This window comes from Phalangium opilio, unplaced genomic scaffold, assembly GCF_054372755.1.
Source record: "Phalangium opilio isolate 3A_F unplaced genomic scaffold, DU_Popi_V2 ptg000092l_1, whole genome shotgun sequence".
Classification (NCBI taxonomy): Eukaryota; Metazoa; Arthropoda; class Arachnida; order Opiliones; family Phalangiidae; genus Phalangium; species Phalangium opilio.
Genome location: NW_028324197.1, coordinates 995971 through 1140149, shown reverse-complemented (window position 1 = coordinate 1140149; position 144179 = coordinate 995971). Strand labels below are relative to the sequence as shown.

General features: G+C 40.4%; 5 protein-coding genes and 3 long non-coding RNA genes across 16 annotated transcripts; 2 read left to right on the top strand and 6 right to left on the bottom strand.

Annotated features, from left to right (window-relative positions):
• Window positions 1–420: 420 nt before the first annotated feature.
• On the bottom strand, window positions 421–1530 carry LOC149640917 (uncharacterized). The gene has a single exon (XM_089850540.1). The coding sequence runs from the start codon at window positions 1528–1530 to the stop codon at window positions 595–597; it is 936 nt and encodes a 311-aa protein (XP_089706666.1). The 3' UTR covers window positions 421–594.
• Window positions 1531–44026: 42496 nt separating this feature from the next.
• Window positions 44027–44762, bottom strand: LOC149640916 (uncharacterized). Its single transcript, XR_016372077.1, has 3 exons — window positions 44677–44762; window positions 44452–44605; window positions 44027–44384 (listed from the first exon to the last, which is right to left on the bottom strand). It is a non-coding gene; the product is annotated as an uncharacterized LOC149640916 (long non-coding RNA).
• Window positions 44763–55856: 11094 nt separating this feature from the next.
• LOC149640915 (uncharacterized) lies at window positions 55857–60024 on the top strand. Its single transcript, XM_089850539.1, has 8 exons — window positions 55857–56689; window positions 56775–56978; window positions 57045–57870; window positions 57930–57977; window positions 58047–58753; window positions 58815–59039; window positions 59098–59325; window positions 60007–60024. Exons 2-8 carry the CDS (start codon window positions 56913–56915, stop codon window positions 60022–60024), a joined length of 2118 nt encoding a protein of 705 aa, XP_089706665.1. The 5' UTR covers window positions 55857–56689; window positions 56775–56912.
• Window positions 60025–60215: 191 nt separating this feature from the next.
• On the top strand, window positions 60216–60800 carry LOC149640914 (uncharacterized). Its single transcript, XR_016372098.1, has 2 exons — window positions 60216–60258; window positions 60329–60800. It is a non-coding gene; the product is annotated as an uncharacterized LOC149640914 (long non-coding RNA).
• LOC149640913 (uncharacterized) lies at window positions 60785–63120 on the bottom strand. Of its 2 annotated transcripts, XM_089850589.1 has the most exons (3): window positions 62038–63120; window positions 61414–61953; window positions 60785–61281 (listed from the first exon to the last, which is right to left on the bottom strand). In XM_089850589.1, the coding sequence occupies exons 1-3, from the start codon at window positions 62267–62269 to the stop codon at window positions 60785–60787; spliced, it is 1269 nt and encodes a 422-aa protein (XP_089706715.1). In that variant the 5' UTR covers window positions 62270–63120. The 2 variants fall into 2 exon arrangements, with proteins under 2 accessions (XP_089706715.1, XP_089706714.1); XM_089850588.1 differs by having other exon boundaries at window positions 61414–63120.
• Window positions 63121–65553: 2433 nt separating this feature from the next.
• Window positions 65554–70862, bottom strand: LOC149640912 (uncharacterized). Its single transcript, XR_016372097.1, has 2 exons — window positions 70639–70862; window positions 65554–66496 (listed from the first exon to the last, which is right to left on the bottom strand). It is a non-coding gene; the product is annotated as an uncharacterized LOC149640912 (long non-coding RNA).
• A 7502-nt stretch (window positions 70863–78364) lies between these two features.
• On the bottom strand, window positions 78365–80724 carry LOC149640911 (uncharacterized). The gene is made up of 2 exons (XM_089850538.1): window positions 80389–80724; window positions 78365–80326 (listed from the first exon to the last, which is right to left on the bottom strand). The coding sequence occupies exons 1-2, from the start codon at window positions 80722–80724 to the stop codon at window positions 78365–78367; spliced, it is 2298 nt and encodes a 765-aa protein (XP_089706664.1).
• A 217-nt stretch (window positions 80725–80941) lies between these two features.
• On the bottom strand, window positions 80942–115181 carry LOC149640910 (zinc finger BED domain-containing protein 4-like). Of its 8 annotated transcripts, XM_089850587.1 has the most exons (15): window positions 113890–113975; window positions 113673–113806; window positions 112169–113610; window positions 112038–112090; window positions 111881–111962; window positions 111717–111823; window positions 84129–84965; window positions 83507–84055; window positions 83261–83438; window positions 82950–83117; window positions 82802–82893; window positions 82658–82746; window positions 82328–82596; window positions 81884–82199; window positions 80942–81824 (listed from the first exon to the last, which is right to left on the bottom strand). In XM_089850587.1, the coding sequence occupies exons 5-14, from the start codon at window positions 111945–111947 to the stop codon at window positions 82108–82110; spliced, it is 2448 nt and encodes an 815-aa protein (XP_089706713.1). In that variant the 5' UTR covers window positions 111948–111962; window positions 112038–112090; window positions 112169–113610; window positions 113673–113806; window positions 113890–113975; the 3' UTR covers window positions 80942–81824; window positions 81884–82107. The 8 variants fall into 8 exon arrangements, with proteins under 8 accessions (XP_089706713.1, XP_089706710.1, XP_089706708.1 ...); XM_089850584.1 differs by lacking the exon at window positions 112038–112090 and adding an exon at window positions 114870–115181 and having other exon boundaries at window positions 111717–111962; window positions 113890–113919; XM_089850582.1 differs by having other exon boundaries at window positions 111717–111962.
• Window positions 115182–144179: the final 28998 nt, after the last annotated feature.

Sequence of the window (144179 nt, the reverse complement as noted above, 5' to 3'; positions counted from 1 at the left end):
GAGCCGCCGGCGGCCATGCTAGCCGTAGCCGCGAATTCAGAAAAAATCCTCGTACATACACGGCATCTTAAATAATCTAAGCAAAAGCTGTCCAAATTGATGATAAGATTTTCGTGCCTTACTCCCAACTAATCACACTTTCACAGTGTCTTTTCATAACCTATGACCACTATGAATTACTGTATATTTAATTCATTCAAACCACTGATTATCAAGTTTCAAGAGCACATGCCTTTAATTCTTTTCTGAGAATTGAATACACATGTTTTTATACCACAAATAGTTTTGACATAAAAACTAAGTAAGAATGTTTTTGCTTTTTAAAGAATTTTTGAAAGTTATAGTTAGAATAAATGAAATGCATTCAAAACTTTTGAAAATAAGGTATCTAAAAAGTGGATATGTTTTAAGCTTAAAACGTAATAAGAAAATCATATTTATTTTAATGTATTGAAAGGTTTTGAAAATACCATTTAAAATAATTTACATTAGTAATTATTTAAAAAAATTAACATTAAGATAAAGAAAAATAGTAAGAATGCAATTCTGGAATATGTTTGTTATGGCGAATAATATGATCTGTTTTCAGTGACCTTATTCGTTAAGAATGTTGAGCCTAAACATTTCCAAGACGCTTTTGAGAAGTCTCTTGCACATGTTTGGATCCAGTTGTTGGTAGACGTCAGTAGCCATTACTTCATCCCAATGGGCAGCCATAAATTTGAGGGCTTCTCTTTTCAAATAGCTTATGTCCAACATTTCCGCTGGCTGAAGTATGTAAAGCACATTTTCCACAGTAATATTACGCGCTAAGTTCTCCACACACATGGCTTTCAAATCGGGTAGAAGACAGATCTGCGAGGCTCTCAATAATTGCAACCGATGGTCGTCAATGTTGGGCGGAGTTTGTCCAGTGTAGAGGAAATGCAACAAGTCCTTGACAACTGGGGCTCCGAGTACCTCGGTCCAGTCGACTAAATTACTTCGTCTTCCACTTACGTTATTGACGAACATGTTCTTGAAGTACAATGAATGCGAGGCCAAGACGAACTTGTGGCAAGGAAATTCCTGTTCTCTGGTTTTTATGACGACGTCTGTTAGGATTCCTTCGTCCAGCAAGGTCTTCTGCCTTTCAAGAAACTTATTCGCGTCGCACGGCGCAAAATGGAAAACGATATCCATTTGGTTACATGCAATCGAATTACGGATTATGAGGGTGAAATGAAAGTTATTGAAAATTGGTTCCGTCATATATCCCTTACGGATGAACACTCTCTCTTTTCCATTAACCAAAACATCCTTGTCGCAATAGAATTTTTCGTAAGCCACGTTGTCATCGCCTACGGAACCGCTTACATTCAGGAAATGAAATCCAGCTACTCCAATACAGGAACTACTTATACTCCACGCGTGATTTGCCTCATTTCCATATTGATCATGCGCTGCAATATCTAGGAACCATTGGCCATTCACTAGTTGTCTCCCATGAAACCTTTGCTCTTTTATCTTGAAAATTATTCTGTTTGCCATTGCAGCATAAATTGGAATAATCCAAAAGTAACGCAACTAATTAGAACGGAAATTTCTAGCCGCTTTTAGTTTAAAAAACACGCGTATGGTTCACGCCAACCGTTAAAGCTCAATGTGAAAGTAGAACCTCTTTGGTAGAAATGTCTATAAAAATATTCGCCTGTAAGAGTGTTTTTCTCTTGGCGTGGGAACGTGGCCGGTTTGGAAGTCGAAAGTGAATATGGCGTCGCCGTTCTATCTCCTGATTGGTTGAATCTTGAGGATAAGGGGCGCTGTGGAAGGCAAGAGCTAGGAGAGGTTAGGGTCTAGTATATCCGGTTCACACGAGCTTTCATTGGATAGTCTACAGCTGCGAGCGGAAAGGGGAAAGTAAGATAGTATTTTCTGATTTTTTATGTATGTCTACGTCACCCACAGCAGTGCCCAAAGTTTAAAGGCGGGAAAGCAGTAAGAAATAAATATTATTAAATTATATTTATCATTTTAAATATTATTCAATTATATTTTGAATTTTAAATATTATGCAATTATATTTTGAATTTAAATATTATTGAATTAAATGAATTATATTGTCAATTTAAATATTATTAAATTATATTGTCAATATAGATGCCCCTTAAATTTAACTAATAAACTGAAAGACTATGATTACTAATTTAAATAAGGGGTCATCCCTAAAACACTCAAATCATAACTTGAAAACAGTGACCCTTAGGGCAAAATGTCAAAGTACAACATCCCCCTTAATTTATGGCAGACTCATCACAAACACCCAGTCCTGTCCTGACTCCTGACTAACTGTTAATGAACACTCATCCCAACCGCTTAACCTAGATGGTTCAATATTTTCAGGGACGCTACTCCTAAGTAGTTAGCACTCACCAAGAAAGATTTTTTTCAATCCACTGCCATCTTGAATAATGGCGGCCAGAAATGCAAATAAACCTTCTTTATGGCATAAGGTAAGCGCGTTTCAACCAATTACACTAATATTTATTACACTGATTTTGTCATCTTTTCACTGAACTGTTTATTCACGGGAGGGTGACTTAAATCATGGAAGAAGAAGGGTATAGAAGGGTCCTATAGTGTTAAAGAGAGCGCGTTGAAAAATCGTAACTTCCCCCTTTTCATTCCCTTGTTCCCGAGTTTATCACCAACGTTGGAAGCTTCCGCGCAGGCGCGCTGTGGCAGAGGCGGTAGAGAGCGGATCTAAACAGTGTATCCCTCTCTCTGCTTGCGCGCCAATATTGCGCAGAGCAGTAATAGCGTTACAGCTAGTGCCGAGAGGAGAGGAGAGTTTTTCCACGTGACCCTACATTTCGCGTAGCCGTCTGCCTATTCACCTTACCATTCCATACCCTTCTTCTTCCATGCTTAAATGAGGCGCCGACTGTTTCTACTATTCTGATATATTAGCATAGCCCTATAACACACTCCATAAGTATAGGTTTACCCTAGGAGCCCATAATATCGGCATAGTCAATTCAAATAACGTAAATTATTTGCAAGAATTTTTTAAATAATTTATTCTGAAACCTCTTTTTATTTCTTTGTTTTAAATTAAAATAACTTAACATAAAGGACGAAACAAATTTTGTGAATACAAACTGTGTAAAATCTCGCTAATACAACACGCGTATCATTATTTTGCAAATTAACCTTATTTAATAATTTATTTATTTAAAACAAAATTAATTAGAAGACTTCGCCATCTACATTTATCATCCAGGTCAGAGACAGAGGAGAGAGAGAAGGACCACTGTTATTTATATCCTTATATCGGGTCACGTGTTGTGGTGTTGGGACAAGATGATTATATTGCTTGAGCTTCTGATGTATTAGCATAGCCCTATAACACTCTTCATAAGTATAGGTTTGCTGTAGGAGCCCACAATATCGGCATAGTGTATTCAAAACAAAATTGATTAGAAGACTTCGCCATCTTCATTTATAGTTATATCGTACAATCCAGGTGTTAATAAGAGAAATGGACCACTGTTATTTCGGGTTACGGGTTGAGGTTGATATGATCACAGCTTTTAATAGTAAATTTTTATTGTGAAAAGAAGCATTCGAGGGGGCCATTGCAGCTGTATCAAAACCCCATCATGCTTTTTTTTCATGGTTGGGCATCAGTGAGTGCCGCCACCTCTCGGTGAAAATATTTTAGTGGAAAAGTAACGTGTAAATAATAGTTCTTGATGGGTTAACCAGGTGGCACCTCAAGGCTAGATTATGCCCAATCAAACACTGGTGTACTGTGGGTAAATTTTATGTCAATTCATAGAAAGGGCTTCTTGTGTTAGCGCTATAGAGTATGCTACTCCAGAATCACTCTTTCACAGTAGGCGGGGATTTCTATTAACGGTAATCCCGCCACCAGGTGGCTCTCCTTTACAAAAATATTCCGCCAGGAGACGCTCATCACGGAGTCTGTATTTAGGGAGAAGCGGTAAGCCCCTGCGAACTGATCACAGTTTCAATATCATTTTTGAAAAAAAGAAATGGCTGCCTATATAGTATTTACGAGAGGTATTTCTGTCGGTGCTTCCATAACCTGTCGGTAAGTCACGTGTGCCTTTTGTTAGTATAGTACCTAACATTCCCTATCGGCCGTCGCACTTTGTAGCATTGACAAAACAACTTTCCGAAAAGAGATGAACCTCGTCCCGTATAGAGTACTACTGAAAGGGGAGAAGCCACGGGGACGTGACGTCAATGTTGTTAGTCTAAATTGGTCGTCAAAACCGAGGTAAACGATAAGTGGATGTGACGTCACGAGAAAGTTCGTAGTAGCAGACCAGACTATAGCATCTACAATTTTTAATTTTATAGTCACGTGGTACAAAGTAACGACCTTGGACTACTCTCAGCCAGTCGCTCAAGCTGATCGAGTCGCATGGGCCGGGGAGTGGCTAAATGTACATGGAAGGCATATCTTAGCAAATATCCTTTCTACCCATACTTATGGAAATTGTTATGGGTTTATGAAATTAGTTAACTTGTTAGTATAGACAGAGCGTGCCCATATTCGCAGTCCAAAGAGACTTAATTATATTGACATAAAAACCGTAAAATGCCACTTCAAAGATATTTTTGTTTCAAAGACACGACTAGGGGATGCTATAAGAAAAGAAATACTATAGTATAAAGAACCATCACAAAAAAAAGACAAATCTCTTGGGAGGTAGAGAAATAAAAATTATTTCCTTTAATCTTTTAGAAAGTGTGTTCGTGGTGGTATGGGTAATACGTTGGAAGCGGACTTAAATTGATGGATAAAGGTATTTATTTTTAAAGGGATACTTAACTGTTTATTAAATCAGAAATAGATGTAGTTTTAGAAGCAGGAATGGAGAACAGAGTAATCCGGGTGCGCCTCAAAGTCCAGGACCCCCTTCCACGGGACGGAGGGGTATGAAAGAAGAGGCGGGTCATAGCGATAGAGATAAAAAGGTATTACGTATTTTTCGCCATCCCCGTCAGCAACGTCATCAAAACGTAGTTTAAGTGAGCCAATAGGTTAATTTAAACTTTTCGTTACGTGTTGGAGGGAGAGGCTCTATACTGGGCTATTACTCGGACTGAAGTAAATACTAACCGTTCTCCATTCCTGCTTCTAAAATTACATCTAACCCTGTTTACATACACCAATCTTAACTTGAAAACAGTGTCTCTTGTGGCAAAATGGAGATAGAATTTACATTTTCGACTCAAAATTGATTTCCCAAAGAACATCCCCCTTAATTTATGGGAGACTTAACAGAAACACCCTGTATATTTGAGAGTCCATATACAGGTGTTTTTTTGCATGTTTGTTCTTTATGTTCAGTCGCAATTCGTTACCGAATTTGACCAAACTACATGTTTATATCAGTAACACTAGGAAAAGGTTTTAGAAGTGATTTGGTTAGGCCTAAGTTTCTCAAAGTTGGGCCCGCCAACCCCAAGCTATTAAGGCTGTTGAGAACGTCCTGGTCTAGACCCGTAACATTGTAGCTTTATAACGAACCCCCAATTAAGCATCAATTATTTTTAAATTGAAATTTGCTAAAGAGATTAGTTTTTTAAAAAAATATGATGATGGCACCAAAGATTATTTAGTGTCTACATTGACTGGAAACGAACGCTATACCTTGTTTCCAGACTGTTAAAACAACCCGGCAAGCATAGGTAGCTTAGCTCTAGTTCTTTGTATAGTGGAAGGAAATTCATAATAACAGAAGGTGATAATAGAAGAAGGATGGCACTCTGTATCCTCTTAATATTCTTTAGTTATGTATTCTTCCCAGGCTCATTCATCCTTTTTGTTTGCTCTCCCTCTCATTAAACTTCAGATGGGTTACTATCGCACCGTGGCGTGAATTCTATAACTGTTTGGTACTAAATTCTCAGCAATCAACCCACAAACCTTGATTTTCTCTACGTGGGACAAAAATCCACAAGCGCATGCATGCGACTAGGCAATAGTTAAGCGCTAATATAGTAATGATGAGGGAACTATTTATCGCGCATGTGCAGTTTTGGTTTAGTAACCTTGCTCCAAATGTTAATTCTGATGTTGGGAAGAACCATGTTACTATTACCGCGCTTTGTGCTGTACACTTCTCTCGAAGAGAAGAATAATACACTACTGATAACACTTTATCCCATAGTGTTCAAAACATCACAGTTTTATGCAATGTTCTAAGTACTCGCTTGCGTGTCTTGTGTTATAAATCCATGCTGTGTATCAATTTGAGGAGCCATTTACCAAAGAGTTATGTAATTTAACAATCTGCATGAAATTTAAGATGCTTGTATTTATAATTACCTAAGCTACCCGGCTTTATATACACCAGGGATAGATGTAATTTTAGAAGCAGGAATGGAGAACGGTTAGTATTTACTTCAGTCCGACTCATAGCCAAGTATAGAGGCCCTCCCTCCAACACGTAACGAAAATTTTAAATTATCTTATTGGCTCACTTAAACTACGTTGAAAGAAGAGGCGGGTCATAGCGACAGAGGTCAAAAGGAATTACGTATTTTTCGCCGTCCCCGTCAGCAGCGTCATCACAACGTAGGGTAAGTGAACAATAAGATAATTTAAACTTTTCGTTACGTGTTGAAGGGAGGGGCTCTATACTAGTCGGACTGAAGTAAATACTAACCGTTCTCCATTCTTGCTTCTAAAATTACATCTATCCCTGTTATACCTTAAAAGAACGGCCTTTTTCTAAATATAAAAGCTAAAATAATAAAATAAAAATAAATGATCTGTTATTATAAAATAATTAGCATTTAATTGGTCTTAAAAACTATCAAGAACTACTGCGCCATCCACCATTGGTTTAGCGCCGTCTGCTACCCAGAACCCTTTACCCCTACGGGATGTTTTGAACCAATCCCATGCGGGTTATGGCTAGCAGGGGAGTTTTCAAGAATAGCTCCCGGTGACGGATTTTAAAAATTTTTTTTTCTTCTGAAAGAGAAAAATGCGAAAAAAATTATGGTGCAAAAATTTTTTGGGGCAAACAATTATTAAGGAAGATAGAGCTAGTTTTAATTTTAATTGCCCTGGGTAGAAGATGGCACAATTTATGCTATAAAAAATGTCGACTGCTTATTTTCGGCTAAACCTAACCTAACCCAACCGAACCTAACGTAACCTAACCTAACCCAACCGAACCTAACCTAACCTAACCTAACCTAACCTAACCTAACCTAACCTAACCACACCTAACCACACCTAACCTAACCTAACCTAACCTAACCTAACCTAACCTAACCTAACCACACCTAACCTAACCAAACCTAACCTAACCAAACCAAACCTAACCTAACCAAACCTAACCTAACCAAACCTAACCTAACCTAACCAAACCTAACCTAACCAACTGTAAACATGAACGTTTTGGAAAAGGTAATAAAAGTAAGGTAATATAGCTTAAATTGTGCTGTTTTCTGTCCAGAGCAATTAAAATTAAAACTAGCTGTATCTTCCTTAATAATTGTTTGCCCCAAAAAATTTTTGCACCATAATTTTTGTCGCATTTTTCTCTTTCAGAAGAAAAAGAAATTTTTAAAATCCGTTACCGGGAGCTATTCTTGAATTTAGCCAAATAAACGTATTAGTTATCACATTGTATAATCGTTTTAACAACGTTGCCCAAATATACAGTAATAACGCTAAACTAACGGTCAATTGAACACTATTCTCAAACGTGTTACGAACGTAACATATAGTCCTGAAATAAACGCTCATGTATAAATGTTTTAACAACGTTGGCCAAATATACAGTAATAACGCTAAACTAACGGCCAATTGAACACCATTGCCAAACGTGTTGCAAACGTAACATGTAGACTTGAAATAAACGCTTTTGTTATTACTTTCTATGAACGTGATAACAGCGTTGCCGAAACATACAGTAATAACGCAAAACTAACGGCCAATTGAACACCATTCCCAAACGTGCTGCAAGCGTAACATGTAGACCTGAAATAAACGCTTTAATTATCACTTTGTAAAAACGTGTTATTGACGCTATGAAAATCCTAAACATCTAGAGGTAACTTATGTACCAAAAATAAACGTTTTTCTTACGTGTGAAGTACACGTGCAACGTTTGCAAAACATTGGCACCAAAAATCTACTTTAAATCAACGTTAATTTGGTACCTGGGGTAGTGTTAAGTCTGTGAATTTGGAATAATAAGCAAGTTGTGATTGCTAAAGTGGAAGGATTTTTGACATTAAAAATTTTGCAAATATTCTATAATGCGCGAAGTTTGCGTTTTGGGTTGAATTCTTCTGTGGCTTTTTTGTAGTAAATGTTTTAAGCTGTTAAAGAATAAAATATTTTGTGTAGCTTCTGGGTGGGTGGGTTTTCGATGATTAATGTTTTTGTGTCTTTTCGGTATAAAAATGTTTGGTTGGATTTTGTAAGGAAATGTTTTGAGTGCTTGGGGACAAATATCGTGGCAGAACTCCAGTTTGCAGAATAGGTGACGTGTCTACCATGGAAATGTAGCGGACAATCGGGGATGAAGATTCACGATGACATGAATTAGAGAAGAATCTAACAACGACAAATTCTTGAAGAAGGATGCGAATATTAATTTACATTGTGAAATGGATGGTAATCTCCGAAGATAATGGTTCGAATTATTATATTATTTAAATTAAAAGACTCATTCGTCCTAATGGCATGAAAATATTGATATTCGAATACTCCTCCTTTTGTCTGGAAGTTTAATTTTTCCACCACTTTTGAAATTAGACAACTATCTCTTTAACTTTTAGAATGCCATATATTTTTTGTTAAATCTAAGGTTAATTATAGAACGTTGTATTTAAAAAAGTAGTCTTCAAAAAATGAATGAAATGGATTTTTAATGTGTATATAAAAAACTATATAAGTAGTTCACTGGAATTTACACAGTCATCAACATTATAATAATAATAATAATAATAATAATAATAATAGAGGCTGGGCTCCATGAAACGAGAAATAAATACCTTTTGTATTTTATTTCCGAGTAGGTAGGCAGCCTTGTTTTTTAAGCTTGCAGCATGGCAAGCACTTAATTCATCAACCACGCCAAAGTGTATAATCACGGTAAACAAGTGCCTGCCTACGTTGGTTATGATGTTACGATTTACGTTTATTCACTAATGAAATTATTCAGGTATTTTATCATGAATATTTGGAAAAATTTAATCATGAATATTTTTGAAAATTTGATCATGAACATTTTTAAGAATCTCATCATGAATATTTTCAAGAATTTAATCATGAAAATTTAGAAAAATCAATCATGATAACTAAGAAAAAATCTATCATGAATATTTAGAAAAATCCATCTTGAATACTTGAAAAAAAATTCTTCATGAATATATAGAGAAAAAATGCATCATGAATACTTGGAAAAAAATACATCTTGAATATTTTCAAAATATAACGAATGGTATTATAGATGTTAAGCCTAAAAGTGTCTGACCTTTACTAGACGTCCTTAAGATTTAAATTGAAATTCCCAATGTAAAAAAACTCGATGTCTTAGATTAGTGGTGTCTTAGAAATTTGAGTAACAAAAAGGGCATTGTAGAACATGGGTTTGATTTACTGGTTTTCCAGTACTAATTTCTGTATTAGTATACTTACGACGGTTTATTAACTTATGCAAAAAACGCGATACAGGATTGATTGACGTATAAACAGCTGGTAGTGTGTTAAAAACCTGTTCAATATCTCGATTTACATATTAGAACTGAAAAATAGCTTTTAGGTTTTATCGATTCACACGGGTATACGGACTAAACACTTCCAAGACAAAGAACCCCAGGCATAATCTCCCATTACTGAAATTGTAAAAAATCCCCCATCCCCAGACAAAATCCTCGATTGTTAACCCTATCCGAGAAAAGTGAAAAATCCCCCGATAATTATCCCCATCATAGAAAAAATACTATATCAATATAATCCGAAACACTTCAGCAACCGGTAGTGCAAAAGATCAGGCGTTGGACTATTTCTAATTAATTCGTTGACTTTTATTCAAGGGAAAAATAAGTTCAACCACTGAAAGAACACTTGTGGGAGTTTTAGAATTACTCATATCATTCACGGGGTCTCAGGAAACTCTTTGCCAAATTTCAACCTTCTGTTTTGGATAAAGAATGCGCACGAGGAAATTTGTTTTCACGCTATAGGGTAGGCAACTCCCCTATCTCCGACAGCAGCTTATTCTGCATATACTCTATTTTCAGCTTCGGTTGTCAGCACGCGCAAAGCTAGGTCTCTATGTTATGTAGCTTTGTGCGTGATGACAAGAGACGAAGAAATAAAAAGGATTATAAATATCCGCGAGATTTTTATCTCAAATGCACGGACCTGTAGGCTTTAGTTTCAAATACATGCATAGTCGTATGTAATCAATTGGTGGGTCCTTCAAACATTATCAAGGAACGTTGCGCTATTAAAAATAGCGAAAATTATTTCTTGAGATTCCCAAAAGATTTAGAAACGTAATAAATATTTATAATACTAACTCTAACATCCTTCTTAATAGTCTAAATTAGTATTACTTGAAATTTTAAAAGTCACTGGCTCGACTATGAAGTCGACACTCGACAGTCGAGGCACTTCAACTTTTTTCGAAGCCTACTAGAATTTCCGCCCATACATTTGACCTAAAACTCGCGGATATTTTAAATCCAGAGAAACATTATTTTCTTCGTCTCTTGTCATCACGCACAAAGCTACGTTACATAGAGACCCAGCTTTGCGCGTGCTGACAACCCAAGCTGAATCAGATTATACAGAATAAGCTGTCGTCAGAAATAGGGGAGTTGCCTATCCTATAGCGTGAAAACAAATTTCCTCACGCGAATTCTTTATCCATGCTCCTATGACACCCGGAAGTAGGATAAAAACCCTTGGAAAGAAAAAGAGACTGAGATCCGCCTTTTTACATAAATAGAAATTGATTTTTAACATTTTTAGCGGTAGAACTTTTGGTAAACATTATATATTACAATATTATTACAATATTTACATAGAAATATAGGAAAAGGTTTCCTCTAAAATAGCAATAATAGCGCTTAATAAAAATTATAATATTTGAAAAATGCTAAAACCATTCATAATTTGATATCGCAGCTTTTTGAAGATCATTTCATCACCTAATAGAGAAATTATGAAAGGCAACATATAAATTCTATTATTTGAGTTGTAAAAAAATGGCATTCTTTAACTTCCGTTTTAAGACTTTTACCCTACTAAACCGCATTAAGCCTTTCGAGTGCTCGAGTGGATGGGCATAAATTGGTGCACATCGATCCTCTAAAAAATTACCTGGCCATTGTGCCCCGACGACGAAACGTTTATCATTCGTAAAGACTACACATTCTAACTGCTCGAGTGTCTAATTTGTGTGCTCTGTTCCAGGGTTGTTTGATTTTAATCAGTTTGATTTAAATCAAGCGATTTTTTTAAAAAAATCATTTATTAAATTCAAGAATATATTTTTATTTTTAAAAAATGTTTTCTAAGATTCCAAGAAGTAGGTTAAGAAACTCGAGAAGAAACTTAACTAGAAAAGACCTATAATTAAAAACAATCATAGTGTTGTTATATTTCAGTTTAAGTTTTTCCCAGAACTTCAGTTTGTCTTGCTGGATAGGCTAAGAAATGAAATAGCGGTCAAGCTAGTCTTTTTATACAAGCATTTGAATAGCAACAATATCCAATAGCTGCTTAAATGTCATGATTATTTTGCATGGGGTTAATTTTGACTCAAGACCTTTCATGTTGGTAATTTACTATCTAGTAGTTCAATAAAAATCAAATAAATCAATTAAAATAAAAAAAATCGATTTTTTGTTTTATTTGAAAAAAACCAAAAAATTAACAACCCTGCTCTGTTCCAAATTGAAGCCTCCTTAGACTTTTAGAGAAAAGAAACTTCACGTTTCTTAAGTGCCACGCAAAGCGTTCAAACAGACCCTGTCTCACCAAAGTTCATCTTACGGTTTTAAACTTATCTCAAGTTGCCCACAAGTATCACGCTTAAAAAACTTCTCGGTAGGTCAAATCTTTGGTCGTCCTAATCTTTGCCTATCACCTCCATCGTTAAATTAAGTTTTTAAGAATGTCTATTTTCAACCAACAACTAATTTTTACCTTCCACTCGACGAAAAAATATTTTCCCCTATTCAAAGTTTACTATATAAAAGAGACCGCAAACCATGCATCTTTTTATCACTTAATTTTCATATTCTCCAAACAAGTAAAATGGCTGATAGAGTATTAATTCGTCGTCAAATTGTTGAACTTCATGAGCAATGTTTTTGAAATCGCGAAATCGCTCGGCAGTTAAATGTTTCACCTACGACAGTGGCTACTTGGATTGACTGTGACAGAAATAACGAGTTAAACGGTGGAGCACATAGGCAAAGAGGAGGACGACCAAGGGCTCTAACCAATAGAGAAGTTCGACTAATTGGTAGGACAAGCAGGGCACAGCCATTTCTAACAGCGCGGCTTGTTAGAACGGAACTTGAGCTGCAGACAAGTGTGAGGACCGTACGAAGAGCCTTGGCAAGTCAAGGCCTTCATGGAAGGAACGCGTGTCCTAAAGAAAAGTTGAACGCCATGAACCGACGAGGGAGGCTGGAATTTTCTCGTTTACATTTAAATTGGACACTAGAGCAGTGGGAAAGAGTAGTTTTCACGGACGAGAAAAGTTTCGTCGTCGGACATAATGGGCAGGTAATTTCATTTATTGAGAGGAAGCAATGAGATGAATGACAGAATAAGATCAACATAGTCTATTAATATAATTATCAGTGAACTTGAGTATTCAAATATTTATATTTCTTTAATGTTATAAAGATATGGGTGAGGAGACCTCCCTGCACGCGCTACAATGAGCCTTATACATCGCCGAGGTCCAACGAAGCGGCCGTTTCTCAATCAACGTTTGGGGCTGGCTATCGGCAACGAATTCCGGGTGTTTGGTTCATATCGAAGGACGGAACAATGCCCAACGATATGTCCAACTCCCGGAGAACGATAGCTTTCCTAGCATATTGGAAAGGTTCCCCGACGGGAACTTCATCTTTATGCACGACCGAGCTCCGATCCACACGGCAAGAGTGACCACCCAAGCTCTGGAAAGGCTTAGTGCGGTTCATGGTTTTACGGTAAATATCTTGTCACTGTAGTTAACAATGTAATTCATTAGACTGATTTAATCTCCATTTTATACGTTGCAACCGTTAATTTCTCATGAAGGTGATGAATTGGCCTTCAAAAGGTTGTGAATTGAACCCAATCGAAAACCTGTGGGCAGAGATGGTTCGGAAAGTTGACCATGTCAACGTCAGGAACCCTGCTGAGTTGTTGGAAGCGGTACAAAATGCTTGGCGCGATCTCAAGTTGAACGTGGAACTATTCCAGGCGTATCATCATTCAATCCCTAGTAGAGTTCGGGAGGTTTACGAAAACCAGGGATATTGGTCACATTATTAGACCGTTAACTTCGTCATGTAAAAACTTTAATTGGTTTTGTGTAATTTTTTACATGTTTAGATCTAATATTAGATTTGATTAAAATTTTCTTAAAATCTTGTGTTATAAATATCGTAGGAATTATTTCTAACGGATAATTATTGGTTTTAGTGGAAAGGTGTCCACACATGTAAATACTGAAATGATAACTTGCGATGTCAACTTTTTTTTCATTGACCAAATTTTAATAAAAAAAAGCATTAAATATGATTGTATAGTTCTTTTAAAATTCATTACACAAGTTGTCTGTGATCTTATTTAAAACCTAATTACTTCCAATAACCGAAATGCCGACATTGAACTACACGCAAACCTCTATCGCGTTTTTAGCAAAAGTAAATTAACCGTCAAAAGTAAACTACAACCGGAAACAATACTCGAAAACCAACAAATCAAACCCGTGTCCTAAAGTGTTCTCTAAACCATTTATTACTCAAACTTGAAAGACACCACTAATCTAAGACAACAAGTTTAATTTTAAACTCGAAATTTTAATTTAAATCACAAGGACGCCTACGTCCAAACAGCTTTACCTAGAGGTATGAAATTTTGCAGGGACGGTACTCAAAGGCAGTAGGCGGGCTCTTAGAATTTTCACAATTCCTCATCATCTTGAAATATGGCGGCGTCTACGTGTTTCAACCGAATCTATAACATTTAAAACACTCTTTCCCAATTTCCGTAACACTGACTTCATGTCTTTTGAAGCTCGATTTGCCACCTTCGTTAAAAATGGCGGCCTGAAATGTAATAATATATCTCGATGGGCAACGCCGGTTGTTTTTTTTTTTTTTGCTACTCTGTAAATACTAAAGATTGAAGATGGATTTTTTATTCTAAATATTCAAGATTAATTCTTTTCTAAATATTCATGATATAATTTCAGTAAAACTTCATCTGCGAAAAAATACATAAATAAAATAAAATTGTTATTCGAACAACCTTGGAGAAGCTTCAACCTTTGACAGGGAGAGAAAATGGTATTTAACTCTATAGAGCTATTTCAGTGGGGGAAAATTTCGTCTGCTACGAAAATTGGGCCTGCCTTTGAGTGTAGGGTGGCCATTTTATGAGGGTTTTCTCTATGGGCGAATAGTATTCGTGACGTAGCCATTACCCCCTCTGAAATAGCTCTATACATGGGCGCCCGTTAAATTTCTCATTTCAAGTAAAAAATCCAAAGCGTCTTAGATTATTGTGTAAATCTAAGTGTCCCTCTATCCATAAAGATTATGAAACGTAAACTTTAAACTAAAAAGAATAATATCAAATTATTTTAGGGCAAATAGTCAAGGTTAATAATGGAAGCAGACTCAATTTAGTTTTTTGCCAAATTAACGATAGTAAAATTGAGATATTAAATAATCAATGTCACAAACCAAGGCTTTTACCGACTATATTATAGCAGGAAAAGTATGGGCTGTTGAGTCTGATTGTTTTCCGATGCTCATTGATACTGGTCTACTTTAAGCTAAAAAATATATAGAGCAACCTTCATACGCTGAAACACGACTCAACTGCAAACGCTGTGCTGTTTATCGTTTGTAGGGGCCTCTCTCTCTTTCTCTCTTTTTTTGCTCTATGTTCCAAAAACAGCCATAGTTTTCAAAAAACCAAATTCTTAAGTTAAGTTTAAAGGGATAGTTATCACGTTTAAAATGTGCTGGGAATAAGAAAACTTGCAGAGTAAAGCCGAGAAAGCGGGAAATATGTTAAAATTATCCACGTCGTAAAATATTTTCATATCATAAGAACTTGCGATTAATTTAACCTGTATATATATTATTATTATAATTCAAACCATTCTCATCCACTTTGAATTGAACAATATGTCTTCTCAACCATCCTCATGAATTTGCCGTCGAAATATTATTCCCACAATATTATTTTCAGAGCATTTCTCAACAACCAATTCTCAAGCGTCCAAACATTAATTAGCGAACGTCAAATAAGTTCTGTTACACCTGTATTTTAGTCATGCCACCTATTTTGCTCCATAAAATATCTCTGTTACACCTGTATTTTAGTCATGCCACCTATTTTTCTCCATAAACTATCTCTGTTACACCTGTATTTTAGTCATGCCACCTATTTTGCTCCATAAAATATCTCTGTTACACCTGTATTTTAGTCATGCCACCTATTTTGCTCCATAAAATATCTCTGTTACACCTGTATTTTAGTCATGCCACCTATTTTTCTCCATAAACTATCTCTGTTACACCTGTATTTTAGTCATGCCACCTATTTTGCTCCATAAAATATCTCTGTTACACCTGTATTTTAGTCATGCCACCTATTTTGCTCCATAAACTATCTCTGTTACACCTGTATTTTAGTCATGCCACCTATTTTGCTCCATAAACTATCTCTGTTACACCTGTATTTTAGTCATGCCACCTATTTTGCTCCATAAACTATCTCTGTTACACCTGTATTTTAGTCATGCCACCAATTTTGCTCCTTAAACTTTCTCAAAGCATATTCTTGAAACACTGTCCATCATCCAATACCGCGGCTCGTCCAACTTTTAATAGCGATTCAACAGATAACGCCGTCTGCCGTAAAATATCCGTCAAAAGAATTATCCCCAAATATCCACCCACTGTATTAGCAACTAGGAAATTATAAAAAATCATTAAAACATATCCAAATCTCTAAATATTTAGACGTTTTCAAACCGCTACCAACAACCCTGCATTTCTGAAGACTGAGTCTAATTCATAAGTTCTTATTTCTCATATGTCAGTGTGGAACTAAAAATTCTCGGGTTGGAACATCTTGTTTTTCTGATCGTAATATTTAGTACGGAGTTAAGTTGATATAGATAAAATTAATAATTGTTAGGCTTATTTGCTATTGTTTTGAACGTCACGTTTTTTGTTATAACTTTTGATTTTCTGAACCGATTTACAATTTGAAAATAGTTTCGGATTCTACGTGACAAGACGCGTGCAACGATAGCATTGTTGATCCATTTGAAGCATTATTTCGTAACGTCATTATCGGGGGCTTTACTATTTCCGCTATGGCTAACGCCCTATTAGCGCCACAGTGTCATTTGTAATTTTAAAATAAGTTTGAGAAGTAAACCTATTAGGCCAGGACAGATAGGCCAAAAAAGGGCTTGACCTAGAACATTTGAACATAAAGATGAAAATTGGTACATGTGTTGTTTTTGACCCAACAAAAAATATACAAAAAGTCCCCTGCTGTAGAGCGCGAGCTTTCGCCGCCATCTTGGAAAATGGCCGCCGGGAATTACAGCTACAATGTATTCCACGTTCTTCGTCAAAAATTATGAAAATTGGTACACATTATGATTGGAACCACATGAACATCATGGCAAAATTTTACAACTCTGTGTTCAATAGTTTGGTCGCCATATTGGAAAATGGCCGCCGTGAATGCTAGGTACGGTATATTTCACCATGTTGTTGGAAAATTATGAAAACTGATAGGTATTATAATCAGAGCTGTGTGAACCTCATAGTAAAATATTGAAGCCATTAGTCAGATAGTTTGGCCGCCATGTTGGAAAATGGCCGCCATCAATGCCATTTAGATAGAGTATATGGTTCAAAAATTATGAAAATTGGTAATTATTATGTTGAAGACCGTCTAAATATCATAATTGAATATTGAAGACGCGCTACTGATAGTTTGGGCGCCATCTTCGAAAATGACTGCTCGAACTGCCAAATATATTACCGATATATAAATTTTTTCTATATTTTTTTATTGAGTAGATGATTTTCATGAACGTATAAAACGCCATAAAAATAAATATTTTCGAGTCTAAATTATCGACCCATCTTCAAAAATGGTCCCTTAAATATTACTATCCTAAAATCTGGAAAAAAGAAAAGGAAAGCCATATTACTCGGATTTTGGTTATGAAAAACCGTTTTATATGTGGTATATACATTCTAGTGTCGTTAAGGATTAGTTTTAAGACACATTTTTTACATTTCGTTCATATTTCTCGTCCTCCTGAAGATTCTTTATTACGGCTTATACCTTGAAAATGACCACACATTGCCCAGCAAGCTAATACAGATCGTCTACATTCACAGTTCTTTATACAAGATGTTCTGCAGACTGTAGGTACAAATAATGAGTGGAATAAGTTCATCTGATGCCGGAAGGAGAATGGTGCGAATGGGTCTTCGACTTTCGTGATCGCGAACCAATCCCCACTGTTCGGGATTAAATCGTTTCCTAGCTGTTGTTGGACTTGAAGATACGCTCGGAAAGAATGTAGTTTTGCGGTGTCGGTCGTTGGATGAAGCTTAGCGAGATCAAATGAGGACTTGACAGTATATGTGGCAACGGTTCCATTATACGTGTAATATCTACATAAATGAAGCGTGACGTGTCAATTATCACCCTAAAAAAAGCGAAAAGAAATCTCTCTTCGGTAGCAGCTATGGCTTCCCTAGATGCAATATGGTCATTAAAAAACGCAACAAATTTGTAATATGTTGATTATCTGTCATGGGCCCGAGTTTGGTGTGACGGTTCGGGAGTTCCTTGGGTTCACCCTTGGTTCAGACCGTTCCTTGCCCCAATCCGTGAAGGTTTTGCTGGGCCGTTTCGGCCCCACCCAGGTGCTGCCTTGGCTCGCCCCCGCAATTGGCAAGCCTCTAGGGGTCGCGGATACACTATTTGTTTGGGCCGTATGGCACTTTTGTGCTTGGAGAGAACTCCCCCGTCCCCTCGAGCCTTCTGCTGCTTTAATCCTTCCCTGTCACCCACCACCCTCTGACTGGGCTCGCCACTGACGGTGTCCAGCTTCTGTCACTTGCTCAAGTGGCGTTTGTCGGTCCCACTGGCCGATCTCGTGTGCCATGACGGCGGTTCCGCAGGTTCAATTTGGAATATGATGGGGAGGGGCGCTGTTAAGGCCCCCAGCTATGCGTAGCGCCTATTCAAGGGTTGTGACATGCAATTATTATGAAAAATCTTCAGGATGACGATGAATATGTATGAAATGCTAGAGATCTGTCTAAATTCTAATCTTAAACAACAGTAGAATGTATAAACCCCATATTAAATCATATTCTCTAATCAACATGTTGAGAATAACAGCTTGGAATAACTTTTCTTTCTTTCAGAATTTAGGGCTATGATTTTCATGTGGCCTTTTTTAAAGATGGCGTCGATAATTTCGACTTCGAGATATCCATTTTTTGTTGTTTATTACGTTAATGAAAATCATCTATTCAAAAAAGGAATTTCAAAAAGATTTATATATTTGAAATATATTTAGCATTTCCAGCAGTCATTTTCGAAGATGGCGCCCAAACTATCAATAGCACGTCTTCAATAGTCAAGTATGATGTTTAGACGGTCTTCAACATAATTATTACCAATTTTCATAATTTTTGAACCATATACTGTATCTATATGACATTGATGGCGGCCATTTTCCAACATGGCGGCCAAACTATCCGATTAATGGCTACAATATTTTACTATGAGGTTCACAAAGCTCTGATTGTAATACCTATCAATTTTCATAATTTTCCAACAACATGGTGAAATATACTGTACCTAGCATTAACGGCGGCCATTTTCCAATATGGCGGCCAAACTATTGAACACAGAGCTATAAAATTTTGCCATGATGTTCAAGTGGTTCCAATAATAATTTGTACCAATTTTCATATTTTTTGAAGAAGAACGTGGAATACATTGTAGCTGGCATTCCCGGCGGCCATTTTCCAAGATGGCGGCGAAAGCTCGCGCTCTACAGCAGGGGACTTTTAGTATATTTTTTGTTGAGTCGAAAATAACACATGTACCAATTTTCATCTTTATGTTCAAATGTTCTAGGTCAAACCCTAAAAGTCCTGGGCTATATTTAGAAAGTCCTATTTTGTTACTCTAGCTCATGGGGCAACACATCAAAATACAATTTGAATCGACTACTAATACTTCAAAAAAGAGCTCTAAGAATAGTGGACAATAAACCATACCTGGCTCCAACCGCCCCGATATTTAAATCCCTCCAGGTCCTTTCTATCTATCAACTATATGAATTTGCTTGTTTATTACTGATTTTTAAATCAGTAAAAATCTAACATATTTAACCCGTTTCTTTTACGAACACCGTCCGAGCACCATACACGACAATACCTACTATTGGAAATAGAATACGCGCGCACCTCAACAAAATTCAATTCTATCTTTTGTAAAATGACCAAGCAATTCAATGACCTAAACTCTTCCCTAAATATAAGCATAGGTAAATTTAAAACTGTAGCGCGGCAGTATATTTTAAATCGAATAACATTAAATGGTAACATATGAGAACGGTTAATGTTTCAATCTAATTCTAGAAATCTATCTACTCTAACGTCTAAAAATTCTAGAAATATATCGACCCTAATTTTTAATTTTACTTTATAACTCATTTAAACTAATGTGTAATTGAGTGTAGATTTTCCTCTTTTTTCGTTATTATGCTTAATCGTAATTTTAAAATTTCAATTCACTAGTGTCCAACACCCTTTGTTCCTATACTTAAACTAATATATTACAACTAAATATATTAAAAGTAAACATAACATTAATGAAAACAAAATAAAAGGAATGATTAAACAACTATGTATAAAATATGGAATACGGCTAAAAGTCATTTTTTGACTTGGCCTTGAATTGTAATGGGCAAGACCGTAGTGGAAAAAAAAATAAATAAATTATTATTAAATAGGAACAAAATGGCAGCCAAATGAAAATGTCCAGAAACTTTTGTCCGGGACTGTACATGACCATCAGCATCCAATTGGATAACTTTGGCATAGCGTAATTCGTGGTCATTTTTCAATATTTTTCCATTATTTCCAATTGGGTAATAGGTGGTTTCATGGAAATAGGCCTCTTTGAGACTACTGTGAAGCCTTTTACCACCCACTACATCCGTTAAATTGTCCTGATTAACAGACCCAACTTTTTGGACTCTCCCGACAATATCTTTAAATTCACTAACCATCCCTGTAAGATGGTAATTGTATGCCGAATATAATTGCCTTTTCAATTGTAAAACTTTACCGGCTAACAATTGGCATTTTAGGTTTCGAGAGAGTAACTTTGAATTCCCCTCTCTAGTCAAGCTGTCCAAAGATTTTGTCGCAGATAATCTTTCAATCAAATAATCAGTCAATTGAAAGGTAAAGATAAAGGGGAAAATGAAAGCACTGTTTGGTTGTTTTAGTACTTGAGCCTCTTGAGGACGTAAGCGCAACTTCATTGGGCCAACAATGTAAACTTAAAGTGAACAGTGAGTAGTTTTGCCGTTTTAAAGAAATTGCAAAGGATCTACACTCTAAAATAATTAAGCAAGCGAAAGAAGAAAAAGATCAGAAGTGGATGTTGGAGAGATGGGAAAGATTCTCTGCCGCGATTTGCTACTCAATATATACGAGCACTGTATTGTTATAGGAAATAAGGTGTCCCACAAAAGGAGCCACCCTGTCAATTGCTGACTTAATCAAAAAGTGGACGGAGAGAATTATGTTTTGAAGAAGAAACATAAATATGACGGACAGATTCTGTTGGGGAATGGCATTTTTAAATTTTGAACAATGTCGCTTAAAGGAAAAAAATTCAACGACGACATAAGTGTCACAGTTGTAAAAAGAGACAGATTTTTTTGTATTGGTTAAAAAGTTAAAATACGTTTATTTTATTTTCTTGTTGCTAAAATTAGTGGGATACAATTGTAAAATTGAGTCACAATTAAAATAATTTGTTAAAAAACCAAATGTCCATTTTATTAAAATCTAACTTCATCAAATATTGGTGATGACAAGTTTACAATACCAGCTGCAATCAAAAACATGGGGTTAATGAGAGACGTCATCTCGCAATCCAGTTTTTCATTAAAGATTGAAAAAAGTTTCAATCTTTGTATCACTCTCTCTACATGCATTCTTGCTTTTGGTAATTTCCTTTGAAGGCCATTTGATTGCACATTTAAGAACATCCACGACTATAAACACTGTTTGTTTAAAGTATCTGCGGCAACTGGTATCTGCCATATTAAACATAGTAGAAAGAACTGGGAACGACAAGTTTAGTTTAATTTTAATTAAAAGGAGAAGAGATAGTCCTTCTATTGGGATCTGAGCTTTGAAATTTATTAACATTGTCATAGATTCCACAATGGCATAAAATAATTTAAAATTGGTGATACCATAAGTTCATAATAACCCCCCTTCGGGGGGGGAAGTACGAAACTGGTTAAAAAGCCGGTAACAACAAAGTTTCGCCGTAAAGCTCAGCGGATTTATACACCGCTTAACTCCCAAAGAAATAGTTACCCCAATGTTTAGCGCCCACGCGCATTAATTTCCCATATTCCGGGTTAGCACTATTTTTATCTTGTGATTTTGGGAGCGAAAATGGCTCGCGAGTCGAGTCTCACGTCTGTCGGCGCGGGCAGCCGCGGTGTACATTAAGCCTTGGCTAAGAAGTTGGCTTTGCGATGGTTTCTAGTTTTCTACAAAACATTTAAACGATAGTCATTATTGTTTTCTTGTGATATGTGTGAGAATTCCGCGGTTAAATTAAAACGGTATGGACAAATTGATTCCCAGTATCTTTAATATAAGAATTCCATCGTGTTTCTACGTCCACATTCTCGCCATTTTACTTAACGACGGAGATCCCTGCCAAGTTTTGGAATGAAAACCAAGGAGTATAGATACTACTACAATCTACTGTAAAGTTGTATGTCCATGAACAGGCTAGTCCTTTATATGCGCAACGACAAAATCTTGTTGTTCGCGATTTTTACCATTAGCTCTATGGCAAGTTTCGTACTTCCCCCCCGAAGGGGGGTTATTATGAACTCCTGGTGATACTGGTCATACGGCTTAAATCTTTCTCAGTTTTAACAGAATTCATAATACTAAAGGATTGAGAAAAGTAGGTGTTTACTTGCACTGAAACATCTTTTTACCTCTCCGAGTGACGTATGTCACGGAGAGGTTCTGTAACGATCGTGTGTGTCTGTTTGTTTGTTTGTTTGTTTGTTTGTGTGTGTGTTTGTGTGTCTGTTGTTACACCCACGTGACCGCGTTCGCAATTTCCAAATCGGAGCAAACGTGTTCGCCATTTCCGAACTGCATTCACAGTCACGGAAATAGCTCCTCTACTTGAGTTCTCACACCACCATCTTCTGGTGTTTGTCCATTCCACACGGACACCAAACTGTACATACGGGCTTCTAATCACCATTATCTTCTGGTCCTCGTCCATTCCACTTGGACACCAGTCTGTACATACTAGCTTCTAATCACCACCATCTTCTGGTCTTCGTCCATTCCACTTGGACACCAGTCTGTACATACTGGCTTCTAATCACCACCATCTTCTCGTCTTTGTCCATCCCACTTGGACACCAGTCTGTACACCTGGCTTCTACACCACCATCTTCTGGTCTTGGTTTTTGTCCATCCCACATGGACACCAGTCTGCACACCTGGCTTCTACTCCATCGTCATCGTTGGGTTTAAGACATTCGCGGCGATCAGCTAGGGTTACGAGAAACGTCTAGCCTCCCTAGGGTGGGTTGTCCACCAAAGGTTTTCGCAATTGCGGTTGTTCTTGCTTTTAACCGTAGTTCGACACCCTTATATACTACCTATTTGAGTAAGGCAAAGCAACCGGCGTATGCTTCATTTCAAACGCCAATATTAGTCAAGTCTTTCAAGAATGTTTAATTGTTCTTTATCAAAACGATGTAACGCTCAATAAGGCGAACAACTAACGAAGAAAATATTTAATATTAATTATATTTATTTTAATATTTAAGATAATCTTGTTTTTCAACTCAAAATTAAAACGGAAAGAGTTAAAAAGCAGTCTATTTTTTTGTCTGTGTGTGTCCGTCCATTGTTACACTAGTGCGTCGCGTTAGCAGTTAGCCTTGTGTTGATGTGTTAAGAAATCATACAGAACCTTAATATTCCCTTTTTTCATAATATAAAGTGAATGTGTGGAAGTATTTTTCGTAATTATGATGCATTTAGTACTTTTGTAGCTTTAAAGCTCTGTTTCATTTTGATATTCCAAAGATTGTTTTTAATATTGTTATATGAAATGGCTGTTTGTATATTACTTAAGCTATACTTCATCTGTATATAGAATAATCCTTGGTCTACTGATTTCATGAAGAAAACTAAGACCTGGACTCGGGCGGGTATATCAAGTATTATCCGCAATAGGCTTAGTGAAACAAAGAGTAATTTATTGAGGCCTGACGTGAAGTAAACTTTGGGCTCTGATTTTCGTGTTGAAAACTTATGTCATTAAAATATATTGCAAAGCTAGTTCAACAAAGATAAACTGGTGTCTTGTCGTTTATTTTTTTTTATTCTTTAATACTCGATGATCGTAAAAAACCATGAAACATAGACATATTAAATATATATAGTAAAATTTATTGGTTCTATTGCGATTAAGCCTATCTGTTTATAGCAGACTATATTACAGACGACTATTGACAAAACAAAACAAGTTGATAAAGTACTATGGGGTCGATGGTGGCGACACCAATTTGGACAAATTTCTCAGGGCTCTTCTTTCGTTTGACAGACTATAGAAAGATGTTTTCAATCCGCGGCCATCTTTGAAACTTCCACACCTCTGTTCATACTCCTTGGGTGTTTTCAATTTCTTTTCTTAAAGAACTAAGAAGTTGAAACTATATATTTTATAAGGGGCGTATTTAAATATTTTTTACCGTCCCGAAACACCACAATGATAAGGAAATATTTTTTAAAACATAATCAGATGAATTTGAGTTATAAAGGACTAAAATCCTGTGCATACCTAGGAGTAATGGAGTGAATTTTTACCAATGTCCAGAGATGATAAATATAAGCGGGATTGTTTCATATTTGAATAAAAATACTGTTTCCACTAATGGGTTTATACTCCTTGTTTGTGTAAGAGTAGTGTAGCTGTAGAGTGTAATCATGATAAAAGCTTAAATTAAACTGACATTTTTTAATCCTCTTGATTTATTATTAATAAGAATATTAAACATTTATTCTTTGTTAAAAAATATTTTATGAGCTTTGATTCTAAGATTGCTTAAAAAAATCCAAACTGTTGGGCAGGGTTAAAATAAACATTTTTAAGCAAATTGTAGAGATTAAAATTGATATTTATGTTTTGAATAAGACTAAAGCTTCCACTATTGTGTTTACAGTACTCGTTTGTTTGACCTAAAACCACCTAGCTTTAGATAACAGTCCGAAAAAATCAAAAATTATATTTTTCAAATCTGATGAGATAACGCCCACCTAGTTGAAAATTGACCTTTTTACTCCGCGGGAGCCATTCTTAATGAGAATTTCTATGCTAGTAGGTTGTCAATTAAACTACCGGTATATTATTGTTGTTGAAAGTTGGAGATTAAGTGAAATCAAGTGGTTGTAAAGAGCCAGCGGGTTTTTGCCGCTTCTTTTTGTGAGTATTTGAATTTTTGTATGTAAAATGGAGGAAGATAATGTTGAGAGTAAGGAGGAAATGCGAAAGCGTAAAGCTAGGGAAAGGATGAGGGCAAAAAGGTCGGATCCAGAGTTTAAAAAGAGAGAAAATGAAAGGAGACGAGTTTTAGCAGCTCAGAAGAAAGCTAAGGGTGAAGGGAGCGATGCTAGATCGCCCAGTCCTAATATGTTTGATAGTTCTATGGCGTCGCCAGTCGGCCACGGTAGTTCTGGTTCAGATCGCTCTTTTGTAAACTCAGAGCTGGTTACTAACGATGAATCTATGAATTTAGTTACTAATAAAGCAAATAGTTCGACAATGGTAGCGAACGATGAACAATTACCTTGTACGTCTCATGGTAATGTGTATCCGTTAGAGAGAATGAGAATTTTGAGACAGAATGAAGAGTATAGAATGAAAGAGGCGCGATCAATGGCCAAAAAGCGGGAGAATGAGTCATATCGTGAAAGGGAAAATCAGGTTGGCATACTTACCAAGAGAGTTAAAAGGTTTGATGAGTGGTATAGAGCAAGCGAAAGAGTTAAGAACCAGTTAAGTATGGCTAATAAACGGCAAGATTTAGAGTTCGTTGAAACTGAACGTGTTAAAAGTCAGTTGGCTATGGCTAGTAAACGACAAGATTTAGAGTACGTTGAAACTGAACGTGTTAGAAATCAGTTGGCTATGGCTAGTAAACGCGAAGATTTAGAGTACGTTGAGACTGAACGTCTTAGAAATCGTTTGGCTATGGCTAATAAACGCCAAGATTTAGAGTACGTTGAAACTGAACGTGTTAAAAGTCAGTTGGCTATGGCTAATAAACGCCAAGATTTAGAGTACGTTGAAACTGAACGTGTTAAAAGTCAGTTGGCTATGGCTAGTAAACGTCAAGATTTAGAGTACGTTGAAACTGAACGTGTTAAAAGTCAGTTGGCTATGGCTAATAAACGCCAAGATTTAGAGTACGTTGAAACTGAACGTGTTAAAAGTCAGTTGGCTATGGCTAATAAACGCCAAGATTTAGAGTACGTTGAAACTGAACGTGTTAAAAGTCAGTTGGCTATGGCTAATAAACGCCAAGATTTAGAGTACGTTGAAACTGAACGTGTTAAAAGTCAGTTGGCTATGGCTAATAAACGCCAAGATTTAGAGTACGTTGAAACTGAACGTGTTAAAAGTCAGTTGGCTATGGCTAGTAAACGTCAAGATTTGGAGTACGTTGAAACTGAGCGTGTTAAAAATCAGTTGAGTAAGGCTGCCAGGCGTGAAAATGTAAATGTTAGAAACCCAGAGCGTTCTAGAAATAGATTGTCTATGGCTGAAAGGAGGACAAATCCTTTGTTTATAGAGCAGACTTATTTTGAAAGTATTAATGAAGGTCCAACGTGGCCATGTGAAGGGTGTTCAGGTCTTTTTTTTAAAGCATCGGGTAGCTTTGTTAAGTCTACAGTGCTTTTGGCTGTTCCTGGGATTCACGGTCGTGAATTAGGTGACAAAGTATTTTTATGTAGTACTTGTAATAAAGCTGTGAAAAAGAACGAAATCCCCAAGTTCTCCAGAGAAAATGGATTTGAATTCCCTGAAATTCCAGCAGAACTAGTTAATTTGTCTAATTTGGAGGAAAGAATGATTTCACCAAGAATACCTTTTATGCAAATAAGAAGGTTAGGTTGTGATCAACAAAGGGGGATTAAGGGAAACGTGGTCAACGTTCCTATAAATGTAGAGTCTACAGTGTCAGTGTTACCACGGTTACCTCGTGAAACAGATACTATTCAAATTGAGTTTATGAGGAGAATGCAATATAATACACCCTATTTGTATGAAACTGTTAGGCCGAAAAAAATGCACGAAGCTCTTAAGGTTTTGGTGAAAACACCGTTGTATATTACGCATGGGATAACCGTTAGGAGCGATATATTAGATCCAATTCCAGAAGAACTTGAATTTATTGTTGACGAAAATGACCGTCAGTTAAACCATGGTGATACATTAAGTGAAAACCCACAAGGGTCAATGAATGTAGAGAATGAGAATGATAGCGATGAAATTTGGAATGAATCTAACGAAGTTAACTCATTCCCAGTTGGGAATCAAGACACGTTGTTAGTGTCATTGTCTGATTTCCTACCCACTAATACCATGCATGTTAAGTTTGCTCCTGGTGAAGGTCAAACGCCAATGTCTTTACTCTATGACGAGGACGCGGAGGAATTGTCATTCCCCAGTATTTATGTGGGTCAGAAGAGAGACCTTAAGGTTAAAGGTAGTTTTGGGGACATTGCTAAGTGGGAGCTTCGTAATATTGATAGGCGTTGTGCTAAAAATCCGTCTAAATTGTTTTACACTTTTGTTAAGTTGGAAACTATGAAAGTTAGAGATTCCATACAAGTTTGTATGAGAAAAACCAAGAGAAAAGATGGCTCAAACTACACTGCTGGGTTTTTATCGTCTGCTGGTGCACTCGATTCAATTGTTAAGCAGGATGATGGTTTTAGAGTATTAGAAAATTTGCAGTCCTCGCCTTCATATTGGCAGCATAGGCAGAAAGAGTTAATGGCTATGATTAGGCAGCTTGGTACGGCTACCTTTTTTATAACGTTTTCAGCTGCGGAAGGCAAATGGCCCGAGCTTTTGAACATATTGAGGGTGACTTCGGGTCAGGATCGCTTAGCGAATGATGATATTGGCAATTTAAGTTTTTCGGAAAAGGCAAAGTTGATTCAGGATGATCCTGTTACTTGTGCTAGATACTTTGACCACCGTTTTCGGGCTCTTCTTAAAGCTCTGCAAAAGCTAGGCCCTCTTGGTGTTATTGAAGATTATTACTTCAGGGTTGAAATACAGCAAAGAGGCTCTCCTCATCAACATGGGTTGATATGGATTAAAGATGCGCCTAAGCTTAAAGATGACTTGTCAAATGTTAAAGAGGTAGAGGAATATATTGATAAAGTTATTTCTTGCGCTGGTAAAATGAACGATGATAATGGGGATTTGTTAACGTCATTGCAAATGCATAAACACACGACAACGTGTAGGAAGAAGGTTAATGATAGTTCAGTTTGTCGTTTTGGAATTCCATTTCCTCCCATGCCTAGAACAATTATTTATGATCCGAGTTTAAGAGAACCCGGTACTCTTGACGAAGAACTTAAGTGTAAGAACAATTCCAAGAAATTGCATGAGCTTTTGCAATCGAAAGAAAAAGAATTGTGGGTAGATAGTTTTGAGGAGTTGTTGGAAAAGTTGCGTATAACCGAAGATGATTATATTAAAGCCATTACGTATGATCTCAAAAGGAAAGTGGTTTTATTGAAAAGACACCCTAAAGATACTAGGGTTAATCCGTACAACCCGTGCACTTTGCGCCTCTGGCAAGCTAATATGGACATTCAGTTTGTTCTTGATCCTTACGCTCTGGTTATGTATATCGTGTCTTATATAGGGAAATCTCAGCGTGGTATGTCAATGCTTCTGCGTGAAGCTGCTAAACGAGCGCAGTCAGATAAATGCACGGTGAAGCAAAAGTTGAAGGTGATTGCTAATCAGTTTTTGAACGCGCACGAGGTAAGCGCGCAGGAAGCCGCTTATAGCGCTTTACAAATTCCCGTCTCCAGGTGTAGTCGGGCTTGCATTTATGTTAATACAAATGTGCCCGAGAATCGTGTTCATATTCTCAAAAGCAAAGTTGAGCTTGAACAATTGTCCAAAGATAGTTTGGATGTTTTCGCTTCTGGAATGTTAGACCATTATGTTCAAAGGCCAGATGATTTAGAGGCAGTAACGTTAGCTCAATTTGCGGCTTGGTATGAATTTTCCAGAAGTCGTAGAGTTTCGAAAACTCAAAGTCATATTGATGACGGTGAGAGCGATGAAGTTCAATGTGGTAAATGGTTAAAACTGAAAAATGATTCAGGGTTCATTAGAAAACGTGGTCATTCTAAAATTATACGGTATCGTAGATTCAATTTAGTGAAAGATCCCGAGCAGTTTTATCGTGAACAAATCATGTTATTCTCGCCTTGGCGTGATGAGAGTAGAGATATTTTGACAAAGGATGTAAAATCTGAGTATGAGCTTAGACTTGAGATTATAACGGAATCTAGAAAAGAATTTCATAATGAAATTGACGAAGTAGCTATTGAACAGGCTGTGAGAGATTTCGAAAGTGAAGCTATTGAAGCTGATCTTACTAATATCCAACCTGAATTGGAACATCAAAATGAAATAGATAGGTCTTTAATTGTTGAAGATTCTGAATTTCTAGTTAATACAGTGGAAGAGGCAATAGGAAATATTAACAGAGATATTCTTGATGGTAATGCGGAAAAAACTGTTGCTCCATCAGTCACGTTAGTTAATGATTCAGAATACAATGCCCTTGTTAGAAAGCTGAATTTGAAACAAAAAGAAATATTTTATGAAGTTCTGCACCATTTAAAGTGCAAAGAAACGCCTTTACGGCTATTTGTTACAGGAGGCGCTGGTGTTGGAAAAAGCGTTTTGATAAGTGCCATATTTGAATCTGTTACTAGATTTTACAATAAGCAACCAGGGTCTAATCCCTCGGAGGTTAAAGTTCTGCGATGCGCACCTACGGGCAAGGCTGCCTTTAATATAGGTGGGGCGACTTTGCATAGTACCTTTTGTCTACCCGTTAGTCAATTTGCCGGAAACATTTCCAGATTAGAAAGTGAAACTCTTCACAATTGTAGATTGATGTATGGTCAAGTGAAGTTATTAATTATTGACGAGATATCAATGGTTGGTGCGAAGGTTTTTAACCGAGTTAACTCGAGAATGCAAGAGATAATGGGTTGCCCAGATTATTTTGGTGGTGTCTCTGTACTTTTAGTTGGAGATTTTAACCAACTTAGACCCGTCCGGGATCATTTTGCTTTTCAAAGTCAAAGTGATAGTGACAATCCATATGCGTCTTTAATTGGTAACCCAATATGGGAGGAATTCCAATTTAGTGAGCTTGAAGAAATTATGAGGCAAAAAGATGATAAGAGGTTTGCGGAAGCTTTGAATAGAATGTCTGTGGGAACTATGAATCAGAATGATATAGACTTATTCGTAAGTTTAGAAGTAAACAGAGAGCGTGTACCGCCAAAAGAAGCGATACATCTTTTCCCTACTAACGTTGAAGTCAACCAATTTAACCAAGAGACTCTATTAAAAATGAGTACGGAAAAGTGTATTTCATTTTCAGTAGATGTTGTAAATGGTGATCTTAGTAGCGAAGTTAAAAGTAACATTCTTTCCCAAATTCAAACGTTAGCAACGTCTGATACTTATGGTCTCCCTAAAGAACTAACACTCGCTTGTGGTGCGAGATATATGATGACTAACAATGTTGATACGTCTGATGGACTTACGAATGGTGCGACAGGATGGTTAAGGAAGATAGAGTACGGTAAAAATAGACTCGGGGAACAAATTCCGTTCAGGGTTTGGATTGAGTTTGCTGATGCTAATGTTGGGAAGTGTTTGAGACGAAAGTGTCTTGGATTGTACGAACAGAATAACTATAACAGGACTTGGACTCCTGTCGAGAAGGTTATTAAGGCATTTAGTAGAAAATGGAGGCAGAATAATGTTTCAGTCTCTAGGAGACAGTTTCCTTTGGTAATTTCTGAGGCTATTACGATACATAAGAGTCAAGGCGATACATACTCGTCTGTAGTAGTGCATTGTAATCCCAGAAAAAAATTAGAGAGAACTCATTTATATGTTGCTTGCAGTAGGGCGAGAAACGCCTCCGGTTTGTATATTGAGGGTAAATTTCAAGTTCCAAATGCGCCTAAAAACAATCAAGTAGAATTGGAACTTCGAAGATTACGAGATACAAAGAGTATTGTATTATCGTATTTGAACGAAAAGGTGTACATTTATGTTCATAATGTGCAGTCCTTAAACGCACATTTGGAAGATATCTTAGCAGACACTGTAATAAAAAATGCCCAGTTATTATGCTTTGTTGAAACGTGGAAGAAAGATACCGATGAGTTTAGTGTGCCATCCTTTAGGGAAGTGGGTGGTATTTATCTGCCAAGAACCGCACGTAGAATTGCGTTTGGTTCTTCCATTTATTTAAAAGATACACCCGAAAATGTAGTTAACGATTTGGATAATAGGGTTTTGCGAACCGATAGACCTTTCAGAAATTCGCATGTGGAACGTTGTTGGTTGGATGTTTCCATTGAAAATGAACCGATGACTGTTGTTTTGTTGTACAAATCGCCCGGAGCGAGTTTGAGATCAGTTTTTGAGGATTTTAATCCTTTATTCGATATTAGATACGATGCCTCTGTTCCGACAGTTGTTGTCGGAGATTTTAATATAAATTTTTTAAAAAGTAAAACGGCCCTGAAACAGTTCTTTGATTCTTTTAACATGTCTCTTCTGCCGGGTCTTGAAGAGATAATTTCAACTGACTATCATTGCCAGTTAGATTTAGCGTTCGGAAACAAACTTTTTCAAGACAGATTCGAGGCCTGTTACAGAGAATCGTACTATTCGTATCATAAAGGTATATGTTTCGTTAAAAAGAAACAGCTGTAGAAGTTTAGTAAGAGCAACCGAAAGGGATTGTTAAAGTCCTAGCTCTCGAAGCTTTGAATTATAACCCTGTGAAAGCCCTAGCTCTCGAAGCTTTGTATTATAACCCTGTGAAAGCCCTAGCTCTCGAAGCTTTGTATTATAACCCTGTGAAAGCCCTAGCTCTCGAAGCTTTGTATTATAACCCTGTGAAAGCCCTAGCTCTCGAAGCTTTGTATTATAACCCTGTGAAAGCCCTAGCTCTCGAAGCTTTGTATTATAACCCTGTGAAAGCCCTAGCTCTCGAAGCTTTGTATTATAACCCTGTGAAAGCCCTAGCTCTCGAAGCTTTGTATTATAACCCTGTGAAAGCCCTAGCTCTCGAAGCTTTGTATTATAACCCTGTGAAAGCCCTAGCTCTCGAAGCTTTGTATTATAACCCTGTGAAAGCCCTAGCTCTCGAAGCTTTGTATTATAACCCTGTGAAAGCCCTAGCTCTCGAAGCTTTGTATTATAACCCTGTGAAAGCCCTAGCTCTCGAAGCTTTGTATTATAACCCTGTGAAAGCCCTAGCTCTCGAAGCTTTGTATTATAACCCTGTGAAAGCCCTAGCTCTCGAAGCTTTGTATTATAACCCTGTGAAAGCCCTTAGCTCTCGAAGGTTTGTATTATAACCCTGTGAAAGCCCTAGCTCTCGAAGCTTTGTATTATAACCCTGTGAAAGCCCTTAGCTCTCGAAGCTTTGTATTATAACCCTGTGAAAGCCCTTAGCTCTCGAAGCTTTGTATTATAACCCTGTGAAAGCCCTAGCTCTCGAAGCTTTGTATTATAACCCTGTGAAAGCCCTAGCTCTCGAAGCTTTGTATTATAACCCTGTGAAAGCCCTAGCTCTCGAAGCTTTGTATTATAACCCTGTGAAAGCCCTAAGCTCTCGAAGCTTTGTATTATAACCCTGTGAAAGCCCTAGCTCTCGAAGCTTTGTATTATAACCCTGTGAAAGCCCTAAGCTCTCGAAGCTTTGTATTATAACCCTGTGAAAGCCCTAGCTCTCGAAGCTTTGTATTATAACCCTGTGAAAGCCCTAGCTCTCGAAGCTTTGTATTATAACCCTGTGAAAGCCCTAGCTCTCGAAGCTTTGTATTATAACCCTGTGAAAGCCCTAGCTCTCGAAGCTTTGTATTATAACCCTGTGAAAGCCCTAGCTCTCGAAGCTTTGTATTATAACCCTGTGAAAGCCCTAGCTCTCGAAGCTTTGTATTATAACCCTGTGAAAGCCCTAGCTCTCGAAGCTTTGTATTATAACCCTGTGAAAGCCCTAGCTCTCGAAGCTTTGTATTATAACCCTGTGAAAGCCCTAGCTCTCGAAGCTTTGTATTATAACCCTGTGAAAGCCCTAGCTCTCGAAGCTTTGTATTATAACCCTGTGAAAGCCCTAGCTCTCGAAGCTTTGTATTATAACCCTGTGAAAGCCCTTAGCTCTCGAAGCTTTGTATTATAACCCTGTGAAAGCCCTTAGCTCTCGAAGCTTTGTATTATAACCCTGTGAAAGCCCTAGCTCTCGAAGCTTTGTATTATAACCCTGTGAAAGCCCTTAGCTCTCGAAGCTTTGTATTATAACCCTGTGAAAGCCCTAGCTCTCGAAGCTTTGTATTATAACCCTGTGAAAGCCCTAGCTCTCGAAGCTTTGTATTATAACCCTGTGAAAGCCCTAGCTCTCGAAGCTTTGTATTATAACCCTGTGAAAGCCCTAAGCTCTCGAAGCTTTGTATTATAACCCTGTGAAAGCCCTAGCTCTCGAAGCTTTGTATTATAACCCTGTGAAAGCCCTAGCTCTCGAAACTTTGTATTATAACCCGAAAGGGTTAGTGAAGTCCTAGCTCTCGAAGCTTTGTAAAGTCAGCCATAATCAATGGTTGATGGAAATCCTAGCTCTCGAAGCTTTGTATTATAACCCGAAAGGGTCTGTGAAAGTCCTAGCTCTCGAAGCTTTGTATTATAACCCGAAAGGGTCTGTGAAAGTCCTAGCTCTCGAAGCTTTGTATTATAACCCGAAAGGGTCTGTGAAAGTCCTAGCTCTCGAAGCTTTGTATTATAACCCGAAAGGGTCTGTGAAAGTCCTAGCTCTCGAAGCTTTGTATTATAACCCGAAAGGGTCTGTGAAAGTCCTAGCTCTCGAAGCTTTGTATTATAACCCGAAAGGGTTAGTGATAGTCCTAGCTCTCGAAGCTTTGTATTATAACCCGAAAGGGTTAGTGATAGTCCTAGCTCTCGAAGCTTTGTATTATAACCCGAAAGGGTTAGTGATTGTCCTAGCTCTCGAAGCTTTGTAAAGTCAGCCGTAATCAATGGTTGATGGAAATCCTAGCTCTATAGGAGCTTTGTATGATAAAAGAGGTGTCTTTGAAAGTTAAGCATAATTTAGTGGCGTAGCGTGAGGGGGTGGAAGGATCTCTATTCTAGGGGATTACATTGTACTGTTTAGTCGAAACTTGAAAGCGCTTACCTAACATTGTAATGCTGATAATATTCATCAAAGCTGCTATAAGTATTCGAGTTGAGAGAAAATTCTCGGAATTGAAATTGATCAAATGTATTAGTCTTCAATGTCTAAGTCGAGATTAACAAATCTCCTTATCTTGACAATCGAACAATAGGTATAAATCAACTTTTATCACCATACTAAAGACTTTGCATTGGAAAAAAAAACGCAAAGTAAAACTTTATTTAATAAAATACATTTCATTTTAATCCTTTAGAAAACAGTGAAACATTATCACAGCTTTATTACAGAGCTTAATTAGCATAATTGCGAAAAAAGGAGGGCAGAAAATCTATTGTTAGCCTCGGGTGGGATAAAGTCACGCTACGCCACTACTATAGAAAGGGTTGCCCAAATTGAGTTGAAGTGCTAGCTGTAGAAGCTTTGCATAGTAACTCGGAAGGGTTAGTGATAGTCCTAGCTCTCGAAGCTTTGTATTATAACCCGAAAGGGTTAGAGATAGGCCTAGCTCTCGAAGCTTTGTATTGTAACCCGAAAGGGTTAGAGATAGTCCTAGCTCTCGAAGCTTTGTATTATAACCCGAAAGGGTTAGAGATAGTCCTAGCTCTCGAAGCTTTGTAAAAATCAGCCGTAATCAATGGTTGATGGAAATCCTAGCTCTAGGAGCTTTGTAAAATGAACTTATAACCCAGATGGGTTAGAAGCTTTACCTTTTTAAGTTGTTGAAAACCCTAGCTGTAGAAGCTTTGTATTATAACCCTAAAGGGTTGGTGAAAGTCCTAGCTCTCGGAGCTTTGTATGATCAGCCGTAATTAATGGTTGGTGGAAATCCTAGCTCTAGGAGCTTTGTAAAATTAACTCACCCGAAAGGGTTGCTTGAACTGGAAACTTATCACCCGAAAGGGTAGCTCAAATTAGAAACCTATTGCCCGAAAGGGTCGCTCAAATTGGAAACCTATTGCCCGAAAGGGTCGCTCAAATTAGAAACCTATTGCCCGAAAGGGTCGCTCAAATTAGAAACCTATTGCCCGAAAGGGTCGCTCAAATTAGAAACCTATTGCCCGAAAGGGTCGCTCAAATTAGAAACCTATTGCCCGAAAGGGTCGCTCAAATTGGAAACCTGTTGCCCGAAAGGGTCGCTCAAATTGGAAACCTATTGCCCGAAAGGGTCGCTCAAATTGGAAACCTATTGCCCGCAAGTGTCCCTCAAATTGGAAACCTATTGCCCGAAAGGGTCGCTCAAATTGGAAACCTATTGCCCGCAAGTGTCCCTCAAATTGGAAACCTATTGCCCGCAAGTGTCCCTCAAATTGGAAACCTACTGCCAGAAATGGTCGCTCAAATTGGAAACTGTGGAAGTGGTAACTGTGATATCTAGATATGAAGGGTTGCTGAAACTGGTATGTTCAATTGGTAGAGTTACTATTCTCTCATCAGATATAATTGGTAAGTTAAATAGAATCACTTTTGATAAAAAATAGAGGAGGTAGCCTATCGTTAAATATAAAAAAATCACTTCTGTGTTACGTATAGTGAACAAGTTTATTTACGTGAAGATGCGTTTGTACAAAGCGCGATACTAGTCGTATCCATATTATTTATTACTAATGTTTAAATAAAAACAGATGAATAAAGTTTAGTTAACAATTTAACAAGAAGTGTTTTTTATCTTTAACATTATCACCTTTGATGGGGTTTAAAACGTTTTTTTACCATCGTAGAAAAAGGACGCTAACCATTATTGCATTGTGTGGGTGCAATCAAGAGTACAAAGGGAATTACAACGCAAGCAACAGTTAGGCATCATAAAGCCCGTCACGGAGCTCACCGATTGGGTCCACCCAATGGTAATAGTGGAAAAACCAAAAGGAAGGTCACACCCGGAACCCTACTATCCAATGCCTACCGCTCAACAAATCTACGCTGATCAACACCGTCCTGGACGCGCAAAGTGCGTTCTGGCACATAGAGCTGGATGAACCAAGCTCTTACTTACAATCGCAACACCTTACGGACGATACAGATTCCTCCGGCTACCTTATGGTCTCTCCTCAGCGTCAGAATTATGTCCAGCAACTAGCGGTAGACAAGATAGAATACTTGGGCAACATCCTGTCCTCCAAAGGCCTCGAAATTTCACCAACAAAAGTTCAAGCGATTCAATGAATACCGTCACCAACAGACAAAAAAATCATTACCAAGATTCCTCGGCATGGTGAATTATTTGGCAAAATTCCTGCCCCAACACTCAACAATTACAGCTCCACTACGCGAGCTCCTGAAGAAAGAGGTCTCATTCATGTGGAACGCAAAGAGGGAAGCTGTCTTCCTAAAACCTTAACGCCTCATCTCCTCGTCCCCAGTACTGGCCTATTACAATTCTCAAGCCACCAGGACAATATCAGTAGAAAGCAGCCTAATAGGCGTCGGTGCAGTACTACTACAAAATGGTAAACCTGTTGAGTATGCTTCATCCTCTTTCACCCGCACTCAACTAAACTACGCGCCAATAGAACGTGAACTTCTAGGCATAGTCTACACGTGCGAAAGATTCCACTATTATGTCATTGGAGTCCCCTTTATCGTACAGGCCCATCATAAACCTTTAATTGTCATCATACCTGGCACTCATTTACAAGTGCCCGTCACGTTGTCACGTGCTCCTCAATCCACGACAGAAATTGACTCATCCTACTTAAAAACCGATGAGCCGGGAGTGTACAAACTCAATTCAACAACGCTAACGCATCTGAGCCACCTGCACAAACGATACTGTTCTACATAAAAGAAGGATGGCGATCTGTATGCGAAAAATTACACAGCGAGTTAAAGCCGTTCTGGGCGATAAAAGAAGAACTTCATGCATCAGAAGGCCTAATTTACCGAGGGGATGCTCTTTACGTTTCGAAGTGCTCCGCCGTGATGTCATGACCCAAATTCACTCGGTTCATCAAGGAATAACCGCGTGCCTATCTAAAGCCAAGCTGTATCTCTACTGGCCACAAATGAAAAGAGACATCACAAAGTATGTCCAGAACTATACAACTTTCCAAAAAAAGGGACCGTTCCAACACGCTATGCGCTTACGCCTCACGATGTACCTCAGCTACCCTCGCACACTGTTGGTGCGGATCTCTTCCACATCAATAATACAAATCTGATCATTCTAGTTGACTATTACTCCAAATGCCTAGAAGCTCAAGAGTTACGAAGCACTTATGATAAAGCGATAATAAAGTTCCTAAATCCACAATTCTGTCGATATGGTGCTCCGCAGAAATTGGTGTCTGATAATGGTCCTCCCTTTAACTCGAGCTTTTTCAAGGGTTTACTTCAACAATGGGCAGTAGAACACGTAACATCCAGCGCATATCATTCTTAAAAAGCAACGGTATGACAGAACGAACCATACAAACAATAAAAAAACCTGGCAATCAAAGCGCAACAGGAAGGTCGTGACCTACGGTATGTTCTTATGGAATATCGTTGGAGGCCCATTGGAAAGCTACCGTCACCCAGCGAGATGTTAAAAGGACGCCGAACCAGAACACCGTAAACTATAAACAAAACAAACACTTCGAACGCACTTCTCAACTTGTCATATTCGCAAACCTTACTGGATTATAAAACCCAATGATTAAACGTCAAAATCACGCGCACCGCACAATACCTGAAACCCTAAAGGCCGGGAGACCAGTATATTACCATGTCGGACCGCGGTAATGGAAACCTGCAGAAGTACTACACGAAAGCAAAGAGCCCTTGTCGTCTATCCTGAAGATAAATGACGGAAAAACATTGCGGAGAACTCACCACCAAATACGTCCGACACACCTACTCCGTTCAGTACCTCAAAGCGACTACGCTGAACCCAACACGGCACAAGAAGTACAACAGGTGGAGGACAATTGTGTTAAGCATTTGCGGCAAAATTTAACCAATCTACCCGATCCTGCGGCCAATACTTACCGAGCCACTTCAAGAGTCAGACTAGGAAGATTACCACCACCCATACAAAAACAAACTTCAATTTCAACAACTCAAATTTATTCACCGACCTCGGCAACGCAGAACACATCTCCAACACCACGACCCTTGCAAAATCAAACTTCAGTCTTAACAACTCAAACTCATTCACCGTTTTCAGCAAAACAGATCCGATCTCCTACTATACTTCAAATGTCAAGACCAGACCAAAAGCAAATAGTGGTTGTAATTACACCGCGTAAACTCGAACTGCCACGTACAACATCAATATCAAACATAAGGACTTTAAGTCCTTCTGGCATGACGACTGCTCAGACGCTGGACAACACCCGAACAGCGCTACTCGAATTTCTCCGGGAACTTCCCCGTTTCCCAAGACAATTTCTGTATCCGCCATACCCAGCACACGAGCACCATTTACACATTTACAGCAAGTACACAACAACCAAGGTCAACCCGAACAAGAACTAATATTTTCAATCCAAAACGTTTTCGTAATACTTAATTTTTTAAAGAATGAAAGATGTTATATACTCCTGTTATATACTTTCGTAATACACTTGATATATACTCTTCCTATATACTCTTAAAAACATTATCATATATTGTTAGTCTCGCCACTAGTATACCCTGATCTATTCCACTAGTGCGCGCCACCTATAGCGAATAACGAGGTTTCCTCATAAAGGAGCTAGCTACTTTGTAGTCAGTTTATATTGGACACTTGATGAGCACAGTCAATAAATATTTTATTATAATTAATTCTGTCGACTTACTAAACATAAGTGGGTTTTCTCAGAACCTTGTTTTAGACGTTCGAGTGGTTTTTTTGGTTCGAATTAGCCATTAGTAGTTTTGCATAAATTGGTAGTAATGAAAATTAGAGATACGTTTAGGACATTTCATGTTTTTTTAATTAGGGAGACTAGAGATTAAATAAAGATTTATGATTTGAAAGTGAACTTTAAAATTACCGAGATAAACGATAAGGTAAAAGAAACCCTTTCAGTTCTATAACCTTGAAAAACTGATAAGGAAAGTTCAGTTTTTCGTTAGAAAGGAAACAAGATCTTCTCGTAAAAATGTTGGTCTAGTATTTCGATATTGAGTCGTCTTTTCCCCGACTCGGAGAGGTAATATTTTGGTTTTCCCAACTTGTTTCTCTTGATGTAAGGGCTCACAGACTTCAGTTTCGGGAGCATGCAAACCAAATTCAATATTTGCTTGTTTGTCAGTGGATTCTGGGGCATCTTCTATTTCTCCTTCTGAACTCGACTGCCTATAAGTTGAAGGTTCTGCATCACTTTTAATTTTTTATTTGTCGATTATCAGCCCTTTTTTTCTTTCCATTAACTTTCATTCTAATATCTTCGGAAATAATTTTGCCCTTGGTCAATATAGGCAAACATTGTGAAGGGTAAGTTCCAAGTTTTATTTTTTTTCCCTGTCGGTATATCTGAAATACAAGTACATTAAATGCTGGTCTTAAATTCTTAATAAATAAAAAAAAGAACATGCTAGGAAAAAAGTAATCAGTCTTCTTGAAATGTAAACTGCATAGACAAATTCGGAAATGAAGACGAACTTCCAGGGGCGGGGATAAGATCGTTATGCGCGGATCTCTTAAAAGGCGGCGCTACCGTAGTTTAAAAAAAAGTTAAAAAATGAAATATGGCTCCAAAATTTTGATGGTTGAGGTATTTTTAGTCATTTAGTTAAAAGATCTGTTATTTTAATCAAATAATTATCATTAATTTTAAATATTAGTAACGTATGCTACTTGATAATCATAAAAATATAGTTTAAATCATTGTAAATAAAGCATTTTCATTGCTGGAGTGCTAAGCCTTAGTCAAAATGAGTCCCAGGTGCCCCCCAGGCAAGATTTTATCTGTTTTGAACTGTACCCAAAAAGGAAATTCTAAATCTGTTAGTATAGTTAAGTGAGTTTAAATTATTCCCAATAATTGTCAATTTTATTTCAGATTTCCTACCATAGTTTACCTTCGTTAGAAAACAAATCCTTGAGATTGCTTTGGCTTAAGAAAGTCCGCCGCCGAGACTTCATTTATAAACCAATAAAGTACATTTATGTGTGTTCAAAACATTTTAAAAGGTCTGATTATGACCCTGGACGTGGAAATGGCAAGAATATACTGAAGAAAGGGACGGTTCCTTCGGTATTTACGTGGGATTTTACCACTGGTACCAAAATAGTTGACTCTACAGACACGGTGGTTGAAAGTTTAAATAATACCGAAGATGATGAATCTGTTGTTAAAGATATGGTATCAGAAATGATCCCGGTTGTCACTTCAACAGAGGAGTACATGTCATCCGTAGCCATTTATTGTAATTGTGAATGTTCGAAGAACGTGAAAGAGTTGGAAGCGCAAGTGATAGAGATGGAAGCGAAAGCGAAAGAGTTGGAAGCAAAAGAGAAAGAATTAGAAGCGTGCATCGCTGAACTGAACTTGAAAGTATCTATCAAAAATTATCAACTCAAAAATGTAGAAAAGGATTCACTTGATGCAAAGCATAGGGCCAAAATTGCTGAGCAGAGCTATAATGAGCTTAAACCTAGTATAGACAGAATAAAGGATAACAACAAGGATATATTATTTTACACTGGCCTGCCCTGTTATGATAAACTTATGGCCTTATATAATCGGCTTAATCCAGGCCCCAATGCAGAAAACATCAACTTTTGGAATGGTGGGAGGGTTAAACCAAAAATGTCACCTGTAGGTCGAAACAAGAAATTGAATGTGAAAGATCAGTTTCTTCTAGTTTTGATGCGTCTGCGACTCGGCCTTTTTTTAAAAGATTTAGCAGACCGCTTCGGTATTTCACCAAGCACAGCGTCCAATTATTGCGTTACTTGGATAAATTTCATGTACTTTCGCTTAGGACAAATAAATCTATGGCCTACAAGAGAACAAGTTGACGCAACTATGCCAGAAAGTCCAATCTTTAGGATACGGTGACATTCTTCGCGCAACTTGATTTCCTTTGGAAAACTATGCATACTTAACCGAGCCTGCAGGGATACTTAGTTTTAATCTAGAATTACATTGTGGGACACTGCAATACTTTTTGCTAGGCGCCATGTTATGATCCTCTTATGATAACTTAAGCCTCGGCACTCGCCAGGGAGGAAAACTTACTCCGTTAGAACAGTTACCAAAATTACCGCTAGGTGGCGCGTCACTTTTTCGCGATAGCCAATAGGATCTCATTGGCGATAGCCAATAGCTTAAGGTCATTTTAGGCCTAATTTTCAAACCTATAAGTCGTGAATTGTTCAACTGAAAGTAAGTTCTTAAATATAATAATTAAATATGTCATAATTTGCTAATTTTTTAGCTTTGGCGTAAAATTAGAATTTGCAACACTTAATTTTGTTGCCAAGTTTAAAAATATATGGAAAATAATGATATTTTTATGTTGTTTAAAATAAATAATTTATCGTTTATTGATTTAAGCTTAGAAAATGGAAAACGTTGTTAACCATTTTAACAAAGGATGCCACGTTAGTTTTTATGGTGGGGGAGGACGTGGAGGAGGAGGACGTGGAGGAAGAGGGTGACGTGGAGGTAGACGGGGTGGTTGAGGAGGACGTGGAGGTAGGGGAGGAGGTGGGAGTAGAGGCGGAAAATCGAGTGGAAAAAGGATTTGCTACAACTGCAAAAAAAAGGGGCATATTGCCAAAAGTTGCCCAAATAAGGAAGGTAGGACAAGAAAATAATTTTATAAATTTACCTGGGTCTTTTATTGAACCATAGCCCACTTGATCACGCACGCTGGCTGCACGCGCTCTAGAAGCCCGTCCAAACGATTTTTTTTAAATGTTAACTCGCGAATGCGGCGCGTCACATAGGTTCGGTCTAAACTTTCAAACCCGTCTGGTTTTAACATGGGCGTCTATGGGAGGGGGCCAGTTTTTTCAACGTTTTTGGTCCAAATAGTGCATCCACTGGTTCAAATCTCTTGAATTTTTAACGAGACGTGTATTGAAAGGTTTGACATTATCCTGTAAAATTTAAAGTCTTTAGCTATAATAGTTTTTATTATAAAAAATAAAAATCATCACATAGTAGAGAAATTGAAAGGTTTCTCTACTATCAATTTCTCTACTATGTGATGATTTTTCTTTTTTATAATAAACACTATTATAGCTAAAGACTTTAAATTTTACAGGATAATGTCAAACCTTTCAATACACGTCTCGTTAAAAATTCAAGAGATTTGAACCAGTGGATGCACTATTTGGACCAAAAACGTTGAAAAAACTGGCCCCCTCCCATAGACGCCCATGTTAAAACCAGACGGGTTTGAATTTTAGACCGAACCTATGTTATTCTCATTCTTAGGGTCAATTGAGCGGGCTTCTATAGCGCGTGCAGCCAGAACAAAGGACAATATTCTTAGTTAATGTCAATTAATTTTATATCCATTAGACGAAAAATGAAGAAAAAGAGGAGAAAGCCAAAAAATCGAGGAAAATAAAAAAATTGAGGAAGAAAAAAAAATAGAGGAAGAAAAAAAAATGGAGGTTGACACCGGAGAAAACTAAAAAACATTATAAGCATTATAATTGTAAGTCACAGTTAATTTTTTTTTCTTGAATGAAAAAATAATGTTGAGATTGTGTTTCACGTAGGTTCTGGAAAAGGCGAATTTTTATATATATTGTATAAATATTTTATTTTTTTTTATTTTTTAATTGTATAAACATAATTTTTTTTTATTTTTTATTTATGATTTAAAACAATTTTTCCAGCTGTTTTTTTTATTTTTTTGTTCCATGTTTTTAAAATTTAAAGCGAACCTTTAATTCTTCCCGCCTTTATTTGAATGTTATTGCAATGATAAAAGCTGGCTCAGTTTACATCAGTACTTTGAAACTGACCCTTAACTTCCGTAGAATCTGTAATCTGCCATTTCCGCATAAATTTCTTTCCCAGACTTGTCCCAGACTTTTTAGGCCCGGCCATTTTCAATTTCCCAGACTTTCCCCTGAATTTTTAGGCCCATTTTTAATTTCCCAAACTTTCCCCAGACTTTTTAGGCGCATTTTCAATATCCCAGACTTTTCCCTGACTTTTTAGGCCTAATTTCAATCAAAAAATGAATAAATCTAGATGGTTATAATTATGTTCAAATGAAAGCTATTAAATCCATCTCTTTGTTATTTGGCTCCGTTAATTTCTGAAACTTACCAAAAACTAGTGTATTACATATTTAACCAAAATTTATGTTAATTATTCAATTTCCCTGACTATTCAGGCCCATTTTCAATTTCCCAGACTTGTTCCAGACTTTTCAGGCCCATTTTCAATTTCCCAGACTTGTCCCAGACTTTTCAGGCCCATTTTCAATTTCCCAGACTTGTCCCAGACTTTTCAGGCCCATTTTCAATTTCCCAGACTTGTCGCTGACTTATCAGGCCCATTTTAAATTTTCCAGACTTGTCCCTGACTTTTAAGCCCATTTTAAATTTCCCAGACTTGTCTCAGACTTTTTAGGCCCGTTTTCAATTTCCCCTGAATTTTTAGGCGCATTTTCAATATCCCAGACTTTCCCCTGACATTTTAGGCCTAATTTCAATCGAAAAAAGTTATTAAATGAATAAATCTATACGGTTATTAAATCCATCTCTTTGACATTTGGCTCCGTTAATTTCTGAAAATTTACAAAAACTAGTGTATTACATATTTAACCAAAATGTATGTTAATTAACCAAACAAAAAAAAACCGTATGAAATAAAGAGCTTGAGAATGGATCCCCTTAAAACCAGAACCAAGACCTGTAAGTGTTATAGTTTGAAACAATTTTTGAAAATGAACACTTTCGTTTCTTTTATATTTACCTACGATAATTTCAGAATCAAGGCTTAGTTGCAGAACCACTGTAACACTGAACAGTGTGTTATACATTAAACATAAACCAAAATAAATATAATTATAACTATATATCGTGTTATAAACGCCTTTAAAAAAAACGTGCCCTCAAATACAAAAGCTACGTTAGTATGTCGAAAATTAAGAAAACATGTTAGAGAACCAATTCTTTTTGCACGTTTAATACAAAATTTAAATTTAAATAATGCAAATATAAAATGTTATTAAATGAAAGACTATATACAGTTCTGTTTGTCATTATTTCCCTTGCAAAGTGTTCGCTAGCGTTCAGCCAGCGGAGGGTTCATCATCAAGGTGTAAAATTTACCACTACAGCTGATTGATGTGTCCTAGCTGTCACAGATAATAATGTAGTAATTAATTGATCTACCAGTAAGATTAATAATTAATTTGAACATACCAACAGTATTCGTAATGTCTAGCTTTTATCTCAACCGAAGTTAATGTTGCCTATTCCTATAACATCAACAGACAACATAACGGCAACGCTACCTTGACCGAGGCTTAACGAAATTAGCTTAGCGAAATTCGTTAATAATAAAATATTCTGTTGGCTTTTAAATTTAAAATTAATTTTAGTAAATTTCATTGACGTTTTTTGTTGTGAAAACCATAAAAATCATACCTAATTAGCCTCCAGTTTAATTCCAAATCCAAAATTTTAATTTTAACCGACAGCTCAAACGCCATGTTTTTCTTGCTTAATATCCCGCTAACGGCGTGAATCACGACACAAACGCGGTAAGTCCAATATGAAAAATGAGGGCTAAAATGCTTGTCTCTAACAGTGGTAATTCCAATACCCAAAACAACGTAAGTCAAAGTATGTGTTAATAATGATAAAAAACAATACTTAAACTTAATTTATCTTAATGAAACTAAGGAAAGGCACATCTATGGACTGTTATCTTTAATTTAAGATGGTTCCCAAACGTAACGAATGAATAGTTTTCTTTATACACGATCCCAATTAAGGTCATTTTTCAATAAAATCCCATGTTATCTCTATGGAACAATATAGTATTTTTCACCAAATGTCTGATTAATTTTATGGATTCTAAAACCACCCTTAACAACTTTTTTCTTTATAGAATTAACTATTAGTTGGATCTCTTTGAAATTTTAACCACAAAATTAGGGCCCGAATTTTAGTTCACTTGCAAAATTTCAAAGCTGCAAACACAATACGAAAAAAGTTACGGTCAATCAAAAAACCCTCCTTTAGCATTAGAGGCAGTATCAAGTCTTATCTAAGAGAGCGACCGCTCTCCTAGAATATTCGAATAGATTTTCAATATAATAGTTTTATGCTTATCTCAATTTTAACAATTTGCAGAGAAAATACCAAATGTAAATTGAATACCCCCTATTCCTGTCGCCCAGCGCATCCAGAATCTTTGTCGCCCCACCCCGAAGTTCCTTTAGCCCACCAATTCCAAACACTAGGTTTCAAAAACCCATATATTCTCAGTTCCTAAACACTAGGTTTCAAAAACCCAGATATTCTCAGTTCCTAAACACTAGGTTTCAAAAACCCAGATATTCTCAGTTCCTAAACACTAGGTTTCAAAAACCCAGATATTCTCAGTTCCAAACCATTAGGTTTCAAAAACCCAGATATTCTCAGTTCCAAAACACTAGGTTTCAAAAACCCAGATATTCTCAGCTACTAACACTAGGTTTCAAAAACCCAGATATTCTCAGCTACTAAACACTAGGTTTAAAAAACCCAGATATTCTCAGTTCCTAAACACTAGGTTTCAAAAACCCAGATATTCTCAGTTCCAAAACACTAGGATTCAAAAACCCAGATATTCTCAGTTCCAAAACACTAGGTTTCAAAAACCCAGATATTCTCAGTTCCTAAACACTAGGTTTCAAAAACCTAGATATTCACAGTTCCTAAACACTAGGTTTCAAAAACCCAGATATTCTCAGTTCCAAAACACTAGGTTTCAAAAACCCAGATATTCTCAGTTCCAAAACACTAGGTTTCAAAAACCCAGATATTCTCATTTCCTAAACACTAGGTTTCAAAAACCCAGATATTCTCAGTTCCAAAACACTAGGTTTCAAAAACCCAGATATTCTCAGTTCCAAAACACTAGGTTTCAAAAACTCAGATATTCTCAGTTCCTAAACACTAGGTTTCCAAAACCCAGATATTCTCAGTTCCAAAACACTAGGTTTCAAAAACCCAGATATTCTCAGTTCCTAAACACTATGTTTCAAAAACCCAGATATTCTCAGTTCCTAAACACTAAGTTTCAAAAACCCCGATATTCTCAGTTCCTAAACACTAGGTTTCAAAAACCCAGATATTCTCAGTTCCTAAACACTAGGTTTAAAAACCCAGATATTCTCAGTTTCTAAACACTAGGTTTCAAAGACCCAGATATTCTCAGTTTCTAAACACTAGGTTTCAAAAACCCAGATATTCTCAGTTCCTAAACACTAGGTTTCAAAAACCCAGATATTCTCAGTTCCTAAACACAAGGTTTCAAAAACCCAGATATTCTCAGTTCCTTAACACTAGGTTTCAAAAACCCAGATATTCTCAGTTTCTAAACACTAGGTTTCAAAAACTCAGATATTCTCAGTTCCTAAACACTAGGTTTCCAAAACCCAGATATTCTCAGTTCCAAAACACTAGGTTTCAAAAACCCAGATATTCTCAGTTCCAAAACACTAGGTTTCAAAAACCCAGATATTCTCAGTTCCTAAACACTAGGTTTCAAAAACTCAGATATTCTCAGTTCCTAAACACTAGGTTTCAAAAACTCAGATATTCTCAGTTCCTAAACACTAGGTTTCCAAAACCCAGATATTCTCAGTTCCAAAACACTAGGTTTCAAAAACCCAGATATTCTCAGTTCCTAAACACTAGGTTTCAAAAACTCAGATATTCTCAGTTCCTAAACACTAGGTTTCAAAAACTCAGATATTCTCAGTTCCTAAACACTAGGTTTCCAAAACCCAGATATTCTCAGTTCCAAAACACTAAGTTTCAAAAACCCCGATATTCTCAGTTCCTAAACACTAGGTTTCAAAAACCCAGATATTCTCAGTTCCTAAACACTAGGTTTCAAAAACCCAGATATTCTCAGTTTCTAAACACTAGGTTTCAAAAACCCAGATATTCTCAGTTCCTAAACACTAGGTTTCAAAAACCCAGATATTCTCAGTTCCTAAACACAAGGTTTCAAAAACCCAGATATTCTCAGTTCCTTAACACTAGGTTTCAAAAACCCAGATATTCTCAGTTCCTAAACACTAGGTTTCAAAAACCCAGATATTCTCAGTTCCTAAACACTAGGTTTCAAAAACCTAGATATTCTCAGTTCCTAAACACTAGGTTTCAAAACCCCAGATATTCTCAGTTCCAAAACACTAGGTTTCAAAAACCCAGATATTCTCAGTTCCAAAACACTAGGTTTCAAAACCCCAGATATTCTCAGTTCCAAAACACTAGGTTTCAAAAACCCAGATATTCTCAGTTCCAAAACACTAGGTTTCAAAAACCCAGATATTCTCATTTCCTAAACACTAGGTTTCAAAAACCCAGATATTCTCAGTTCCAAAACACTAGGTTTCAAAAACCCAGATATTCTCAGTTCCAAAACACTAGGTTTCAAAAACCCAGATATTCTCAGTTCCTAAACACTAGGTTTCATAAACTCAGATATTCTCAGTTCCTAAACACTAGGTTTCAAAAACTCAGATATTCTCAGTTCCTAAACACTAGGTTTCCAAAACCCAGATATTCTCAGTTCCAAAACACTAGGTTTCAAAAACCCAGATATTCTCAGTTCCTAAACACTAGGTTTCAAAAACTCAGATATTCTCAGTTCCTAAACACTAGGTTTCAAAAACTCAGATATTCTCAGTTCCTAAACACTAGGTTTCCAAAACCCAGATATTCTCAGTTCCAAAACACTAAGTTTCAAAAACCCCGATATTCTCAGTTCCTAAACACTAGGTTTCAAAAACCCAGATATTCTCAGTTCCTAAACACTAGGTTTCAAAAACCCAGATATTCTCAGTTTCTAAACACTAGGTTTCAAAAACCCAGATATTCTCAGTTCCTAAACACTAGGTTTCAAAAACCCAGATATTCTCAGTTCCTAAACACAAGGTTTCAAAAACCCAGATATTCTCAGTTCCTTAACACTAGGTTTCAAAAACCCAGATATTCTCAGTTCCTAAACACTAGGTTTCAAAAACCCAGATATTCTCAGTTCCTAAACACTAGGTTTCAAAAACCCAGATATTCTCAGTTCCAAAACACTAGGTTTCAAAAACCCAGATATTCTCAGTTCCTAAACACTAGGTTTCAAAAACCCTGATATTCTCAGTTCCTAAACACTAGGTTTCAAAAACCCAGATATTCTCAGTTCCAAAACACTAGGTTTCAAAAACCCAGATATTCTCAGTTCCTAAACACTAGGTTTCAAAAACCCAGATATTCTCAGTTCCAAAACACTAGGTTTCAAAAACCCAGATATTCTCAGTTCCTAAACACTAGGTTTCAAAAACCCAGATATTCTCAGTTCCTAAACACTAGGTTTCAAAAACCCAGATATTCTCAGTTCCTAAACACTAGGTTTCAAAAACCCAGATATTCTCAGTTCCTAAACACTAGGTTTCGAAAACCCAGATATTCTCAGTTCCTAAACATTAGGTTTCGAAAACCCAGATATTCTCAGTTCAAAAACCCAGATATTCTCAGTTCAAAAACCCAGATATTCTCAGTTCCTAAACACTAGGTTTCAAAAACCCAGATATTCTCAGTTCCTAAACACTAGGTTTCAAAAACCCAGATATTCTCAGTTCCTAAACACTAGGTTTCAAAAACCCAGATATTCTCAGTTCCTAAACACTAGGTTTAAAAAACCCAGATATTCTCAGTTCCTAAACACTAGGTTTCAAAAACCCAGATATTCTCAGTTCCTAAACACTAGGTTTCAAAAACCCCGATATTCTTAGTTCCTAAACACTAGGTTTCAAAAACCCAGATATTCTCAGTTCCTAAACACTAGGTTTCAAAAACCCAGATATTCTCAGTTCCTAAACACTAGGTTTCAAAAACCCAGATATTCTCAGTTCCAAAACACTAGGTTTCAAAAACCCAGATATTCTCAGTTCCTAAACACTAGGTTTCAAAAACCCAGATATTCTCAGTTCCTAAACACTAGGTTTCAAAAACCCAGATATTCTCAGTTCCTAAACACTAGGTTTCAAAAACCCAGATATTCTCAGTTCCTAAACACTAGGTTTCAAAAACCCAGATATTCTCAGTTCCTAAACACTAGGTTTCGAAAACCCAGATATTCTCAGTTCCTAAACATTAGGTTTCGAAAACCCAGATATTCTCAGTTCCTAAACACTAGGTTTCAAAAACCCAGATATTCTCAGTTCCTAAACACTAGGTTTCAAAAACCCAGATATTCTCAGTTCCTAAACACTAGGTTTCAAAAACCCAGATATTCTCAGTTCCTAAACACTAGGTTTCGAAAACCCAGATATTCTCAGTTCCTAAACATTAGGTTTCGAAAACCCAGATATTCTCAGTTCCTAAACATTAGGTTTCGAAAACCCAGATATTCTCAGTTCCTAAACACTAGGTTTCAAAAACCCAGATATTCTCAGTTCCTAAACACTAGGTTTCAAAAACCCAGATATTCTCAGTTCCTAAACACTAGGTTTCAAAAACCCCGATATTCTTAGTTCCTAAACACTAGGTTTCAAAAACCCAGATATTCTCAGTTCCTAAACACTAGGTTTCAAAAACCCAGATATTCTCAGTTCCTAAACACTAGGTTTCAAAAACCCAGATATTCTCAGTTCCAAAACACTAGGTTTCAAAAACCCAGATATTCTCAGTTCCTAAACACTAGGTTTCAAAAACCCAGATATTCTCAGTTCCTAAACACTAGGTTTCAAAAACCCAGATATTCTCAGTTCCAAAACACTAGGTTTCAAAAACCCAGATATTCTCAGTTCCTAAACACTAGGTTTCAAAAACCCAGATATTCTCAGTTCCTAAACACTAGGTTTCAAAAACCCAGATATTCTCAGTTCCTAAACACTAGGTTTCAAAAACCCAGATATTCTCAGTTCCTAAACACTAGGTTTCAAAAACCCAGATATTCTCAGTTCCTAAACACTAGGTTTCGAAAACCCAGATATTCTCAGTTCCTAAACATTAGGTTTCGAAAACCCAGATATTCTCAGTTCCTAAACACTAGGTTTCAAAAACCCAGATATTCTCAGTTCCTAAACACTAGGTTTCAAAAACCCAGATATTCTCAGTTCCTAAACACTAGGTTTCGAAAACCCAGATATTCTCAGTTCCTAAACATTAGGTTTCGAAAACCCAGATATTCTCAGTTCCTAAACATTAGGTTTCGAAAACCCAGATATTCTCAGTTCCTAAACACTAGGTTTCAAAAACCCAGATATTCTCAGTTCCTAAACACTAGGTTTCAAAAACCCAGATATTCTCAGTTCCTAAACACTAGGTTTCAAAAACCCAGATATTCTCAGTTCCTAAACACTAGGTTTCAAAAACCCAGATATTCTCAGTTCCTAAACACTAGGTTTCGAAAACCCAGATATTCTCAGTTCCTAAACACTAGGTTTCGAAAACCCAGATATTCTCAGTTCCTAAACATTAGGTTTCGAAAACCCAGATATTCTCAGTTCCTAAACACTAGGTTTCAAAAACCCAGATATTCTCAGTTCCTAAACACTAGGTTTCAAAAACCCAGATATTCTCAGTTCCTAAACACTAGGTTTCAAAAACCCAGATATTCTCAGTTCCTAAACACTAGGTTTCAAAAACCCAGATATTCTCAGTTCCTAAACACTAGGTTTCAAAAACCCAGATATTCTCAGTTCCTAAACACTAGGTTTCAAAAACCCAGATATTCTCAGTTCCAAAACACTAGGTTTCAATCCCAGGTATTTGCAACCTAAAAATGGGTCTTGACGTCCAGATATTTTCAGATGAGGAACACTTGCTTCAAATCCCATATATTTCCTTTTTTCAAAACCGATTTCGAGTCAAAGATATTTCTATTATTTCCAATTCGAGACATATCTAAACTAGATTAAATTCCTATTTCCAATATCAAAATCTATTCAAATCCTTATATCTCAAACATGTCTACTCCTTAAAACATTGCATTTAAACAAAGATTTCAAACGAAACCGCAATTAACATTTTTCAAACAAATTGGAAGGGAGAAATTACGTCTGACGTGTCTTACAAAGCCAAACCTTAACCAACCATACTACGATATTGAAATATTTAAAAAATATTAAGCATTAATGCCATAAATCCTTACGAAAAAACTTTCCTTGTTTCACAGCCTCCTATTCGTTCTACAGTAGTCAATGTGCTTACACATAATTTTGAGATATCTGGGAGCACGGCAGTGCTCCCAGCCAAGTCGAGCACTGACATCCTTTTCTCGAAGCAACTCGTGGCACTTTTAAGCCCACTGTAACTTCGTGATGGGTACAGGTAAAAGCCTGAAATTTTGCTTGCCGCGAGGACTGTCAATTGTAGCTATAGTTTCCAAGTTTCAAGTTCCTACCCTATATACTTTTCGAAATATCGCAGGTGAAATTTACCTTATTTTGTCACTCACTCACTCACTCACCGATCATCAAAATTCTAAGGTACTTCTAGAGGAGATAGAAACTTAAAATTCAGGATTTAGTTTTCATTTATTTTATAAAGCACAGAAAAATTAAAACATCCCGAAATTTTTATAAAATTGTTCTTTAGTTCTTTATTTTAAAACTAGATGGCGCTGCCGTCTTTTCAACAGAAATAGTGTGTGTTCTTGGTGAAAGGACGTAATGGTCCAAAGTTAACCGAAAGTTAAATATATATTAAAGCTAGTAGGAGTAGTAGTTTAAAAGAAATGTGTCTTAACTGATGCTACATTCTTTTATTAGGATATCGCATACAATCTTTATTGCATATTCTCTGCGGGTCGAAAGGGGTAATTCAGCGTAAATATGGACAAACGTTAGCCATTATATTGGCAAACGAAGTACCACGAGAGGGTCTTGTTTTAATATGACTACCGAAGTATAACTAGAGGGTCTACAAAAAGAAGTGAGATCCTATGAAAAACATTAACATGTACAAAAATGGGCCAAGCCTCGCTTCGTGCCCTCTCCGCCGTAAAACGTTCTGAGATCCCATGTAGAGCCAAGTCTGTCTTTTGTTCTCATTCAATCGCCAATTGAACAATTATGTTATAAATTAAATCCTTTTCCTAATTAATAACCAATATTCTTTGACTCTATCATTATTATACATCTTTGTTCGTATCAAAAATATCGTGACTTGGCAATCGCAGATAAGTAATATTAAAAGGAAGTCGAGGGGATATTCACTAAATCGTTGCCGATTTTAAAATAATCGAAGGGATATTCACTAAATCGTTTATGGTCGAGGGGATATGTACAAGTTTATAAGATGAGTCATGCACAACCCTATGTACAAATTATATGGTGAGTTATGCATAACCTTATGTACACCTGCGCTTGCCAAGTCACGATATTTTTGATACGAACAAAGATGTATAATAATGATAGAGTCAAAGAATATTGGTTATTAATTAGGAAAAGGATTTAATTTATAACATAATTGTTCAATTGGCGATTGAATGAGAACAAAAGACAGACTTGGCTCTACATGGGATCTCAGAACGTTTTACGGCGGAGAGGGCACGAAGCGAGGCTTGGCCCATTTTTGTACATGTTAATGTTTTTCATAGGATTTAATCTTTCATCGACAACTTCGGGTAACAAAGGTTTCTGTGTTCTAACTAAGAAAGCCGTATTTACGTTCCGAGAGCGCATTAAGGCTTCTCAGAGAAGTCCGCACTTCTCTCGGAACTTCATACTTTTACTTCAATTGAATTTGATCAACTTAACGTCAGTTTCATTACAATATAACCTAATTTCAACCCATTTTAAGCGGCACGGTGACGATGGAGTACCACCCTGCCCCCGGTTCCTCCTAGAAATGGAAACGAAGAAATTATTGCTGAGTAACGTAGAGAGAGAGCAAGGGGGTCTCGATCGGAGCTAGGAATTTTCAATTTTCTGTCTCTTGACGAAAGTTCGTCTGCGTATGGTCCGCGTTCTATAGATGTGACGTCATACGTGGAGAATTTTTTAATCGTAAAAGCGGGAATATTGACTTCGCTGTTTTTGGTATTAATATTCTTTGAATTATAATTTATTTATTAGCTTATTTAAAAGTATTTTTAAGGAAGACAACCTTTTTTTCTTATTGAAAGTGTTTTGTGGATTTATTTTAAAAATCAGGTACATTTAAAATTTATATATATATATATATAATTTTTTAAATGAAGTACATTTTAAATAATCACAACATGCTCATTTTTTAGCAAACAAATTTAAGGTTTTTTATAGCTGCTTATATATTTTGGTTTGGTTCCAGAATTAGCTGGTTTAAAAACTTCATACGGATAAAAGTACGCATTTTCACAAATGTAACAATTATATCTCTTGGGTATGTAGTAAATTGTTGACACACCTTATCCACAACATTTCGAACAACTCCAACCTCATTTGACATTGTTTGTTTAAGATCATTGTTTTTGTAATGATGGTTGAGAAAAATGGTTTCAAATTGTTTAACATCTTTCAAAAATTGATTTGATGGTACAATTATTCCACCATACGAGAGTTGTGTGACCCACGAAGGAACTGCATAGTCGTGCTCTAGGACAGAGCAAACTGATTTTAAATTTAAGTTAGGGTATTTATCTATGTATTTCTTCGCAACCCAACCCGCTAAATATTCTATACCCCCTTCTTCTTGTTCATTAAAATCATAGAGGAGCTTATTTCTTTCCGGATTCTGATTTTCGTTATTTCTTCTTAGTGTTGTTTGTAGTGAAGGCTCAAAGGTACTCGTTTTTGGTGTACTTGTTTTGGATGGTGAAAGCGCTACATTCTGAATGCAATTGGTAATATTATTTAGTTTAGGTCGAATGATTGGCGTTGAATTGAATGGCGTTAGAATTGTACTATCACAGTTTGCAGTTGAATCTAAGCCAGCATTGAAAAGAAAGTCAATTTCATCAACATCATCAATTTCTTCTACATCTGTTGGTTCAAATACTTTTGTAACCAAGTACTCGTCATTGGTCTGTGATTGCGTGTTGGAATTTCTTTGTAGGATTCCGGGGTTTTTACCCAGAATTATCATTTTAATTCGGGCTAGAGCGTTTAATGGTGTCGGGTGATCAACAAGCAAGCCCACCACGTGTTCGCAGTTGGGAAAAGAAATTTTACAAACTGTCGTGATTTAGACGGTGTGTCAAAATATAATTAATTCCATACTTATATTTCAGATCATACCAGAGAGATTGAAGTGACCTATTGGATATAATAATTCCTTTTTGAAAAAGCTGCAAACTATTTAACGGCACACCTTTTTTGTTGAAACATCTTATCGCTTGCATCAGGTGGCTCATATTTTCTAAAGCTGCTATCTGCTCTTTGAAATTCACACCATACCCACGTTTGGTACCATTATTTTGGCTGCAACTATTCATGACATCGAACCAACTGTTGACGGTTTCAAGGAACTCAACTGTTTTTGTTCGCGATTCTTCTTCACCTTCATCGGGTAACGAAGGCAGTCTCTTAACAGCCGTAGCTACAGTTCCTGACAATAGTTCCGCAGCTAGGCGAACGTTTTGCCGCTGTGTTTTGACACACTCAAGGTGAAGTTTGGTAAGCTTGTTGCACATCTTCAATTCTGCTCTGTCTTGCTTAAATATAGTCACAACAAAATCTTTCTTAACAGCAAACCCCTAGCCATTATGACTTGCAGATATTTGTGTTTGCCAATTATCTGGTCATTTTTGACGTCGTACTCATAAAACGATTTGACGTTAACTTCGTCAAATGATAGTACAGTAAGTTTCTCTGTATTGGAGAGAGTTTGACCTATTGACTTTATCAATGAAATAACATCAGCAATTAAGCCTTTTCTTAGATCTATTTGGGAAGCGTAGCGTTGTAGAGTTGATATACCAGGTAGTGGAATATTTTTTTGGTCTCTCAAATAGACATACGCTCGTTTACTTAGATAACGGAGTGTGAAAGCGTTCGCTATGACTTCACGGTCCCAGTTGACTTTCTTCTTCCCCAACAGTTTTTTATTTGACTTTGTGTAAATATTTTCTCTAAACACCCCGTGTATTTTCCGTGATACTTCTCACTGTCTTTAACTTTTTTCTGCAAACGCTTTACTTCTTTATTCAAACTGCGAATAGTAGCGTTTTGACGAGCAATTTCATAGTATTGAAGCTTATTCTTTCGCTTTTTTTTCAAAACCGATGTTTAGCATTGTTTAAGTGCTTGGCTAACGTTCTTTTCTCTTTTTCTGAACGTTCAAAGTTTTTCCAGAAAATGTTACTTTTTCTTAATTCTTCTATGCCATCACAATTGCAGTAACACCGAGAACACTTTTAACATTGACCTTCATTAATAGGAACCATTTTCAAGCAACTTGATTTTTCCTTACAAACATTCATATCTTCATTGTAAAGCTTTAATACTTTCTCACTTGAATTAATTTGTAGACTAGAATCGTGTAAATTATCACAGGCTTTGATAATTTCAGTATTAACATTGAATAATACGCTATTGGTCGTGTTGTTAGTACTTGACGATTCGGTAGTAATACCAACGTTGATAATGTTGTTACATGACACACTTGAGCCAGAGGAAATAGTAACATTGGACGTATCAATAGCAACATTGGGCGTATCAATAGGAACATTGGGCGTATCTATAGTAGTATCATAAGTAGAATAATAAACATAATTATGCCAATTAGCCCATTTCCCGTGTTAATTGATGTCTATAACCTTTTTTCACAACCGACCACATAGCGGACTACAACACAAACTACATAAATGGAAGGATATACAAATAGGGTGGAATTATAAAATTGGAATTTTTTGATTGGCTATCATATGTCCACAAGCTAAAGGGAATAGAGAGGACTATAACGTCCAGGCTTATACCGCTTTTACTAGTTCACGTGCCTTAGTCTTTCTCTCTATTCGTGTTTCTATATGGACGAGTTTCGAACGCGAACTACTTTTTTCCGGCAAAGCAGACGGTTACTCTAGGCCTAGGTGGTTAAAAATGTATAGCATTTTGAAGTCAAATGTTTCAAAAGAAATCGTAACTAATAAGGTAATTAAGTCTATTCAGTGCAATCTAATTCCTAAATCGATAAAGGCTGTATCAAAGTCCATTCAATGCAATCTAACACTTAAAACGTTTAAATCCGCGTTAACTCAAACTACGGCGCTCAAAAACCAATAACCAAGGGTTAAGTTAGTTACCGGCGTGGGCACTGAGCGAAATAACACAAAAGAAGATGATTCTTTTAATCAAGTTAGTTGCTTATTTTGTTACAATTTTAATTTCTGTATGTACGATAATGATAATTTTAATTGACATTCCACCAGAATTTTGAAATAACGTGTCCTAATTCACAAGAAGGATCTGCAAAGTTGTTGTTTAAAAAAGCCTCCGAAACTTCGTTAGGTTTTGTGAAGGTATTTATTTTATGATAGTTTTCAGTTAAATAATAAAAAATATTTGTGTTAATCTGGCTTAATATAATATTTGCGTTCGACAAAGGACCATAACGTTGCAGATTGCGAACGTGAGTTGCAGAGTGTATCACCCAAAAACCAAACTAGTTGGGAAACTTTCAAAGTGACGGAAATTGAACCACGGGATAGCGTAAAAGAATTTCCTGGGGTCTTGGCTAATTCAATGAAGAGTCTGGCTTCTGATTTTAAGAATCTTGAAATCGCTGAAAAATTCTCCCCAGATAAACAAGTTTGTAGATTTAATATTGTTTTTATTTTCAATTTTGTTCAAAACATTGAAATAAGGACTTTTCAGTGTGTTTTGGAAATAACAAGAAGAGGATCCTTTGAAGTACAATACTGTACAGAACGATTCAAATATGTTCTAAATTCTGCTGGCGTTTTGAAATTTGTTGTACTTAACAAAGGGGTGGTTAAAGAGGAAATTATATTTGAAAATAACATTTTTTTGGAGAAAAAGGCTAGCGCCATACTGCTAGACTTTTCAGATATTGGAAACATCTTTTGCAACGGCATTGCTAGTGACTCTAAAGATATTTTATCCACCTTGCCAAATAAACCCAGGAACTTAATCATTTATGAGTATCCCATAAAACATGTTGCTTCAAAACGTTGCCCAGGTTGGTTTAAAAAAGGAAATCGTATAGCTGACAATGAAGGAAACGTTTGTAAAGAATGTAAAAGTCTCTTGAGATATTTGAGAAACTCTTGTTTGAGAAGAAGGGTGAATGCCTTATCAAGTCCCAGTGCCCGGAAAAGAAGAAGTGGTCCCTCGTCAACACACCCAACTTCATTCCTTTCACCACACAGTCTCGCAGCAAAAAAGATAAAAGTCTCCTACAGATATCAAAACCTAAAGAACAGAAACATTAGGCTAAAAGCGAAGCTGAATGAACTGAAAATTTCCGTGACCGATCAACAGCATGACGATATGAAATCTGCCACGTCAATAATAAGAAGTCGGTTTTCTGGCGAATTAGAGACAATATTGTCAGAAGAAAGTGAAACAAATGAAACTACGAAAGAGGCTCGCCGAAGGCTTCGTCAAGTTTGGGAAGAGGATACTTCTCTGTACTCTGCCATAGAAAAAGAAGATTTCCGGCGTGATCAGCAGAAAAACGGTAATTTTGCCTTATGTATTGTAATAAACAAAATGTTGTAAAATGTTTTACAATTGCAGAAAATGGTAAACACAAAAACCGTTGGAGCATCATTACTTATCGAATTGGTAACGTTTAGTTTTTCATCTTTTAACTTAAAAATGTCATATTAATTCTAAACTTATAAACAAATTTAGCGTTGGCCATTGCTTGTAGAAGTAAAGCTGCATACGAAGCTTTAAAGGGCTTTAATATCCTGAATTTGCCTTCCTGGCGAAGCATGCAAAGGAAAACCGCAAAAGATCTAGACGAGCCCGGAATAAATTACGAGTATTTACAAGATAAAAAAAAAACCTACGATATGTTCAGAAAGGAACAGGTTTCCTTAGGGTTAGCTGAACCAAAATCTGATGGTCTATTAATTTTTGATGAAGTAAAAGTTGCTGCAAAAATTATATGGAACAGTAAAAATCACAAAATTATGGGATTGGCAATGCGGAAAGAAGAGTACGCTTACTTAGATGATCTTTATTCTGAAGTTAACGATGAGAAAACGATATCAAAAGCAAATTATATGCTTCAATTCTTATGGAGAGATCTTACATCAAACTACGACGTGATCGGGCCGTATTTCTCAACAGCTTCTACAGCAGATGCCCATTTCACATTTGGCTGCTTGCTTCAAGTGATAAAAGCCTTTCAATGCCAAGGTTTTAATGTCTGCGGAATTATCTGTGATGGTGCCAGTTCAAACTTGTCAGTCCTTAAAATGATGGTTCGTGTCGATAGTTTTCCTAGCTACAAGACTATCAATGGCGAAATTGACGTTAAAATCCCAGTATCATTTCCGAACCCATTTCGGCTTGATAGGAACATTTATTTTATCACATGCCCGTCCCATCAGGTTTAAAATATTTTAATATGTTTTCTGGACATTGATTTATAACTGGATTTATGTGTTTCAGTTAAAAAACATGATCAACCAGCTCTTTGCGTCAGATCCAGAAAGGGCCAAAGATTTTTCGAACAATGGAACACGTTTTGGTTGGAAACAAATAGTGAATCTGAAGATGAGGGACGACGAACTGCGTGACAGGGGAGTACCTAGATTAGTTCCTGGACTGGTTCAGAGCTACGTTGAACGTGACGCTTGGACTAAGCTTAACGTTAAACCTGCGCGCATTTTGCAAGTAAAACAATAATCAACGACTTAATTGAATATTTACGTTTACACAAAGTATGTTTTAGCAAAATGAAGTTCTCTCTGCTTTGTTTGAATACGCAAACCCTCCAAATGGTGAAGATAAACCACAAGATGCTTCAAACGTTATGGAAACATACAACTACCTAAAAGCGTGTAAATGTTTATTTGAAGATGGTTTCTTCCAGAAACACAGAAAAATCGATTCACTAGATAGTCCCATTATAAAAAATCTCGATATGGGACCGTCCATAAACTACGTCACGCAAAAAATGGCATTTTCTGACCCCCCCGTCCCCCCAGATCACGCTTCGTCACGTTTTCTAAGACTCCTCCCCTGAAAACCACGTCACATTCCTTTAACCCCCCCCCCCAACGGACTGTGATTTTTCTTAATTTACCAATTTAATTTGATTAATTTAAAAAGAAATTCTTTCTTCTTTTCCACTCAGAATTTTTTTGGCTCGACTTGAAAGTCAAAGTTCATTTCCGATTTAAGCTTTTACAAATATCGTTTGCCTCTGATTGAGCTTTAGAACTTTATTGTCTGGATGTGCTTTTTTATAACCTTCCAAAATATTTCCATAAAGCTTAGTTAAAGGGAACACTTAATAGTTTTCGACATTATCACTTGAAAACCTTGGGCTACTCAAGCTTGGGATTCAGATTTTAAAAATGTGCGAAAGAAACGAAACCATTTAAATCGGATGGAGGATCCGATTCATCCTTGCTAACGCAAGTGGCGAATAAACAGTGACATTTGAGAGTTTAAGCTGACATTACATTTAGCAGTCCTTATGCGTACGTTTAGTTAACTTAGTTCTGCAGTGAACGGGTCTCTTTATTTTAAATGCGCTGTTTAAAATGGCTACACGTACGAGTAAGTATGTGATCATAGCTTACTGTTTCTACTATTTAAGTGATGATGGAATAAAAATTTTGTGAAATTATTGTAGAGGTCGTTCTCACGGTGAACTTTGAAACGTAGTGTTTTTTCTTCTATAACAAAAGGGTCAATCGACCTCTTACTGACTTCGTAATAAAATTAATTTTAAATGTGACGTCACGCATCGAATGACCCCTCCCTCCCCCTCGTCACGGACCGTCACAAACTTACAAACCCCCTCCCCCCATAAGAGTGTGACGTAGTTTATGGACGGTCCCTATGGCAATGAATTATTTCACAAATTGGCTAAAATATCTCCTAGGTGGGTTACGTGAAAATTCTAACGTCTTTAATAAATATTAAATTTTTATTCCAATCTGTTTACGTTTTAGATGAAGACAAAGATTTTAATCCAGGGCATCCCCGACAAAAAAAATTCATTTCATGGCAGACTTGGGCATTACTTCGTGTGATGGTTTATGGGCTTAAAGGATTGTCAGAAGAATATCTGAGAGTTTATCCCAGTGGAGATCATTATTTGAGTCCCATCCGCATAAATGGTAGCGCCGTAGAAACCCTGTTTTCACAATATAAACATGCAGCTGGGGGAAAACTTACAAGCATAAATTTTAATACGTCACGCAAAGCTATCTTAACCAAAATAGACATAAAGGGTCATCACAGCGGCCAAGGTTATCGAGATGTTCCTCTTTATGTCAAGGAATCATTTGAAGAAAAATATGGACAAAAATAAGCGTTAAATTCATTTATTGCAAATTATTTTTTAAAAAACTTTATCACAAGTTTTTCACTTTTTAAATTTTAAACACAAATGTTCTTTAATAAAATCACAATGAATAACGACTAGGAAGTTTTATGACTCTTTTCACTCTCGTCTTTGAAGGTTCGTCTAACAGTTTTTTAGCCAAAACAGTCTGCTTTATAGTTTTAGCTCTTTTAGGGGTCTGAGGAATTTCATATTTCGTTGTTTTAGGAACTTGGTTAGGATTTGTTGTGGTTAGATTATTGCAGTTATCGTTATTAATTACAACCTGTTTTGTTGTTGTAGGAACAGTTGAATTATTTTTTGTTGCAATATTAATGACCTCTTTGAAAGGTCCCTGCGTGGGTATAGGGCTTACATAGTTTTTATCAGGTTTTAAAAACTCTTTGGTAGATTTCTCAGGTGTTAGATCAATTTCCAATGTTTTATTTGGTATTAAATGGTTTTTGGTAGGTTTCTTTGTCTTTGGTAATTTGATAGGAACTTTATTGTTAGAGTCTTTGCCTGGTTTGGAACCTTTCTTCGATATAACGTACAATTCATCGCGCAAACCATTGGCCCCTTTAGAAAAATCATTTTTGGAATCTTTAATTCTTTCATCCATGCCGGTTAGAAACTCATTGCTTAGAGCATGGACAAATTTTCGCTCAAACTCCTTTCTGAATGCTTCAGCTGCTTCATCTTCAACAATACCTTTGGTTCCTTCTAAGAAAACTTCTCGTAATTTCTGCTTATTATCATCGTTGTTGACAGTATTAAACACGACTTGAAGAACATTTTGCCCATGCTTAACAATTCCTTTTTTGTCAAGGACAGAACGGCAAATCTTATTGAGCAAGATAAGATATGGTTGCAATTGTTCTTTTGGAATGAATAGCCCTCCAGTGTCTCGTAGTTTGATACCTGAAAATGTTATCTGAGCTTTCTCCTCCGTTGATTGACGAAATTTTAAAACTGTGTCGTACAGCATCTTAGCTTCAGCTTTCTGTTTGTCAGTTAAAATCTGATTCCCAATGTATGATTTCCTTTTGCTTTTTTTCCAAATCTGGCCCATACATCCACCACCCACCGTTAATAGGGATCTTGCATAGTTTTCTTCACCTACTGAAACATTGTGGCTATCTTCAATATCATCAGAATTTATAGCACAAAAAATTCGCCGCTTTTGACACCAATAGTTTAAAATTGCTTCGGCATATGCTTGGATCAGAAGCAACAACTCGTTGTCGTCCACTTCACCAATTGACGACACAGTATTCTTGTAAAATTCAATATTTTGTCTAACAGATTGAGAAAGCATATAAACTGTGAGATTACTTTTACTCTTTGCATTAGCAAGTTCGCCTTTCTTCGTCATAGGTGGTGTATTGTCGTTGTACAGTCTCACAAAGGAATGGTAGACGTTTTGAAGTAAAGTTTTAACAATATTTCCATCAATTAATTTTTTATGAATGCATATCACGTTGCTAGACGGACCAAATAACTTGGGTAACAATAAATTGGTATCGTTTAATAGCTCGCAAAACTCATCAGCATTTAGAACATCCATTTTAAATAATAAAAATATAATAATTTGACCGTTAAAATTATGAACTCTAAATCTAAACAACGGTGCAACTGCTTACAAACAAGTTACTGTGTTTTAAGCCTTAGCCTAATAACACCCCCACCCCCACTCCTCCTCTCTTCCAAACACAGTAAAAAGTCTTATTTCCGCCCAAGACCAAAACCGGAATTCGCGGATGGATACATTGATTGAGTTTCTGCTAGTTTCTGCTAGGGGTCGCTGCGCCGAAGAACTTAAGCAGTTGACGTGAAAAAAGGTTCTCGTTGGATTTGGCTTAATTGGCATACTTATGTTTTATTATTCTACTTATGGTAGTATTGGGCGTAACAAGAGTAACATTGGACGTATCAATAGTAATATTGGGCGTATCAATAGTAAATACGTTGGAAGTTTCATTAGATAATATACTTGATTTGGAAGAAATGTTGGTAGATTCTAACAGTTCTGAATTTACTAACTCATCAATAAGTTTTCTTCTTTCTCTACATCTGGCTCTAGACTCTCTTGCTTCTGAACTTTTCACACACACAGACTGTTGGTATGGTAACTTCATAGAAGGAACTGCGCTTGAATATAACCGTCTTTTAGGCTTCGTTCCCATCAGTTCAGCTTTAAAATCTCTTACAAAATCTTCGTCTTTGAAATGTTCCGAGCAAATTCTTGCATAAGTAGTATTAATTTTAGGATTGTAACATTTAGAAATCCATATTCTTCGGATTTTTGAGTCCTTTGGTAATGTAAAGTAACTGATATGATTCTTGTCCACATTTTTAGAAGTTACGGAAAATTTATTATCACATCCAGTTATTGCACACTTTGCTCCACCGTACGGCATGTTAATTATTTTATGTAGGTCATTAAAACAAGTTAAAAAATATTAACTAATCAAAATTAATTGATTTTATCTAAGCCTTGTCCATAACTTATAGCCTCTACGCTGTATATTTGAGCTATGGTCGTCTGCAGAATCTCCACGTACTACGTCACAGAGAGAGTCAGGGAGAGACCAATCAAATAACGAGAAAAAATCAAAAGAAAACGGCGCGATCGAGGCAACCTTATATAGCGCTTTCTTTACGAACCTTGGGGTTAAGCCCCTGTTTAGCGAAATCGTTCGAGAACCTATTCTATTCAATGGTATTTTGGAGAGATGCAGGGATGTTGAGTTTTTTCACGCTGGTAGGGGGTGTGTTGTCGATTGTCATGACGCTAGCCGGATGGCCAACATGTCATAATAGAAGCCCCTTTTTAGACCGTATTCACCATAAAGGGTTCCCCTCTCTACAAAAGTGCAACCATACCTATTTTCAACTACTCTTTTTGATCATACCGACATTGTTATATTGGTCAGGAAAAATAGGGGGTTGACCTTTCATACGGTTGCTACAATTTGAAATAATTTTCAGTGGTATACTACCTGTATTTCCTTCATTTGATTTTCCGTAATTATTTTTTAGACCAAATAACAACAAGAAAAATTAGTTGTCAATGTTAACAGGGATATTTGTTAAGAATGATGTGTGCACTAAAGGAGCTAGAGCAAATGACTCGCGACACTTGTCTAGAGTCAACTCTTAATTTGGAAAGTACGTTCGTTATTACAATCCCAAAAACCCAAAAAATCTTCCCCATTAAATAAAATTCTCCGATGTCAACGTTAAAATTCCTAGTTTTTTCCACACATTTTTCCCAAACCAGTGGCAACACTACATCTAAACCAAGAATAAGCGAACAAACAATCGTTATTCGTCGAACTCCGAGCTCCTATTTGATCCCCCCCCCATATAGTAGTATTAACAAAAATTAGGCAATAACTTTATATAATTTTAAAAGCATACTCATATATACTGAATTTGGTTTCTTGAAGCGGATAAAAAAGGTAGTTTTAGGCGGGACTAGGGTAGCATATGGTTGAAAAGGGGGCCCAACGTAAGGGTCCCCGCTTATTTTTAACATCTTTGAAACCCAATATGATCTGGGCATCGCCATATAAAAATAAGGCTTCCATTTTTCTAGACTCCTGAAAAGGTGTTTGCCAAACGTTTTTCATTTCTTTACGGGAAGTTTTAAAACATCCAACCCATCTCCGGCCAAATGTTTAGAGAGAAGAACAAAAACGCATCTCAGTTTAATCCCTCGATTTCTCAATGAAAACCTAATCCATAACCTAAACTCGGTATGAGCAGTTCGAAAGAGTACTTACTATACAGGGTGTTTCTGATAAGTCTGCCATAAATTAGACATTGTGTTCTTATAGGGTCAAACTGAGTGGAAAGTGTAAGCAGAACTTCATTTACGACGATAGGGGCCAATCCATGTTTTGGGAGCTCATATCTCTGCACGTAACTAAATGTTGTAGACCCCATCCATGTTCTGGTGACACTTGCCACTGACTCAGTTTGACCCTAAGAACACACCTTTTAATTTACGTCAGACTTATCGTAAACACCCTGTACATACCACCATAACTTCCAAGGAGACCCGAGGACCGCGAAACAAAGACGCGCATATGCAGTTTAAACGGCAGCCGACATAAATAAATATGAGATCCCAATACAAAAAACAATAAAAGCCATGGAATATCCTCGAATCATTCCATGAGAATTTTTATTTTCAAAATCTCGTGCGGCGTTTTGCTTTTCCTTGTGACAGAGAAATTTTGTTTTGAATCACGTGACACGGTGGGGTGTTGTTTTCTGTATTGACAACCTAACTTTAACTTGATATATTTTATAATTCAGTTATGTTTAATGCATTTAATCTTTCGAAATTAGGGTCTAAATAACATGAGGTTTTTAATAGGTTTTTGGAGAGTCAAATATTTTTAAGAAACAAAACAAATCTACAAAAACAGGTGGTTATACCTGAAACGCCATACTACACCTTTATACTATGAGCGACGAAGCGTTCGAAAATTCGTAATGTCACCGTGTACCTTTAAAAAAACCGCTCTGATGTATATTTGCGCTTTCTTCGACAACATCTAAGGATTAAAAAAGTCCTCTTCTTCCCTGGCTGCTTCTTCCCGTATACTTTAAGGGAGGAATTCTTTTTCTCTCTCTCTCTCCAAAGAGGCGGTATATTTTGTGTCAAATAACGGACTTTTTTTTCACTAAGAGTATTAGAAGCATGGGGTTTTCAAGTCTCGATGGGCTCTAAACAATATTTTTAAGCCTAGGTCTAATTTAAAAACATTAAGACCATTATGATTGGAGATATCACGTTTTTATTAAAGAAAAGAAACTTCTACAACTATAGAAAAGAAATATGCTTTTTTTCGGTTGTTGGTTTATTATTAATTCTTTACTCGCGACATACGTATTAAAATAAAAGCAATTTCTGTTTCATAACCGTTACTTATCAAGAAATATTTACAAAATTATAACGATTTGAGATTAATATCAACTTTATAAAGAGGATCGAGTACTTTAGTCTTGTTAGTGGGGGAAATAAGTAACCCCGTTTTTAGTTTTAAAAGGAAACAACAAAATGGTAAAAAAAAAGTATTCCCCATCAATTATTAAACAATCGAGCAAATATTCTTTATTTGTTTAAAATTATTAACTAACTAGTAATTAATTATAGTTACATTTCTATAATCAAAACTAGCTTAAAACTTTTATAAAAGAAAATTTTGACAAGGATGTTTTTAATTTTGCGTGCATTCTAAAAAAATTGGAAAGAAAAAATTCAATAATTATAAAGTAATCTTTCTTTTTATAGAGAGACTTTCTCTTGTAAATAACAATAAGAAAAAGGGGTATAGAGAACTAAAGAAAAAAAGAGTTTCGACTGAATCTTTCAGGGTTATTAAAGTTTGCGGTCATGGTTCAGGTACATTTTCAAAGGATTTGGTATGGGAAGGAGGTTAATTTTCTCTCTAACGAACATCGTATAGCTTTCCTCTTCCATTTCAACGTCATTTGGATCTTTATCTTCATAGGCCACCCTTTTCCAAATAATTGGGGGTTGCCTTTGACGGAATGATCTTCTGAAAGCGCTAGAGTTGTTAGATTTGTCACTCGCGGATGAATCGGGAACAGTTTTACACAGCCGCCATGGTTGAAATTTTTTTCAAAAGTAGCGAGCACGGCGTCAACCAACTGGCCCATGTTGAACAGTTTGCTCGAAGATCCCGGCATGTGCCTTTATGGCATTTGGCTATTTCCTCTTTCACGTACCCAATGGTGATGCAGTTCATCTTGAAGACTAAACGATAAACGGATATTCAATGAATAAACAGAAGTAGCCACCTGTACTTAACATAAGCCAATCAGCGGTATAAGTAACAGCGTTAAGTTTGCCTATGTAACGCGACAACAGTAAGTGTTTGAATAGATCAGGGGTTTTAAAAGGTTAGGTATGGCTAAAACCATATTACCAATGCGTTACTTTTTCACCCAAATAACATTCTCGGCCAAAGGGGTTTGGGGTAATCAAGAATGTTATTTGAGTCAAGCTTGACCCTGGTAATGTATTACCTATATATTACCTTTTCACCCATACGACTCTTTCCAAAGGTATTTCCCATTATAATAAAAACGGCAACCATCTACGTAGCTATACTATCGTACCCCATGTATAGTAACAAGAATCCCTACATTTAAGAGGAATGATTCTGTAGCCTCCCGGACTCCCTTTTATAAGTCGCCAAAGATTGAGTGAGTTGCCCCTCGACTCCCATTAAAAACAGGCAATGATTAAGTGAGTAGCCCCTCGATTCCCTTTTAAAATCTCCAAAGATAAAGTGAGTAGCCCCTCGACACCCACTAAAACAGGCAATGATTAAGTGAGTAGCAACTCGACTGACTTTAAAAATCGCCAATGATTTAGCGAATAGCCCCTAGACTCCCTTTGGAAATCACCTATAGATAGCCCCTATAGACTGCCTATGACGTGTAAGCGTTTGAAAGAGAATTTGGTTTAGGGTTTCGTTTTTATTCTCTACTTAAGTGAGGCTAAAATTTAAAATCAATTATAGCATTTCCCAACGTATGTCAGCGAAATGCTATAATTGATTGTGACAATTTCCCAACGGATGTCATTTAAAAAGTTTCTTCAAAAATATGTGCCATTGCGCATCCGCATCGCACTCTTATTTAAATAATGACCGCTTTTAAAATCATTCTTTTCAGTTTTCACTCTCCCTTTAAAAAGGCGAACGATACTTTTTCTTCAGACCGAGTGAAAATAATAGCCCATCGTTAGATGTTCACCAAACGATGTAGCGAAAAACCCTGGATAAAGAATGCGCGTGAGCTTGAAATTTTATTATCACGCTATAGGATCGGCAACTCCCTATCTCGAACGACAGCTTATTCCGTATATACTCTATTACAAGATCGGTTGTCAGCACTCGCAAACCTAGGTCTCAATTTAATTTAGCCTTGCGCGTGCTGTCAAGAGGCTAAAAAACTTCGGGATATTTTAAAAGATTTTAAATCCTGAAGATCCTGAAGTTTTTTGTCTCTTGACAGCACGTACATGGCTAGGTTACATCGAGACCTAGGTTTGGGCGTGCTGACAACCGATGTAACATGAGTATATACAGAATAAGCTGTCGTTCAAGATACGGAGTTGCCTATTCTATAGCGTGAAAACAAATTTCACGCTCTCGGGCATTCTTTATCCATGGAAAAACTATCGCGCTACCTTTAAGATCGCTAAATTATTATCCGTAAGCTGGAAAATGAAGAGCAAAAGCACGCGTCTTCTATTAATCGCATTCTATTCTAAATTCTGGGCACCCGACACCCTGGGAAATACATCTTATCCCGCGTCTAATTGCCCCGCTTTCAATTTGAGAAACCTTCTCCGCACTTTCCAAGAAGGACAATCGCGTTTAAAGATACGAGATCCCACGCATTTTTATAAACCAGCTCAATCCATTCAAACAATTACCATTCAATTACTAATTTTAATTTGTTGAGAAAATTAATTAACGCGCAAGTATGGCTAATCGTAATAAAAACATCAAACTATATAATGAACCTAATGATTAGGTTAATGTAATTTGATTACTTGATCGATTAAACCATGAATAAAACCCGAAAATTCTAAATTAGACGGGGGCGCGTACTACGAATTGCCATTTGTTAACGCGGGTTTAACCTGGCTTTGCCTGGCCATGGGTCAGGTGCTATGAGTCTAAGGTAGCATGGAAATTGACCAATTTATTTATGGAAACGTTTTTAAAGATTTAATATGTAAAACGTAAGACAATTTTCCATTTTCTTTGTGTTACTTAAATATTTGGGATCGAAAGGACTTATTTGACCACGGGACGAACAATACTAAACGGGCCATAGAGCCCAACCAATGTTAATTAAGCTGACTTGCCCCTTGGTTGGCAAAAATCCGGGCAAAACTAGTTTTTGCCGGGACACGTGGAAAAAACCGGCAAAAACTAAATTCATGGTTACAAAGTGGTAAACTAGCGAGTTTTAAGTGCATTTTCGTGATGTTTGTTGATGTTATGTTAGAAAAACAACAAAAGTATTTTTAATTTTTAAATTTGAGATGCTTATTGCTGTATTAAATGTTTAGTATTCAAATTCGCCAGGCGTCTTTCCACGAGCATTTGTCAACAAAACAAAAGTAGAAGCGGTTTCATTCTTTAACCTATTTCAAAGTTTTCCATTAATGAAAGACAAGAGTAGAAAACATTCTTTCTATCGAGGCTGAGCTATAACATGTCACTATATTTGGTTGGTTACATGGCCAATAAGAAGCGTGTGGAAAAAGAACTGAATTTTCTAACGCTCTCTAGAGTAGTGGCACTTGTACCAAATGCTAGTAAATTAAAGGCATAATGATAACTGATATTAATTTTCTTATATTAATTTAGCTTCAAGTTGTGCGCGAATATTTAACGAATAATTAGTCAAATACTTTGCATAGAATTCAGGAAAAAACCTTAAAAAGTGGAAAAAAATGCGGGAAAAAGTTTTTGGCACCGGTTTTAACCGGGTTTAAACCGCGGAAAATTTAGCTTTTGCCGCCCTGGTTAAAACCGCGGTTTTTTCCACCCCTGGCAAAAACTTGCCAACCCTGCGGCTTGTATAGTGGTGGGTGGGGTTATGAAAAATACTGAGGCAAATTCCGGAAAAAGACAGCGCCATCTAGACAAAACAAAGCGTTGTTAGCTCAGCTGCTTCCAAAAACGGCTACTTTCTGCCGCTAGAAGGCGAATTAACGAGTATTTTTCATGTTTGACCCCGTAAAATCCATTCTTTAGCATTGTTCGTCCATGATTCCACCTTGGAGGATCACCAGATTGACTGGAGACTAAAAGCTAGCCTATACCCATTACAGAGAGGTCTTCCACCATATGGACTGGTTGGCAGTTTAAAATACCCAGCATACTTCGCTTTAGCTTGGGACTACTCCTTAGGTGGCATCTAGCGGACAAAGTAGCAAGGTTTTTTACGTTCACGCATACAATGTGCAATTACAAGTGTGCGGTTAAACGTTTAAATCGAATATTGCGATCCGGTATTCGATAAGCCCATTTTCACTATTCGATACGAATATCGAATACCGAATTGACTATTCGGTTTAAGTTCGACTGCCATAAATTTAAGCCCTTTGCACTTGAGACTGAGAGACCCACCTTATTTTAAAATATTTCATCCCGATTTTATTTGTCTCCCATCGAAATTAAACTACCAGCAAGTGCCTAGGAAATTTTAAGAAATGCTAGATGACCAAAGAGGAGAGGTATTTTTGAAATTTAGGAACTTCAAAAGGTTTTTGTCCTTGCTTTGAATTAACTAGTCGCGAATATTAGGGTTACCACCCAATAGTTAAGCCTAATATTCGCGAGTATTAGGGTTAACTATTCGCGAGTATTAGGGTTAACTATTCGCGATTATTAGGGTTAACTATTCGCGATTATTAGGGTTAACTATTCGCGATTATTAGAGTTAACTATTCGCGATTATTAGAGTTAACTATTCGCGAGTATTAGGGTTAACTATTCGCGAATACTAGGATTAACTATTAGCGATTATTAGAGTTAACTATTCGCGAGTATTAGGGTTAACTATTCGCGAATACTAGGATTAACTATTAGCGATTTATCGGTTACTAAAAAAATAACCAAGGCCCATTTTGGTATTCGATAAGGAACATTTTTTGGTATTCGGTAACCGGTTCGATACCCAAAAAGTGCTATTCGCAGACCCCTAGTGGCAATTAATAATTCAATATAAAATTTTCCAAGGCTTAATTAAATACTCAATGATCTTTGGTATTTGATAAGCAATTCGATCCTCAAAAAGCGGTATTACCACGCTCCTAACTTGCAGCGTTTTATTCGCGTAAAGAAATGAATTGCGCGATCGACTTACTTAAGTCCTTGTCCAACATCGCGTAGAACCCCTCTGGGTTGCCAATAACTACTGCTAATACCGTGGGTTTCTAAGTCTCTAATTCGCTTATGGTAATTATCCAATTTCTTTTGTAGCTGCGAAATCAACTGCGCCGACTTCTGGTTTTTCTTTTCAAAGACGCTTTTGATTCGCTGAACTTGCTGCTTGTCAGCGTTCGACGCCAACTTCAAATACTCATTCACGTTTTCTGTGCGCGCAAAAAATTACAATGAATTATAAAATTGGAAAAGTTGTTTTAGATTGGAAATTGGAAAATTGGCTTTAAATTGGAAATTGGAAAATTGGCTTTAAATTAGAAATTGGAAAATTGGCTTTAAATTGGAAATTGGGAAATTTGCTTTAAATTGGAAATTGTAAAATTTGCTTTAAATTGGAAATTGTAAAATTTGCTTTAAATTGGAAATTGTAAAATTTGCTTTAAATTGGAAATTGTAAAATTTGCTTTAAATTGGAAATTGGAAAGATAAGCTTTTAGGAAATTTCATACCATCCCTTAAATTCTGTTCAGCTTTGATTAGATCTTTAGTTCAATGAATTTTCTCATGAATGTGATCAATGGCCAATTTGGTTCGAACTGCTTCGTTGGAAACGCTAAAGTCCACATCGTCAATGCTTTCTTTCAGCGGTACGTGAGAGTAAGAGTGCGGACCTTCGTTGCTGCCATTTGAAAGAAAACTCGCTCCCGCAGTTCCTTCCTAATTAAATGATTCAGTAACCGAGTGCATCAGATACATATTTTTTTTTACTATACGGTTTTTGATTTTCCGATTTATAAGAAGTCACGCATGTGCATGAGCTTCATGACTACTGATAATTAATGGCTACTGATAATTAGCGTTTGCCGGATAATTCAGCAAATATTTTCAAATTTGCTGTTTCTATTTGGGCACAATTTTTGGGCCAAAGTCAATTTGATGAAGTTCAATTTTAAGTTGAGATTGTTGGCTTTCAATAAAAGATTTCTTCCCATGGAATTTCCCTACTCTAGAGTTAGCAAATTTTTGGAGGAATTTCCCTTTTCCTTTTCTACAGTTTTTAGGAATCAAAATTTCCCTTAATCTGGCATCTCTGGGTCACAAGTTCAAGCTTGGCTGAAGGTGGGGGGGGGGGGCTTTACCTTATTTATTTCGTCGCGTGATGGCGCAAGTTGCTATTCATCTATAAAGCGATCATTCATTAAAGCGTGAACCTCCTATATAATGAACCAGAATCTTAACGGCGGATCCCATGTTAAAATTTTCTAGCTAAAGTGTCCCAGTCTCCAGAATAATAAAGAAAAAAAAGCTAGCAGACGACAAGGTCTTGGAGAGAGAGAGTCACGGTACAATTCAGGGTGGGAAATAGGGATTTTTTTGAAACTGGACATTGGACCTGGAATAAATAAACTGGTCCATGACCATTGACTAGGGCGCGTCGTCTGCTAAACTTTAGCAGGGGATAGTTGAGATAAGGTCTGAACTCTGGTTACCCTTGAGTTTTCTTAGTGGTCCTGTGGACCACTGACCCCCCCCCACCTCCGATTCAGTTTATAAACTGGTCCAGGCAATTTTTAACCTGGGCATTTGCCCTGTGCCAACGCCTTATTTCCCACGCTGGTACTGGCTAGCGAAAATAAGTAAAATGGCCGCTTGGTCTCATTTCGCTAAGCCTTGGGACTAATGTTAATTCTTTTGCATCTATATAAAAGTTAAGTTTAATAAAGTAATTAAAAATAGGAACAATAAAGGCTTTCGCATTTGGAAATTGTGAAAGTGACTCGAGGAAATTGAAATGGGAAAACATGAGTTTTGTATCCTTCCCAAAAGCGTGACGTCACGTTTGTTAACGTTGTACCAGGGGCAAAGGTGGGCACTACACTTCAGATAAATTTTTTCCCTATCAAAATATCACTAGATGGCGAAACTATAATTTTTAAACGGATACATTTTATACAATACAGCTATTTCAATCGACTTTATGAAACGTCACTCTTTGGGGGGGAGTGTCAAGAAGTGTATGCTACTGCCATCTAGGTATCTTGAATTTCAGTTGAGAGCCAAACTAGCCATTTTGTGGGGGTTTTTGGTATAAAAGCTAACAGAAAATGAGTAAAACTCATCATCGTTGTTACGTTGTTAATTGCGAGGGAGGTAAAAAGGGCTCTGAAAAGGGTGATAACATCGGTTTCTTCAGAATACCAGCCATTATAACAAAACAGGATGTTAATACAGAAAAATTATCTGGAGAAAGGCGAAAGTTGTGGTTGAAAAGGCTAAGGCTTAGCGCTTTTAAAGATATTAACCAAGTAAAAATATGTTCAAGACATTTTTATTCAGGTATGTTATAGAAATTATTGTTTACTCTAGGAATATATGTATGTGTGCATATATAGAGCTATTGATTTTAGGTAAACCATCAAAGCTATTTGATAAAACCCATCCTGATTGGTTACCAAACCTGAATTTGGGTTACAATTGCAAAAGCTACGATGTTGATGATGGGCACGCTAAACTTCAAAGGTACGAGAGGCGGCAAAAGCGTTTTCAATGTCAAACACCAGTTTCTTCTAAACGTAACCTATCATCATTTATTCCGAGCGCTGTATCAACACCTATAGTTAAAACGTTTCCAATGGAAGATTCATTGAGTAAAGACAATTGGAAGATTCATTGAGTAAAGACAACTTTGTTTACATACTCAAAAGTTCCATAGAATTACACTAATAATGTTTAATTATTAATTTTCTACTAGATATTAGCACCATATCAAAACCTACATCATTGTCTCTAGAAGAAGGTGCATCTCTGTCAAATAACGAACCAGTTTCTATAACTTCATTTTCTGACGAAGCTGGAGTTTCGTTAATTTGGGAAGACACCACCTCTACACTTGACTCTTTGGTTCGTGACGAGGGCATAGGCTCTTTAGCCTCTCCAAAAACAAAAAGTGTTACAGCTCCTTTGGATTACAATTTAAAATTTAGCGTTACGACTACTTCTTCGGATAAAAGCACTCAAACGGAGTCAGAACATTCTTCGGATAAAAGCACTCAAATGGAGTCAGAACATTCTTCGGATAAAAGCACTCAAACGGAGTCAGAACATGTTGATGTCAGTACACAAAGCGAATTAGTTTTTAAGGATTTAGACAGAGTTATTAATAAGGTAGAAAAGGAAATGGTACATTGTTCAACTCAAGCGGGTAAAATGCTAGTAGAAGGTTCTTCACAGACGCTAATCAGGGTTTGCGAAAGGTTTGAGTTAGAGTATGCGGAAATTAAAAACCTAGAATCGAGTGAAAAAATTACTCTACTAACAACCAAACTAGAAGATGCTTATAGTTTGCTTAATTCTTGCAGAGAAAACATAAATCAATTGGTATCCGAGCTTGGTACACTTGAGAAAGAATTGGGTGAACATAAATATACGGAATTCTATTTTAGAGGGGATAAAGGGGATTTAAAAACTAAGTTCTTCACTGGTCTCGAGAGCTTTGAAGTTTTAGAAATTTTAGTTAAACAAGTGTCACCATATTTATTTCAAAATTCAAAGCTAACGATTTTTCAGCAGGTTGTCTTAACGATTATGAAGCTAAGACTAGCTCTAACAAATAAAGATTTAGCTTTTAGATTTTGGGTGTCTGAAGCTACAGTCGGGAGAATCTTTTACAACTGTTTAAATGTTATGTACAATAGACTTCAGAAATTTGTAAAATGGCCCGAAAGGGATGAATTATGCGCTACAATGCCAATGTGTTTTAGGGAAAAATTTGGGAAGCAATGCGCTGTCATTATAGATTGTTTTGAAGTATTCACCCATAAACCATCAAGCGTCAAATGTCGCGCTGAAACTTACTCCAGCTATAAAAGCTGTAACACTGTAAAATTTCTAATTGGTGTAACTCCTCAAGGATCAATAAGTTTTATTTCTAAAGGGTGGGGAGGGAGAGTAAGTGACAAGCACTTAACAGAACATTCTGGGCTTTTGGAAAACTTATTACCGGGGGACCTTATTTTAGCCGATAGGGGATTCAACATTGACGATTCTGTAGGCTTTTATTATGCCACTATCAAATATCCAACTTTTACAAAAGGAAAAAAACAATTATCACCGCAAGATGTAGAATCAACTAGAAAACTTGCTAACGTCCGAATCCATGTTGAGAGGGTAATAGGGCAACTTAGGCAGAAATACACGATTTTGTTTACCAAACTTCCCATTGATTTGCTACACGTAGCTCCTGAAGAAGAAATGGCAACTCTTGATAAAATTGCTGTAGTGTGCGCTGCCCTAACAAACCTGACCCCGTCAGTTGTCCCTTTTGATTAAATTTGTAGCGCTCCACCCCTCTCAATAAAAGTAATTGATGGTGTAATAATTTTAAACTCATTCATTGTAACCTTTTTAATAACAAATGGCCATTAGCAAAATATTTTGGTATCACATATACAGGGTGTTTCGGAGAAGTCTGGCACAAATTAACAGGCGTGTTCTTCGGGTCAAAAGAAGTCAAAAATGTTCTATGAACTTTTGGGTGAAAGCCCCCCGTTTCAGAGTTATGTACTCTCCAAAGTTGGCCTTAAAACAATGGAATTTTGCCGATATGTGGAACTGGTATTATGCCTTTGGACAAATTGTTTTCTAATTTACCATAAGCTTATGTACGAAGAAATTAACAGCTAGTGAAGTGGTTTAAAGGGCCGCTAACATTATTCGTTCTCGTATTAATAACGTTTTTACAAAAATAATAATCCCAAACAAATTTATTGCACCTTAAACGCCAGTTACTTGTTTAATTAGACTTTTTGTTTTATGTTCCTTCGGTTACAAAACATCAGCATTTACAAAAATTGTTCAAAATGACCTCCTTCAACGTTTAAGCAAACTTGCGCGCGTCTTTTAAACGACTCGCGAACACGTTCGAAGATTCCTGGCGTGTTGCGGATGTTATCACACCCATCAATTATTCTTTGTCTTAAGTCCTGGACATCTCGAACTTCACTACGGTACACCAAGTCTTTCAAATGGCCCCACAGGAAAAAATCACATGGGTTGAGATCCGGCGATCTTGCTGGCCAATCAATAGCTCCGCCTCGACCTATCCACCTCAAAGGGAATTCGACATCAAGATGCTGTCTTACTCGAAGGCTAAAGTGTGGCGGTGCCCCATCGTGCATGAACCACATTCTTTGTCGGAGGTCCAACGGTACGTCTTCGAGAAGGTCTGGTAAATTGTCCTGCAAAAATCTCAAGTATGCCTCCCCATTTAACCTTGGTTGCATAAAAAAGGGTCCAATTAACCAATCGCCTACAATTCCGCACCACACGTTCAAACTAAACTGCACCTGATGTGCCCTTACGCGTGTCGCGTGTGGGTTTCTTTGGCTCCACTCGTGCTGGTTGTGCAAATTAATTACACCGCCACGCGAAAAATTGGCTTCGTCAGAGACCAGCAAAATACGTGGAAAGTCCAAGTCTATTACTTGTGCCAAAAACCACTGGCAGAAAGCTACTCTTCTTGGACAGTCACCTTCGTTTAAAGCTTGTACTTTTTGTAAATGGTATGGGTGGAACTGGTGTCCACGAAGGATTTTCCAAACGAGTACATGATTTACACCTAATTGGCGGCCAATGATCCTGGTGCTGGTTGTAGGATCTTCCTCAAAAATAGTTAGTACATTGTCTTCAATGTCCTCGGGTACAATCTGCGGGCGAACTTCAGGGCCTGACGGTTGTAGCTTACCGGTTTCTCTCAAACGTCTGTCAACAGCACTAAACGTTTGCCGATTCGGAACTTGTCGTTCAGGAAAGTGCTCCTGGTACAAGCGCCGAGCTTCAACCCCATTGCCTTGAGCCAATCCGTACATCAGATGCATATCTGAATACTCTGCATTCGTGAAGTAGACCATTATTTGTTTTAGAGAAGCTACCAAATTTGCATTTAAAAAGTAAAGCACATTAAATTCGATTTTCCTTTACTCAAGCTTAAGTAGTTGTGATTCTTAAAAAAACATTCCGATTGTTTTATCCAACGCAGCGTAATTTGTTTTTTAATTTCACTACTTAAGCTTGAGTAAAGGTCAATCGAATTTAATGTGCTTTACTTTTTAAATGCGAATTTGGTAGCTTCTCTAAAACAAATAATGGTCTACTTCACGAATGCAGAGTATTCAGATATGCATCTGATGTACGGATTGGCTCAAGGCAATGGGGTTGAAGCTCGGCGCTTGTACCAGGAGCACTTTCCTGAACGACAAGTTCCGAATCGGCAAACGTTTAGTGCTGTTGACAGACGTTTGAGAGAAACCGGTAAGCTACAACCGTCAGGCCCTGAAGTTCGCCCGCAGATTGTACCCGAGGACATTGAAGACAATGTACTAACTATTTTTGAGGAAGATCCTACAACCAGCACCAGGATCATTGGCCGCCAATTAGGTGTAAATCATGTACTCGTTTGGAAAATCCTTCGTGGACACCAGTTCCACCCATACCATTTACAAAAAGTACAAGCTTTAAACGAAGGTGACTGTCCAAGAAGAGTAGCTTTCTGCCAGTGGTTTTTGGCACAAGTAATAGACTTGGACTTTCCACGTATTTTGCTGGTCTCTGACGAAGCCAATTTTTCGCGTGGCGGTGTAATTAATTTGCACAACCAGCACGAGTGGAGCCAAAGAAACCCACACGCGACACGCGTAAGGGCACATCAGGTGCAGTTTAGTTTGAACGTGTGGTGCGGAATTGTAGGCGATTGGTTAATTGGACCCTTTTTTATGCAACCAAGGTTAAATGGGGAGGCATACTTGAGATTTTTGCAGGACAATTTACCAGACCTTCTCGAAGACGTACCGTTGGACCTCCGACAAAGAATGTGGTTCATGCACGATGGGGCACCGCCACACTTTAGCCTTCGAGTAAGACAGCATCTTGATGTCGAATTCCCTTTGAGGTGGATAGGTCGAGGCGGAGCTATTGATTGGCCAGCAAGATCGCCGGATCTCAACCCATGTGATTTTTTCCTGTGGGGCCATTTGAAAGACTTGGTGTACCGTAGTGAAGTTCGAGATGTCCAGGACTTAAGACAAAGAATAATTGATGGGTGTGATAACATCCGCAACACGCCAGGAATCTTCGAACGTGTTCGGGAGTCGTTTAAAAGACGCGCGCAAGTTTGCTTAAACGTTGAAGGAGGTCATTTTGAACAATTTTTGTAAATGCTGATGTTTTGTAACCGAAGGAACATAAAACAAAAAGTCTAATTAAACAAGTAACTGGCGTTTAAGGTGCAATAAATTTGTTTGGGATTATTATTTTTGTAAAAACGTTATTAATACGAGAACGAATAATGTTAGCGGCCCTTTAAACCACTTCACTAGCTGTTAATTTCTTCGTACATAAGCTTATGGTAAATTAGAAAACAATTTGTCCAAAGGCATAATACCAGTTCCACATATCGGCAAAATTCCATTGTTTTAAGGCCAACTTTGGAGAGTACATAACTCTGAAACGGGGGGCTTTCACCCAAAAGTTCATAGAACATTTTTGACTTCTTTTGACCCGAAGAACACGCCTGTTAATTTGTGCCAGACTTCTCCGAAACACCCTGTATAGAGAGTACTTTTAAGCAATGAAGCTTAATTTTATTCTTATTACTTTTATCTAAAAATTAAATTGTTAAAATATTGCTAATCCCGTTTCTATTATTTAGTTTATGACTTGTTCTTTGGTTTTTTCATCTTCGCTGCTCGATTAAGTTTGGCACACTCGGGGCAGAACCATCTCCCTTTTGGAACTCTTTTAATTTTTAAACATTCAATGTGGTACCAGCTAATTGGGCAGTTTTCACCTTCACAAAATATCATTTTCCCATGTTCAGGTCCTTGACAGTAGCAAAACTTTACATGAAGTTGATTGTTGGCTTGGCGCGAGGGTTGTTTCGTGGGTGATAAAATATCTTGCAGCGATCTTTTCGGATGCCCTTTCTTTTTCGGTGTTGAGTCAATTTGTGGAATTGGCTTGTTTGATGGAGGAGCCTTCATTGAAGTGGGTTTAGACGGAGGAGCCTTCCTTGAAGTGGGTTTTGACGGAGGAGCGTTCATTGAAGTGGGTTTTGACGGAGGAGCTTTCATTGCAGTGGGTTTTGACGAAGAAGCCTTCATTGAAGTGGGTTTTGACGGAGGAGCTTTCATTGTAGTGGGTTTTGACGTAGGCGCCTTCATTGTAGTGGGTTTTGACGGAGGAGCTTTCATTGTAGTGGGTTTTGACGTAGGAGCCTTCATTGTAGTGGGTTTTGACGTAGGAGCCTTCATTGTAGTGGGTTTTGACGGAGGAGTGTTTTGTTTTTGGTCAAAGGTCACTATATCCTTGCAAGTATGGGTAACAGGAGGAGCGTTTGACGTTCTAGTAAAACTTTTGGCTAGAAGTTCTGGCAAAATTGCCAGTTTAAAGAAATCTTGCGACTTTGGTTCCATAACTATCCAAAATTCTTTGCATGGAAAAATTCTTTGAATGTAAAAATCCACCTTAGTCCAAATACAAAAATCAGCGTAAGACCTTCCAGTTACAAACAGTTGCGCTTGGACTTGGTAAAAATATTCGTGGCTTCTTTTTAGCGTCAAGTTTCCAGATTCGGTGGTCTCTAAACAATGTTTAGAATCAAAATCTTTGCATGGTTTGTCTCTCATAGTGTAAGGGCACTTTATTTCTATCAACCCTTTACCACAGCAATCGCAACATACCGAAGCATCAGGCGATGCCCCTAGGTGAGGGTATGCGACATTTAAACAGAGACCAGCAAGCTCTACCTTCAAATTTTGATGTTTAGATTCCATTTCCGTAATATAAATTTTTCGCGCGGTTTCTTCGTGAGTTTTCCCCCATTTAGTGGCTTCAGTTTGAAAAGGTTTAATGTTCGGGTAACAAATTAAAGATATCAAAGAGGCTGAAGGCATAGCCGGATCACTATGACATGCTTTTTTAAAGTTTGACGCGGTTATACGGCCTGCACGAAAGCGGTGCCATAATTTACTTTCTGATTGCTTCTTGGTTTCCCTTTCTACCCGTTCGGCTTGTTCATTTGTAAATTCCAATTTCAGTGTTTCACACACATTAAGGAGTTCGTTGAATTTTAACGTACATTTAGTTTCATCATACAGTTCCGTTAAAGCAACTGGATACCCTACACTCACGCACTTTGGAATATAGTTTTCTTGGTACTTTCTGTGGACGCTAAAATATGAGCACCGAAGTCCAACCTTAAAAAGTTCTTCTTCTAACTGCGAGTGCTCATCTTTTGTTATTATAGGAACACACTTTTGCTTTAAGACGCATGATTTTTTAGGAACATTAGTATAATTCTCCACAACCTCTCCTAATATGCCATCTAGTTGTTTTTTTTTCCGTGACGCAGAGCTTAGGTTCATTTTCGAAATTTCCGAGTAGGAAGCTTGCTTTGTTACAGGAACCGACCAGTACGCTGCAACACCAGTGACTGTTTTTACTTCCCTATATCGAACAGCATATTCAATGTAAAAAAGCAAGGCACCTACATGTGTGCACGACTCGTCGAGACCAGCCATGCACGTACAATGCGCGGATTGAATGGACCCATCATCGTTACTAATAACCCAAGGTTTAAGGGGGGTCTCCCTTAATCTCTGAGAATGCATCACCTGAAAGAATTATACGATTAAACTATTTGCCGATGTAATATTGTAAATATCTCAGTACTTACAGTGGCCAGAACGATAATTTTATCCCCAAGTTGTTTTACTAACAAATCTCTCACAAAACCACTCACAAATAGATTGTAAGCATACATACTTTTATAGTTTTTAAAGTTTTCCTTCGTAAAAGGCGAAATACCCTCAACAAGATACATATAAATGTCGGGGAAAGAAGTTGGGGGTAATAGTGAAAACGTCTCACGTTCCGTTGGTATAATTTTGTTAAAGTCCTTCACTTTTAAAACATAAGGATCTATATGGTTTATGGTTGAAATCTTCTCTTTATATCTATCTTTAACATTTTTCTCACTTAAACTCTCATAATATGTCGACATATTAGCCATGTTAAACTTTTATTAATACCAATGCGGGGAAATGTCTAAGAAAGACCCAACCAAACCATAGTCGCCTAGGTTTAAAACCCCCACGTAATGGCCGCTCTCAAATTGGAAAATTATAACATGGAGGAAGTATACTTTTTCCTCATTCATACTCCTTGGTTTTCAATAAGCAGTCGACAAACTTCTTACCCCTTTCCCCCACTGAAATAGCTCTATTGTGCGATCGATAAATTTTTAAATCACGTAGTCGCTGCCAGATGGCGATACACTTTCTATAAAAGAATTAAAGGGTAAGCGCTCGCCACTTGAGATAATTATTTTCCTTTCAAAATATCATAGTTTATCTACAGATAAATTTTTCTCTCATTTTTATAAATAAAATATCCCTATAGATAAATTTTTCTCCCATTTTTATTTATAAAATATCCCTATAGATAAATTTTTCTCTCATTTTTATAAATAAAATATCCCTATAGATAAATTTTTCTCTCATTATTGAAATAAAATTTCGCGATAGATAAATATTTCTCTCATTTTTGAAATAAAGTTTTGCGATAGATAAATATTTCTATCACATTATGAAAGACAGTCTCATACTCTCATTTAATAAATAAAAGAACTAGCCCCTTTCCCTCCGGTCAATTTTAAGTTTTCAACTATTTACCAATTTATGTGCCTATCAGATACTTCCATCAAAAACAGCATGAATTTTAACAATATCAATTTATCTACAACTACACACTTAGATACTTTTCTCAAAAATAGTATGAATATTGAAACCTATCAAATCATTTGAAACATTTTATGCTTGAACAACAAATTCTTTATTAAAATTTTAAATCCATGGATTTCACAAAATCCACTCTAGTTTACTTTGTTTTTTAGTTTTTCAGGAAGACTAATTTTGCTAAATCTTGCCTAGTTTCCCTTGTTTTTTTAATTCTTCTAGACGAAACTCTCTATAGAATAACATTTCTGCAATTCTCTTGGGGGTAAGTTTTGCTCTTCTCGAGCGTGCCACTGCTCCAGCTTTACTAAAAAGCCTCTCCACACTTCCAGATGTTGCAGGAATTGATAAATAAATAAGAGAAAGCTCAGAAAGTCTATGATTGAAGGAGAAAGTTATATTACTTGATAAGGTTTGCATGTAAAATTTTGTTACCTAGGATAGATTTCTTTGTATTTACTCCAGAATTCCAATGGGTTGTCAGCAATTTTCTCAGTGCTCATATCATGAGCCATATACTGATCTACTTCATGAATTTCAAAATTCTGTCGTTTCTTCGGAATCACAGCGCTTATATATGCAAAAACACCATTTTCAGAGGCTGGTTCGTGACTGTCACTTGATGTTGTTGGCTCATAATCGTTCAATGTTTCGTCTTGTTATTTCTGTGGAATGAATAAGTCTAATGTGTTTCTGAGCATTTCTATAGCATCCGCCTTTTTTCTTAAACTTAATTGTTCAGCAATTGCACCTGAAAAATTTTAAAATTGGTATTAGTTTAACTACTGGGTACCAAATTCATGGAAACGCAATTTTTGCATCTCATGCATGCAAAAGTTGCGTTTTCATGAATTTAACAATACACAAGGATCAATTTACTTGTCAAAAAATCGGTTCTTTGTTTAGGATGCAACATTTCCGCAATAAGGTAACTGTCATGATCCATTATCTTTTTAAACCTTTTTAACATCTCTTGGACGAGGCTAGCTTTAAGATCTTTTAGATACACAGGTGTGATTTCCTGAATTTTTAAAATTGTGGCAGTAATGACTGGGATTATATAACACGATGTTACACCATCACTTTGTAAAATATCTGTGGCCATTTGTGCAGGCTTCAGTAGTGCCAGAACCTCTCTCATTAATGTTCTAAAGTTATGAAATATTTAGGCACTTAAAAATATTTTAAAACAATATTAATATGATGTACCGATTTATATTGCTTGGTGGTGAGAGCTTTACATCTCTTTTAGCATATGCTTGCAACATTATTTGCTGTGTTGCCAAAAATACTTTTTCCTGCAATAAAATTTTGTTTATATCATTTTCTATTTAATTGGGAAAATTTCTTTACATCTTGTAGTAGCTGAATGGCAAATAAAACAGAATTCCAGCGAGTTTTCACGGGGAGAATCAAGTCTCTTTTAATTTTTGCACGAAGTTGATCTATCAGGGGGAAATATTTTAAATTTAACTCCTGCACGTAATTTTTTAGAACTTACTGCAGTAATATGTAGATCTTCTAAAAAATACTATGATTTTTGTTATATACTGAATCAGATCACTTGTAGTATCGTCTTTCTTGATAGCATCGTTGATAGCCAGCTGAATTGTATGAGCTGTACATCCTAATCTTTCTCCCACTAGTTCTGTAAGGTCTGGTTCAAAGACTAAAAATAATTCAATGAAATTGAGTTTATTTTAAAATGAACAATTTTCTCTCTAAAAAGGGTAACCTCTCTCAGAGTTATGCTTATGAAAGTAATGAAACATAACATTCCCTAGTCTAGACTGACACTCTAAAAATAAATACCATTATCGTTATTTTCATCCATTTCCTCAATTATTGCATCTTCATCTTCATCATCTGAGTTTAGTTGTTCGCAGTCTATTCCAATATTTATCCAAGAATCGTAAATTGCGTTTTCATCTTGTTTAACAGCAAAGGCTTTAGTGATATTGCTAGCATTGTCTGCCATTATCTTTCCCACCTAGGAGAAATATAATTATTTTAACTAAATGTGATTATGTGAAGCTTGATAATTTACTATGTATTTACCTGTATTGGTCTAATGCAAACATCTTGCAAAATCTTTTCCACCTGCTTTTTAATATTTTCACCAGTGTGTCTATCATTAAACGCCATGAATCCAATTGTTCTTGCTTGAAGATTAAAATGGTCATCAACATAATGGGCCCTAACTCCAATGACTCCTTCCCTGTTTCTTGTAGACCACATGTCTAACGAAAGATGAATGCCACCATTCTTTATGTTTTTGAAAGTTTTCCTTAAATTGGGAATTACGCGAGTTTCAAAACTTTTTGTTAAGTTTCGGGTTAAGGTTCTTCTTGTTGTAAAGTCTATTCCTGGTGCCATACTGTTGACAAGAAGTCTAAAGCCCATTTGCTCTGGTAAAGTTAACGGAGCGCCATCTAAGCACACCATGTCCAAAAGACCTCGTTCAAAATTCTTTTGTACTACACTGTTTGACCCAAATTTTGCGATTTTTGTTGGAATAAGAAACTGGTCTAAAGAACCGTTCTGAGATTCATCTAAGGTAGATTTCCGTTTACAGATGTCAACCCATTTGGCAGTTGGATGTTGACTCTTAAATATTAAAAAATCAAAGATTTAGTTTTCAGCAAGAGTAAGAGGAGCAAAAAAAATTAAAAATACTTACTTCCGTGTGTCTTTTAAAGTTTGAAACTGTGTCACCACTGCTACCTCTAATTAACTTATCACAATACGCACACATTAACACAGCTGTGTAGCAGTTTGAATCCTCATGAGGTATATGTCCATAGTACGTGTAATGATTTTGTACCTTCTTTCCCAATGATGTTGACGCAAAAGAATTTTCATATTCTTTCAATGGAACTATTTTCACACTCATTTTGACTCTTTTACTACCATCTTGAGATTCTTGACTGTCTTGACTCTCTTGAGAAGTTTGAGACGAGCCCATATTGAGATCATTACTGTTATCACCTTCAGGAACAAAATTTTTCTCCGATTCACTTTCACTTAAGTACTGGTCGCATTCAACTATCTCTTCCGCTGCATAACTGCAAGCATCTAGTTGAATTCCTGACTCTGATTCAGACCCCAAGTTGTCTAGTTGGCTGTTGCCTTTTTGGTGAACTTGGTTTATGTCTTCGGAATGTGACTCTTCTTCTTGATCTTCATGGCGACTTTCTTCATCTTGATTCATAATAATTTCATTTATACTGGTCCAATAGCTTGACTTAGTTGAGACCTTGGTACTGAGAGACATTGGCGAATCTCGGTCATGAGGTAGTCTTGCGACACATATCACTTGGCTTGGGTTTTTGACTAGAGTATTAGAAGTTTTTGAGGTAGGAACTATATTTGCAGTTTTTGAACTAGTTGCACAACTTGCACTTGAAAGACTATTTTTAGAACTTTTTGAGGAACTAGCCACCTTGTCTTTTAATGAGTATATTTTCGTTTTTTCCACATGGTCAGATTTGGTTAGTGATTTTCCTTCCATCATTACCTTGAAAACATTCTTTTTATTTGGCACTGACATTGCTAAAAATTGAGGAGATCGATGTCTGGATCCTAGCTTTACATTTAGATTTTATATTGGGAGAAATACTATCGAGTCGCAAGATCCCGGTTCCCGAACTAAAATTTTCCGAAAAGGTTTAAGACTAGTAACTTGCTAGTAGCTACGCCTACGCAGCGAAAATAATTGCCGAAATCGCGAATCGTAATTCTTAGGAATTAACTAAATCATCCGGTCGCGGGCTAGCGGCCGTCCCGTTCCCGTACAACAAAAGAGCGACAACTGACAGAACTTGTCCTAACACGAAGTTTAAGGAGAGTGGAGCAGGAGTCAGGACTGAATCACCGTTTTCAACTTCTCATCTCTTTTTTTCAAACCAACTATGTAGTGACGTCACCGTAGAGAGGTTAAGCCAACGATTTTATGGGTACACTTCAAACCATTAGTCTCATCTATATTTGATGTTCCCAGTCCCATGTAGCATTGTAGAAGTTAGTCCTGACTACACGTACGATCATATCTATTTTTAAGTTATTATCACTTAATTAAAAAATTATTTAGACAACTAACACGGAGAGTCATAAAGTTTGCTTAAACACACTCAACACCACAGGTGCAGCTTGGAGCATTGAGACGGGGGGAGAGAATTGGTTTCTTACTCCGAAACACGTGCAAGGGGCCCCATGAAATTCTCTAAGGTCTATCTAAAGCAAGCTTGGGAAGGGTTGGGGGTGGTTTTTTTATATGCCTTCACATTTTGGCCTTTTTTTAGCTATTTGTTTTACTTTAAAATTTCAGGACCTTAACCACTCAAAGCCAACAACTTTGCTAGAAACTTAAAAAATTTTCAATTACATAAATTAAATACAATCACATTTTTAATTCCTAATTCCAAAATGTATTTATTTATCTACTATTACCAAGGCTACTATTCCTCAAAGAGGGGTAGAACCGCCCTAACTTTCACCCACCCTTTTTTTTTACGTTTTTCGAATTCCCATATTCTAGGAGAGCGGTCGCTCTCTTAGATAAGACTTGATACTGCCTTTAATGCTAAAGGAGGGTTCTTTGATTGGCCGTAACTTTTTTCGTATTGTGTTTGCTGCTTTGAAATTTTGCCAGTGAACTAAAATTTGGGCCCTAATTATGAGGTTAAAATTTCAAAGAGATCCAACTAATAGTTAATTCTATAAAGAAAAAAGTTGTTAAGGGTGGTTTTAGAATCCATAAAATGAATCCGACATTTGGTGAAAGATACTATATTGTTCCATAGAGATAACATGGGATTTTTTTGAAAAATGACCTTAATTGCGCTCGTGTATAAAGAAAACTATTCATTCGTTACGTTTGGGAACCATCTTAAATGAAAGATAACAGTCCATAGATGTGCCTTTTCTTAGTTTCATTAAGATAAATTAAGTTTAAGTATTGATTTTTATCATTATTAACACATACTTTGACTTACGTTATTTTGGGTAATGGAATTACGGCGTTTTACCACTGTTAGAGACACGCATTTTAGCCCTAATTTTTTATCTTCGACTTACGGCGTTTTTGTTATGATTCACGCCGTTAGAGGGATATTAAGCAAGAAAAACATGGCGTTTGAGCTCTTGTAGGTGCTTTGCCCGGGTTCTTGTGGTTACTTGTGGGTTCTTGTGGGTACTTGTGGGTGCTTGTAGGTACTTGTGGGTACTTGTGGGTACTTTTGGGTGCTTGTAGGTACTTGTAGGTACTTGTGAGTACTTGTAGGTACTTGAGAGTACTTGTGGGTGCTTGTAGGTGCTTGTGGATACTTGTAGGTGCTTGTGGATACTTGTAGGTGCTTGTAGGTACTTGTGGGTGCTTGTGGGTACTTGTAGCTACTTGTGGGTACCTGTGGGTGCTTGTAGGTACTTATGGGTACTTGTGGGTACTTGTAGGTACTTGTGGGTACTTGTGGGTACTTGTGGGTGCTTGTAGGTACTTGTGGGTGCTTGTGGGTGCTTGTAGGTACTTGTGGGTGCTTGTAGGTACTTGTAGGTACTTGTGGGTGCTTGTAGGTGCTTGTAGATGCTTGTAGTACTTGTGGGTACTTGTAGGTACTTGTGGGTGCTTGTAGGTGCTTGTAGATGCTTGTAGTACTTGTGGGTACTTGTAGGTACTTGTGGGTACTTGCGGGCGCTTGTGGGTACTTGCGGGCGCTTGTAGGTACTTGTGGGTGCTTTTAGGTACTTGTGGGTGCTTTTAGGTACTTGTAGGAGCTTGAAGGAACTTGTGGGTACTTGTAGTTACTTGTGGGTACCTGTGGGTGCTTTTAGGTACTTATGGGTACTTGTGGGTACTTGTTGGTACTTGTGGGTACTTGTAGGTACTTGTGGGTACTTGTAGGTACTTGTAGGTACTTGTAGGTACTTGTGGGTACTTGTAGGTACTTGTGGGTGGTTGTAGGTACTTGTAGGTACTTGTGGGTGCTTGTAGGTGCTTGTAGATGCTTGTAGTACTTGTGGGTACTTGTAGGTACTTGTGGGTACTTGTGGGTACTTTTGGGTGCTTGTAGGTACTTGTAGGTACTTGTGGGTACTTGTGGGTACTTGTGAGTACTTGTAGGTACTTGTGAGTACTTGTGGGTGCTTGTAGGTGCTTGTGGATACTTGTAGGTGCTTGTAGGTACTTGTGGGTGCTTGTGGGTACTTGTAGTTACTTGTGGGTACCTGTGGGTGCTTGTAGGTACTTGTAGGTACTTGTGGGTACTTGTAGGTACTTGTGGGTACTTGTAGGTACTTGTGGGTACTTGTAGGTACTTGTGGGTACTTGTGGGTACTTGTGGGTACTTGTAGGTACTTGTGGGTACTTGTAGGTACTTGTGGGTGCTTGTAGGTACTTGTGGTTGCTTGTAGGTGCTTGTAGATGCTTGTAGGTACTTGTGGGTACTTTTGGGTGCTTGTAGGTACTTGTAGGTACTTGTGGGTACTTGTGAGTACTTGTAGGTACTTGTGAGTACTTGTGGGTGCTTGTAGGTGCTTGTAGATACTTGTAGGTGCTTGTGGATACTTGTAGGTGCTTGTAGGTACTTGTGGGTGCTTGTGGGTACTTGTAGTTACTTGTGGGTACCTGTGGGTGCTTGTAGGTACTTGTAGGTACTTGTGGGTACTTGTAGGTACTTGTGGGTACTTGTAGGTACTTGTGGGTACTTGTGGGTACTTGTAGGTACTTGTGGGTACTTGTAGGTACTAGTGGGTACTTGTAGGTACTTGTGGGTTCTTGTAGGTTCCTTTTAGATACTTGTGGGTGCTTGTAGGTGCTTGTAGATGCTTGTAGTACTTGTGGGTACTTGTAGGTACTTGTGGGTACTTGTGGGTGCTTGTGGGTACTTGCGGGCGCTTGTAGGTACTTGTGGGTGCTTTTAGGTACTTGTGGGTGCTTTTAGGTACTTGTGGGTGCTTTTAGGTGCTTTTAGGTACTTGTGGGTGCTTGTAGGTGCTTGTAGATGCTTGTAGTACTTGTGGGTACTTGTAGGTACTTGTGGGTACTTGCGGGCGCTTGTGGGTACTTGCGGGCGCTTGTAGGTACTTGTGGGTGCTTTTAGGTACTTGTGGGTGCTTTTAGGTACTTGTAGGAGCTTGAAGGAACTTGTGGGTACTTGTAGTTACTTGTGGGTACCTGTGGGTGCTTGTAGGTACTTATGGGTACTTGTGGGTACTTGTAGGTACTTGTGGGTACTTGTAGGTACTTGTGGGTACTTGTAGGTACTTGTAGGTAATTGTAGGTACTTGTGGGTACTTGTAGGTACTTGTGGGTGGTTGTAGGTACTTGTAGGTACTTGTGGGTGCTTGTAGGTGCTTGTAGATGCTTGTAGTACTTGTGGGTACTTGTAGGTACTTGTGGGTACTTGTGGGTACTTTTGGGTGCTTGTAGGTACTTGTAGGTACTTGTGGGTACTTGTGGGTACTTGTGAGTACTTGTAGGTACTTGTGAGTACTTGTGGGTGCTTGTAGGTGCTTGTGGATACTTGTAGGTGCTTGTGGATACTTGTAGGTGCTTGTAGGTACTTGTGGGTGCTTGTGGGTACTTGTAGTTACTTGTGGGTACCTGTGGGTGCTTGTAGGTACTTGTAGGTACTTGTGGGTACTTGTAGGTACTTGTGGGTACTTGTAGGTACTTGTGGGTACTTGTAGGTACTTGTGGGTACTTGTGGGTACTTGTGGGTACTTGTAGGTACTTGTGGGTACTTGTAGGTACTTGTGGGTGCTTGTAGGTACTTGTGGTTGCTTGTAGGTGCTTGTAGATGCTTGTAGGTACTTGTGGGTACTTTTGGGTGCTTGTAGGTACTTGTAGGTACTTGTGGGTACTTGTGGGTACTTGTAGGTACTTGTGGGTACTTGTAGGTGCTTGTAGGTACTTGTGGGTGCTTGTGGGTACTTGTAGTTACTTGTGGGTACCTGTGGGTGCTTGTAGGTACTTATGGGTACTTGTGGGTACTTGTAGGTACTTGTGGGTACTTGTAGGTACTTGTGGGTACTTGTGGGTACTTGTAGGTACTTGTGGGTACTTGTAGGTACTTGTGGGTACTTGTAGGTACTTGTGGGTTCTTGTAGGTTCCTTTTAGATACTTGTGGGTGCTTGTAGGTGCTTGTAGATGCTTGTAGTACTTGTGGGTACTTGTAGGTACTTGTGGGTACTTGTGGGTGCTTGTGGGTACTTGCGGGCGCTTGTAGGTACTTGTGGGTACTTGTGGGTGCTTTTAGGTACTTGTGGGTGCTTTTAGGTACTTGTGGGTGCTTTTAGGTGCTTTTAGGTACTTGTGGGTGCTTGTAGGTGCTTGTGGGTACTTGCGGGCGCATGTGGGTACTTGCGGGCGCTTGTAGGTACTTGTGGGTGCTTTTAGGTACTTGTGGGTGCTTTTAGGTACTTGTAGGAGCTTGAAGGAACTTGTGGGTACTTGTAGTTACTTGTGGGTACCTGTGGGTGCTTGTAGGTACTTATGGGTACTTGTGGGTACTTGTAGGTACTTGTGGGTACTTGTAGGTACTTGTGGGTACTTGTAGGTACTTTTAGGTACTTGTAGGTACTTGTGGGTACTTGTAGGTACTTGTGGGTGGTTGTAGGTACTTGTAGGTACTTGTGGGTGCTTGTAGGTGCTTGTAGATGCTTGTAGTACTTGTGGGTACTTGTAGGTACTTGTGGGTACTTGTGGGTACTTTTGGGTGCTTGTAGGTACTTGTAGGTACTTGTGGGTACTTGTGAGTACTTGTAGGTACTTGTGAGTACTTGTGGGTGCTTGTAGGTGCTTGTGGATACTTGTAGGTGCTTGTGGATACTTGTAGGTGCTTGTAGGTACTTGTGGGTACTTGTAGGTACTTGTGGGTACTTGTAGGTACTTGTGGGTACTTGTGGGTACTTGTGGGTACTTGTAGGTACTTGTGGGTACTTGTAGGTACTTGTGGGTGCTTGTAGGTACTTGTGGTTGCTTGTAGGTGCTTGTAGATGCTCGTAGGTACTTGTGGGTACTTTTGGGTGCTTGTAGGTACTTGTAGGTACTTGTGGGTACTTGTGGGTACTTGTGGGTACTTGTAGATACTTGTGGGTGCTTGTAGGTACTTGTGGTTGCTTGTAGGTGCTTGTAGATGCTTGTAGGTACTTGTGGGTACTTTTGGGTGCTTGTAGGTACTTGTAGGTACTTGTGGGTACTTGTGAGTACTTGTAGGTACTTGTGGGTTATTGTAGGTTCCTTTTAGATACTTGTGGGTGCTTGTAGGTGCTTGTAGATGCTTGTAGTACTTGTGGGTACTTGTAGGTACTTGTGGGTACTTGTGGGTGCTTGTGGGTACTTGCGGGCGCTTGTAGGTACTTGTGGGTACTTGTGGGTGCTTTTAGGTACTTGTGGGTGCTTTTAGGTACTTGTGGGTGCTTTTAGGTGCTTTTAGGTACTTATGGGTGCTTGTAGGTGCTTGTAGATGCTTGTAGTACTTGTGGGTACTTGTAGGTACTTGTGAGTACTTGCGGGCGCTTGTGGGTACTTGCGGGCGCTTGTAGGTACTTGTGGGTGCTTTTAGGTACTTGTGGGTGCTTTTAGGTACTTGTAGGAGCTTGAAGGAACTTGTGGGTACTTGTAGTTACTTGTGGGTACCTGTGGGTGCTTGTAGGTACTTATGGGTACTTGTGGGTACTTGTAGGTACTTGTGGGTACTTGCGGGCGCTTGTGGGTACTTGCGGGCGCTTGTAGGTACTTGTGGGTGCTTTTAGGTACTTGTGGGTGCTTTTAGGTACTTGTAGGAGCTTGAAGGAACTTGTGGGTACTTGTAGTTACTTGTGGGTACCTGTGGGTGCTTGTAGGTACTTGTGGGTACTTGTAGGTACTTGTGGGTGCTTGTAGGTACTTGTGGTTGCTTGTAGGTGCTTGTAGATGCTCGTAGGTACTTGTGGGTACTTTTGGGTGCTTGTAGGTAATTGTAGGTACTTGTGGGTACTTGTGGGTACTTGTAGGTACTTGTGGGTACTTGTGGGTACTTGTGGGTACTTGTGGGTACTTGTGGGTACTTGTAGATACTTGTGGGTGCTTGTAGGTACTTGTGGTTGCTTGTAGGTGCTTGTAGATGCTTGTAGGTACTTGTGGGTACTTTTGGGTGCTTGTAGGTACTTGTAGGTACTTGTGGGTACTTGTGAGTACTTGTAGGTACTTGTGGGTTCTTGTAGGTTCCTTTTAGATACTTGTGGGTGCTTGTAGGTGCTTGTAGATGCTTGTAGTACTTGTGGGTACTTGTAGGTACTTGTGGGTACTTGTGGGTGCTTGTGGGTACTTGCGGGCGCTTGTAGGTACTTGTGGGTACTTGTGGGTGCTTTTAGGTACTTGTGGGTGCTTTTAGGTACTTGTGGGTGCTTTTAGGTGCTTTTAGGTACTTGTGGGTGCTTGTAGGTGCTTGTGGGTACTTGCGGGCGCATGTGGGTACTTGCGGGCGCTTGTAGGTACTTGTGGGTGCTTTTAGGTACTTGTGGGTGCTTTTAGGTACTTGTAGGAGCTTGAAGGAACTTGTGGGTACTTGTAGTTACTTGTGGGTACCTGTGGGTGCTTGTAGGTACTTATGGGTACTTGTGGGTACTTGTAGGTACTTGTGGGTACTTGTAGGTACTTGTGGGTACTTGTAGGTACTTGTAGGTACTTGTAGGTACTTGTGGGTACTTGTAGGTACTTGTGGGTGGTTGTAGGTACTTGTAGGTACTTGTGGGTGCTTGTAGGTGCTTGTAGATGCTTGTAGTACTTGTAGGTACTTGTGGGTACTTGTAGGTGCTTGTAGGTACTTGTGGGTGCTTGTGGGTACTTGTAGTTACTTGTGGGTACCTGTGGGTGCTTGTAGGTACTTATGGGTACTTGTGGGTACTTGTAGGTACTTGTGGGTACTTGTAGTTACTTGTGGGTACCTGTGGGTGCTTGTAGGTACTTGTAGGTACTTGTGGGTACTTGTAGGTACTTGTGGGTACTTGTAGGTACTTGTGGGTACTTGTAGGTACTTGTGGGTACTTGTGGGTACTTGTGGGTACTTGTAGGTACTTGTGGGTACTTGTAGGTACTTGTGGGTGCTTGTAGGTACTTGTGGTTGCTTGTAGGTGCTTGTAGATGCTTGTAGGTACTTGTGGGTACTTTTGGGTGCTTGTAGGTACTTGTAGGTACTTGTGGGTACTTGTGAGTACTTGTAGGTACTTGTGAGTACTTGTGGGTGCTTGTAGGTGCTTGTAGATACTTGTAGGTGCTTGTGGATACTTGTAGGTGCTTGTAGGTACTTGTGGGTGCTTGTGGGTACTTGTAGTTACTTGTGGGTACCTGTGGGTGCTTGTAGGTACTTGTAGTTACTTGTGGGTACTTGTAGGTACTTGTGGGTACTTGTAGGTACTTGTGGGTACTTGTGGGTACTTGTAGGTACTTGTGGGTACTTGTAGGTACTAGTGGGTACTTGTAGGTACTTGTGGGTTCTTGTAGGTTCCTTTTAGATACTTGTGGGTGCTTGTAGGTGCTTGTAGATGCTTGTAGTACTTGTGGGTACTTGTAGGTACTTGTGGGTACTTGTGGGTGCTTGTGGGTACTTGCGGGCGCTTGTAGGTACTTGTGGGTGCTTTTAGGTACTTGTGGGTGCTTTTAGGTACTTGTGGGTGCTTTTAGGTGCTTTTAGGTACTTGTGGGTGCTTGTAGGTGCTTGTAGATGCTTGTAGTACTTGTGGGTACTTGTAGGTACTTGTGGGTACTTGCGGGCGCTTGTGGGTACTTGCGGGCGCTTGTAGGTACTTGTGGGTGCTTTTAGGTACTTGTGGGTGCTTTTAGGTACTTGTAGGAGCTTGAAGGAACTTGTGGGTACTTGTAGTTACTTGTGGGTACCTGTGGGTGCTTGTAGGTACTTATGGGTACTTGTGGGTACTTGTAGGTACTTGTGGGTACTTGTAGGTACTTGTGGGTACTTGTAGGTACTTGTAGGTAATTGTAGGTACTTGTGGGTACTTGTAGGTACTTGTGGGTGGTTGTAGGTACTTGTAGGTACTTGTGGGTGCTTGTAGGTGCTTGTAGATGCTTGTAGTACTTGTGGGTACTTGTAGGTACTTGTGGGTACTTGTGGGTACTTTTGGGTGCTTGTAGGTACTTGTAGGTACTTGTGGGTACTTGTGGGTACTTGTGAGTACTTGTAGGTACTTGTGAGTACTTGTGGGTGCTTGTAGGTGCTTGTGGATACTTGTAGGTGCTTGTGGATACTTGTAGGTGCTTGTAGGTACTTGTGGGTGCTTGTGGGTACTTGTAGTTACTTGTGGGTACCTGTGGGTGCTTGTAGGTACTTGTAGGTACTTGTGGGTACTTGTAGGTACTTGTGGGTACTTGTAGGTACTTGTGGGTACTTGTAGGTACTTGTGGGTACTTGTGGGTACTTGTGGGTACTTGTAGGTACTTGTGGGTACTTGTAGGTACTTGTGGGTGCTTGTAGGTACTTGTGGTTGCTTGTAGGTGCTTGTAGATGCTTGTAGGTACTTGTGGGTACTTTTGGGTGCTTGTAGGTACTTGTAGGTACTTGTGGGTACTTGTGGGTACTTGTAGGTACTTGTGGGTACTTGTAGGTGCTTGTAGGTACTTGTGGGTGCTTGTGGGTACTTGTAGTTACTTGTGGGTACCTGTGGGTGCTTGTAGGTACTTATGGGTACTTGTGGGTACTTGTAGGTACTTGTGGGTACTTGTAGGTACTTGTGGGTACTTGTGGGTACTTGTAGGTACTTGTGGGTACTTGTAGGTACTTGTGGGTACTTGTAGGTACTTGTGGGTTCTTGTAGGTTCCTTTTAGATACTTGTGGGTGCTTGTAGGTGCTTGTAGATGCTTGTAGTACTTGTGGGTACTTGTAGGTACTTGTGGGTACTTGTGGGTGCTTGTGGGTACTTGCGGGCGCTTGTAGGTACTTGTGGGTACTTGTGGGTGCTTTTAGGTACTTGTGGGTGCTTTTAGGTACTTGTGGGTGCTTTTAGGTGCTTTTAGGTACTTGTGGGTGCTTGTAGGTGCTTGTGGGTACTTGCGGGCGCATGTGGGTACTTGCGGGCGCTTGTAGGTACTTGTGGGTGCTTTTAGGTACTTGTGGGTGCTTTTAGGTACTTGTAGGAGCTTGAAGGAACTTGTGGGTACTTGTAGTTACTTGTGGGTACCTGTGGGTGCTTGTAGGTACTTATGGGTACTTGTGGGTACTTGTAGGTACTTGTGGGTACTTGTAGGTACTTGTGGGTACTTGTAGGTACTTGTAGGTACTTGTGGGTACTTGTAGGTACTTGTGGGTGGTTGTAGGTACTTGTAGGTACTTGTGGGTGCTTGTAGGTGCTTGTAGATGCTTGTAGTACTTGTGGGTACTTGTAGGTACTTGTGGGTACTTGTGGGTACTTTTGGGTGCTTGTAGGTACTTGTAGGTACTTGTGGGTACTTGTGAGTACTTGTAGGTACTTGTGAGTACTTGTGGGTGCTTGTAGGTGCTTGTGGATACTTGTAGGTGCTTGTGGATACTTGTAGGTGCTTGTAGGTACTTGTGGGTACTTGTAGGTACTTGTGGGTACTTGTAGGTACTTGTGGGTACTTGTGGGTACTTGTGGGTACTTGTAGGTACTTGTGGGTACTTGTAGGTACTTGTGGGTGCTTGTAGGTACTTGTGGTTGCTTGTAGGTGCTTGTAGATGCTCGTAGGTACTTGTGGGTACTTTTGGGTGCTTGTAGGTACTTGTAGGTACTTGTGGGTACTTGTGGGTACTTGTAGGTACTTGTGGGTACTTGTGGGTACTTGTGGGTACTTGTGGGTACTTGTAGATACTTGTGGGTGCTTGTAGGTACTTGTGGTTGCTTGTAGGTGCTTGTAGATGCTTGTAGGTACTTGTGGGTACTTTTGGGTGCTTGTAGGTACTTGTAGGTACTTGTGGGTACTTGTGAGTACTTGTAGGTACTTGTGGGTTATTGTAGGTTCCTTTTAGATACTTGTGGGTGCTTGTAGGTGCTTGTAGATGCTTGTAGTACTTGTGGGTACTTGTAGGTACTTGTGGGTACTTGTGGGTGCTTGTGGGTACTTGCGGGCGCTTGTAGGTACTTGTGGGTACTTGTGGGTGCTTTTAGGTACTTGTGGGTGCTTTTAGGTACTTGTGGGTGCTTTTAGGTGCTTTTAGGTACTTATGGGTGCTTGTAGGTGCTTGTAGATGCTTGTAGTACTTGTGGGTACTTGTAGGTACTTGTGGGTACTTGCGGGCGCTTGTGGGTACTTGCGGGCGCTTGTAGGTACTTGTGGGTGCTTTTAGGTACTTGTGGGTGCTTTTAGGTACTTGTAGGAGCTTGAAGGAACTTGTGGGTACTTGTAGTTACTTGTGGGTACCTGTGGGTGCTTGTAGGTACTTATGGGTACTTGTGGGTACTTGTAGGTACTTGTGGGTACTTGCGGGCGCTTGTGGGTACTTGCGGGCGCTTGTAGGTACTTGTGAGTGCTTTTAGGTACTTGTGGGTGCTTTTAGGTACTTGTAGGAGCTTGAAGGAACTTGTGGGTACTTGTAGTTACTTGTGGGTACCTGTGGGTGCTTGTAGGTACTTGTGGGTACTTGTAGGTACTTGTGGGTGCTTGTAGGTACTTGTGGTTGCTTGTAGGTGCTTGTAGATGCTCGTAGGTACTTGTGGGTACTTTTGGGTGCTTGTAGGTAATTGTAGGTACTTGTGGGTACTTGTGGGTACTTGTAGGTACTTGTGGGTACTTGTGGGTACTTGTGGGTACTTGTGGGTACTTGTAGATACTTGTGGGTGCTTGTAGGTACTTGTGGTTGCTTGTAGGTGCTTGTAGATGCTTGTAGGTACTTGTGGGTACTTTTGGGTGCTTGTAGGTACTTGTAGGTACTTGTGGGTACTTGTGAGTACTTGTAGGTACTTGTGGGTTATTGTAGGTTCCTTTTAGATACTTGTGGGTGCTTGTAGGTGCTTGTAGATGCTTGTAGTACTTGTGGGTACTTGTAGGTACTTGTGGGTACTTGTGGGTGCTTGTGGGTACTTGCGGGCGCTTGTAGGTACTTGTGGGTACTTGTGGGTGCTTTTAGGTACTTGTGGGTGCTTTTAGGTACTTGTGGGTGCTTTTAGGTGCTTTTAGGTACTTATGGGTGCTTGTAGGTGCTTGTAGATGCTTGTAGTACTTGTGGGTACTTGTAGGTACTTGTGGGTACTTGCGGGCGCTTGTGGGTACTTGCGGGCGCTTGTAGGTACTTGTGGGTGCTTTTAGGTACTTGTGGGTGCTTTTAGGTACTTGTAGGAGCTTGAAGGAACTTGTGGGTACTTGTAGTTACTTGTGGGTACCTGTGGGTGCTTGTAGGTACTTATGGGTACTTGTGGGTACTTGTAGGTACTTGTGGGTACTTGCGGGCGCTTGTGGGTACTTGCGGGCGCTTGTAGGTACTTGTGGGTGCTTTTAGGTACTTGTGGGTGCTTTTAGGTACTTGTAGGAGCTTGAAGGAACTTGTGGGTACTTGTAGTTACTTGTGGGTACCTGTGGGTGCTTGTAGGTACTTGTGGGTACTTGTAGGTACTTGTGGGTGCTTGTAGGTACTTGTGGTTGCTTGTAGGTGCTTGTAGATGCTCGTAGGTACTTGTGGGTACTTTTGGGTGCTTGTAGGTAATTGTAGGTACTTGTGGGTACTTGTGGGTACTTGTAGGTACTTGTGGGTACTTGTGGGTACTTGTGGGTACTTGTGGGTACTTGTAGATACTTGTGGGTGCTTGTAGGTACTTGTGGTTGCTTGTAGGTGCTTGTAGATGCTTGTAGGTACTTGTGGGTACTTTTGGGTGCTTGTAGGTACTTGTAGGTACTTGTGGGTACTTGTGAGTACTTGTAGGTACTTGTGGGTTATTGTAGGTTCCTTTTAGATACTTGTGGGTGCTTGTAGGTGCTTGTAGATGCTTGTAGTACTTGTGGGTACTTGTAGGTACTTGTGGGTACTTGTGGGTGCTTGTGGGTACTTGCGGGCGCTTGTAGGTACTTGTGGGTGCTTTTAGGTACTTGTGGGTGCTTTTAGGTACTTGTAGGAGCTTGAAGGAACTTGTGGGTACTTGTAGTTACTTGTGGGTACTTGTGGGTACTTGTAGGTACTTGTGGGTACTTGTAGGTACTTGTGGGTACTTGTAGGTACTTGTAGGTAATTGTAGGTACTTGTGGGTACTTGTAGGTACTTGTGGGTGGTTGTAGGTACTTGTAGGTACTTGTGGGTGCTTGTAGGTGCTTGTAGATGCTTGTAGTACTTGTGGGTACTTGTAGGTACTTGTGGGTACTTGTGGGTACTTTTGGGTGCTTGTAGGTACTTGTAGGTACTTGTGGGTACTTGTGGGTACTTGTGAGTACTTGTAGGTACTTGTGAGTACTTGTGGGTGCTTGTAGGTGCTTGTGGATACTTGTAGGTGCTTGTGGATACTTGTAGGTGCTTGTAGGTACTTGTGGGTGCTTGTGGGTACTTGTAGTTACTTGTGGGTACCTGTGGGTGCTTGTAGGTACTTGTAGGTACTTGTGGGTACTTGTAGGTACTTGTGGGTACTTGTAGGTACTTGTGGGTACTTGTAGGTACTTGTGGGTACTTGTGGGTACTTGTGGGTACTTGTAGGTACTTGTGGGTACTTGTAGGTACTTGTGGGTGCTTGTAGGTACTTGTGGTTGCTTGTAGGTGCTTGTAGATGCTTGTAGGTACTTGTGGGTACTTTTGGGTGCTTGTAGGTACTTGTAGGTACTTGTGGGTACTTGTGGGTACTTGTAGGTACTTGTGGGTACTTGTAGGTGCTTGTAGGTACTTGTGGGTGCTTGTGGGTACTTGTAGTTACTTGTGGGTACCTGTGGGTGCTTGTAGGTACTTATGGGTACTTGTGGGTACTTGTAGGTACTTGTGGGTACTTGTAGGTACTTGTGGGTACTTGTGGGTACTTGTAGGTACTTGTGGGTACTTGTAGGTACTTGTGGGTACTTGTAGGTACTTGTGGGTTCTTGTAGGTTCCTTTTAGATACTTGTGGGTGCTTGTAGGTGCTTGTAGATGCTTGTAGTACTTGTGGGTACTTGTAGGTACTTGTGGGTACTTGTGGGTGCTTGTGGGTACTTGCGGGCGCTTGTAGGTACTTGTGGGTACTTGTGGGTGCTTTTAGGTACTTGTGGGTGCTTTTAGGTACTTGTGGGTGCTTTTAGGTGCTTTTAGGTACTTGTGGGTGCTTGTAGGTGCTTGTGGGTACTTGCGGGCGCATGTGGGTACTTGCGGGCGCTTGTAGGTACTTGTGGGTGCTTTTAGGTACTTGTGGGTGCTTTTAGGTACTTGTAGGAGCTTGAAGGAACTTGTGGGTACTTGTAGTTACTTGTGGGTACCTGTGGGTGCTTGTAGGTACTTATGGGTACTTGTGGGTACTTGTAGGTACTTGTGGGTACTTGTAGGTACTTGTGGGTACTTGTAGGTACTTGTAGGTACTTGTGGGTACTTGTAGGTACTTGTGGGTGGTTGTAGGTACTTGTAGGTACTTGTGGGTGCTTGTAGGTGCTTGTAGATGCTTGTAGTACTTGTGGGTACTTGTAGGTACTTGTGGGTACTTGTGGGTACTTTTGGGTGCTTGTAGGTACTTGTAGGTACTTGTGGGTACTTGTGAGTACTTGTAGGTACTTGTGAGTACTTGTGGGTGCTTGTAGGTGCTTGTGGATACTTGTAGGTGCTTGTGGATACTTGTAGGTGCTTGTAGGTACTTGTGGGTACTTGTAGGTACTTGTGGGTACTTGTAGGTACTTGTGGGTACTTGTGGGTACTTGTGGGTACTTGTAGGTACTTGTGGGTACTTGTAGGTACTTGTGGGTGCTTGTAGGTACTTGTGGTTGCTTGTAGGTGCTTGTAGATGCTCGTAGGTACTTGTGGGTACTTTTGGGTGCTTGTAGGTACTTGTAGGTACTTGTGGGTACTTGTGGGTACTTGTAGGTACTTGTGGGTACTTGTGGGTACTTGTGGGTACTTGTGGGTACTTGTAGATACTTGTGGGTGCTTGTAGGTACTTGTGGTTGCTTGTAGGTGCTTGTAGATGCTTGTAGGTACTTGTGGGTACTTTTGGGTGCTTGTAGGTACTTGTAGGTACTTGTGGGTACTTGTGAGTACTTGTAGGTACTTGTGGGTTATTGTAGGTTCCTTTTAGATACTTGTGGGTGCTTGTAGGTGCTTGTAGATGCTTGTAGTACTTGTGGGTACTTGTAGGTACTTGTGGGTACTTGTGGGTGCTTGTGGGTACTTGCGGGCGCTTGTAGGTACTTGTGGGTACTTGTGGGTGCTTTTAGGTACTTGTGGGTGCTTTTAGGTACTTGTGGGTGCTTTTAGGTGCTTTTAGGTACTTATGGGTGCTTGTAGGTGCTTGTAGATGCTTGTAGTACTTGTGGGTACTTGTAGGTACTTGTGGGTACTTGCGGGCGCTTGTGGGTACTTGCGGGCGCTTGTAGGTACTTGTGGGTGCTTTTAGGTACTTGTGGGTGCTTTTAGGTACTTGTAGGAGCTTGAAGGAACTTGTGGGTACTTGTAGTTACTTGTGGGTACCTGTGGGTGCTTGTAGGTACTTATGGGTACTTGTGGGTACTTGTAGGTACTTGTGGGTACTTGCGGGCGCTTGTGGGTACTTGCGGGCGCTTGTAGGTACTTGTGGGTGCTTTTAGGTACTTGTGGGTGCTTTTAGGTACTTGTAGGAGCTTGAAGGAACTTGTGGGTACTTGTAGTTACTTGTGGGTACCTGTGGGTGCTTGTAGGTACTTGTGGGTACTTGTAGGTACTTGTGGGTGCTTGTAGGTACTTGTGGTTGCTTGTAGGTGCTTGTAGATGCTCGTAGGTACTTGTGGGTACTTTTGGGTGCTTGTAGGTAATTGTAGGTACTTGTGGGTACTTGTGGGTACTTGTAGGTACTTGTGGGTACTTGTGGGTACTTGTGGGTACTTGTAGATACTTGTGGGTGCTTGTAGGTACTTGTGGTTGCTTGTAGGTGCTTGTAGATGCTTGTAGGTACTTGTGGGTACTTTTGGGTGCTTGTAGGTACTTGTAGGTACTTGTGGGTACTTGTGAGTACTTGTAGGTACTTGTGGGTTATTGTAGGTTCCTTTTAGATACTTGTGGGTGCTTGTAGGTGCTTGTAGATGCTTGTAGTACTTGTGGGTACTTGTAGGTACTTGTGGGTACTTGTGGGTGCTTGTGGGTACTTGCGGGCGCTTGTAGGTACTTGTGGGTACTTGTGGGTGCTTTTAGGTACTTGTGGGTGCTTTTAGGTACTTGTGGGTGCTTTTAGGTGCTTTTAGGTACTTATGGGTGCTTGTAGGTGCTTGTAGATGCTTGTAGTACTTGTGGGTACTTGTAGGTACTTGTGGGTACTTGCGGGCGCTTGTGGGTACTTGCGGGCGCTTGTGGGTACTTGCGGGCGCTTGTACGTACTTGTGGGTGCTTTTAGGTACTTGTGGGTGCTTTTAGGTACTTGTAGGAGCTTGAAGGAACTTGTGGGTACTTGTAGTTACTTGTGGGTACCTGTGGGTGCTTGTAGGTACTTATGGGTACTTGTGGGTACTTGTAGGTACTTGTGGGTACTTGTAGGTACTTGTGGGTACTTGTAGGTACTTGTAGGTACTTGTGGGTACTTGTAGGTACTTGTGGGTGGTTGTAGGTACTTGTAGGTACTTGTGGGTGCTTGTAGGTGCTTGTAGATGCTTGTAGTACTTGTGGGTACTTGTAGGTACTTGTGGGTACTTGTGGGTACTTTTGGGTGCTTGTAGGTACTTGTAGGTACTTGTGGGTACTTGTGGGTACTTGTGAGTACTTGTAGGTACTTGTGAGTACTTGTGGGTGCTTGTAGGTGCTTGTGGATACTTGTAGGTGCTTGTGGATACTTGTAGGTGCTTGTAGGTACTTGTGGGTACTTGTAGGTACTTGTGGGTACTTGAAGGTACTTGTGGGTACTTGTGGGTACTTGTGGGTACTTGTAGGTACTTGTGGGTACTTGTAGGTACTTGTGGGTACTTGTAGGTACTTGTGGGTGCTTGTAGGTACTTGTGGTTGCTTGTAGGTGCTTGTAGATGCTCGTAGGTACTTGTGGGTACTTTTGGGTGCTTGTAGGTACTTGTAGGTACTTGTGGGTACTTGTGGGTACTTGTAGGTACTTGTGGGTACTTGTGGGTACTTGTGGGTACTTGTAGATACTTGTGGGTGCTTGTAGGTACTTGTGGTTGCTTGTAGGTGCTTGTAGATGCTTGTAGGTACTTGTGGGTACTTTTGGGTGCTTGTAGGTACTTGTAGGTACTTGTGGGTACTTGTGAGTACTTGTAGGTACTTGTGGGTTATTGTAGGTTCCTTTTAGATACTTGTGGGTGCTTGTAGGTGCTTGTAGATGCTTGTAGTACTTGTGGGTACTTGTAGGTACTTGTGGGTACTTGTGGGTGCTTGTGGGTACTTGCGGGCGCTTGTAGGTACTTGTGGGTACTTGTGGGTGCTTTTAGGTACTTGTGGGTGCTTTTAGGTACTTGTGGGTGCTTTTAGGTGCTTTTAGGTACTTATGGGTGCTTGTAGGTGCTTGTAGATGCTTGTAGTACTTGTGGGTACTTGTAGGTACTTGTGGGTACTTGCGGGCGCTTGTGGGTACTTGCGGGCACTTGTAGGTACTTGTGGGTGCTTTTAGGTACTTGTGGGTGCTTTTAGGTACTTGTAGGAGCTTGAAGGAACTTGTGGGTACTTGTAGTTACTTGTGGGTACCTGTGGGTGCTTGTAGGTACTTATGGGTACTTGTGGGTACTTGTAGGTACTTGTGGGTACTTGCGGGCGCTTGTGGGTACTTGCGGGCGCTTGTAGGTACTTGTGGGTGCTTTTAGGTACTTGTGGGTGCTTTTAGGTACTTGTAGGAGCTTGAAGGAACTTGTGGGTACTTGTAGTTACTTGTGGGTACCTGTGGGTGCTTGTAGGTACTTGTGGGTACTTGTAGGTACTTGTGGGTGCTTGTAGGTACTTGTGGTTGCTTGTAGGTGCTTGTAGATGCTCGTAGGTACTTGTGGGTACTTTTGGGTGCTTGTAGGTAATTGTAGGTACTTGTGGGTACTTGTGGGTACTTGTAGGTACTTGTGGGTACTTGTGGGTACTTGTGGGTACTTGTGGGTACTTGTAGATACTTGTGGGTGCTTGTAGGTACTTGTGGTTGCTTGTAGGTGCTTGTAGATGCTTGTAGGTACTTGTGGGTACTTTTGGGTGCTTGTAGGTACTTGTAGGTACTTGTGGGTACTTGTGAGTACTTGTAGGTACTTGTGGGTTATTGTAGGTTCCTTTTAGATACTTGTGGGTGCTTGTAGGTGCTTGTAGATGCTTGTAGTACTTGTGGGTACTTGTAGGTACTTGTGGGTACTTGTGGGTGCTTGTGGGTACTTGCGGGCGCTTGTAGGTACTTGTGGGTACTTGTGGGTGCTTTTAGGTACTTGTGGGTGCTTTTAGGTACTTGTGGGTGCTTTTAGGTGCTTTTAGGTACTTATGGGTGCTTGTAGGTGCTTGTAGATGCTTGTAGTACTTGTGGGTACTTGTAGGTACTTGTGGGTACTTGCGGGCGCTTGTGGGTACTTGCGGGCGCTTGTAGGTACTTGTGGGTGCTTTTAGGTACTTGTGGGTGCTTTTAGGTACTTGTAGGAGCTTGAAGGAACTTGTGGGTACTTGTAGTTACTTGTGGGTACCTGTGGGTGCTTGTAGGTACTTATGGGTACTTGTGGGTACTTGTAGGTACTTGTGGGTACTTGCGGGCGCTTGTGGGTACTTGCGGGCGCTTGTAGGTACTTTTGGGTGCTTTTAGGTACTTGTGGGTGCTTTTAGGTACTTGTAGGAGCTTGAAGGAACTTGTGGGTACTTGTAGTTACTTGTGGGTACCTGTGGGTGCTTGTAGGTACTTGTGGGTACTTGTAGGTACTTGTGGGTGCTTGTAGGTACTTGTGGTTGCTTGTAGGTGCTTGTAGATGCTCGTAGGTACTTGTGGGTACTTTTGGGTGCTTGTAGGTAATTTTAGGTACTTGTGGGTACTTGTGGGTACTTGTAGGTACTTGTGGGTACTTGTGGGTACTTGTGGGTACTTGTGGGTACTTGTAGATACTTGTGGGTGCTTGTAGGTACTTGTGGTTGCTTGTAGGTGCTTGTAGATGCTTGTAGGTACTTGTGGGTACTTTTGGGTGCTTGTAGGTACTTGTAGGTACTTGTGGGTACTTGTGAGTACTTGTAGGTACTTGTGGGTTATTGTAGGTTCCTTTTAGATACTTGTGGGTGCTTGTAGGTGCTTGTAGATGCTTGTAGTACTTGTGGGTACTTGTAGGTACTTGTGGGTACTTGTGGGTGCTTGTGGGTACTTGCGGGCGCTTGTAGGTACTTGTGGGTACTTGTGGGTGCTTTTAGGTACTTGTGGGTGCTTTTAGGTACTTGTGGGTGCTTTTAGGTGCTTTTAGGTACTTATGGGTGCTTGTAGGTGCTTGTAGATGCTTGTAGTACTTGTGGGTACTTGTAGGTACTTGTGGGTACTTGCGGGCGCTTGTGGGTACTTGCGGGCGCTTGTAGGTACTTGTGGGTGCTTTTAGGTACTTGTGGGTGCTTTTAGGTACTTGTAGGAGCTTGAAGGAACTTGTGGGTACTTGTAGTTACTTGTGGGTACCTGTGGGTGCTTGTAGGTACTTATGGGTACTTGTAGGTACTTGTGGGTACTTGTAGGTACTTGTAGGTACTTGTGGGTACTTGTAGGTACTTGTGGGTGGTTGTAGGTACTTGTAGGTACTTGTGGGTGCTTGTAGGTGCTTGTGGGTACTTGTGGGTACTTTTGGGTGCTTGTAGGTACTTGTAGGTACTTGTGGGTACTTGTGGGTACTTGTGAGTACTTGTAGGTACTTGTGAGTACTTGTGGGTGCTTGTAGGTGCTTGTGGATACTTGTAGGTGCTTGTGGATACTTGTAGGTGCTTGTAGGTACTTGTGGGTGCTTGTGGGTACTTGTAGTTACTTGTGGGTACCTGTGGGTGCTTGTAGGTACTTATGGGTACTTGTGGGTACTTGTAGGTACTTGTGGGTTCTTGCAGGTTCCTTTTAGATACTTGTGGGTGCTTGTAGGTGCTTGTAGATGCTTGTAGTACTTGTGGGTACTTGTAGGTACTTGTGGGTACTTGTGGGTGCTTGTTGGTACTTGCGGGCGCTTGTAGGTACTTGTGGGTACTTGTGGGTGCTTTTAGGTACTTGTGGGTGCTTTTAGGTACTTGTGGGTGCTTTTAGGTACTTGTGGGTGCTTGTAGGTAGTTGTAGGAGTTTGTAGGTACTTGTGGGTGATTGTGGGTACTTGTGGGTGCTTGTGGGTGCTTGTGGGTACTTGTGGGTGCTTGAAGGTACTTGTGGGTGCTTGCCCCGGGTGCTTGCAGGTACTTGCCCCGGGTGCTCCAGGGTGCTTACCCCGGGTGCTTGTAGGTACTTGTGGGTACTTATGGGTGCTTGTAGGTACTTAAGTGCTTGTAGGTACTTAAGTGCTTGTTGGTACTTGTAAGTGCTTGTTGGTACTTGTGGGTGCTTGTAGGTGCTTGTAGTTACTTGTGGGTGCTTGTAGGTGCTTGTAGTTACTTGTGGGTGCTTGTAGGTGCTTGTAGTTACTTGTGGGTGCTTTTAGGTACTTGTGGGTACTTGTGGGCGCTTGTAGGTACTTTTGGGTACTTGTGGGTGCTTTTAGGTAATTGTGGGCGCTTGTAGGTACTTTTGGGTACTTGTGGGTGCTTTTAGGTACTTGTGGGTGCTTTTAGGTACTTGTAGGAGCTTGAAGGTACTTGTGGGTACTTGCCCCGGGTACTTGTGGGTACTTGCCAGGGATGCCTCTGGGTGCTTGCCCCGGGTGCTCCTGGGTGCTTACCCCGGGTGCTTGTAGGTACTTGTGGGTGCTTGTAGGTACTTGTGGGTGCTTGTAGGTAGTTTGAGGAGTTTTTAGGTACTTGTGGGTACTTGTGGGTGCTTGTGGGTACTTGTGGGTACTTGTGGGTGCTTGTGGGTACTTGTGGGTGCTTGAGGGTACTTGCCCCGGGTGCTTGTAGGTACTTGCCCAGGGTGCTTGTAGGTACTATCCCCGGGTGCTTGTAGGTAATTTGCCTCCTCCATAGGATTAACATTACACTAAATTTTGGAAGCTTGTAACTCTGGTTATATTAGAGATACAGGGATATCCTTTGATTATGTAATAGTCCTATTTGTCCCTTTCCTCCGGGAAGTCGGAAATTTTCCAAAAGTTGTATGAAGCTTGTTATGGAACATATGTTATAAACTCATGGTTTTAGTTATATAAAGTTTTACAAAAGAAGCGATATCTAGTTTACTAGGGAGAAGGTATAAGACGCCTAAGTATTCGCGCGCCAAAGTCCCAGTCTCACTTTCAAAATACAAGGGGGACGTAAAAGGAGGCAGGGCTATTTCTCCTCTCCTCAGTCGGAAAATACGTAGTTTTCGTCATTCGCGTCGCGTTTACGTGAGGTTTCTGGTCCGTGACCAAATAAGCATTTTTTAAACTGGATATTAGGCCACCGACTTTCCTGACTTGGAATAAATTAACTGGTCCGGGACCATTGACCAGAGCACGTCGTCTGCTAAACTAAAGAAGTGGATAATTAAAATATTAGAATTTTAATGTGTGGAGTCTGACTACCCTTGAACTTTCTTAGTAGTCTCGTGGACCACTGACCCCCCCCCTTCCGATTTAATTTTTGAACTGGACCAGGCAATTTTTAAACAGGCCATTTGTTCTGTGTCACCGCCTTATTTCCCACGCTGGCGCGAGTTGCTTTGCGTTGTCGATTGCGTGATGGAGTTGGCTATGCCTGGAGTCCCAATCTTGAAGGAGAGAGGAATGGAGTAGAAACCCCCATACCTATAGCGCTGCCTGTGTACCCCCACCTACGGCAACATAGTCCTCTCAGCGGTTAGGTAGGGTCGTACTGGACGAAATTGTAGAAGCTAGTTCTCATACAAATAAAATGGCGCTCCGTGGCAGCACTTAGCAATCGCCTTCCGAAGGTTAGGGGCGTGCGCGAGGTACATAGGGAGAGATACGGTGCCGCAGGTCGCCCATCATCATTTCCAATCCATCTCAACTCCCTTATCCCTGTCCCAACCCCCGCGACTTCCAACCACTAGCATAGCCCACTCGATCACGCTCTCTTTTCCCCTGCTACATATTTTAAAGATGGCACTTTTTAGGCGTATTGACAATCTTGGATCATCTTTGTGAACTTTTAGCCCTGACTATATTTTGTTTAAGGTTTTAAGCTTAATATTAAACAGACGTTAGTTTATGCTACAAAAAAGTTTGAAATTGACAATCTCGGATCGTCTTTATGAAGTTTTAAGGATATCCGAATTTCATATTGGGCTTATGACAATTTTGAGCTAAATGTTAAACGGACATAAATCAGCATATTTAAAAATTTTGTAAAATTGGCAATTTGGTCCTATTTCTGGAATTTTTAGGGGGGCGCCTCGCGTTTCAATAAATGATTGGTAAAAATTGTATTATGTTAATTACAATAAGAATACAAACTTTTATTGATTTACGTTTTTTTTGAAGTATCATTATAAATAAATTGAGCTAAAGCTATGGTCTCCTTTATTTATGTTTCTGCTTAGTGCAGATTTTGAAAATGTAAAACAGTTTCTTAACATTCTTAATTAAAATGAAGACTGAAGGAACAGATATTAATCAAAAATGTCTTGATTAGAATCAAGACCTACAAAGTATCGATAAGACTGAGGTTATCACTTGTCTGAAGGATCAGATATTAATTTTTCTTTTTAATTGAAACTTAAATGCATGCTTAAGAAAAAACAACGCTCCATTACCGTTTTCCGTTGAAATAAATTATTTTACTGGTAATCAATTTCAAAAATTTACTTATCTCGGCTTTTCTACCACAATTCCATTCCCCGAAAACATTTTATCATTACATTAATTACTTTTGGGAGATAACGTGTCAAAAAAACCTATAAAACAATAAAAAACTGTAATAGCGGTCTGTTTAGCCATGACAACAACCTTTTAAAAGTTACAAGGACTATATAACCCTTTCGAGACTAACAGGACCTGAGCAAACTATAGCTTAACCTGCTACTAGTACGACCAGGGAGAATTGATGTAAACTGGAGTTGGAATTTCATCATGTGCGACCTCGGCCTTGAAACTCTCCCATAGTCCCAGTGTGTGTAGAACATAATTTTTTCGCTGTTATCTGCCAAAATCAATCTTTCTTGGTAGTTCCGCCTCCTCACTTGAATTTTTCATGATATATTAAGGTTTGAACGAACAAAATTCTAGTTTACTATTTTCACTACCATGTCCCTCTGCTACCTTGAAGCAAACTTTCCTCTCTTTTTGCTGCTCATTACCGGTGCCATTCTCTTGACTTTCTGTTCGTTATAACTACTATGATGAGTTTATTTATTTCAAACCAAAATATAAAAAAATGGATTCTTTTTCCTTTTGTGCTACTTAGAATTTACAAATGTATATAACGTTGTGCCGTGCCATATCAAATAGTCTCTAACCATTGTTAGAAACTAGAGAGAGAAATTGGGCAGTAGAACTGATCATGCCCTGAACTATGAGAAAGAACAATACGACGGTTCACTAAAGTACACTCGATATTACATCATTTTGCAAAACCGAGAGTAAAAATGTTACTGTCCCTATTGAATTTGGGGCCATTGGTTTTAGAATAATTAAAATGTTCCACTGCGAAGCGTGCCGGTCACGAATGGGGATGTAACGTCTTTAGGAACCTTTTAAAACGCAAAACCATACACGTACTCTCCCAAAAGTAATTATGTAATGATAAAATGTTTTCGGGGAATGGAATTGTGGTCGAAAAGCCGAGATAAGTAAATTTTTGAAATTGATTACCAGTAAAATAATTTATTTCAACGGAAAACGGTAATGGAGCGTTGTTTTTTCTTAAGCATGCATTTAAGTTTCAATTAAAAAGAAAAATTAATATCTGATCCTTCAGACAAGTGATAACCTCAGTCTTATCGATACTTTGTAGGTCTTGATTCTAATCAAGACATTTTTGATTAATAGTTGCTGTCATGTGACTAAATCCCTTTCATCCCCCTTGCTCTATGGCATTCTAGAAAGCAAAAGAGATCGGATATTTGAAATTTTGATAAAAGTGATATCCTATTTTAAAAATATTTATGGTTTTTAAAATTGAAAATATGCTTTTTTTATTCATATTATGGCTTAAATATTTCGTCTAAGCTAAATCGTTTGACTGTAAGAGCTTATTTTATATTTTAAACCCTTTCTCGAAGTTTGTCCGACACCTTGAACTCCGTTTTTAAGTCAAAACCACTTGTCTGTGATGAATACATGCCAGACAAACCTTTCTTACTTTCCCTAGTACTGACTACTGACAGAAGAGTTAGCTATCTTAATTTCAAGTTTTAAAACGGGCATATTAATAAGAATATGGTTGAACATGAGTTCACTCATAGGATAGAGTGAAAACTATATTCGTACATTGATGAAAAAATATCATCCTACGCTTTTCAAATAGTTTTTTCGGATTTCCCAATTTAAAATTAATTAACCAGATTTGAAACGTTGTTCACGTTTACAACCTCGAATCGGCACTAATATATTAATTAATAAAAAAATTAAACAACATTTCCTAGCGTGCTGAATTATTGCAAATCCAATGAACGTGGTTTGAAATTAATAGAACTAACGTCTAATTAGTTTTGCAATTAAAACCGGGACAATCGAAGTTGTGTGGTAGTTCAGACGAATTCAGCCAGAAAGCTTTTAATTAGTTCGATATTATACTAACCCCCTATTGGTTAAAGAGCATTTTGTTTCCCATACATGGCTCTGTCAAAATATGTACTCATGTCAAATTGTGAAAGTCAAATATTTTTTTTTAAAAAAAAGCCCAGAAAAACTTTCCTCCCTACCCCCTAGCATATCATAATTCCAAACTATCAAATCACTATCAAAGTTACTTGCCATTTTCATTAAATATCAACTCAAACTTATTTAGGAAAAATTATCAAAATAAATCGCATATTAAAGTTACTTGCTATTATTAATAACAATCAACTCAAAATAAGCTAAACGTTATTCGGGAAAAATGGATATATATCACCTATCAAATTTACTTGCCATTATTAGTAAAAATCAATTCAAAAACATTTAGTAAAAAATAGACTAAATATTTCTATAATTTATTTCATTATTTATTACATAACTATAATTATTTTACGTTTCATCGGTAGATGGCGGCAATGAATATCACTAAAAAAATCAATACTTTTTAAGAAAAATACTGCCTATCATTTTTTTTCCAAATATCCAAAAGATGGAGTTAGCTAAATCACATAAAAGAATCAACATTTTCTTGGCGAGATTTTAACAAATCAATCGATAATTTCAAATTAGGGGACTCTGTCTGAGCTTTCAAACTCAATCGATCATTATAAAATAAATTTTTCTTTATAGAACTATCAAAATTTATAGTTTGATAGTGTTCAATAAAATTTTCTATCGTATCAAGTGTAAAAACTATCAAATGATAGGATAGTGCCCACCATTGACCAGGGGTGCGCGTACACTGCGAAATTTAGCAAAGAGCTCACCTAGTGGAGAATAAAGGCGAACTAAAATGTCAGAAATATGGTCTGTAAACAAGTCTGGGAAATAGCCGTACACTTCCTCTGGTCCAAAACCAGTTTATTAATTGCTTGGACTACTTTTTATATTCAAGAGGTGGGGCACTGCCTTCCCTAATTCTAGGCCTTCAAATGTACAACAGATGCAATTTTGATGTGACATTTTGAATTTGCGCTTAGTAACCGTTAGTTGGCTCTTTTCTGAGGCGAATTTTCGCGATGACGGAAGTAAATTCGTACTGCGCAGTCTCGCATGACGTCACGTCTTTCGCTTATGGCGGACCAGGAAGGGAAATAAGGATTTTTTTAAACTGGACTAAATAACCTGGTCCATGACCTTTGACCAGGGCACATCGTCTGCTAAACTGGAGAAGTGGATAAATAAAATATTGGAGTTAATGTCTGTGTCCGAATTCAGCTGCCAAAGAAATCTCCTCGCTCATTGGGCAATCCAAATCAAACTTAAGGCATTTCATTGGCAGTGGCAGTTTTTGAGAAAAACTTAAGGGCTGTGATGGGTTGAACTTTCCATGCAGACGCCATTGACACGTGTCAAAACATACACATTAGAGAAGGCAGTGGGTGGGGGGGTTACTGGTCCTTGGGACCACATTATCAATCGCAAATCTATAGAACCAAAGCAACGCCTACGAGATTTATGTATACATCTCGTAGGCATTGACCAAAGCTGGGACCAGTTTATTATTTTGAACACTAAGGGGGGGGGGGAGTCACTGGTCCCAAGGACTAGATTAAAAAATATTCTTACATCCCAGAGTGCCAGTGCAAATTGCAAACCCTACGTCAAACTGGCCCTAATACTTATTCCGTTGGTAACGAGCACGGGAAACTTTAGGAGAATAAACGGACCTTAACACTCAAAAATATTGAAGAGTTACGTCTGAATTGCGGCTCTGTCAACGAACGGAGGTTAATTTTGCATGGAAACCTGATCTAATATCAAAAGCGGATCAATGTAATAAGCGTTCTCTTCATCTGCTTATGTTTCGACTCCGCCCCCAAACTTTTTATATAGCGACTTCTATTGGTCAGAAATGTCATTCTTATCTCTATTTTTCTGATCAGATAAATAATTCGGTAATAATTGCGGGAAGTTTCCGGGAAGTCCCGAGGCCCGAGGTCCGAATTAAATCACGAACCAAAAATTTGTCCAGCAACGAGAGCGAATAGGGACTTGGCAATTCGGGCTTAACTCCGCCCCCAGCACCATTATGGTATGTTCTTTTTAACAGAATGAAAGCTATCTAAGCCCCTCCTCCTGGTATGTTTTTTAGCACTAGTGGAAGTAAGCCTGACGTTGCATGACGTAGTACTGCCAAGTCCCTATTAATTTGATTGCGAGAAGTTTCAGTGAAGTCCCGAGGCCCGAGGTCCAAACTAAATCACGAACCAAGCATTTTCCAGCAACGAGACCGAACTCATTTGATTGCGCGAAATTTACGGGAAGTTTGAGGCCCGTGGTCCGAATTAGCTCATGAAAGGAGGGTTCGTAATGTCATTAATGCCAATTTAGGAGTGAAAGGAATGGAATGGGGGGGGGGCTTCTTACCCAATCGGTCAATTCCTCGCTACTAAAATATTCTTCGGCGGGAACAGCAGCGTTGGCGTGACTTTGCGCGGGCGTACCCGAAGACGAGACCACGGAACTGTTGGGTACTACAAGTAAAGAAGAACTTGAGTTCGGAGGTGTGCTCTGTTTGGGCGTTCTACTACCATCGCTTCCTGGCCCCGATCCACCCCCGCTTTTACGGTGCAGCAATGGACTTTTCTTGCGTTTCATCCTCTCTTAGTTGGGCTTAAAAAAACACTTACAATCATAATCACTTTAATGTAGAAATACTTAAAGGTCAAATAGAGTAATGGCACCTACTTGCCTTTGACTGTATTAAACTCTATGGGTAGTTAACATGGAGTGCCACTACTCTATAGTCCAAATGGTAGTTTATTAACCAAATTAATGTAGAACACTTAATGATAAAATGTTTAATAAAGAAGACTTACCCTAATAATTCTTATTCCCGAATGATGTGTTATTAATTATAAATTAACAAAGCTTAAAATCATTAAGCCTTGGTTCTTTTCCTTTCCCATTGGAAAAGATGAGGAGTAAGTGGATGGGCTATTTATATCTCACTTTGAAAGACCTTTATTGCTGCCTAACTGAACGAATAACAATAATAAAACTTAGCTCCATGTTTAAAATTGTAAAAAAATTATAACAGCGCTATTTAAAACCACAAAACCTACAGTTAAACTTCAGGAGTATCATTTACATTTACAAGTCAAGGATTACGCATAGATATAGTAAAACTATAAAGGGTCTAGATCCACTTCGCTGGCTTAGGCTTAACGAAAAAACGCGGAAGGGGCAACGAGCAGACAGCCGCTATTTTCTGGGGGTAGCCGTATAAAACGCCATCTATCGGTAACTTTCGAAACTAAATTAAAGGATGAGCTTAGAGTAGTGGCACTCTATGTTAACCCCCTATAGGGCATAATAAGTCAAACCCTCGGAGATGCCATTACTCCATTTTATACGAGCTAAGAGCGGAAAAACGTATTTTATAAATTTTACACCTGTAAAATCTTTTAAAAAACACTTGGAACTTGTATTTCTACTTACTTTCGAGGAAATACCACCGTTTTCTGAAGGTAAGAGTCTTTTTTTATACATTTATTAGTAATAAAAACATTTAAGGCGAGCTAAGCCTTGGTCTTGTAAAACACGGCAGATTAGTGATTAGCGCGAGGATTAGCGTTGAAAAACGTTATTTTATCATGTTATCCGGACATTAAACTGTTACATATTCTTAAAATAAGAGTCGATAATGGTGCCCACCATAACAAACTTTGTTAAGTGTGTGTCTCTATATTTAAAGGCATAAAACAAAATATAACATAAAGGTTTTTATTTACTTATTTATGTAACAATCATGGCTTCAATTCATGTTTGCTGCGTTCAAACTGTGGGTGTAAAGAACGTTTTCTTTCTTACCACAACTTTCCGAAAGAGACTGCCGAAAGAAGTGGATTGATTCTATAACAACAGCTGATATCTCCAGTTTACGGATTTGTTTAAAACATTTTACAAAATCAGATTTCTTTCCCACTACTGGAAAGAGACTACGTAGAGCGCTCAAACCGTTCGCGATTCCATACTAATTTGGAGATCAAATTAATGTAACCGATGAAATTATCCCTAAACTGACTCTCCGTAATTTGACTCTCGAGCAACAATCTGAAGCATTAGAAGAAATGGGAGCGTTGTCCTTTGATAATGGATTGAAGCTTAACCCGCTGCTTTTTCAAATATTCAGGCAACACATCAATACCCAGTGTCACACCTCTGTGGGTTTGATTGTTAATCCACAATTTTGCTTCCTTGGGGCAAGCCCCGATTGCCTTATACTGGTTGAGGACCAGCTGTACTTAGTGGAGATACGCTATTTTCAAGAATAAAGAAACTATAAGAGGAAAAGCAACTTCGGGTAACTTTCACCTTTACATTGACGAAGAAACGGATGAACTGGAACTGAGAAAAACTTCAGACGTCTATCATCAGATTCAGGGTTAGCTTTTCGTGTGTAACGTACCCGTATGCTTTTTGGCAGTATTTGTGCCACCCGATAACATCGAAATCTTGATGATAGTGAAAGACAACCAATTCATCAATGATACCTTGCTTCCAAAATTATCCACTAAATATTCCATTAGTCTCCTACCTCATTTTGCCATAGAAATGTTCGAAAAGCCTAAAAAATAAATTTTCCAAGTCACGAAAGTACAGCCTCTTTCATTCTATCATTCTTAAAGTGACCATACGTCCCGGTTTAGCCGGGACAGTCCCGGTTTGTTAAACTTTGTCCCGGTGTCCCCGAAGAATGCCTCGGGACACTAAAAAGTCCCGTTTTCTGGAAATTGTCCCAGTTTTGATTATCGCGCGGTATATGTAATTATGTATTCTGCTAAATATTTCTTCAAATCTGTGAACAATGTCAAGGTGACTTGTGTAGTTTTTCTAGTGACGAGTGAGTCTTCTTTTATTCAAAATGCCTAAACGCAAATGCGTATTTAACGACAACCTTCAAAAGAGTTAGTTAGGCGCCAAGTTTATCAAAATTTAGCTCTTTCATCGAGATCAAATTTATAGACAGCGAAATTGCGGAGCTCGCTTCGCTCGCTCTGAATTTTTAAACATAATATTTTCAATAGGCTTTGCTTTTCAAAGTAAAATCCGATTTTTCTACATAGTTTAAGCTAAAATAGGTTTACCTAAGAGGGTTTTTAGTACTATATTTGCTATAAAAACACACTTTCTTTTCAATAATATCATAATTCATATTTTCTATTAGGAATTAAAATTTTTGGCTGAGCTCCCTGGTGTTGCCTTGGGCCCCAGCCCCCCTGAGAAAAACAATGATCGGCGCCCCTGCTTAAAATCATCACCAGACCTCCATAAACAAATCTGTGCTTCAGAAAAATATAAGAGAGACAATATCAACCCTTAGAAAAATCTTAGTTGTGTTTACTTCAATCCGAATTTTAGTTTGTTTCTAGTGTTTACAAGCCGTCCCGGTTTGGGGTAAAAAATAAATGGTCACTTTAATCATTCTATGTGCAAATCTACATTATGGCCATGACCAAGGCTTAGCTCGCCTTAAATGTTTTTATTACTAATAAATGTATAAAAAAAGACTCTTACCTTCAGAAAACGGTGGTATTTCCTCGAAAGTAAGTAGAAATACAAGTTCCAAGTGTTTTTTAAAAGATTTTACTGGTGTAAAATTTATAAAATACGTTTTTCCGCTCTTAGCTCGTATAAGATGGAGTAATGGCATCTCCGACGGTTTGACTTATTATGCCCTATAGGGGGTTAACATAGAGTGCCACTACTCTAAGCTCATCCTTTAATTTAGTTTCGAAAGTTACCGATAGATGGCGTTTTATACGGCTACCCCCAGAAAATAGCGGCTGTCTGCTCGTTGCCCCTTCCGCGTCGACCTCCCATTGAATTGTGTATCTATCCTTTTAATATATCTATGGGATTACGTTTACCCAGCTTCGCCAGCCTTTCACGGAAACGGGGGAACACTATTTTACCCCAAAACTACTAACATATTCACGTATTACACCAAAAATCTAAAAAATAGGAGAATTCATCCTATAAGTCTTCTGCTAAAATATTCTAAATGACTTCGAGCCTCGGCTTCGGCTTCGGCTTTTCGGGGTAAAATCAATGAGATAGATAGAGTTACAATTCAAATCGGCTTTTACTTGCTTATTTGCTATCAGAAACATCGTTATGATTTTTATTTCTTCTATTTATTAGATTAAAAAGGACTAGAGTTTTTATTATTTAACTCTCGTATTTTTTTTAACACGTTTAAAAACTTTCTTGGCAGCTTATTACACAGATCAGGGTGGGAAATAAAGATTTTTTTAAACTGGACATTAGGCCAGCGACCCCCTAATCTGGAATAAATAAACTGGTCCATGACCACTGGCCAGGGCACGTCGTCTGCTAAACTAAAGAAGAGGATAATGAAAATGTTAGAGTTTTAATGACTGAACTCTGGTTACCCTTGAGTTTTCTTAGTGTTCCCGTGGACCACTGACCCCCCTCCGATTTAATTTTTAAACAGGTCCAGGCAATTTTTAAACTGGTCATTTGCCCTGTGCCCCCGCCTTATTTTCCACACTGGTACTGGCTAGCGAATAGCGCCTGGTGAGTCTTTTTTGGAAGTAAACACAGAAATAATTGATCATTTAAGAGTAAAAAGAACATTTAATGCGTAGTAAAAATGTTTGGTAATTTACCACTTACCGGTAAATTACCATTGTAAAATTACGGTAAGATATAAAACGGTAATTTATGCGGTATTTGGTATATTACTAATACTGATACGACCACTGACAACTAGTACTGGCTATGGTCAAGACTGAAGACTACAAGAGACTCATTCTAGAGTATAGACGATAGACAAGATCAATAGTCAATAGACTGCAAAACTTTTGTAGGGAAGTTGTAACCAAGAAGTACTAACTACCTATGAGTAGAATTTGGAGAAAATGTGTTGAGCTAGAAAAATTCCAATAAGGAACCCAGAATTAATAAACTGGTCCCACCGTCGATTTTTTCCAAAAACCATAATTAATAAAGTGGTCTCTGGGACCACTGACCCCAAGTTTTGGAATAAATAAACTGGTTTTGGACTTGTAAACCTGTCTTATTTCCTACCCTGCACGGGAGACCAGAAGTGTAATGCTTTTCTAGGTAATGTGTCTTATCCCTTCTAAAAAAACCCTGCTTTGGCAAGCACGCTGACGAATCGCCATTCCTCGATTTTCCGTTCTCGCCTATCTCTCTCTAGTCTCTCTACGTTACTCAGCAATAATTTCTTCGTTTCCATTTCTAGGAAGACCGCGCGGCACGGTGGTACTCCATTGTCACCGGGCCGCTTAACACGGGTTGAAATTAGATTATATTGTAATGAAAGTGACTTGATTAAATTCAATTAAATTAAAAGTATGAAGTTCCGAGAGAAGTGCGGACTTCTCTGAGAAGCCTTAATGCGCTCTCGGAACGTAAATACGGCTTTCTTAGTTAGAACACAGAAACCTTCGTTTCTCGCTGATGTCGATGGAAGTTTAAACAATTCAACATTATGTGTAAACAAACTAACTACTGTAGAACGAATAGGAGGCAGTGAAATAAGCAAAGTATTTTCGTAAGAACTTGTACTATTAAAGCTCAATATATTTTAAATATTTCAATATCGTGGTACGGTAGGCTTAGCCTTGTAAGCCACGCCAGAAGTAACTTCTCCATTCCAATTTGTTTGAAAAATATAAATAGCGGTTTGAAATCTTTGTTTCATGGCAATGTTTATTATGAGTAGACATGTTTGAGATATAAGAAATTGAATTGATTTTGATATTTCAAATAAATAGGAATTTAATCTAGTTTAGATATGTCTTGAATTGCAAATAATAGAAATATCTTTGACTCGAAATCGGTTTTGAAAAAAGTAAATATCTGGGATTTGAAACGTTTCTTGGGGCTGCAAATATCTGGGATTTGAAACGTTTCTTGGGGCTGCAAATATCTGGGATTTGAAACGTTTCTCGGGGGCTGCAAATATCTGGGATTTGTAACGATTCTTGGGGGCTGCAAATATCTGGGATTTGAAACGATTCTTGGGGGCTGCAAATATCTGGGATTTGAAACGATTCTTGGGGGCTGCAAATATCTGGGATTTGAAACGATTCTTGGGGGCTGCAAATATCTGGGAATTGAAACGATTCTTCGGGGCTGCAAATATCTGGGATTTGAAACGATTCTTGGGGGCTGCAAATATCTGGGATTTGAAACGTTTCTTGGGGGCTGCAAATATCTGGGATTTGAAACGTTTCTTGGGGCTGCAAATATCTGGGATTTGAAACGTTTCTTGGGGGCTGCAAATATCTGGGATTTGAAACGTTTCTTGGGGACTACAAATATCTGGGATTTGAAACGATTCTTGGGGGCTGCAAATATCTGGGATTTGAAACGATTCTTGGGGGCTGCAAATATCTGGGAATTGAAACGATTCTTCGGGGCTGCAAATATCTGGGATTTGAAACGATTCTTGGGGGCTGCAAATATCTGGGATTTGAAACGATTCTTGGGGGCTGCAAATATCTGGGATTTGAAACGTTTCTTGGGGGCTGCAAATATCTGGGATTTGAAACGTTTCTTGGGGGCTACAAATATCTGGGATTTGAAACGATTCTTGGGGGCTGCAAATATCTGGGATTTGAAACGATTCTTGGGGGCTGCAAATATCTGGGAATTGAAACGATTCTTCGGGGCTGCAAATATCTGGGATTTGAAACGATTCTTGGGGGCTGCAAATATCTGGGATTTGAAACGTTTCTTGGGGGCTGCAAATATCTGATATTTGAAACGTTTCTTGGGGGCTGCAAATATCTGGGATTTGAAACGTTTCTTGGGGGCTGCAAATATCTGGGATTTGAAACGTTTCTTGGGGGCTACAAATATCTGGGATTTGAAACGTTTCTTGGGGCTGCAAATATCTGGGATTTCTAGGGGGCTGCAAATATCTGGGATTTGAAACGTTTCTCGGGGGCTGCAAATATCTGGGATTTGAAACGTGCCCTTTGGCGCTGCAAATATCTGGGATTTGAAACGTGCCCTTGGGGGCTGCAAATATCCGGGATTTGAAACGTGCCCTTGGGGGCTGCAAATATCCGGGATTTGAAACGTGCCCTTGGGGGCTGCAAATATCCGGGATTTGAGACGTGCCCTTGGGGGCTGCGAATATCCGGGATTTGAAACGTGCCCTTGGGGGCTGCAAATATCCGGGATTTGAGACGTGCCCTTGGGGGCTGCGAATATCCGGGATTTGAGACGTGCCCTTGGGGGCTGCAAATATCCGGGATTTGAGACGTGCCCTTGGGGGCTGCGAATATCCGGGATTTGAGACGTGCCCTTGGGGGCTGCAAATATCCGGGATTTGAAACGTGCACTTGGGGGCTGCAAATATCTTGGATGTGAAACGTTTCTCGGGGGCTGCAAATATCTGGGATTTGAAACGTGCCCTTGGGGGCTGCAAATATCTTGGATTTGAAACGTTTCTCGGGGGCTGCAAATATCTGGGATTTGACACGTTTCTCGGGGGCTGCAAATATCTGGGATTTGAAACGTGCCCTTGGGGGCTGCAAATATCTTGGATTTGAAACGTTTCTCGGGGGCTGCAAATATCTGGGATTTGACACGTTTCTCGGGGATGCAAATATCTGGGATTTGAAACGTGCGTTAGGGGGCTGCAAATATCCGGGATTTGAAACGGGCCCTTGGGGGCTGCAAATATCTTGGATTTGAAACGATTCTTCGGGGCTGCAAATATCTGGGATTTGAAACGATTCTTGGGGGCTGCAAATATCTGGGATTTGAAACGTTTCTTGGGGGCTGCAAATATCTGATATTTGAAACGTTTCTTGGGGGCTGCAAATATCTGGGATTTGAAACGTTTCTTGGGGGCTGCAAATATCTGGGATTTGAAACGTTTCTTGGGGGCTGCAAATATCTGGGATTTGAAACGTTTCTTGGGGGCTACAAATATCTGGGATTTGAAACGTTTCTTGGGGCTGCAAATATCTGGGATTTCTTGGGGGCTGCAAATATCTGGGATTTGAAACGTTTCTCGGGGGCTGCAAATATCTGGGATTTGAAACGTGCCCTTTGGCGCTGCAAATATCTGGGATTTGAAACGTGCCCTTGGGGGCTGCAAATATCCGGGATTTGAAACGTGCCCTTGGGGGCTGCAAATATCCGGGATTTGAAACGTGCCCTTGGGGGCTGCAAATATCCGGGATTTGAGACGTGCCCTTGGGGGCTGCGAATATCCGGGATTTGAAACGTGCCCTTGGGGGCTGCAAATATCCGGGATTTGAGACGTGCCCTTGGGGGCTGCGAATATCCGGGATTTGAGACGTGCCCTTGGGGGCTGCAAATATCCGGGATTTGAGACGTGCCCTTGGGGGCTGCGAATATCCGGGATTTGAGACGTGCCCTTGGGGGCTGCAAATATCTTGGATTTGAAACGTTTCTCGGGGGCTGCAAATATCTGGGATTTGACACGTTTCTCGGGGATGCAAATATCTGGGATTTGAAACGTGCGTTAGGGGGCTGCAAATATCCGGGATTTGAAACGGGCCCTTGGGGGCTGCAAATATCTTGGATTTGAAACGATTCTTCGGGGCTGCAAATATCTGGGATTTGAAACGATTCTTGGGGGCTGCAAATATCTGGGATTTGAAACGTTTCTTGGGGGCTGCAAATATCTGATATTTGAAACGTTTCTTGGGGGCTGCAAATATCTGGGATTTGAAACGTTTCTTGGGGGCTGCAAATATCTGGGATTTGAAACGTTTCTTGGGGGCTGCAAATATCTGATATTTGAAACGTTTCTTGGAGGCTGCAAATATCTGGGATTTGAAACGTTTCTTGGGGGCTGCAAATATCTGGGATTTGAAACGTTTCTTGGGGGCTGCAAATATCTGGGATTTGAAACGTTTCTTGGGGGCTACAAATATCTGGGATTTGAAACGTTTCTTGGGGCTGCAAATATCTGGGATTTCTTGGGGGCTGCAAATATCTGGGATTTGAAACGTTTCTCGGGGGCTGCAAATATCTGGGATTTGAAACGTGCCCTTTGGCGCTGCAAATATCTGGGATTTGAGACGTGCCCTTGGGGGCTGCAAATATCCGGGATTTGAAACGTGGCCTTGGGGGCTGCAAATATCCGGGATTTGAAACGTGCCCTTGGGGGCTGCAAATATCCGGGATTTGAGACGTGCCCTTGGGGGCTGCGAATATCCGGGATTTGAAACGTGCCCTTGGGGGCTGCAAATATCCGGGATTTGAGACGTGCCCTTGGGGGCTGCGAATATCCGGGATTTGAGACGTGCCCTTGGGGGCTGCGAATATCCGGGATTTGAGACGTGCCCTTGGGGGCTGCAAATATCCGGGATTTGAGACGTGCCCTTGGGGGCTGCGAATATCCGGGATTTGAGACGTGCCCTTGGGGGCTGCAAATATCCGGGATTTGAAACGTGCACTTGGGGGCTGCAAATATCTTGGATGTGAAACGTTTCTCGGGGGCTGCAAATATCTGGGATTTGAAACGTGCCCTTGGGGGCTGCAAATATCTTGGATTTGAAACGTTTCTCGGGGGCTGCAAATATCTGGGATTTGACACGTTTCTCGGGGGCTGCAAATATCTGGGATTTGAAACGTGCCCTTGGGGGCTGCAAATATCTTGGATTTGAAACGTTTCTCGGGGGCTGCAAATATCTGGGATTTGACACGTTTCTCGGGGATGCAAATATCTGGGATTTGAAACGTGCGTTAGGGGGCTGCAAATATCCGGGATTTGAAACGGGCCCTTGGGGGCTGCAAATATCTTGGATTTGAAACGATTCTTCGGGGCTGCAAATATCTGGGATTTGAAACGATTCTTGGGGGCTGCAAATATCTGGGATTTGAAACGTTTCTTGGGGGCTGCAAATATCTGATATTTGAAACGTTTCTTGGGGGCTGCAAATATCTGGGATTTGAAACGTTTCTTGGGGGCTGCAAATATCTGGGATTTGAAACGTTTCTTGGGGGCTGCAAATATCTGGGATTTGAAACGTTTCTTGGGGGCTACAAATATCTGGGATTTGAAACGTTTCTTGGGGCTGCAAATATCTGGGATTTCTTGGGGGCTGCAAATATCTGGGATTTGAAACGTTTCTCGGGGGCTGCAAATATCTGGGATTTGAAACGTGCCCTTTGGCGCTGCAAATATCTGGGATTTGAAACGTGCCCTTGGGGGCTGCAAATATCCGGGATTTGAAACGTGCCCTTGGGGGCTGCAAATATCCGGGATTTGAAACGTGCCCTTGGGGGCTGCAAATATCCGGGATTTGAGACGTGCCCTTGGGGGCTGCGAATATCCGGGATTTGAAACGTGCCCTTGGGGGCTGCAAATATCCGGGATTTGAGACGTGCCCTTGGGGGCTGCGAATATCCGGGATTTGAGACGTGCCCTTGGGGGCTGCAAATATCCGGGATTTGATACGTGCCCTTGGGGGCTGCGAATATCCGGGATTTGAGACGTGCCCTTGGGGGCTGCAAATATCCGGGATTTGAAACGTGCACTTGGGGGCTGCAAATATCTTGGATGTGAAACGTTTCTCGGGGGCTGCAAATATCTGGGATTTGAAACGTGCCCTTGGGGGCTGCAAATATCTTGGATTTGAAACGTTTCTCGGGGGCTGCAAATATCTGGGATTTGACACGTTTCTCGGGGATGCAAATATCTGGGATTTGAAACGTGCGTTAGGGGGCTGCAAATATCCGGGATTTGAAACGGGCCCTTGGGGGCTGCAAATATCTTGGATTTGAAACGTTTCTTGGGGGCTGCAAATATCCGGGATTTGAAACGTGCCCTTTGGCGCTGCAAATATCTGGGATTTGAAACGTGCCCTTTGGCGCTGCAAATATCTGGGATTTCTTGGGGGCTGCAAATATCTGGGATTTGAAACGTGCCTTTGGAGGCTGCAAATATCTGGGATTCGAAACTTGCCCTTGGGGCCTGCAAATATCTGGGATTTGAAACGTTTCTCGGGGGCTGCAAATATCTGGGATTTGAAACGGGCCCTTGGGGGCTGCAAATATCTTGGATTTGAAACGTTTCTTGGGGGCTGCAAATATCTGGGATTTGAAACGTGCCCTTTGGCGCTGCAAATATCTGGGATTTGAAACGTGCCCTTTGGCGCTGCAAATATCTGGGATTTCTTGGGGGCTGCAAATATCTGGGATTTGAAACGTGCCTTTGGAGGCTGCAAATATCTGGGATTCGAAACGTGCCTTTGGAGGCTGCAAATATCTGGGATTCGAAACTTGCCCTTGGGGCCTGCAAATATCTGGGATTTGAAACGTTTCTCGGGGGCTGCAAATATCTGGGATTTGAAACGTTTCTCGGGGGCTGCAAATATCTGGGATTTGAAACGTTTCTCGGGGGCTGCAAATATCTGGGATTTGAAACGTTTCTCGGGGGCTGCAAATATCTGGGATTTGAAACGTTTCTCGGGGGCTGCAAATATCTGGGATTTGAAACGTGCCCTAGGGGCTGCAAATATCCGGGATTTGAAACGTTTCTCGGGGGCTGCAAATATCCGGGATTTGAAACGTGCCCTTGGGGGCTGCAAATATCCGGGATTTGAAACGTGCCCTTGGGGGCTGCAAATATCTTGGATTTGAAACGTGCCCTTGGGGGCTGCAAATATCTTGGATTTGAAACGTTTCTCGGGGGCTGCAAATATCTTGGATTTGAAACGTTTCTCGGGAGCTGCAAATATCTTGGATTTGAAGCGTTTCTCGGGGGCTGCAAATATCTGGGATTTGAAACGTTTCTCGGGGGCTGCAAATATCTGGGATTTGAAACGTTTCTCGGGGGCTGCAAATATCTGGGTCTTGAAACGTTTCTCGGGGGCTGCAAATATCTGGGACTTGAAACGTTTCTCGGGGGCTGCAAATATCTGGTGGGGGCTGCAAATATCTTGGATTTGAAACGTTTCTTGGGGGCTGCAAATATCTGGGATTTGTCACGTTTCTCGGGGATGCAAATATCTGGGATTTGAAACGTGCGTTAGGGGGCTGCAAATATCCGGGATTTGAAACGGGCCCTTAGGGGCTGCAAATATCTTGGATTTGAAACGTTTCTTGGGGGCTGCAAATATCTGGGATTTTAAACGTGCCCTTTGGCGCTGCAAATATCTGGGATTTGAAACGTGCCCTTTGGCGCTGCAAATATCTGGGATTTCTTGGGGGCTGCAAATATCTGGGATTTGAAACGTGCCTTTGGAGGCTGCAAATATCTGGGATTCGAAACTTGCCCTTGGGGCCTGCAAATATCTGGGATTTGAAACGTTTCTCGGGGGCTGCAAATATCTGGGATTTGAAACGTTTCTCGGGGGCTGCAAATATCTGGGATTTGAAACGTTTTTCGGGGGCTGCAAATATCTGGGATTTGAAACGTTTCTCGGGGGCTGCAAATATCTGGGATTTGAAACGTTTCTCGGGGGCTGCAAATATCTGGGATTTGAAACGTTTCTCGGGGGCTGCAAATATCTGGGATTTGAAACGTGCCCTAGGGGCTGCAAATATCCGGGATTTGAAACGTTTCTCGGGGGCTGCAAATATCCGGGATTTGAAACGTTTCTCGGGGGCTGCAAATATCCGGGATTTGAAACGTTTCTCGGGGGCTGCAAATATCTGGGATTTGAAACGTGCCCTTGGGGGCTGCAAATATCTTGGATTTGAAACGTTTCTCGGGGGCTGCAAATATCTGGGATTTGACACGTTTCTCGGGGATGCAAATATCTGGGATTTGAAACGTGCGTTAGGGGGCTGCAAATATCCGGGATTTGAAACGGGCCCTTGGGGGCTGCAAATATCTTGGATTTGAAACGATTCTTCGGGGCTGCAAATATCTGGGATTTGAAACGATTCTTGGGGGCTGCAAATATCTGGGATTTGAAACGTTTCTTGGGGGCTGCAAATATCTGATATTTGAAACGTTTCTTGGGGGCTGCAAATATCTGGGATTTGAAACGTTTCTTGGGGGCTGCAAATATCTGGGATTTGAAACGTTTCTTGGGGGCTGCAAATATCTGGGATTTGAAACGTTTCTTGGGGGCTACAAATATCTGGGATTTGAAACGTTTCTTGGGGCTGCAAATATCTGGGATTTCTTGGGGGCTGCAAATATCTGGGATTTGAAACGTTTCTCGGGGGCTGCAAATATCTGGGATTTGAAACGTTTCTCGGGGGCTGCAAATATCTGGGATTTGAAACGTGCCCTTTGGCGCTGCAAATATCTGGGATTTGAAACGTGCCCTTGGGGGCTGAAATATCCGGGATTTGAAACGTGCCCTTGGGGGCTGCAAATATCCGGGATTTGAAACGTGCCCTTGGGGGCTGCAAATATCCGGGATTTGAGACGTGCCCTTGGGGGCTGCGAATATCCGGGATTTGAAACGTGCCCTTGGGGGCTGCAAATATCCGGGATTTGAGACGTGCCCTTGGGGGCTGCGAATATCCGGGATTTGAGACGTGCCCTTGGGGGCTGCAAATATCCGGGATTTGAGACGTGCCCTTGGGGGCTGCGAATATCCGGGATTTGAGACGTGCCCTTGGGGGCTGCAAATATCCGGGATTTGAAACGTGCACTTGGGGGCTGCAAATATCTTGGATGTGAAACGTTTCTCGGGGGCTGCAAATATCTGGGATTTGAAACGTGCCCTTGGGGTCTGCAAATATCTTGGATTTGAAACGTTTCTCGGGGGCTGCAAATATCTGGGATTTGACACGTTTCTCGGGGATGCAAATATCTGGGATTTGAAACGTGCGTTAGGGGGCTGCAAATATCCGGGATTTGAAACGGGCCCTTGGGGGCTGCAAATATCTTGGATTTGAAACGTTTCTTGGGGGCTGCAAATATCCGGGATTTGAAACGTGCCCTTTGGCGCTGCAAATATCTGGGATTTGAAACGTGCCCTTTGGCGCTGCAAATATCTGGGATTTCTTGGGGGCTGCAAATATCTGGGATTTGAAACGTGCCTTTGGAGGCTGCAAATATCTGGGATTCGAAACTTGCCCTTGGGGCCTGCAAATATCTGGGATTTGAAACGTTTCTCGGGGGCTGCAAATATCTGGGATTTGAAACGGGCCCTTGGGGGCTGCAAATATCTTGGATTTGAAACGTTTCTTGGGGGCTGCAAATATCTGGGATTTGAAACGTTTCTCGGGGGCTGCAAATATCTGGGATTTGAAACGTGCCCTAGGGGCTTCAAATATCCGGGATTTGAAACGTTTCTCGGGGGCTGCAAATATCCGGGATTTGAAACGTTTCTCGGGGGCTGCAAATATCCGGGATTTGAAACGTTTCTCGGGGGCTGCAAATATCTGGGATTTGAAACGTGCCCTTGGGGGCTGCAAATATCTTGGATTTGAAACGTTTCTCGGGGGCTGCAAATATCTGGGATTTGACACGTTTCTCGGGGATGCAAATATCTGGGATTTGAAACGTGCGTTAGGGGGCTGCAAATATCCGGGATTTGAAACGGGCCCTTGGGGGCTGCAAATATCTTGGATTTGAAACGATTCTTCGGGGCTGCAAATATCTGGGATTTGAAACGATTCTTGGGGGCTGCAAATATCTGGGATTTGAAACGTTTCTTGGGGGCTGCAAATATCTGATATTTGAAACGTTTCTTGGGGGCTGCAAATATCTGGGATTTGAAACGTTTCTTGGGGGCTGCAAATATCTGGGATTTGAAACGTTTCTTGGGGGCTGCAAATATCTGGGATTTGAAACGTTTCTTGGGGGCTACAAATATCTGGGATTTGAAACGTTTCTTGGGGCTGCAAATATCTGGGATTTCTTGGGGGCTGCAAATATCTGGGATTTGAAACGTTTCTCGGGGGCTGCAAATATCTGGGATTTGAAACGTTTCTCGGGGGCTGCAAATATCTGGGATTTGAAACGTGCCCTTTGGCGCTGCAAATATCTGGGATTTGAAACGTGCCCTTGGGGGCTGCAAATATCCGGGATTTGAAACGTGCCCTTGGGGGCTGCAAATATCCGGGATTTGAAACGTGCCCTTGGGGGCTGCAAATATCCGGGATTTGAGACGTGCCCTTGGGGGCTGCGAATATCCGGGATTTGAAACGTGCCCTTGGGGGCTGCAAATATCCGGGATTTGAGACGTGCCCTTGGGGGCTGCGAATATCCGGGATTTGAGACGTGCCCTTGGGGGCTGCAAATATCCGGGATTTGAGACGTGCCCTTGGGGGCTGCGAATATCCGGGATTTGAGACGTGCCCTTGGGGGCTGCAAATATCCGGGATTTGAAACGTGCACTTGGGGGCTGCAAATATCTTGGATGTGAAACGTTTCTCGGGGGCTGCAAATATCTGGGATTTGAAACGTGCCCTTGGGGGCTGCAAATATCTTGGATTTGAAACGTTTCTCGGGGGCTGCAAATATCTGGGATTTGACACGTTTCTCGGGGATGCAAATATCTGGGATTTGAAACGTGCGTTAGGGGGCTGCAAATATCCGGGATTTGAAACGGGCCCTTGGGGGCTGCAAATATCTTGGATTTGAAACGTTTCTTGGGGGCTGCAAATATCCGGGATTTGAAACGTGCCCTTTGGCGCTGCAAATATCTGGGATTTGAAACGTGCCCTTTGGCGCTGCAAATATCTGGGATTTCTTGGGGGCTGCAAATATCTGGGATTTGAAACGTGCCTTTGGAGGCTGCAAATATCTGGGATTCGAAACTTGCCCTTGGGGCCTGCAAATATCTGGGATTTGAAACGTTTCTCGGGGGCTGCAAATATCTGGGATTTGAAACGGGCCCTTGGGGGCTGCAAATATCTTGGATTTGAAACGTTTCTTGGGGGCTGCAAATATCTGGGATTTGAAACGTGCCCTTTGGCGCTGCAAATATCTGGGATTTGAAACGTGCCCTTTGGCGCTGCAAATATCTGGGATTTCTTGGGGGCTGCAAATATCTGGGATTTGAAACGTGCCTTTGGAGGCTGCAAATATCTGGGATTCGAAACTTGCCCTTGGGGCCTGCAAATATCTGGGATTTGAAACGTTTCTCGGGGGCTGCAAATATCTGGGATTTGAAACGTTTCTCGGGGGCTGCAAATATCTGGGATTTGAAACGTTTCTCGGGGGCTGCAAATATCTGGGATTTGAAACGTTTCTCGGGGGCTGCAAATATCTGGGATTTGAAACGTTTCTCGGGGGCTGCAAATATCTGGGATTTGAAACGTGCCCTAGGGGCTGCAAATATCCGGGATTTGAAACGTTTCTCGGGGGCTGCAAATATCCGGGATTTGAAACGTGCCCTTGGGGGCTGCAAATATCCGGGATTTGAAACGTGCCCTTGGGGGCTGCAAATATCTTGGATTTGAAACGTGCCCTTGGGGGCTGCAAATATCTTGGATTTGAAACGTTTCTCGGGGGCTGCAAATATCTTGGATTTGAAACGTTTCTCGGGAGCTGCAAATATCTTGGATTTGAAGCGTTTCTCGGGGGCTGCAAATATCTGGGATTTGAAACGTTTCTCGGGGGCTGCAAATATCTGGGATTTGAAACGTTTCTCGGGGGCTGCAAATATCTGGGTCTTGAAACGTTTCTCGGGGGCTGCAAATATCTGGGACTTGAAACGTTTCTCGGGGGCTGCAAATATCTGGTGGGGGCTGCAAATATCTTGGATTTGAAACGTTTCTTGGGGGCTGCAAATATCTGGGATTTGTCACGTTTCTCGGGGATGCAAATATCTGGGATTTGAAACGTGCGTTAGGGGGCTGCAAATATCCGGGATTTGAAACGACCCCTTGGGGGCTGCAAATATCTTGGATTTGAAACGTTTCTTGGGGGCTGCAAATATCTGGGATTTTAAACGTGCCCTTTGGCGCTGCAAATATCTGGGATTTGAAACGTGCCCTTTGGCGCTGCAAATATCTGGGATTTCTTGGGGGCTGCAAATATCTGGGATTTGAAACGTGCCTTTGGAGGCTGCAAATATCTGGGATTCGAAACTTGCCCTTGGGGCCTGCAAATATCTGGGATTTGAAACGTTTCTCGGGGGCTGCAAATATCTGGGATTTGAAACGTTTCTCGGGGGCTGCAAATATCTGGGATTTGAAACGTTTTTCGGGGGCTGCAAATATCTGGGATTTGAAACGTTTCTCGGGGGCTGCAAATATCTGGGATTTGAAACGTTTCTCGGGGGCTGCAAATATCTGGGATTTGAAACGTTTCTCGGGGGCTGCAAATATCTGGGATTTGAAACGTGCCCTAGGGGCTGCAAATATCCGGGATTTGAAACGTTTCTCGGGGGCTGCAAATATCCGGGATTTGAAACGTTTCTCGGGGGCTGCAAATATCCGGGATTTGAAACGTTTCTCGGGGGCTGCAAATATCTGGGATTTGAAACGTGCCCTTGGGGGCTGTAAATATCTGGGATTTGAAACGTGCCCTTGGGGGCTGCAAATATCCGGGATTTGAAACTTGCCCTTGGGGGCTGCAAATATCCGGGATTTGAAACGTGCCCTTGGGGGCTGCAAATATCTTGGATTTGAAACGTGCCCTTGGGGGCTGCAAATATCTTGGATTTGAAACGTTTCTCGGGGGCTGCAAATATCTTGGATTTGAAACGTTTCTCGGGAGCTGCAAATATCTTGGATTTGAAGCGTTTCTCGGGGGCTGCAAATATCTGGGATTTGAAACGTTTCTCGGGGGCTGCAAATATCTGGGATTTGAAACGTTTCTCGGGGGCTGCAAATATCTGGGATTTGAAACGTGCCCTAGGGGCTGCAAATATCCGGGATTTGAAACGTTTCTCGGGGGCTGCAAATATCCGGGATTTGAAACGTTTCTCGGGGGCTGCAAATATCCGGGATTTGAAACGTTTCTCGGGGGCTGCAAATATCTGGGATTTGAAACGTGCCCTTGGGGGCTGCAAATATCTTGGATTTGAAACGTTTCTCGGGGGCTGCAAATATCTGGGATTTGACACGTTTCTCGGGGATGCAAATATCTGGGATTTGAAACGTGCGTTAGGGGGCTGCAAATGTCCGGGATTTGAAACGGGCCCTTGGGGGCTGCAAATATCTTGGATTTGAAACGATTCTTCGGGGCTGCAAATATCTGGGATTTGAAACGATTCTTGGGGGCTGCAAATATCTGGGATTTGAAACGTTTCTTGGGGGCTGCAAATATCTGATATTTGAAACGTTTCTTGGGGGCTGCAAATATCTGGGATTTGAAACGTTTCTTGGGGGCTGCAAATATCTGGGATTTGAAACGTTTCTTGGGGGCTGCAAATATCTGGGATTTGAAACGTTTCTTGGGGGCTACAAATATCTGGGATTTGAAACGTTTCTTGGGGGCTACAAATATCTGGGATTTGAAACGTTTCTTGGGGCTGCAAATATCTGGGATTTCTTGGGGGCTGCAAATATCTGGGATTTGAAACGTTTCTCGGGGGCTGCAAATATCTGGGATTTGAAACGTGCCCTTTGGCGCTGCAAATATCTGGGATTTGAAACGTGCCCTTGGGGGCTGCAAATATCCGGGATTTGAAACGTGCCCTTGGGGGCTGCAAATATCCGGGATTTGAAACGTGCCCTTGGGGGCTGCAAATATCCGGGATTTGAGACGTGCCCTTGGGGGCTGCGAATATCCGGGATTTGAAACGTGCCCTTGGGGGCTGCAAATATCCGGGATTTGAGACGTGCCCTTGGGGGCTGCGAATATCCGGGATTTGAAACGTGCCCTTGGGGGCTGCAAATATCCGGGATTTGAGACGTGCCCTTGGGGGCTGCGAATATCCGGGATTTGAGACGTGCCCTTGGGGGCTGCAAATATCCGGGATTTGAAACGTGCACTTGGGGGCTGCAAATATCTTGGATGTGAAACGTTTCTCGGGGGCTGCAAATATCTGGGATTTGAAACGTGCCCTTGGGGGCTGCAAATATCTTGGATTTGAAACGTTTCTCGGGGGCTGCAAATATCTGGGATTTGACACGTTTCTCGGGGATGCAAATATCTGGGATTTGAAACGTGCGTTAGGGGGCTGCAAATATCCGGGATTTGAAACGGGCCCTTGGGGGCTGCAAATATCTTGGATTTGAAACGTTTCTTGGGGGCTGCAAATATCCGGGATTTGAAACGTGCCCTTTGGCGCTGCAAATATCTGGGATTTGAAACGTGCCCTTTGGCGCTGCAAATATCTGGGATTTCTTGGGGGCTGCAAATATCTGGGATTTGAAACGTGCCTTTGGAGGCTGCAAATATCTGGGATTCGAAACTTGCCCTTGGGGCCTGCAAATATCTGGGATTTGAAACGTTTCTCGGGGGCTGCAAATATCTGGGATTTGAAACGGGCCCTTGGGGGCTGCAAATATCTTGGATTTGAAACGTTTCTTGGGGGCTGCAAATATCTGGGATTTGAAACGTGCCCTTTGGCGCTGCAAATATCTGGGATTTGAAACGTGCCCTTTGGCGCTGCAAATATCTGGGATTTCTTGGGGGCTGCAAATATCTGGGATTTCTTGGGGGCTGCAAATATCTGGGATTTGAAACGTGCCTTTGGAGGCTGCAAATATCTGGGATTCGAAACTTGCCCTTGGGGCCTGCAAATATCTGGGATTTGAAACGTTTCTCGGGGGCTGCAAATATCTGGGATTTGAAACGTTTCTCGGGGGCTGCAAATATCTGGGATTTGAAACGTTTCTCGGGGGCTGCAAATATCTGGGATTTGAAACGTTTCTCGGGGGCTGCAAATATCTGGGATTTGAAACGTTTCTCGGGGGCTGCAAATATCTGGGATTTGAAACGTTTCTCGGGGGCTGCAAATATCTGGGATTTGAAACGTGCCCTAGGGGCTGCAAATATCCGGGATTTGAAACGTTTCTCGGGGGCTGCAAATATCCGGGATTTGAAACGTGCCCTTGGGGGCTGCAAATATCCGGGATTTGAAACGTGCCCTTGGGGGCTGCAAATATCTTGGATTTGAAACGTGCCCTTGGGGGCTGCAAATATCTTGGATTTGAAACGTTTCTCGGGGGCTGCAAATATCTTGGATTTGAAACGTTTCTTGGGAGCTGCAAATATCTTGGATTTGAAGCGTTTCTCGGGGGCTGCAAATATCTGGGATTTGAAACGTTTCTCGGGGGCTGCAAATATCTGGGATTTGAAACGTTTCTCGGGGGCTGCAAATATCTGGGTCTTGAAACGTTTCTCGGGGGCTGCAAATATCTGGGACTTGAAACGTTTCTCGGGGGCTGCAAATATCTGGTGGGGGCTGCAAATATCTTGGATTTGAAACGTTTCTTGGGGGCTGCAAATATCTGGGATTTGTCACGTTTCTCGGGGATGCAAATATCTGGGATTTGAAACGTGCGTTAGGGGGCTGCAAATATCCGGGATTTGAAACGACCCCTTGGGGGCTGCAAATATCTTGGATTTGAAACGTTTCTTGGGGGCTGCAAATATCTGGGATTTTAAACGTGCCCTTTGGCGCTGCAAATATCTGGGATTTGAAACGTGCCCTTTGGCGCTGCAAATATCTGGGATTTCTTGGGGGCTGCAAATATCTGGGATTTGAAACGTGCCTTTGGAGGCTGCAAATATCTGGGATTCGAAACTTGCCCTTGGGGCCTGCAAATATCTGGGATTTGAAACGTTTCTCGGGGGCTGCAAATATCTGGGATTTGAAACGTTTCTCGGGGGCTGCAAATATCTGGGATTTGAAACGTTTTTCGGGGGCTGCAAATATCTGGGATTTGAAACGTTTCTCGGGGGCTGCAAATATCTGGGATTTGAAACGTTTCTCGGGGGCTGCAAATATCTGGGATTTGAAACGTTTCTCGGGGGCTGCAAATATCTGGGATTTGAAACGTGCCCTAGGGGCTGCAAATATCCGGGATTTGAAACGTTTCTCGGGGGCTGCAAATATCCGGGATTTGAAACGTTTCTCGGGGGCTGCAAATATCCGGGATTTGAAACGTTTCTCGGGGGCTGCAAATATCTGGGATTTGAAACGTGCCCTTGGGGGCTGTAAATATCTGGGATTTGAAACGTGCCCTTGGGGGCTGCAAATATCCGGGATTTGAAACTTGCCCTTGGGGGCTGCAAATATCCGGGATTTGAAACGTGCCCTTGGGGGCTGCAAATATCTTGGATTTGAAACGTGCCCTTGGGGGCTGCAAATATCTTGGATTTGAAACGTTTCTCGGGGGCTGCAAATATCTTGGATTTGAAACGTTTCTCGGGAGCTGCAAATATCTTGGATTTGAAGCGTTTCTCGGGGGCTGCAAATATCCGGGATTTGAAACGTTTCTCGGGGGCTGCAAATATCTGGGATTTGAAACGTTTCTTGGGGGCTGTAAATATCTGGGATTTGAAACGTGCCCTTGGGAGCTGCAAATATCCGGGATTTGAAACTTGCCCTTGGGGGCTGCAAATATCCGGGATTTGAAACGTGCCCTTGGGGGCTGCAAATATCTTGGATTTGAAACGTGCCCTTGGGGGCTGCAAATATCTTGGATTTGAAACGTTTCTCGGGAGCTGCAAATATCTTGGATTTGAAGCGTTTCTCGGGGGCTGCAAATATCTGGGATTTGAAACGTTTCTCGGGGGCTGCAAATATCTGGGATTTGAAACGTTTCTCGGGGGCTGCAAATATCTGGGATTTGAAACGTGCCCTAGGGGCTGCAAATATCCGGGATTTGAAACGTTTCTCGGGGGCTGCAAATATCCGGGATTTGAAACGTTTCTCGGGGGCTGCAAATATCCGGGATTTGAAACGTTTCTCGGGGGCTGCAAATATCTGGGATTTGAAACGTGCCCTTGGGGGCTGCAAATATCTTGGATTTGAAACGTTTCTCGGGGGCTGCAAATATCTGGGATTTGACACGTTTCTCGGGGATGCAAATATCTGGGATTTGAAACGTGCGTTAGGGGGCTGCAAATGTCCGGGATTTGAAACGGGCCCTTGGGGGCTGCAAATATCTTGGATTTGAAACGATTCTTCGGGGCTGCAAATATCTGGGATTTGAAACGATTCTTGGGGGCTGCAAATATCTGGGATTTGAAACGTTTCTTGGGGGCTGCAAATATCTGATATTTGAAACGTTTCTTGGGGGCTGCAAATATCTGGGATTTGAAACGTTTCTTGGGGGCTGCAAATATCTGGGATTTGAAACGTTTCTTGGGGGCTGCAAATATCTGGGATTTGAAACGTTTCTTGGGGGCTACAAATATCTGGGATTTGAAACGTTTCTTGGGGGCTACAAATATCTGGGATTTGAAACGTTTCTTGGGGCTGCAAATATCTGGGATTTCTTGGGGGCTGCAAATATCTGGGATTTGAAACGTTTCTCGGGGGCTGCAAATATCTGGGATTTGAAACGTGCCCTTTGGCGCTGCAAATATCTGGGATTTGAAACGTGCCCTTGGGGGCTGCAAATATCCGGGATTTGAAACGTGCCCTTGGGGGCTGCAAATATCCGGGATTTGAAACGTGCCCTTGGGGGCTGCAAATATCCGGGATTTGAGACGTGCCCTTGGGGGCTGCGAATATCCGGGATTTGAAACGTGCCCTTGGGGGCTGCAAATATCCGGGATTTGAGACGTGCCCTTGGGGGCTGCGAATATCCGGGATTTGAAACGTGCCCTTGGGGGCTGCAAATATCCGGGATTTGAGACGTGCCCTTGGGGGCTGCGAATATCCGGGATTTGAGACGTGCCCTTGGGGGCTGCAAATATCCGGGATTTGAAACGTGCACTTGGGGGCTGCAAATATCTTGGATGTGAAACGTTTCTCGGGGGCTGCAAATATCTGGGATTTGAAACGTGCCCTTGGGGGCTGCAAATATCTTGGATTTGAAACGTTTCTCGGGGGCTGCAAATATCTGGGATTTGACACGTTTCTCGGGGATGCAAATATCTGGGATTTGAAACGTGCGTTAGGGGGCTGCAAATATCCGGGATTTGAAACGGGCCCTTGGGGGCTGCAAATATCTTGGATTTGAAACGTTTCTTGGGGGCTGCAAATATCCGGGATTTGAAACGTGCCCTTTGGCGCTGCAAATATCTGGGATTTGAAACGTGCCCTTTGGCGCTGCAAATATCTGGGATTTCTTGGGGGCTGCAAATATCTGGGATTTGAAACGTGCCTTTGGAGGCTGCAAATATCTGGGATTCGAAACTTGCCCTTGGGGCCTGCAAATATCTGGGATTTGAAACGTTTCTCGGGGGCTGCAAATATCTGGGATTTGAAACGGGCCCTTGGGGGCTGCAAATATCTTGGATTTGAAACGTTTCTTGGGGGCTGCAAATATCTGGGATTTGAAACGTGCCCTTTGGCGCTGCAAATATCTGGGATTTGAAACGTGCCCTTTGGCGCTGCAAATATCTGGGATTTCTTGGGGGCTGCAAATATCTGGGATTTCTTGGGGGCTGCAAATATCTGGGATTTGAAACGTGCCTTTGGAGGCTGCAAATATCTGGGATTCGAAACTTGCCCTTGGGGCCTGCAAATATCTGGGATTTGAAACGTTTCTCGGGGGCTGCAAATATCTGGGATTTGAAACGTTTCTCGGGGGCTGCAAATATCTGGGATTTGAAACGTTTCTCGGGGGCTGCAAATATCTGGGATTTGAAACGTTTCTCGGGGGCTGCAAATATCTGGGATTTGAAACGTTTCTCGGGGGCTGCAAATATCTGGGATTTGAAACGTTTCTCGGGGGCTGCAAATATCTGGGATTTGAAACGTGCCCTAGGGGCTGCAAATATCCGGGATTTGAAACGTTTCTCGGGGGCTGCAAATATCCGGGATTTGAAACGTGCCCTTGGGGGCTGCAAATATCCGGGATTTGAAACGTGCCCTTGGGGGCTGCAAATATCTTGGATTTGAAACGTGCCCTTGGGGGCTGCAAATATCTTGGATTTGAAACGTTTCTCGGGGGCTGCAAATATCTTGGATTTGAAACGTTTCTTGGGAGCTGCAAATATCTTGGATTTGAAGCGTTTCTCGGGGGCTGCAAATATCTGGGATTTGAAACGTTTCTCGGGGGCTGCAAATATCTGGGATTTGAAACGTTTCTCGGGGGCTGCAAATATCTGGGTCTTGAAACGTTTCTCGGGGGCTGCAAATATCTGGGACTTGAAACGTTTCTCGGGGGCTGCAAATATCTGGTGGGGGCTGCAAATATCTTGGATTTGAAACGTTTCTTGGGGGCTGCAAATATCTGGGATTTGTCACGTTTCTCGGGGATGCAAATATCTGGGATTTGAAACGTGCGTTAGGGGGCTGCAAATATCCGGGATTTGAAACGACCCCTTGGGGGCTGCAAATATCTTGGATTTGAAACGTTTCTTGGGGGCTGCAAATATCTGGGATTTTAAACGTGCCCTTTGGCGCTGCAAATATCTGGGATTTGAAACGTGCCCTTTGGCGCTGCAAATATCTGGGATTTCTTGGGGGCTGCAAATATCTGGGATTTGAAACGTGCCTTTGGAGGCTGCAAATATCTGGGATTCGAAACTTGCCCTTGGGGCCTGCAAATATCTGGGATTTGAAACGTTTCTCGGGGGCTGCAAATATCTGGGATTTGAAACGTTTCTCGGGGGCTGCAAATATCTGGGATTTGAAACGTTTTTCGGGGGCTGCAAATATCTGGGATTTGAAACGTTTCTCGGGGGCTGCAAATATCTGGGATTTGAAACGTTTCTCGGGGGCTGCAAATATCTGGGATTTGAAACGTTTCTCGGGGGCTGCAAATATCTGGGATTTGAAACGTGCCCTAGGGGCTGCAAATATCCGGGATTTGAAACGTTTCTCGGGGGCTGCAAATATCCGGGATTTGAAACGTTTCTCGGGGGCTGCAAATATCCGGGATTTGAAACGTTTCTCGGGGGCTGCAAATATCTGGGATTTGAAACGTGCCCTTGGGGGCTGTAAATATCTGGGATTTGAAACGTGCCCTTGGGGGCTGCAAATATCCGGGATTTGAAACTTGCCCTTGGGGGCTGCAAATATCCGGGATTTGAAACGTGCCCTTGGGGGCTGCAAATATCTTGGATTTGAAACGTGCCCTTGGGGGCTGCAAATATCTTGGATTTGAAACGTTTCTCGGGGGCTGCAAATATCTTGGATTTGAAACGTTTCTCGGGAGCTGCAAATATCTTGGATTTGAAGCGTTTCTCGGGGGCTGCAAATATCCGGGATTTGAAACGTTTCTCGGGGGCTGCAAATATCTGGGATTTGAAACGTTTCTTGGGGGCTGTAAATATCTGGGATTTGAAACGTGCCCTTGGGAGCTGCAAATATCCGGGATTTGAAACTTGCCCTTGGGGGCTGCAAATATCCGGGATTTGAAACGTGCCCTTTGGCGCTGCAAATATCTGGGATTTCTTGGAGGCTGCAAATATCTGGGATTCGAAACTTGCCCTTGGGGCCTGCAAATATCTGGGATTTGAAACGTTTCTCGGGGGCTGCAAATATCTGGGATTTGAAACGTTTCTCGGGGGCTGCAAATATCTGGGATTTGAAACGTGCCCTAGGGGCTGCAAATATCCGGGATTTGAAACGTGCCCTAGGGGCTGCAAATATCCGGGATTTGAAACGTTTCTCGGGGGCTGCAAATATCTGGGATTTGAAACGTGCCCTTCGGGGCTGTAAATATCTTGGATTTGAAACGTTTCTTGGGGGCTGCAAATATCTGGGATTTGAAACGTGCCCTTTGGCGCTGCAAATATCTGGGATTTGAAACGTGCCCTTTGGCGCTGCAAATATCTGGGATTTCTTGGGGGCTGCAAATATCTGGGATTTGAAACGTGCCTTTGGAGGCTGCAAATATCCGGGATTTGAAACGTGCCCTTGGGGGCTGCAAATATCCGGGATTTGAAACGTGCCCTTGGGGGCTGCAAATATCTTGGATTTGAAACGTGCCCTTGGGGGCTGCAAATATCTTGGATTTGAAACGTTTCTCGGGGGCTGCAAATATCTTGGATTTGAAACGTTTCTCGGGAGCTGCAAATATCTTGGATTTGAAGCGTTTCTCGGGGGCTGCAAATATCTGGGATTTGAAACGTTTCTCGGGGGCTGCAAATATCTGGGATTTGAAACGTTTCTCGGGGGCTGCAAATATCTGGGATTTGAAACGTTTCTCGAGGGCTGCAAATATCTGGGATTTGAAACGATTCTTGGGGGCTGAAAATATCTGGGATTTGAAACGTGCCCTAGGGGCTGCAAATATCTGGGATTTGAAACGTGCCCTAGGGGCTGCAAATATCCGGGATTTGAAACGTGCCCTAGGGGCTGCAAATATCCGGGATTTGAAACGTTTCTCGGGGGCTGCAAATATCTGGGATTTGAAACGTTTCTTGGGGGCTGTAAATATCTGGGATTTGAAACGTGCCCTTGGGAGCTGCAAATATCCGGGATTTGAAACTTGCCCTTGGGGGCTGCAAATATCCGGGATTTGAAACGTGCCCTTTGGCGCTGCAAATATCTGGGATTTCTTGGAGGCTGCAAATATCTGGGATTCGAAACTTGCCCTTGGGGCCTGCAAATATCTGGGATTTGAAACGTTTCTCGGGGGCTGCAAATATCTGGGATTTGAAACGTTTCTCGGGGGCTGCAAATATCTGGGATTTGAAACGTGCCCTAGGGGCTGCAAATATCCGGGATTTGAAACGTGCCCTAGGGGCTGCAAATATCCGGGATTTGAAACGTTTCTCGGGGGCTGCAAATATCTGGGATTTGAAACGTTTCTCGAGGGCTGCAAATATCTGGGATTTGAAACGATTCTTGGGGGCTGCAAATATCTGGGATTTGAAACGTGCCCTAGGGGCTGCAAATATCTGGGATTTGAAACGTGCCCTAGGGGCTGCAAATATCCGGGATTTGAAACGTGCCCTAGGGGCTGCAAATATCCGGGATTTGAAACGTTTCTCGGGGGCTGCAAATATCTGGGATTTGAAACGTTTCTTGGGGGCTGTAAATATCTGGGATTTGAAACGTGCCCTTGGGAGCTGCAAATATCCGGGATTTGAAACTTGCCCTTGGGGGCTGCAAATATCCGGGATTTGAAACGTGCCCTTTGGCGCTGCAAATATCTGGGATTTCTTGGAGGCTGCAAATATCTGGGATTCGAAACTTGCCCTTGGGGCCTGCAAATATCTGGGATTTGAAACGTTTCTCGGGGGCTGCAAATATCTGGGATTTGAAACGTTTCTCGGGGGCTGCAAATATCTGGGATTTGAAACGTGCCCTAGGGGCTGCAAATATCCGGGATTTGAAACGTGCCCTAGGGGCTGCAAATATCCGGGATTTGAAACGTTTCTCGGGGGCTGCAAATATCTGGGATTTGAAACGTGCCCTTCGGGGCTGTAAATATCTGGGATTTGAAACGTGCCCTTCGGGGCTGTAAATATCTGGGATTTGAAACGTGCCCTTGGGAGCTGCAAATATCCGGGATTTGAAACTTGCCCTTGGGGGCTGCAAATATCTGGGATTTGAAACGTGCCCTTTGGCGCTGCAAATATCTGGGATTTCTTGGGGGCTGCAAATATCTGGGATTTGAAACGTGCCCTTGGAGGCTGCAAATATCTGGGATTCGAAACTTGCCCTTGGGGCCTGCAAATATCTGGGATTTGAAACGTTTCTCGGGGACTGCAAATATCTTGGATTTGAAACGTTTCTCGGGGGCTGCAAATATCTTGGATTTGAAACGTTTCTCGGGAGCTGCAAATATCTTGGATTTGAAGCGTTTCTCGGGGGCTGCAAATATCTGGGATTTGAAACGTTTCTCGGGGGCTGCAAATATCTGGGATTTGAAACGTTTCTCGGGGATGCAAATATCTGGGATTTGAAACGTGCGTTAGGGGGCTGCAAATATCCGGGATTTGAAACGGGCCCTTGGGGGCTGCAAATATCTTGGATTTGAAACGTTTCTTGGGGGCTGCAAATATCTGGGATTTGAAACGTGCCCTTTGGCGCTGCAAATATCTGGGATTTGAAACGTGCCCTTTGGCGCTGCAAATATCTGGGATTTCTTGGGGGCTGCAAATATCTGGGATTTGAAACGTGCCTTTGGAGGCTGCAAATATCTAGGATTCGAAACTTGCCCTTGGGGCCTGCAAATATCTGGGATTTGAAACGTTTCTCGGGGGCTGCAAATATCTGGGATTTGAAACGGGCCCTTGGGGGCTGCAAATATCTTGGATTTGAAACGTTTCTTGGGGGCTGCAAATATCTGGGATTTGAAACGTGCCCTTTGGCGCTGCAAATATCTGGGATTTGAAACGTGCCCTTTGGCGCTGCAAATATCTGGGATTTGAAACGTGCCCTTTGGCGCTGCAAATATCTGGGATTTCTTGGGGGCTGCAAATATCTGGGATTTGAAACGTGCCTTTGGAGGCTGCAAATATCCGGGATTTGAAACGTGCCCTTGGGGGCTGCAAATATCCGGGATTTGAAACGTGCCCTTGGGGGCTGCAAATATCTTGGATTTGAAACGTGCCCTTGGGGGCTGCAAATATCTTGGATTTGAAACGTTTCTCGGGGGCTGCAAATATCTTGGATTTGAAACGTTTCTCGGGAGCTGCAAATATCTTGGATTTGAAGCGTTTCTCGGGGGCTGCAAATATCTGGGATTTGAAACGTTTCTCGGGGGCTGCAAATATCTGGGATTTGAAACGTTTCTCGGGGGCTGCAAATATCTGGGATTTGAAACGTTTCTCGGGGGCTGCAAATATCTGGGATTTGAAACGATTCTTGGGGGCTGCAAATATCTGGGATTTGAAACGTGCCCTAGGGGCTGCAAATATCTGGGATTTGAAACGTGCCCTAGGGGCTGCAAATATCCGGGATTTGAAACGTGCCCTAGGGGCTGCAAATATCCGGGATTTGAAACGTTTCTCGGGGGCTGCAAATATCTGGGATTTGAAACGTTTCTTGGGGGCTGTAAATATCTGGGATTTGAAACGTGCCCTTGGGAGCTGCAAATATCCGGGATTTGAAACTTGCCCTTGGGGGCTGCAAATATCCGGGATTTGAAACGTGCCCTTTGGCGCTGCAAATATCTGGGATTTCTTGGAGGCTGCAAATATCTGGGATTCGAAACTTGCCCTTGGGGCCTGCAAATATCTGGGATTTGAAACGTTTCTCGGGGGCTGCAAATATCTGGGATTTGAAACGTTTCTCGGGGGCTGCAAATATCTGGGATTTGAAACGTGCCCTAGGGGCTGCAAATATCCGGGATTTGAAACGTGCCCTAGGGGCTGCAAATATCCGGGATTTGAAACGTGCCCTAGGGGCTGCAAATATCCGGGATTTGAAACGTTTCTCGGGGGCTGCAAATATCTGGGATTTGAAACGTTTCTTGGGGGCTGCAAATATCTGGGATTTGAAACGTGCCCTTGGGGGCTGTAAATATCTGGGATTTGAAACGTGCCCTTGGGAGCTGCAAATATCTGGGATTCGAAACTTGCCCTTGGGGCCTGCAAATATCTGGGATTTGAAACGTTTCTCGGGGGCTGCAAATATCTGGGATTTGAAACGTTTCTCGGGGGCTGCAAATATCTGGGATTTGAAACGTGCCCTTTGGCGCTGCAAATATCCGGGATTTGAAACGTGCCCTAGGGGCTGCAAATATCCGGGATTTGAAACGTTTCTCGGGGGCTGCAAATATCCGGGATTTGAAACGTTTCTCGGGGGCTGCAAATATCCGGGATTTGAAACGTTTCTCGGGGGCTGCAAATATCCGGGATTTGAAACGTTTCTCGGGGGCTGCAAATATCTGGGATTTGAAACGTTTCTTGGGGGCTGCAAATATCTGGGATTTGAAACGTGCCCTTTGGCGCTGCAAATATCTGGGATTTCTTGGGGGCTGCAAATATCTGGGATTTGAAACGTTTCTCGGGGACTGCAAATATCTGGGATTTGAAACGTTTCTTGGGGGCTGCAAATATCTGGGATTTGAAACGTGCCCTAGGGGGCTGCAAATATCCGGGATTTGAAACGTTTCTCGGGGGCTGCAAATATCTGGGATTTGAAACGTTTCTCGGGGGCTGCAAATATCTGGGATTTGAAACGTTTCTTGGGGGCTGCAAATATCTGGGATTTGAAACGTGCCCTTTGGCGCTGCAAATATCCGGGATTTCTTGGGGGCTGCAAATATCTGGGATTTGAAACGTTTCTCGGGGGCTGCAAATATCTGCGATTTGAAACGTGCCCTTTAGCGCTGCAAATATCTGGGATTTGAAACGTGCCCTTTGGCGCTGCAAATATCTGGGATTTGAAACGTGCCCTTGGGGGCTGCAATTATCCGGGATTTGAAACGTGCCCTTGGGGCCTGCAAATATCTGGGATTTGAAACTTGCCCTTGGGGCCTGCAAATATCTGGGATTTGAAACTTGCCCTTGGGGCCTGCAAATATCTGGGATTTGAAACGTTTCTCGGGGGCTGCAAATATCTGGGATTTGAAACGTGCCCTAGGGGGCTGCAAATATCTGGGATTTGAAACGTGCCCTAGGGGGCTGCAAATATCCGGGATTTGAAACGTTTCTCGGGGGCTGCAAATATCTGCGATTTGAAACGTTTCTCGGGGCTGCAAATATCTGGGATTTGAAACGTTTCTCGGGGCTGCAAATATCTGGGATTTGAAACGTGCCCTTTGGCGCTGCAAATATCTGGGATTTGAAACGTGCCATAGGGGGCTGCAATTATCCGGGATTTGAAACGTGCCCTTGGGGGCTGCAAATATCTTGGATTTGAAACGTTTCTCGGGGGCTGCAAATATCTTGGATTTGAAACGTTTCTCGGGGGCTGCAAATATCTGGGATTTGACACGTTTCTCGGGGATGCAAATATCTGGGATTTGACACGTTTCTCGGGGATGCAAATATCTGGGATTTGAAACGTGCTCTTTGGCGCTGCAAATATCTGGGATTTGAAACGTGCCCTTGGGGGCTGCAAATATCTGGGATTTGAAACTTGCCCTTGGGGGCTGCAAATATCTGGGATTTGAAACTTGCCCTTGGGGCCTGCAAATATCTGGGATTTGACACGTTTCTCGGGGATGCAAATATCTGGGATTTGAAACGTGCCCTTGGGGGCTGCAAATATCTGGGATTTGAAACTTGCCCTTGGGGCCTGCAAATATCTGGGATTTGAAACGTTTCTCGGGGGCTGCAAATATCTGGGATTTGAAACGTTTCTCGGGGGCTGCAAATATCTTGGATTTGAAACGTTTCTCGGGGGCTGCAAATATCTGGGATTTGACACGTTTCTCGGGGATGCAAATATCTGGGATTTGACACGTTTCTCGGGGATGCAAATATCTGGGATTTGACACGTTTCTCGGGGATGCAAATATCTGGGATTTGAAACGGGCCCTTGGGGGCTGCAAATATCTTGGATTTGAAACGTTTCTTGGGGGCTGCAAATATCTGGGATTTGAAACGTGCCCTTTGGCGCTGCAAATATCTGGGATTTCTTGGGGGCTGCAAATATCTGGGATTTGAAACGTGCCCTTGGAGGCTGCAAATATCTGGGATTCGAAACTTGCCCTTGGGGCCTGCAAATATCTGGGATTTGAAACGTTTCTCGGGGACTGCAAATATCTGGGATTTGAAACGTTTCTCGGGGGCTGAAAATATCTGGGATTTGTAACGATTCTTGGGGGCTGCAAATATCTGGGATTTGAAACGATTCTTGGGGGCTGCAAATATCTGGGATTTGAAACGATTCTTGGGGGCTGCAAATATCTGGGAATTGAAACGATTCTTCGGGGCTGCAAATATCTGGGATTTGAAACGATTCTTGGGGGCTGCAAATATCTGGGATTTGAAACGTTTCTTGGGGGCTGCAAATATCTGGGATTTGAAACGTTTCTTGGGGCTGCAAATATCTGGGATTTGAAACGTTTCTTGGGGGCTGCAAATATCTGGGATTTGAAACGTTTCTTGGGGGCTACAAATATCTGGGATTTGAAACGATTCTTGGGGGCTGCAAATATCTGGGATTTGAAACGATTCTTGGGGGCTGCAAATATCTGGGAATTGAAACGATTCTTCGGGGCTGCAAATATCTGGGATTTGAAACGATTCTTGGGGGCTGCAAATATCTGGGATTTGAAACGATTCTTGGGGGCTGCAAATATCTGGGATTTGAAACGTTTCTTTGGGGCTGCAAATATCTGGGATTTGAAATGTTTCTTGGGGGCTACAAATATCTGGGATTTGAAACGATTCTTGGGGGCTGCAAATATCTGGGATTTGAAACGATTCTTGGGGGCTGCAAATATCTGGGAATTGAAACGATTCTTCGGGGCTGCAAATATCTGGGATTTGAAACGTGCCCTTTGGCGCTGCAAATATCCGGGATTTGAAACGTGCCCTAGGGGCTGCAAATATCCGGGATTTGAAACGTTTCTCGGGGGCTGCAAATATCCGGGATTTGAAACGTTTCTCGGGGGCTGCAAATATCCGGGATTTGAAACGTTTCTCGGGGGCTGCAAATATCTGGGATTTGAAACGTTTCTTGGGGGCTGCAAATATCTGGGATTTGAAACGTGCCCTTTGGCGCTGCAAATATCTGGGATTTCTTGGGGGCTGCAAATATCTGGGATTTGAAACGTTTCTCGAGGACTGCAAATATCTGGGATTTGAAACGTTTCTTGGGGGCTGCAAATATCTGGGATTTGAAACGTGCCCTAGGGGGCTGCAAATATCCGGGATTTGAAACGTTTCTCGGGGGCTGCAAATATCTGGGATTTGAAACGTTTCTCGGGGGCTGCAAATATCTGGGATTTGAAACGTTTCTTGGGGGCTGCAAATATCTGGGATTTGAAACGTGCCCTTTG

Coding starts and splice junctions, on each gene's coding strand:
- LOC149640917 (XM_089850540.1), bottom strand. CDS start 1,530: ATGGCAAACAGAATAATTTTCAAGATAAAAGAGCAAAGGTTTCATGGG.
- LOC149640915 (XM_089850539.1), top strand. CDS start 56,913: ATGAAGAGTCTGGCTTCTGATTTTAAGAATCTTGAAATCGCTGAAAAA. Junction 57,978..58,046: donor CATCATTACTTATCGAATTG/GTAACGTTTAGT, acceptor AAACAAATTTAG/CGTTGGCCATTGCTTGTAGA. Junction 59,040..59,097: donor AACCTGCGCGCATTTTGCAA/GTAAAACAATAA, acceptor AGTATGTTTTAG/CAAAATGAAGTTCTCTCTGC.
- LOC149640913 (XM_089850588.1), bottom strand. CDS start 62,269: ATGGATGTTCTAAATGCTGATGAGTTTTGCGAGCTATTAAACGATACC. Junction 61,282..61,413: donor TTTCTTAGAAGGAACCAAAG/GTATTGTTGAAG, acceptor ATTTTTCTAAAG/GGGCCAATGGTTTGCGCGAT.
- LOC149640911 (XM_089850538.1), bottom strand. CDS start 80,724: ATGGCTAATATGTCGACATATTATGAGAGTTTAAGTGAGAAAAATGTT. Junction 80,327..80,388: donor AAATTATCGTTCTGGCCACT/GTAAGTACTGAG, acceptor TAATTCTTTCAG/GTGATGCATTCTCAGAGATT.
- LOC149640910 (XM_089850584.1), bottom strand. CDS start 111,947: ATGAAACGCAAGAAAAGTCCATTGCTGCACCGTAAAAGCGGGGGTGGA. Junction 84,056..84,128: donor ACTTTAAAAGACACACGGAA/GTAAGTATTTTT, acceptor TTAATATTTAAG/AGTCAACATCCAACTGCCAA. Junction 82,200..82,327: donor AAGAACCGATTTTTTGACAA/GTAAATTGATCC, acceptor AAAATTTTTCAG/GTGCAATTGCTGAACAATTA.